The sequence below is a fragment of the Mustela lutreola genome, chromosome 2 (genome assembly GCF_030435805.1).
Source record: "Mustela lutreola isolate mMusLut2 chromosome 2, mMusLut2.pri, whole genome shotgun sequence".
Lineage (NCBI taxonomy): Eukaryota > Metazoa > Chordata > Mammalia > Carnivora > Mustelidae > Mustela > Mustela lutreola.
Genome location: NC_081291.1, coordinates 98898565 through 99039018, shown reverse-complemented (window position 1 = coordinate 99039018; position 140454 = coordinate 98898565). Strand labels below are relative to the sequence as shown.

The window sequence follows — 140454 nt, the reverse complement described above, 5'->3', positions numbered from 1 at the left end:
TATTTTGTTTACTTTCTTTTTGGAGTGAATTTACTTCACTAATTTAAATTTTCATTATTTACATGAAGTATTTAAAAACTATGGATTTCCCCTATTCCTGATTTAATAGAATCTATTAATAGCTTTAATAGAACCCCATAGTTGTGACACAGAGGTCTCTCCCCCAAAATTCTTTAATAAAGATAAATAAAAGCAGAAAGTAATTAGATGTAAAATAAATAACAGAGTTTGTTAAAAAAAAAAAAAAAAAGACAATCCTTTAGCTTGCTCAATCAAGAAAGAAAGCACAAATGCCAAAAATAAATTAAAAAATAAATAAAAGGGAGAAATAGCCAGTAAAACAGTGTATTCAAACAAACATAATCATGTGATAAATGATTAGTAGGAAAATAGAATTCACTGAAATTCATCCTACTGGAGGTAGAAAGTGGCAAAAATTTCCACAGAAGGAATAGAGAAAGTTATCAAAAAATTAACGCCCACAAAAAAGGGCTCGGCCTAAGTGGATTCAAGAGGAAAGTACCAAATAATCACTAATGTCAGGTAAACTTACAAGATGTAGAAAAATGAAGGAAAGTTTAGTTTTCTTTTTATGAAGCAAGTAAAATGTTGGTATCTAAATCTGAGTCAAGATTGCATCAAAAAACCCACAGACCAATCTCACATATGAAAATTGCTGCAAAAGTCCTAAATAAAATACTAGTAAACAGAATCTATAGCACATAAGGTGATTTAGCATGACTGATACAAAGATGGTTCAATAATTAGGAAATGTGTTCATATAACTCACATAGTAGTAGATCTAAGAACAAACATGGTTATCTCCGTGGATGATGAAAAGGCCTTTTGGGCAAAATTCAAGACCCATTTCTGATTTTTTAAAAAGTAAAATCCAAGGGTACCTGGGTAGGCTCATTTGGTTTCTGCTCAGATCATGATCTCACAGGTCTTGAGATGGAGCCCTGCATTGTTGGGCTCTGTGTTCAGTGTGGAGTCGGCTTGAAGATTTCCCTGCTCCCTTTAAAAATACATAAATCTTTGGGAGAAAAGATCTAGCATCTTGTTTAATGGGGAAACACTTTTGGTATTCTCATCAGAGGAAAGCAGAAGGTCAAGGAACAAGACAGGATATCTGCTACCTCCATTATACTTTATATCTGTGTAAAGAACAAAGCAATTAGACAAAAGAAAACAGTGAGGGAAATCAAGATTGCAAAGGAAGAGGCAAGTAAATATAGATGAACTGAATGTTTAGGTGGAAAACACAAGAAAATAAAAATTAAAACTAATACAGCACAGTAGTAATACAGTAATGTAATAAGATAAAAATCAACATACGAAGCAATAGCTTTCACATATACAAGTACCAATAACTAGTGTGATACAAACAATATCAAAAGGAAATACCTAACAAGAAATGTGCAAAGCCTGTAATGAGGGAAACCTTAAAATATACCCCAAAATGCAGAAGTAGACTTGAATTAGTGGAAATATCTCTTATTCTTGGATAGGTAAACATTTTAAGGATGCCAGTTCTCCCAAAGTTAATATGTAAATTTAACAGGACCTCAATTAAAATATCAATACATGGTTTTGGTTTTTGTTCATTTTCCTGGAGTAGGCATGTTGCCCTACTGCCCAAAAGAGCAGTAGATTATACTGCCTATATCACCTATTGAAACATATTGTAAAACCTCTATAATTAAAACAACGTAGTATTGGTTCATGAATGACAGACCAATGGAACAGAAAGACAAGAAATAGGCACAAACATATGGAAGATTTTAGTGTATGATTTAAGTGGCATCTCTAATCACTGAGGGAAAAGATGATATTTTAAATATACAGGGTTGAATCTCTGGGTATCAATTTGTAAGAGAAAAAACTTGTATATATATATGTCATAATGTTTATGCATATATAAATTGTGTGTGTATATGTATGTGTTGTGTGTGTGTATATATATATATATATATATATATATATATATATTCCAAATAGACCAAACTTATACATGAGAAAAATGAAACATAAATAGCATATGAAAACCTGAGTAAGGGTGCCTGGGTGACTCTGTTGGTTACGTTTCCAACTCTTGGTTTCAGCTCAGGTGGTGGTCTCAGGGTGGGGAGATGGAGCGGGGATCTTGATCAGAGAGATACAATGATGAGAGTCATTGGAGCTCCTTAGTTGCAGATGCAGCACCCTGACAAACCTATTTTACCCACTCAGAATTGCTCTTTTCTGTGCATAGGGTTTCAGCCTTCCTTTCATCTTCTAATCCCCATCTCCTTATCTCCTTCCAGTAAATTCCCCATGTTTAATTTAGCCAGCCAGAGTTTTGGTGCTTGCAGCCAAAATACCCTGACTGATACATATGCTCCTGAGTGTTAATGAGCTTGTAATTGGAACAGGGGACGAAAGGCAAGATAAGAAAATTATGGTACTCATCTATTATGATTTTCTTTAATTCTTATTTATCAGCTTAGGCCATTCATTTATTCATTCAAGAAATATTTATTGAGATAAATACATCCCAGGAATTATGCCAGGGATACAATGTTGAGAAAAATCAGGTATAATTCCAGGCTTCATAGAACTTATAATACAATAAGGGAAATTAATAAAAATAATCACCACAATAATTATGAAATTCTAACTATAGCAGTGTGGCAAATGAGGGAAATATGGTACTATAGGAGCAAATCAGAGGGGCATTGAATTCACAAGTATTGTTTAATATAATACCAGAGATCTTGGTCAAATATAAAAGAAAATAATAGATAGGTTGGAAAGGAAACATCATTATTTGCAGGCCATCGGTATGTAGATCACTCATATAGGAAGTATAAAAAGCAAAATAAAAAGATTCATAGAAATAAGGCCAACAAAAGTTTGCCAGGTACAAAGAGAACCTCAAAAATCAGTAGCATTTTTTTCAAATAACAATAACCAGTAAGAAGAAAATGATAGAAAAACAACACAACAACAAAAATAAAGTGTTTCTGGAAATTAATTAATAAAAAAATTTTCAACACTTCAATAAAAAAACCATATCAAGGAAATAATTTAATATTTAAATAAATGAGAAAATAGTCCAGGATTCTGATTGTGATGGCTTAACATTATAAAGGTGTCAATTGTTGCCAAATCAACAAATACCAATGATCACAAACTACCTAGGAGGAAGTATGGACTCTGATCCTGGTAATTTAACAAATCTGGAAAGTTAAATTTTAATATAAATATAGTAGTGATACGAAGATTCAAAATCAGTTCCTAAAAGTATACAGAAGTCTGGTGACAAGAAATAGCATTGTGAAATATTGATGTGACTCCAATTTTTATTTTTAATATTTCAAATATCAACGAACTCCAAAACAGTTGATTTCCTTTGTCTATTTTTGGACTTCTCTGTGGATTGACTTATTGAATCCAAAGCAGGAAGTTCCTAGTGATTTCATGAATCCTTCATTAATAATTGTATTAAACTTCTGAGCTTTCTTCATGGGTCTGTGTTCAGTCACTGTTGGGATACCCAATTATTCTTTCTTAAATCTATTGTTTTTGAAATTGCTTGCATATACACATGGTACAGAATTCTGATAATACAAGGTACATCCAGTGAAAGATCTCAGTTCCTTCTATGTCTGCCAGTCACTCAGTTCTTCCCAGGGTCAACCAACATTATCAAATGAATTTCTTTCTCTCCTCTCTTTTGAGAAATGTAGTGGCAATCCACACATTCTCTTTACTGTGGGGTTTTTTTTTTCCCCACTTAAAATATGTTTCTTGGAGATGAATCTATGTCTGCATTTAAAAGTCTTCCTGCTTTTTTATGGATGCATATTATTCCATTGTATAGGTGTATCTTAATTTATTAAACCAGTCCCTTCTAATGGACATTAGGTTGTTTCTAATCCTTTGAAAATAAAAACAATGAAAATGAAAATATATGTTACTTTGTTCATGTGCAGCTAGATCTCTAGGATAAATTCCTGGAATAAAATTGCTGGACATATGGGATATTGGTTTTTCATTTCAAGAAGTATAGTTTAACTGTCCCCAGCTGAGGTTATACAGATTTATGCTCCCAGCAACATGTTTGAGTGATTGTTTTTCCACACTCTTCCCAATGCCTTGTATTATTAAACTTTATAGGCATTTGCTCATCTGAGAGGTAAAAATATCCCAGGGCAGCTTTAACCATCTTACGTAAGGTTGAGTGTCTTCATGTATTTAAACCTATTCATATTTCTTTTACTCTGGATTACCTGGTTATAGCTCTTGCCTGATTTTCTACAGAAATGAAGTTTAATTTCTTACTGGTTTTTAGGAGTTGTGTAATAGGCAGTTTATAACTTTGGTATTTGATTGTTTCTATTAAGGAGTCAGTAACCACTGCATCTTTAGGTATTTTTATAAAATAAGATTGTAAAATATTTAGATCACAGCATCAGAACACTCCCAAGACAAATGTATCATTCCTGAATTATTATAAGGTGAATGAGCACCCCTGTAACTACCATCCGGGTCACACTCATGGCTAGAAAGTTGTCATTTACCCCAGAAATCCATCCATATGCCCCATTCTGATCTCAACACCCTCCCTTCTTCCCAAAATATCCATTATCCTGTCTTTTATAGTAATTGCTTTCTTGTGTTTCTTTAAAGCTCTTCACTTGTAGGCAATCCTAGACTCTATAGTTTAGTCCTGAACATTCAAAAAATTGCAATGGCTTTAAAGGGTCTTTTAATCTTGAGGACTCCTCTCCATTTTTTTTCTTTATTCACACCTTTTCAGATGACAATCTCAGGACTTTTGTGTAGTTTTCCATAGTCTAGATTTTGCTCTTGGTGCAGTTCAACACATTCCTCTATCCTCTGTATTTCTTGCAAACTGGCAGCTGGAGCCAGATGCTTTATCAGACTTAGATAAAATCCCTTCGAAAAGACCATAGGTGGTGCTGTTTTCTTTCATCAGGAGGCTACACCATGTCTGGTTTTCTTTCTTTTTGTGGCATTAGCAGCTTTTGATGCCCAGTGTCTAGAACGATTAGCTTATTGGGAGTTGTAAAATAAGGATATTCTAATTCAATACCTCATTTTTCATTTATTCATTGAAATATTTTATATATGTTTGTAAAGTGGAGTATTTTTTTTATTTAATAAGAATTCCATTTTTAGAGTCAATAACTAAAAGTTCAATTCTATGTGGGATATAGAGGATAAAAATATGATTTTAAGTTTTTAGATTGTGAATCAAATCCCTATCACAATCCAAAACTGGCTGGCTTTTTTTTTTTTTAATCATTATGAATCTATGGATTCAAACATATTTAAAGAGTTTCAATCAGTTGCATTTAGGCCTTTTAAAGCTAAGAGTGTTCTGCTTTTGTTCAATAGAAATCCCTTCAAGTCGGCCTCTGAATCATTTTCACATAGCCAAGTAGCTTTCTTTATCTGGTGTGAAAATATATTCTTGACTTACCTTATACTTTTTTTCTGCCCCAGGCGTGGAATGGACCATTTCCCCATAAAAACCCTTATTTCTCTTAGTGAAACATGGTATTTCAAAATCACGATCTGGGTACAAGGGTTGCTAATTGCTACCAAGGATTAGTCATTGTTTCTAGGCTTCTTCAATGGACAGAGCTAGGAAAAGCACACACACACACACAACAAAATACTTCATGAGTTCATACTGATATTTCCAGTGAAAATTCAGGACTATTGGATGTTTTACTTAACCTCTTTTATATTACATCAATACCTCCATCTTTTACACTGGAAATCTTGACTTCAAGGACCTGGAGTACTAAATAGAATTAGAATCTCCTATAATCACTAATTTACTTTAACCTCTATTAAACATACATAAATCTCAGAGTAATACAATTACTGGGAATAGTCATTTTTTTGCATATGTACGATTTTCTCCCCATTTTGGTTTCTGACTATTGATGTGGTTAATTTGATTCACAGACCTGTACCCCTGGGGATAAAAATATATGTTTATAAAAAATAAAAAAAGTATTAAAAAAAAAAAAGATTTTATTTATTTATTTGACAGACAGAGATCATAAGTAGGCAGAGAAGCAGGCAGAGAGAGAGGAGGAAGCAGGCTCCTCGCTGAGCAGAGAACCTGATGCGGGGCTCGATCCCAGGACCCTGGGATCACGACCTGAGCTGAGGCAGAGGCTTTAACCCACTGAGCCACCCAGGTGCCCCGATCTAGTTAATTTTAAGTCTATCATCTGATCATTTTTCTCTCTTTCTCCCATCTGTATTTTGTTCCCCTTTTCTTCCTTTTCTGGCTTCTTTTAGATGAATATTTTTTAGGATTTTATTTTATCTCCTCTGTTGGCTTATTAGCCATAAACTTCATTGTGAACTGACCACCAGTTGACCTTTGAGCCGGACCCTAGAGAAGGGAAGGTCCTCATCTCCTCCCCTGTCCTTAGAAAGTGGGTTCTGCTTACCTTTCCCATTCCCAGTGGCTCTCCAAGGTCCTAGCCTTGAGATAACGATGTGTTGTTGAGACCACCTGCACAGTATACGTGATTGTTCTCAGTTAAGGGTATAGACAGTACCCATGTCTCTCCATATACATTTTAAGACATGGCAGGCAGATTCCCGGACCCACTTGTCTTGCTGCAGCCCAAGACGAGCCTTATAATTAAGTTACCTTTGCTTATCAAAACTATTACCTACTAAATAAATAAATAAAATCTTAAAACAACAAACAAACAAACAAACAAACAACTACTACCTACTAACCCGGAGTGGCTTGCCTCTTCCTTTGGTCTCTCCCTGCCTTCTGCATTTGGGGTCCAATTTCAGATTACACCTGGAATGTTCCCCAGAAGGTTGCAAGCCAACAATCTTTTACATTAACAGCTTACATTCAAGTGTTAGTATATCACCTCACATACAGTGTAAGAACCTTACCAGAATATTCTCCCATTGCTTCCCCTTACACCTCAATGCTATTTCACAATACAGTTTGTTTTTACATAAGCTACAAATCCCATACTATATTATTTTGATTTTTATTTAAAGTGACATATTTTAAAGTGATTGAAATAATAAGAAAAATACTTGCATATTTCTCCACGTTGCTACCATTTTAAAAAAAGATTTTATTTATTTGACAGAGTATGTGCCCGAGAGAGAGCACAAGCAGGGGGAGCAGCAGAGGGAGAGGGAGAAGCAGGTTCCCCACTGAGCAGGAACCCAGCTGTGGGACATTACCATGTTTTAAATAAAAAAAAAATATTTATTTATTAAAGTTTATTTATGTTTTTAGCAATCTCCACACTGAACATGGGGCTTAAACTCATGACCCTGAGATTGAGTCCCATGCGCTTCCGACTGAGCCAGCCAGGAACCCCATCCTATGTAGTTACTATTTTTGATGTTCTTCATTCCCTTGTAGAGATCCATCTTTCCTAGTATAACTTTTCTTCTGTCTCAAGGACCTCATTTAACATTTCTTGTAGTGCAGGCCTTCTGGTGATTAATTCTTTCAGCTTCTATATGGCTAAACAAAACTAAACAACAACAAAAAACAACTTTATTTTGCCTTCCATTTTGAAAGACGTTTTCACTCAGGATAGAATTCTTGGCTTAAAGGTGCTTGTTTTTGTTTTTGTTTTGTGGTTGAGTACTATACATTGTTACTTTACTGTTTCTTTTTTAGGTTGCTACTGACGAGAAATCTGGGATCATTCTTATCTTTGTTCCTGTATGTAATGTGAGTTTTTCTTTTTTTGCCTTTAATATTTTTTCCCTTATCCTGGATCAGAGTAATCTGAGCCAAACCATGGGCCTTGCTGTAGTTTTCCTCATATGTCTGTGCTTGAGGATAGCTGAACTTTTGAATGTGACTTTATAATTTCTATCAAATAGGGGAACATTTAGGCTATTATGATTTTTTTTGACTAATTTCCCTGTTTCTATTGTCTTCCCTCTTTTGGGGGCTCCAGTTATCCATGTATCAGGCACTTGAAGTTATGGCACAGTTCACTGATCCTCTGTTAATTTTTAAAGATTTTTTTTTCCTCTGTGTGTTTCATTTCAGATAGTTTCTGTTGTTAGGTCTTCAACATCTCTATTGCTATGTCAAGGACATTCTTTTCTTGTGCAGTGCTAAATCTGCCACTACTCCCATCAAACTGTTTTCATCTCTGACATTGAAGGTTCATCTCTACAAGTTTCATTTTTTTTTTTACCCTTCTATGTCTCTTCATAGCTTTCTTGAACATACATAATATTTTTATAATTACTGTTTTAATATCTTTGTTGGCTAATTCTAACGTCAATTCTGGGTTGATTTCAATTAATGGAGTTTTCTTTTCCTTTTCATTATTGCTTGTCTTTTCTTGCTCCTTTGCATGCCTGGTAATTTTTTTATCAGATGTGAGAGATTGTGGGTTTTCCTTTTTGGGCACTAAATGTTTTTGTTTTCCTATAAATATACTTGAGCTTTGTTCCGGGACTCAGTTAAGTTACTTGATGCTTTTAGGTCTTGCTTTTAAGGTTGGTTAGGTGGTGTCAGAGATGTGTTAGTGTATGGCTGATTTTTTTTCCCCTAATACTGAGACAAGGGCCTTCTGAGTTCTCTACCCAATATCCTATGAATTATGAAGTATTTAACCTTGATTGATGGGAACAAGAACTATTTCTGACCCTGTGTGACCCCACGTACATTTCCTCTAATCCTTGCTGTTGGTTCTTTCTCTAACCTCAAATTGTTTCCTCACACACTTGCTCAATTATTTCCCTGATGAATTCGCAAGGAAGACTCTCTGTAGGTGTCCAGAGTTTTTGCTCCGTGAAGCTGTCTCCTCTCCAGCACTCTGCTTACCTCAATCTTCCTAGAATCTCAGCTTGTCTTTTCAATGCGAGAAGTCTGTGGGTTCTTCCTGAACTCCCCATCCCTTACACTGAGGCTTTGAAATCCTCCTGTGGCAGGAGGCTGGGGCCATCAAAGGGCTTACCTTGTTTGTTTCCCATCCTTCAGGAATTACTGGCCTTCATTGCCTGATGCACAGTGTCTTGAAAATTGTTTCATATACCTTGTCTATTTTTGTTGATGTATTTTTGTGCATTTTCTGTATTTTTGACTATTTCTTTTTTGTTTGTATTTTCATGTATTTTTTGTTGCAGGTAAGAAACAGGGATTCTGGTATTCTGCCTTCCTGAAAGTGGAATTCCATATCTTGTACATTTTTGTTTCCATTCCTCTTGGTATCTCCTTAGTGTAAGTCCTTTTGTTGGAGAGGAGGCCTAGTTGATTGATTTCCAGAGTTCATGGAGGCTCAGTGTATTCTAGCCCCTTCAGATTTTACTATGGGCTCCTTGCTCTTATCTGCTACTACTGGAAATGCCTTCCTGTCTTAGTGCTGCCACACTCTCCAGCAAATATCTGTTAGATATTTTGAGTTTCTCCTGCTCTCAGTTCTGATTGCTTCTCTCAGCTTTCTCCAGCACAGAAGCCAATACCATGGAATTCTTGGGGCTACAGATGGATCATTGGCATCCGCTTGTATTTTGAGATTTAGGAGGATATCCTGTCACTTAGTTTTGTTGTCAATGTTATCCAAGGGATCTTGTTTTATAATTTAGTTGTTCTTCCTGCTTTTACATGGGGATTTGGAGAGATTCAAAAATCATGCTTCTGTTGACATTTTTCCAGAGTCCTATTGAAATTTCTCAGGAGACATTTATGTTCTCACCACATTATGCATTTCTTTTGGATAATCATTTTTACTAATAGTTTGTGCTTTTCCTCCTAAATAATTTAAATTCTTCTTCTATTGTTTCCCCCTTGGAAAGCTGTGGCTGTGTCTCTAAAATTTTTTTCTCTGTCTTCTCTTCTTTCTCTTCCTTTTCCTTTTAAATTTTTTCCAAGAATATGTTTAATCCAGCTACAACATTTGGCCTGTTTTTTTTTTTAAAGATTTATTTATTTGAGAGAGAGAGAGAGAAAAGAGAGCATGAGTAGGGAAAAGGGCAGAGGGAGAAATTCTCAAACTGACTCCTTGCTGAGTGCAGAGCTCTACCCAGGGGCTGGATCTCACTACCCATGAGATCATGACCTGAGCCAAAACCAAGAGTCAGGTGCTCAACTGACGAGTCACTCAGCTGCCCCTTTACCTGTTCTTCTTCTTTTTTTAATCTCTCCATTTCTATCAGTTTATTCTACAGATAAGCATTTCACCATCACTTCTCTGGTCACCTTGTCCTGCCAAGTGCAGTTGCTCCAAAGGCATGGGGGGAAATCAGAGAAGGGAGCAGTCCTTCGATATTTACCACAGATTAAGATCTACTTAAAAAGCCAGAGGAGGGCACCTGGGTGGTTCAGTGGGTTTAGGCTCTGCCTTCGGCTCAGGTCATGATCCCAGGGTCCTGGAATCGAGCCCTACATCGGGCTGTCTGCTCCGAGGGGAGCCTGCTTCCCCCTCTCTCTCTCTTCCTGCCTCTCCGCCTACTTATGATGTCTGTCAAATAAACAAATAAAATCTTAAAAAAAAAAAAAAGCCAGAGGAACTTAAGAACTACAGGTATAAGAAGAGAACAATTGAGAAGTCAAGATGGCGGAGAAGTAGCAGGCTGAGACTACATCAGGTAGGAGGAAATCAGCTAGATAGCTTATCAAACCATTGCAAACACCTACAAATCCAACAGGAGATTGAAGACTTAAGAAGAACATCAATTCTAGAAACAGAAAATCGACCACTTTCTGAAAGGTTGGACTGGCGGAGAAATGAATCCAAAGCGAGGGGAAGACAGACTGTGGGGGGAGAGGCCAGCTCCCGGCAAGTGGTGGAGCAATGGAGCACAAAATCAGGACTTTAAAAAGTCTGCTCCACTGAGGGACATCGCTCCAGTGGCTAAACCGGGGTGAAGCCCACGTGGGGTCAGCGTGGCCCCAGGTCCTGCAGGGTCACGGAAGGATCAGGGGTGTCTGAGTGTCACACAGCTCATAGGTATTAGAGCGGGGAAGCCAGCTGCAGAGATAGAGCCGAGGAGTGATCTCTCAGCTCGGGGTTACCTTGAACAGGTCGCAGGCTTGGTGAGCTCGGAGCATGACCGGAGGCCAAGGAGACAGGAGTGATTGGACTCTTTTGTCTGAGGGCACACTGAGGAGTGGGGCCCCCAGCTCTCCGCTCCTCTGGGCGGAGACTGGGAGGCTGCCATTTTCATTCCCATCCTCCAGAACTCTACGGAAAGTGTTCAGGGGACAAAAGCTCCCAAAAGCAAACCCAAGCGGATTACTTAGCTTGGACCTGGTAAGGGTGGTGCAATTCCGCCTCGGGCAAAGACACTTGAGAATCACTACAACAGGCCCCTCCCCCAGAACATCAACAAGAAATACAGCCAAGGCCAAGTTCACCTACGAAGGAGAGCAGCAGAATTTCAGAGGAGGAGAAAGCAAAGCACCAAGCTCATGGCTTTCTCCCCATGATTCTTTAGTCTTGTGGTTAATTTAATTTTTTATTTTTTTTTTCTTTTGCTAATTTTTTTTAACTTTTACTTTTTTCTTTTTTAACTTTAAAAAAATGTTATTTATTTATTTATTTGAGAGAAAGATCACAAATAGGCAGAGAGGCAGGCAGAGAAAGGAGAGAAGCAGGCTCTCTGCTGAGCAGAGAGCCCAATGTGGGGCTTGATCTCAGTACCCTGAGACCATGACCTGAGCCGAATGCAGAGGCTTAACCCACTGAGCCACCCAGGCGCCCCTCTTTTTTAACCAGTTTATCATATATATATATATATATATATATATATATGCTCTTTTTTATATTTTTCTTTATTTGTTTTTATTTATTTATTCTGAACTTCTTTTTATCCCCTTTCTCCCCCCCCCCCCCCACGATTTGGGGTCTCTTCTGATTTAGTTAAAGCACATTTTCCTGGGGTCCCTGCCACCCTTTTAGTATTTTATTTGCTCCTTCATATACTCTTATCTGGACAAAATGACAAGGTGGAAAAACTCACCATAAAAAAAGAACAAGAGGCAGTACCGAAGGCTAGGCACCTAATGAATACTGACATTGGTAATATGTCAGATCTAGAGTTCAGAATGATGATTCTCAAGGTTCTAGCCAGGCACGAAAAAGGCATGGAAGATATTAAAGAAACCCTCTCTGGAGAGATAAAAGCCCTTTCTGGAGAAATAAAAGAACTAAATCTAACCAAGTTGAAATAAAAAAAGCTTTTAATGAGGTGTAATAAAAAATGGAAGCTCTTACTGCTAGGATAAATGAGGCAGAAGAAAGAATTAGTGATATAGAAGACCAAATGACAGAGAATAAAGAAGCTGAGCAAAAGAGGGACAAACAGCTACTGGACCACGAGGGGAGGATTTGAGAGATAAGTGACACTATCAGACAAAACAACATTAGAATAATTGGGATTCCAGAAGAAGAAGAAAGAGAGAGGAGAGCAGAAGGTATATTGGACAGAATTATTGTAGAGAATTTTCCTAATATGGCAAAGGGAACAAGCATCAAAATCCAGGAGATGCAGAGAACCCTCCCTCAAAATCAACAAGAATAGGTCCACACCCCATCACATAATAGTAAAATTTACAAGTCTTAGTGACAAAGAAAAAATCCTGAAAGCAGCCCGGGAAAAGAAGTCTGTAACATACAATGGTAAAAATATTAGATTGGCAGCAGACTTATCCACAGAGACCTGGCAGGCCAGAAAGAACTGGCATGATATATTCAGAGCACTAAATGAGAAAAATATGCAGCCAAGAATACTATATCCAGCTAGGCTATCATTGAAAATAGAAGGAGAGATTAAAAGCTTCCAGGACAAACAAAAACTGAAAGAATTTGCAAACACCAAACCAACTCTACAGGAAATATTGAAAGGAGTCCTCTAAGCAAAGAGAGAGCCTAAAAGTAGTAGATCAGAAAGGAACAGAGACAATATACAGTAACAGCCACCTTACAGACAATACAATAACACTAAATTCATATGTCTCAATAGTTTCCCTGAATGTTAATGGGCTAAATGCCCCAATCAAAAGATACAGGGTATCAGAATGGATAACAAAACAAAACCCATCAATATGTTGCCTACAAGAAACTTATTTTAGACCCAAAGACACCTCCAGATTTAAAGTAAGGGGGTGGAAAAGAATTTACCATGCTAATGGACATCAGAAGAAAGCTGGGGTAACAATCCTTATATCGGATCAATTAGATTTTAGGCCAAAGACTATAATAAGAGATGAGGAAGGACACTATATCATACTCAAAGGGTCTGTCCAACAAGATGATCTAACAATTTTAAATATCTATGCCCCTAACATGGGAGCAGCCAATTATATAAACCAATTAATAACAAAATCAAAGAAACACATCAACAATAATACAATAATAGTAGGGGACTTTAACACTCCCCTCACTGAAATGGACAGATCATCCAAGCAAAAGATCAAGGAAATAAAGGCCTTAAATGACACGCTGGACCAGATGGACATCACAGATATATTCAGAACATTTCATCCCAAAGCAACAGAATACACATTCTTCTCTAGTGCACATGGAACATTCTCCAGAATAGATCACATGCTGGGTCATAAATCAGGTCTCAACCGGATCAAAGGATTGGGATCATTCCCTGCATATTTTCAGACCACAATGCTCTGAAGCTAGAACTCAATCACAAGAGGAAATTTGGAAGGAACACAAATACATGGAGACTAAACAGCATCCTTCTAAACAATGAACGGGTCAACCAAGAAATTAAAGAAGAATTGAAAAAAATTAATGGAAACAAATGATAATGAAAACACAACAGTTCAAAATCTGTGGTACACAGCAAAGGCAGTCCTGAGAAGAAAATATATAGCAGTACAAGCCTTTCTCAAGAAATAAGAAAGGTCTCAAATACAGAACCTAATCCTACACCTAAAGGAGCTGGAGAAAGAACAGCAAAGAAAGCCTAAACCCCACAAGAGAAGAAAAATAATAAAGATCAGAGCAGAAACCAATGAAGTAGAAACCAAAAAACTAATAGAACAAATCAACTAAACTAGGAGCTGGTTCCTTGAAAGAATAAGATTGATAAACCCCGAGCCAGACTTATCAAAAAGAAAAGAGAAAGGACCCAAATAAATAAAATCACGAATGAAAGAGGAGAGATCACAACTAACACCAAAGAAATACAAGCAATTACAAGAACATACTATGAGCAACTCTACGCCACCAAATTTGACAATCTGGAAGAAATGGATGCATTCCTAGAGACATATAAATGACCACAACTGAACCAGGAAGAAATAGAAAACCTGAACAGACCCATAACCAGTAAGGAGATTGAAACAGTCATTAAAAATCTCCAAACAAACAAAAGCCCAGGGCCAGATGGCTTCCCAGGGGAATTCTACCAAACATTTAAAGAAGAACTAATTCCTATTCTCCTGAAATTGTTCCAAAAAAACATAAATGGAAGAAAAACTTCCAAACTCATTTTATGAAGTCAGCATCACCTTGATCCCAAAACCAGACAAGGATCCCATCAAAAAAGAGAACTACAGACCAATATCCTTGATGAACACAGATGTGAAAATTATCACCAAAATACTAGCCAATAGGATTCAACAGTACATTAAAAGGATTATTCACCACGACCAAGTGGGATTTATTCTAGGGCTACAAGGTTGGTTCAACATCCGCAAATCAATCAATGTGATACAACACATTAATAAAAGAAAGAACAAGAACCATATGGTACTCTCAATAGATGCTTAAAAAGTCTTTGACAAAGTAGAGCATCCCTTCCTGATCAAAACTTTTCAAAGTGTAGGGATAGAGGGTACATACCTCAATATTATCAAAGCCATCTATGAAAAACCCACTGCAAATATCATTCTCAGTGGAGAAAAACTGAAAGCTTTTCTGCTAAGGTCAGGAACATGGCATGGATGTCCATTATCACCACTGCTATTCAACATAGTACTAGAAGTCCTAGCCTCAGCAATCAGACAACAAAAAGAAATTAAAGGCATCCAAATCGGCAAAGAAGAAGTCAAACTATCACTCTTTGCAGATGATATGATACTATATGTTGAAAACCCAAAAGACTCCACTCTAAAACTGCTAGAACTTGTACAGGAATTTAGTAAAGTGTCAGGATATAAAATCAATGCACAGATATCAGTTGCATTTCTCTACACCAACAACAAGACAGAAGAAAGAGAAATTAAGGAGTCAATCCCATTTACAATTGCACCCAAAACTATGAGATACCTAGGAATAAACCTAACCAAAGAGGCTAATAATCTATACTCAGAAAACTATCAAGTATTCATGAAAGAAATTGAGGAAGACACAAAGAAATGGAAAAATGCTCCATGCTCCTGGATTAGAAGAACAAATATTGTGAAAATGTCTATGCTACCTAAAGCAATCTACATATTTAATGCAATTCCTATCAAAATACCATCCATTTTTTTCAAAGAAATGGGAGAAATAACCCTAAAATTTATATGGAACCAGCAAAGACCTTGAATAGCCAAAGGAATATTGAAAAAGAAAGCCAAAGTTGGTGGCATCACAATTCTGGACTTCAAACTGTATTACAAAGCTGTCATCATCAAGACATCATGGTACTGGCACAAAAACAGACATATAGATCAATGGAACAGAATAGAGAGCCCAGAAACAAACCCTCAACTCTATGGTCAACTAATCTTCGACAAAGCAGGCAAGAATGTCCAATGGAAAAAAGACAGCCTCTTCAATAAATGGTGTTGGGAAAATTGCACAGCCACATGTAGAAAAATGAAATTGGACCATTTCCTTACACCACACACAAAAATAAGACTCAAAATGGATGAAGGACCTCAGTGTGAGAAAGGAATCCATCAAAATCCTTGAGGAGAACACAGGCAGCAACCTCTTCGACCTCAGCCGCAGCAACATCTTCCTAGGAACAACGCAAAAGGCAAGGGAAGCAAGGGCAAAAATGAACTATTGGGATTTCATCAAGATCAAAAGCTTTTGCACAGCAAAGGAATCAGTTAACAAAACCAAAAGACAACTGACAGAATGGGAGAAGATATTTGCAAACGACATATCAGATAAAGGGCTAGTGTCCAAAATCTATAGAGAACTTAGCAAACTCAACACCCAAAGAACAAAGAATCCAATCGAGAAATGGGCAGAGGACATGAACAGACATTTCTGCAAAGAAGACATCCAGATGGCCAACAGACACATGAAAAAGTGCTCCACATCAATCGGCATCAGGGAAATACAAATCAAAACTACAATGAGCTATCACCTCACACCAGTCAGAATGGCTAAAATTAACAGGTCAGGAAATGACAGATGCTGGCGAGGATGCGGAGAAAGGGGAACACTCCTACACTGTTGGTGGGAATGCAAGCTGGTGCAGCCACTCTGGGAAACAGCATGGAGGTTCCTCAAAATGTTGAAAATAGAACTGCCCTATGACCCAGCAATTGTACTACTGAGTATTTACCCTAAAGATACAAACGTAGTGATCCGAAGGGGCACGTGCACCCGAATGTTTATAGCGCAATGTCTACAATAGCCAAACTATGGAAAGAACCTAGATGTCCATCAACAGATGAATGGATAAAGAAGAGGTGATATTTATACACAATGGAATACTATGCAGCCATCAAAAGAAATGAAATCTTGCCACTTGCGATGACGTGGATGGCGCTAGAGGGTATCATGCTTAGGGAATTCTGGGGTATGGGGCACACCTGTTTCACTCAGAACTATTATTTTCTCTCATCTCCCTGCCTTTGTTCCTATCCCTTTTCTTTTACTCACAAGTACATCTTTAAAAAAGGGGGAAGTGACATGTGTGGATACAGTAATTTCCTGAACAAACCCAGACACACATTCTTGACGGCTACATAAAATTTTGTAAACAGAAGCATATTTAACTGGTATGGCTGAGTGGAGAGCAAAAGGAGTTATTTCCAGAAACACAAAGCTAGAACAATTTTCTTAAACATTCAGAATAGTTCAAAATATTACCCTGAGAGAGGGGATCTTAGTCTGGCACCAATTCACTAATCATTAGTTAAAATATTTTTTTCCCCAAGACTTAATGTTGATAATCACTCCTTCCTGTTTCAATTACTCTCCCATGCATGTCAAGTGTTAGGCTCTGGATTACTTCTCACTCTGCAGGGAGCTGCCTCTGTCCAGCTATCTTCTCACTATTCATATAAACCCAACACTCCAGTTTTTGTTCCAGCTTCAGAACAGTAGTGAATGGAATTAGCAAGGTTGATAAGATATCACCATATTGGTTTTGTCCTATTGATAGCTGAATGGTTTAACAAATTTATCAGTCCCACTTGCTCAACAAATAAGTTAAAAACCGGAACTGTGGTCCCCAAAGTTCCAAAGTAAATAGGACAAGTATTGTGGGCTTGCATATTTCCTTCTCACAGTCAATCAGAGTTCAAAGAAGTTACAGAATTGAGAAGTGTGCTTTCCACGTGTTATTCAATTCAACAAACATTTATTGTTAAAAATGCCTTTTACCTTTTCCTTCTCAATACAGTGAGTCCTTTATGGCAGAGGGAGTTTAGGCCCAAACACGGAACTACTTACAGTAGAAGTTATCAGAATTTTTCCACAGGGCTAGGGGGTTGGGGAAATTTCTGCTATGGTTCTGTGGCTTTCTTTCTTGTACTGCTTTTTATTTTTTATTATTTTATTTATTTTCTTTTTAGTACTAGTTACAAATATCTGAAGAACAGCATTGTAAAATCCAAAGAACACTGGATTCAGAGTTTTTTTCTCCATCCTGTTCATTCCTTTGAATCTATAGCAATCTGCCTTTCCTAAGGTCTCATTACTTAGCAGCAAATAGCAGGCTCCATAGTCCATGGGATTGACCAAGTTGGGCTTATATTGCAATGGAGGAAATAAAAGATCTTTCACAAGTGGTAGAAACTCCTAGGAAAGTAGACACTATCTGGATACACATGTAACTGTCACCAGTGTATTTGGACCCATCCACTCATCAAAGGTAAACAGCTCTTTGCACACATCTACTCAGATGTCTGTTTTGGGGTCCCTAGGACCTCCTTGGCTGGTTGGAGAAGGCCTGCAATTGTGTGTTGAATAGTTTGATGAATTTTAAACAGCGTTAATGTCACAGAGGGTCAAAGAGCAGGGACATTCTTGAGGTGACATGTAGGAGAAGCTATGGATAGGTGGCATCCAGGTAATGGGACTGTTACAAGCTGTGGGCCCAGGGCATAGGGTCTCCTGAAGTCCATCCTTGGAGCCTCTGGTGAGGAGCTGCTGCTGGGGCACCTGGCCACAAGCACAGAAGGTTAGGGTGGTCCAGCCAAGCAGAAAGGGGAGCAGAAGGAAGGAAAAATAGTTCTGTTCTGAAGGAGGAGGGAAGACTGAAGGGATGGATTTGGGGTCCTTGGGAGGTTTCTGATAGAGTGGTTCAGGTGACAGGAGGCCTCCTCAGAGGGACTTAGAAAGGACCTCACACTGAGGCCCTGAAAGGTCCCTGCCGCACTCCGCCACACCCGCCATCCTGTACCAGTGATACACTGCTTGGCTTCTGCACATGCCTAATCCCCTCTCACACAGGGCCGAGGATTTCCTTTTTCAAGGTTTACTGGGAAATAGATTTCTTTAATCTGAAAACAATAATGTTTGTTATCAGGTAGTTGAAATACCATCTACGGTCATCATTTTATATTCTTTTTGTCCCTTCTTCACTGTGGTGGACAGTGAGCATTGCACTTTGCCTTACCAAGAGCTCTTTCACGCTCACTGTGGGCCTGCAGTCAGTTATCTTCCAGAGTGCATGAGGGAGCCAAGGCTCCCAGCAGACCTGGGGTCTTGTCCTGGTGCCCTCAGCCTGGGGCGGATAGTGACATGACTGTAAACTCAGTGCTCTTTTCTTCATACCATCTCCTTAGATCTTGGGTAGACAGGTCCTACTTCTTGTGCTTTAGGATTTCAGGGCATCATCAAGGTTTACTTTCATTTTTGGGACAAAGACTACGAACTACTTCACTGTTCTCTGATTCCACCACTTGCTCAGTGATTTTGACCATGCTGCAAGCAGCTAGAAGGCACTAGGATATGTGAGTACCTGAGACATAGGCATTCGGGATGTATTGCTCCCCCAAATTGGAGCCCTTTAGTTACCCCAGAGTGGGGAGCAGGAGCTCTGCTCTCCCCTACCCACTGCAGAGAAAGAAAACCAATCCATCCAATGCTAGGGAACTCCAGAAAGATGCCAAGGCACGCTGAACATAGAATTCCTAGGTTCAGAGAATAAATTCAGTTGCAAAGAAAGGTGTGTGTGGAGGCCCAAAGAGCTGTCCTGGGGAGCCTTGGCCACATAGAAACAGGAAGCCAGAGACGAGTGGGAGAGTTATACCTTCCTTGATGTAGGACCTGTTATGTCAGGATCCAAAATTTGCTCAGGGGGGTACCTCCGTTTTCACACCAGAACACCCGGGGGGAACACCAGGTGGATACTTGATCATGGCTGGGAGAATGAGGCTCTGGACTGAAGACAGGTAACTTCCTGAGCAGAGGATGTCTCTGAATGCTGTTACTGAGTGATCCTGTCAGGGGTGCTGGGGAGCAGACCATAGGAGAGTGACGCTGACTCCTGAGATGTGGGGGCTGCTGCATCAGTGGAGGCTAATGAAGCTGACCTGAAACTGACAGAAAGTTTCTACACCAAAGGGCGACCGCTGGGCAAAAGCACCCTTTCCGAACCCACTTCACTGAAATCGGGGAATCAATTCCCATTCCAGATCATCAGGTCCTTGGACTACTGGGGTTTGTCCATTGCTTTGTAGTGATGGCTTTGCTTTTCTTTTAATCCAACCTGTGTTTGCAAAGTTAGAATCCATTTATAGGACTGTCTAATGAGGAAACTTTCCCACATCTCTGCCCATAATTTTGACTGAAGTGAACTGCCCAGGTGCACAGTCTATTGGCTCCAGGGTTGTGCTATGATACATTTAACCCTCCCTGATAGGTCCACAAACAGGCAGGATTAGTGTATAGGTCACCTGATAGATGGTGCAAACACCTTATATTCCCCAAGTCTCTGTGTTTGAGGCATCTTAGTAAAAAGAGAAGCATCCTGAGAAATTCTTGTGTTTGGTGTTGAGCTTCTGCCAATGATTTAATTCCCCCAGTTTTTGAATTGGATGATTAAGCGGTGATTTATTGGGAAGTATAGTAGGATATCAGGAAAAACTTATCATTGTTAAGACTTCAGATATTGGTTAACTGCAAGTTCCTGGCTGGAAGGTGATAAAATAAAGGAATCTTTCAACTTCTAATGTTTGTGGGTCCTGCCCCTGGGCTTCCAGGGAAGCTATACTTAAACACTTACCAAGGTCAAAATGACTTTGCAAAACCTTAGAGTATGGGCTTTAATTCTGCCACGAGCATACACTGTACATCTGATTTGTTTAAAAAAATAACAAAAAAGGAGCATTCCAAACGCAAAGATAAGAAAAAGGAAAAAACCTCCCTGGTTCCCATGATTTTTAAAGTTATACAGCCTTGCATATACTAGAAGCTTATGATAAGGTCTGCATCTTTCTGAAATGTTCTTTGTCTAATTATTTGTAACTTTTTAAGAGTGCACCAAATGTTCCTTCAGCAGATCACCCTCTTCTTTGTGAAGATTGTGTATCCTGGGCAACTGCCCTAGCTTGAGTTCAAATAAAACTCTTTCTTTTAAATATTCTAGAAGGTTTATTCAATTTGCATGGATATAGCAATTTTCTTAGATATAGCCAGCAGGGTAGCAGAGCAACTCTTGTGAGATCACCTGGGGGTCCCCTGGAACACAGGCTCGGCACCAGCAGGGGTCTTTGGGCCCCTCCAACCTCTTAGCACCTCGAAGGTGTATTGGGTGAGTTCTTCCCATATCTGAACCTCTTCAACTGGAGTTGAAGAGGTTCCTGACTTTTACTGGAGCTGTTGAGGGTTACCAGTAATATTCTCTAGGTGGAGGTAACCTAGAAGGGTTGGAGTGGATGGGCTGGTCGTTTTGATTTGGCATTATGCTAATTGATGTTATTAATATAAAGCTTTATTGAATTTTCCGGCTAGAAACACGACAGACTGAATCACTCAGCTTCAGGGAGAAAGGACACTTGCTCCTTCAGGCCAAATGGTGCTTTCAGGTGACTGAAAGCCTAAAGGAGCTGTCTCAGAAAACTCCTGCAGGCTCGATGCACCGCACACACTGAGCCTCTACTTGGAAGTGGTTACTCAAATGGGACATTTTCACTAAGAGTGACTGGAGTCTCAGATGACCTAAGTGAGAATCTTTTGACATGTCTGAATTTGTTTTCTTGTGCACACAATTAGAGAAAACCAATCATAAGACTAACCAACCAGAAGCTAGGAAGCCATTTGTTTCGATTAGTAAAGCCCCCAACCTTGGGGAGGGACCAATGACCACAGAGGCACTCTGGGTTTCATTTGGCTTGTTGCTGCAGCTTTGGTATCTTTGGGCAAAACTGGCCTTGTTCTAATTGGAAAATGAAAAAGGACTCATTAATGGATTCATAGATTATATTCTACCTTATGATTAGATTTGTTTTATAAAAGAGAGATATTTGGAAATTGGATCTGTAATGTCCTCTCCACAAATGTTAGTGAATTAAAGGCTAGATTTTGGTAGCATCTTGTTTGTGTATATGTGTCTATATGTGTTATAAATGTGACATATTTTCTCTACCTCCGAATGGTATTGCTAAAAATTAATTTGTAAAAGAGCTCTTTTTAATTAGCTTAAAGGCAAACACTTGTAAAAACCTGCTGTTCTAAAACTCAGAAAGGTAAGAACTAATCCAAATGTTTTTCAAGTTCATGTGATCTGGGGTAATCTTTAATAAGTTAAAATTCAAGTTTTTTGGTTTAATTAAAATAGACAGGGCAGCTGAAGGGGGCATGGAGGGATGAGGTAACTGGGTGATAGACATTAAGGAGGGCATCTGATGTAATGAGTGTTATATAACACTGGGTATTATATAAGACTGATGAAACACTGACTTCTACCTCTGAAACCAACAATACATAAGTCAATTTAATTAATTAATTAATTAAGTCTCCCACCCTTCCAAAAAAATTAAAAATAAAGTTAAAAAATAGACATGTCTTTAGAGTTGTTAACATTAAAAATAATGGTTGATTTTGTCAGCCTCATGAAGTATTCATGGGTTATTGTTAAAAACAAACAAGTTGAATGAATAAAAAGTTTTTTTAATAAGGTGGAATACTGAAATATTAATTACTAAACATAGGTTTATTTGCTTTTGGTTCTTATTACAAAGAAACTAAAGATAAATTTGGGTCTGCTTATAAACATGCATTATGCTTTCTTGAAAGTTGTACTATGAAAAAACACATTTTTAGAAATTATTAAATATATCTATAAATTGGCCAATTTAAAGAATTCTGATATGACAGCTCACAATTGCTTCCTACTTAGTTTTCACCTACAGACTGAGGTTTTTAAGAATTAAAATTCTGATAAATGTGATTGAGACTGTTGGAAGTAATATGGAAAGCAACTCTGTACACAGGAAAGTGAGAGGTATATATTGTATAAAGAATGAAGATACATTTTTGTTGAGGAATAAAAATGATTTTGTCCTGAAATGAGATTGATTGTTTAGAGAGGAAAAAGGACAAAGTCTTAATGGAAAAAGAAAGTCATAAAATGTTAGTGAAGGAGAATCCTTAGAAAATAATTTTATATATGGTCAAGACTAAGATTGGAATGAACGAATTTTGAAAGTGCACTAATAAAAGATTGGAATTTGGTTTTTCAAATTCCAGGGGAATTTGATTGTTTGTCGGCTCTTGGTAAGAAATTATGAAAATTTTTTTTTCTTTTTCTGCACAGAAAAAACAAAGATCTATGTTTTGTCTTCACCAGTTTTTTTTGATTATGTAAGAAAATTAAAACTTCTCAATATTAAAAAAGCTAAATTTTGTTAACAAATATGTATGCTATATTTGCTTTTGGTATCTCTTAAGGCCACCTTTGTTAAACAGATTAATTAAGGTTTCCTTTTCTCAGATTAATTAAGTTTTAAGTTTTGTGATGATCTGTAATCCTATTTAAGGATACACTTTTGAAACTGCTCAGCTTTTTAACAAACTTCTCCCAAATTCAAATTCTTTTTTTTTTAAAGATTTTATTTATTAATTTGATAGACAGAGATCACAAGTAGGCAGAGAAGAAGGCAGAGAGAGAGGGAGAAGCAGGCTCCCTGCTGAGCAGAGAGCCCGATACAGGGCTCGATCCCAGGACCCTGGGATCATGACCTGAGCCGAAGGCAGAGGCTTTAACCCACTGAGCCACCCAGGCGCCCCCCAAATTCAAATTCTAAATGAAGACTTTTTGACTAATTAGAGTTGTTTATTTGGTGTGTTAATTGGTACTAACCAATTGGCTAATTGGCTAGTACCAATTAACATAATTTTGGTATGTTTATTTGGTATGGTACATGGGAAGTATTGTCAAACAAATGATGGTAAACTTTCTTAAGTTATGTTGTGTGGGCAAACGCTATAACCATTGCAGAAATTACATAAAATTCCTAGTTTTAATATGTCCTGTTATAATGTCATCACTTGAAATTCTACTTTTTGAAATGTTGTGTGTCACAAAAATAACCAAATTTCCTTGTCAACTGCATTATAACAATCAGACTTTTAACCATGGCTATTTTTGAGTCGTTTTTCATTTACAGTTATTGTCCTAATGCTCTTGAAAATGCCTTTCAGCTTTAAGAAGATCCATGTAAAGGACTTTTGATGAACACAGGTTTCTGGTATCTTTAAGATCATAAAATAAAACTGGGTAAGATCTCTAGAACTAATGGAAAAATTGCATTCAAACAGAACAAGAATGAATTACATGAGACGAACTGAATTGAAAAAGATGATTATAATTTTTATGATTCTTGTTTAAAACATTGCTCTTTCTCTATTGTTTGCCCTTCCAGATTCAAGGAAACCTTTTCTCTTAAGGTATCTGTGAGTTAATAGAAATTTGGTAAAATATTCCATTGTAAGCAAATAAAAATAATGATCTTTTCTCCCTATCCAAATCCTCCAGAATTCAGAACTCAGTATTCTTTCTCTCAAGGCAATTATAGTCATTTGCATAAATCCAATGAGAATCTGTTCTCCTTGTAACAGGACACCCTTAAGAACATTGGCTGTATTACCAAAGCTTTAACTGGAATGTCATATTTGAGAGACACATGCATAGACTCAGATATGACTGGAGAACTTTAAGGAATGAAGGTTGGCTTTATGGAGTCATTAAAGCCCTTTGGAAATATTGGCCTGATACCTTGCTTATAGAGTTCCCAGGAGCCTTACCAGGTGAGTAAAGAATGTCACTTCCTGGCAGATACAGGAACCTCAGGATATTTTGGGGACTTCAGGAAGAGAGGAATTCTCCCAAATCTATAGGTATTGTAGATGAGTCTGATGGCAAGTATTTGGCTTGGCTTCTGGCCTTGAGAGGCTATTAAAAGTTCAGTGTGAAATTCCTTATAAAAAGTTCCAGCAGAGCAGATTGTCTGAAACCCATATGATTGATCACAATTCTTGCTATTAATAATTAGGCCAGGGGCGCCTGTGTGGCTCAGTGGGTTAACGCCTCTGCTTTCTGCTCAGGTCATGATCCCAGGGTCCTGGGATCCAGCTCCCCATCAGGCTCTCTGCTCAGCGGGGAGCCTGCTTCCTCCTCTCTCTGCCTACCTCTCTGCCTACTTGTGATCTCTGTCTGTCAAATGAATAAAATATTAAAAAAATAGATAGGTCATATTTGTTAAAATGGACTTTTCCCCCCAAATGAATTAGTTTTAATTTGGCTATCTTCAACAGAAATGAGGATGATTTTAGGGAGAAAAATTAAGTTGAAACAACACATCCTTATAGGTGTTAGATTCTAGTTCTGATTAATTGTCTTTGAATGGTTGTTGTGTGCCTATAAAACTGGGCTGGATCCTGAATTCTTCTGATTTCCTCAAATACCTGGCTATGACTCTCCAAATGAAGGTTTCCAATTTTCTCCCATTCTCTTGACTTAGAAACCCTGAGAACCAAAAATGCCCCTTTCCCTGAAGCCCTGGAAACTGAAGCAAGACAACCTGGGGCAAACTTCAGAAAAATTTCTACCATAGCTCATGTCTTGATGCTCTCTCTTCATGCCTGGTACTCTATGGGTCCCTCAAAAGGGTGAATGATTATTTTCCTCAAATCCCTCAGATAAACCCTAGTGAATGCATTTTTCTTTTACTATTATTGTACTTGATTTGACCCTATTTTTTTAGGATTTATAAATCTAATCTTAGAAGTGATATATATGTCCCGTTTTCTTGCATGCTGTCTTTATCAGGTATTGTGTGTGTATTTTTGTAATGAATTGTGTTTCTTTCAAGCAGCAGGCCAGGAGAGAGACGTAGACATGCTGAAGGAGCTCCAGCTCTTCCTGTTGGGCATCCTGCTGCTTGTCTGTGTCTTCTTCTACCAGCTCAACGTCAAGTCCAGCTGCCTCTTCTCCTGCCTTCCTCCCCAGAAGTCCCAGCAGGACCCTGGAGCCCTCCTGGGCCATGGGCATGGCATCGTGTTCATAGAGACCTCAGAGAGAATGGAGCCAACTCCACTGGTCTCTTGTGCTGTGGAGTCTGCTGCCAAGATTTATCCTGGGCAGCCTGTGGCGTTCTTCATGAAAGGTCTCTACGACACCACATGGCTACCCTCAAACTCCACTTACCCAGGCTTTTCCCTCCTCTCAGCAATAGACAATGTTTTCTTCTTCCCTTTGGATATGGAAAGGCTGTTTGAAGACACACCATTGCTTTCATGGTACACTCGCGTAAGTGTTGAGAGGCTCTTAGAAGGTCAGTGTTGGGATGGACAGAAAAGGGGTGCCATCTGCTCATTTTATGGATAGGTAAACGGAGCACAGGGACTCAGTGTCAGAGATGGGACTAGGACCCAGATCCTGGCCTTCTTTCTACAGCGTTGAATCCTGATTCAAATAAGCAGGAGAGACTTAAGTTAGGTTCATCTTGAGCCTCTTGTCTCATGCCTCCAGCCTTATTTCTTAGGAACAAGTTTTCCTTTGAGACTATTCTTTTTTTTTTTTTTTTTTAAGATTTTATTTACTTATTATTTGAGAGAAAGAGAATAAGAGAGAGAGAGAGAGAGCGAGAGCATGAGAGGAGAGGTCAGTGGGAGCAGCAGACTCCTTGTCAAGCAGGGAACTGGATGTGGGACTTGATGCCAGGACTCCAGGATCATGACCTGAGCCAAAGGCAGTCGCTTAACCAACTGAGCCACCCAGGCGCCCTCCTTTGTGACTATTCTGAACTGAATGAGTTTCTAGATCTTTTCTGGGGGCTTTAACCACTTATTTTTAATTTATTTAAACTTATCTATGTTGAACTTTATTTTTTTTTTTTTTGCATCTAAGTGGGAATCCAGGCAATATTTAATTTGAAAATTATGTGAACAGAAAATTCGTGAAGGATCAGGCAGAGTGCTGTTATATGAGATTGGGTTATATTAGGATATGACCCAAGAAATATCTTTTTTCTTGGGTCATATCTTATGATCCAAGAAAACTCCTGGAGCTCTTGAGAATTTTGTAATCTTCATCTTGATAACATAGCATAATAAGGAAATAATATTTCAATTAAACATTTGTCTCACAGAGGACCCATGATTGGATAATGCTTAAGGAAATTACAGTAGAACCACTTAATAATTTCACTATGCAGTTTTTAGCTGTGACATCAATACAATAAAAGATTAAATACACTTATGTTATAATGTAATTGTAATTGTTTTAGTTATATACCCCACCCCTCCAATCTATGTGGAAGAAAACAACCTGAAGAAAATAATACAATGCATGATAATAGTATGGGTTTTTATGTGATTCGATTAGGAGTGCATTTAGTGATGAAAATATGTTCATTTAAACTATCTTAAAAACTCAAAGGTAATTTAAAAATCAACATCCAAATAACACCATTTGCTTGCCATATAAAATCCTTTCTAAGTTTAAAGCAGAGGCTAGACCAAATGGCAGCAAACATTTTCTCTGTAAAGCGCCAGACTGTAAATCCTTTAGGTTTTACAGGCCAAGAGGCAATAGTGAAGCCACTGTGCACCTTCTTGTGTTAGTTTCCTATGGCTGCTGCAATAGATGTACACACACTGGGTGGCCTGAAACGGCAGACATTTCTTCTCTTACAGTTATGGAGGCTACAAGTCCCAAATCTGTTTCACTGGGTGGATGTCATGGTGCTGGCAGGGGCCCAGTTCCCAGAGAGGCTCTAGACAAAAATCCTTCCTGTGGAGATCTGCACGTGTCCTTTTCCTGTGTGTGTGTGTGTGTGTGTGTGTGTGTGTGTGTGAACATTCCCTCTACATCTTCTTTAAATGATACTTGTGATAGCATTTAGGGTTCATCAGGACAAGCCAGAATAATCTCCCTATTTTAAGATCCTTACTGTAATCCCAACTGCAAAGACCCTTTTTCTCCACACGGTGATGTTTGCAGATTCTATACTCTAGTGCCTGAGGTCTTTGGGTGGTGGTCATTATTCAGTCTACTGTCCTGGGGGGAGGACACCCCAGTTGCTACATACTGCCATCTGGAGGCATTTTCTGGACTATGCGACAGGCCTGTGGGGGCGGTGCCTAGTTTTATTCTTGGCCCTGTGGGACTTCTAGATCTCAGTGTGCCCATCTCTTCTCCTGAAGAGTCTTGAGCTCTCAAATTGACTCCCATCAGGAGGGGATGGAGCAGCTCACCACACTAAGATTACACCTGCATCCACCAGCACACCCCAACAATTAGGCAGCTGCCAGCATGAACCCCTGGGAGGAAGCAGGGCAGGCCACAGGCCAGGGAGACAGTCCCTGGCAGTTGAGGGGGCCCCTGGGGTGAACAGGCTGGCGAGGTCCCTGTCGCTCTCAGGGCTAGCCTGCTAGAGGGTGTTCCAGGAGGACTAAACAAGAACAGGCAGTATGTTGGCCTACTTTCCCCACACCTGGGGTAGGCGAACATTAGCTAAATGGTGCTTTGCTCCTTGGACAAATAAATCTCTGCTCCAATTGTCTTGGACGATGCCACATACTACACTCCCTTCCCCCCGCTTTTTGCCCCTCACAGACTAATCATATACACGAGAAGATGAAAGCCTCTGCAGTTCTGAATTAAAGAAACGTTAACTTGATTCAACACAGCATTTTCCAAACTGATTTGAGCATGGATGCCTCGGTAGGACATCAATGTTTTCTTGGAGCTAATGTTCCAAAGGTTGTAGTTTGGGTTCCCCAAGCGGTACGTCAGTTTTACAATGTTAAGTTTTCAGAATAGGGTGGCTCTGGGACACATCTGGCCACATCAACAGCCTTCCTAACTTGTCTCTGTGCTTCCACCCTTGCCACCTCCCAAGCCCCACCCCTGTCTGTTTTCCACATAGCAGCCAGCATGACCCTTTTAAGACTAAGTCAGATCACTTGACTCCTTTCTTCCAAACCTTCCAAATAATTTCAGCCTTTACCCCAGCCTATGTGATCTGCTCTCCCTCTCCTCCCATCCCTCTCTGCCCCCACATGCTATCCCTCTCCTTCACTACTCTGCTTTGGGCACTCTACCTCTTTTCTGTTCCTGCACATAGCGAGCAAGGTCCTACCTCAGGGCCTTTGCACTTGCTGTACCTCTACCTAGAACCCTCTTCTCTGAGATATTGGCATGATTCCCTCATCAAATTCATTAGGTTTCTACTGGAAGCCAAGATAAGATAGGGCTCCATCCTATTCCCTTCATAGTCCCCTTATCCAGCATTTTTTCCTGCACAGTCCTTATGAACCCTCAACTTATCATATATTAATTTGTTTATCATCTATCTCCACCTAGCAGAGATTTTTGTCTGTCTGTTTACTGCTATCTCTTTAGCAACTATAACAGAGCTTGGCACATAGAAAGTAGGCCCTCCATGGATATTATTCAAGGAATTAACTACTGAAAGAAGACATGCACGCATTTTAAGAGTCTTCTACCAATTTCTCAAAAAACATACATATTGATCTATTTATAGTTTCCTAGTTTATTTTTTTTTTTATCAGTTTTCAGCATTTTTAGGACTCAAGAAATTCTTTCTTCACAGTTTCATATTTGTGGTCAATGTACACCCTGCTGTGGGCTCCTGGGTAGCTCAGTCCTTAAGTGTCTGCTTTCAGCTCAGGTCATGATCCCAGGATCCTAGGAGGGCTCTCTGCTCAACGGGGAGTCTTCTTCTCCTTTTCCTACCTGCTCCCCCACCCCTGCACCCCCACTTGTGTTTCCTTTCTCACTGTGTCTCTGTCTGTCAAATAAAGAAAATGTTTTAAAAAAAATTACACCCTGCTGAAAATGACTCAATGTGTTTATCGTGAAATCCCTGCTGGGTTTCTTCTTTACCATTCCATTGTTTCATTTTTTTTTTTTTTTAAACAAATTCACAAAATCTTTAAAAGCTGCTAAAATCTTCCCATTGTTACTGACTGCTGCAAACTTGTCACTTGAAGGCAAATTTTTGGGTGGAACTAAGTTTGGTAAATTTGCAAAATTGGGCTTTTGTCCAGTAGATTTTTGAGAAGCTGGCTTGCTTCCTTCTCCACAGCCACCCTGGGCTGGCCTCCTGTTGGGACAGCCTGCCCTGTCCCCCTGCTGCTGGGGCTGATTTGCTCTTGTTCTTGCAGATCAATGCCAGTGTGGAGAGCAACTGGCTCCACGTCAGTTCTGATGCGTCCCGCCTGGCCATCATCTGGAAGTATGGCGGCATCTACATGGACACCGATGTCATCTCCATCAGACCCATCCCTGAGGAGAACTTTCTGGCTGCACAGTCTTCTCGGTACTCTAGTAATGGGGTGTTTGGCTTCCTCCCACACCACCCCTTCCTGTGGGACTGCATGGAAAACTTTGTTGAACACTACAATTCAGAAATCTGGGGCAACCAGGGGCCCAGTTTGATGACGAGGATGTTGAGGCTGTGGTGCAGACTTGGAGACTTCCAGGAGGTGAGTGACCTCAGGTGTTTGAACTTGTCCTTTCTACACCCCCAAAGATTTTACCCCATATCCTATCCGGAATGGAGGCGCTACTATGAAGTCTGGGACAGAGACCTGAGCTTCAATGACTCATACGCCCTGCATCTGTGGAACTACATGAACAAGGAAGGGATGACTGTGGTCAGAGGAAGCAACACGCTGGTGGAGAACCTCTGCCGTAAGCACTGTCCCAGGACTTACAGGGACCTGATTCAAGGCCCAGAGGGCTCAGGGACTGGGACGCTGAGTGCAGGTAACAAATAGAGGCAGCACTGGGCTGTTGCTGCTGAGTCGTAGGACCGAACACTTCCGGGAGTGGCAGTGTTTGGTTCATGCCCACATTCCCCAGGGGGGTGGGGCTGACCCATGTATCAGTTAGGGTCATCTTTCTCTGTAGTAGAAAATTCCCAAAGACATCAGTGTGTAAAATATAGAAGCTTCTTTCTATCTCATGTAAAAGATGTCTGAAGGCTGGTGATTCGGGGAGTGGGGGTGGGTATTGTCACTACGATCATTGGGGACCTAGGTTTCTTGCATCTTTTTGTTTATCATTTGCCATCCTTAGTGTCCCATAGCCCATGGTCTATATGGTTGCTTGATCTCCAGCCCATTATGTCTGCACTTTGGGTAGGAGGGAGGGGGGTACACCTCCTTTATTTTATGAAGACCTCCTACAAGTCCCTTATAACACTTCCCCTTACATCTCACTGGCCAGAGTGTAGCTGCAAGAGAGGCTGAAAAATTTAAGGAGGAAGAGAAAATGGGTGTTAGGAGAGACAGCTAACAGTTTTGCTACATGTTACATTTACTTCTGTAAGATTAATTTTAAGACCTGTTAGAGAATTGACTGAGGAAAAAGAGACTTGATCTCTGGTCCTGATTTTGATATTCATTAATGCTTTCAGTCAATGAGCATTAACTTAGTCCCTTCGGTGTGCCAAGCACTGATTGAGTTGCAGAAGATAGAGTTGGATCCAGCAGACAAGGTTCTGTCTCAGTCAGTCTGGGCAGCACTAGCCAAGTGTCACAGCCTGGGTGGCATATAAACAACAGAAATTGAGTTCTCACAGCTCTGGAGGCCAGTAGTCTAAAATTAGAGGGAGGATCCTCTTCCGGTGGCAGAGGGCACTCTTCTTGTTGAATTTCGTATAGTAGAAAAGGTCAAGGGGAATCTCTGGGGTCCTTTTTATAGAGGAACTGATCCCCCTCATGAGGGCTTCACCCTCATGACCTAATTTGCTCCCAAAGACCCCTCTCCTATCATCATCCCATTGAAGGGTAGGATTTCAACATATGCATTTTGGTCCATTGTAGGTCCCTCGCACTTATTCTAATGACTGGCCACATCCCCCCTCTGATACCCTCTTGCTTTTCCCAGGGAGTCTGCTGATCCCTACCCTACCTTAATTGGCTTATAAAAGCAAATTACAAATTCTAATTTTTACAAACCATTTCCCCTTTAACAGTCACATAAAAATTTATCTCCCCCCTCCAGGATGTATGAGAATCAATATTTCTTCTATAGATATTCATCAACCAAGATTTTCTAGCACTTTCCTTTTGGCAGTTGGCTTTATTGGAAAAATTGTTTCTGTTTTTTCCAAATATAAAAATATGATGAGTTTTCAAACTACATGGCCTCCCACCCCATCCCCTTTTACTGTGCTGTTTCCCCCTTTGGGAATCAATGCTCTGACAGTCTTATTAAAAAATACAAGTTATGTCTCTGGTCCAGCTTTATTTATTTCTGGCTACTTGCTCTGGATTCTTAGATATCTGACACCATGGTCAGATTTTGGGGCCTGCTGCTCCCCCTCACAGCTAAACTCCTGCTGGTTTTCAGCTCTCATGATTGTCCCCCCAGGTGAGGATTTTCAGAGCTCACCCTTTCTGAGAGAATAGTCACAGACATTGGATTTCATTTCTGCATCTGAAGAATACATGAGAAATGGTTCTCCAACTAACATTCCCAAAGGTTCTGAAGGGTTTAATTAGGAATAACTTTAATATTTCTTTTTCCTTTCATTTTCTTTTTCTTTTTTTTTAGAGAGATTGTGTGCACACCCCTGGGAGCAGGATGGGGGAGGGGCAGAGGGCGAGGGAGAGGGAGAGAGAATCTCAAGCAGAACAAGCCCGAGATGGGGATCAAACTCATGACCCTGAGATCATGACCTGAGCTAAAATCAAGGGTCCGGTGCTTAACTGAGCTACCCAGGCACCCCAGGAATAGTTTTAATATTTTAAAAATATCTGAGGTGTTTCATGATGGGACTAAATAGGTCAATCTGAATGTCACATTTCCTTATGTGGGGCTGTGATTATACGAATTCATTGCATTAATGTTGATAATTTGATGTTTATAGGGAGATTTATCTGAGAATAAAATGTCTTTAATAAAGTGTCAGAAATAAATTAATAATGTATTGCTTAAGAAGTACAGTTTGTTTTGTAAGAAAGGATATGTCAAGAGGTGGTAGTGAGGGTGGTGGAGCAAGGGGCTAAAAGCAGTGAGTAGTAAGAAGTGTGGGATTTCTGGGGTTCCATTTGGCCTGATTCCTTGTGACCTCTTCTGTTTGTCTGCGGCACATGTTTATGTCACGATAGACTTTGAAAATAGGCCATGGTGGTATTATTAATTTTTTCTATATTAATTTTCCTATATTAATTTTATATTAATTTTCCCCCCAAATCCCACACTCATTCTTAGAATTTCAAGCAATAAGATTGTATAGAGCAAAGAGTACCTCTTGTACCACTGTCAAGTTTGGTATGTCTCTCCCCTTTTCTCTGCATTGGTAAGAAGTTTTGGTCACAAAACTAATGAAGTACTGTATGGGGACTAAGATAACATAATAAATAAAATAAAATAAAATAAAGGAAGTGCCTCTTGCATTACTATCAAGTTGGTATGTATCTCTCCCCTTTTCTCTGCATGTATAGCGTGCTATCAGTAAAATACTTTGGCCACAGGCCTTCCAAGTATTTCCCACTAGCACCTCGTCCACCCTAGCTCTTCCTTCCAGCACCCCCACAGTGTAGAAAGTAAAGGGTTAAGACTGGCCCTAGGAGGCTGTCCAGTTTCCTGTGGGCTAGTGGCTAGTGGCTGTGTAAGTCTGATAGTTAAATATTTGAATATCACCCCTGAATTTCTCATATGATTATTATGTCAGTTATTTTTCACTTTAACAGTACATATCCTTGATACCCTTTCTCATTAGCATAACTTATTCTTCCCAATGGTTGCAGAATGTTTCATTGCAGGATATATATCGTAATGTATTTAGTGAGTACCCAACTGGTGGACATTTAAGTTCATTTCAATTTTAATAGTGCATGTAATGCTGTAGCAAAAGCTCCGATTCCTACATTTTTGAGGAATTTACATTTTGATATGTGGTGCCAAATTATTTTCAAAAAAGCTCTTCAAAATTGCCTATTTTCCCATCCTTCACCAATGCCAAACATCTATTAATTTTAACCAATACAATAGTTTTAAAAATGTACTTAATTGTCACATTAATTTTGGTAAGACTTAGTGTTACACATTCTTAATAATATATATTCACTTATTCTGTGAATCACCTAAATATTTTGTCTGCTTTTCTATTGGGTTGTTTTCTATTTCTTATTGATTTATATACTTTTTGTATACTAAGGAAACAAACATTTTAAATATTTTAGTTGCAGTTTTTTTTTAGTTCGTCCCAGTTTGCCATGCCTTGGGTTTGTTTCTAGACTCAGAGAGCCAGTCCTGGTTAGGCTGACAGTGCCTTTTTCATTTTGCGGAAGAGAATATCTTTTTCCTGAGAAAGGAGATCTCTTCTTAAGGGCATCAATATCCTTCAAAATGACGTTTTTTCAGGGAATAGACTAGAGTGTAGGCTGTGCCTAGGGAAGAGGCCCCCTGTCAGCATCAGCCAATACTTGATATGTGAGAGTACAGGCCTCTTGTTGCCAGATCTTCGGATTTTTCAAGAGAAATCAACAAACCAGTTTTTTATGTAAAATCTCCCTTTGACTCTATACCTGTCTACACATCAGCACTGTGAACCCAACAATATAATTTTGACCTAAAATTACCTCAGTTACCATGCATGGCCAGCATCTCCGCTGGGAGATCTGCCTCGTACACCTCAAGTGTCCTTCTGGAAGCTGGAGCTGCCTCTGGAGCTGGTTTCCGAGCTGTGATGCCACAGTTGACAGCAGAGAGTACTCCTATTGTGGGCTTCCTAGGTTCCAAAGTCCACCTTCAAAGGGCAGTCTGTCACACTGTCTCCTAACACATCCCTAAGTGTAGGAAGGAAACCTGCTGTGATGGCTGTGCTGAGTCAGAGAGTGAGTGTCTGTCACTGGCTGAGGAAGGGGTGAGAGGCAAAGGGGCCAGATGCAAACCATAGGTACTGAGAACCCACTCTTTTCTCTTCCCATCCAATAGTTATGGCTCAGCTTCTCCTGGAGACAGTGATGTTCCCTGGCTTAGCCATTTAGGGTCAGTCTCTTTTGGCCTGTTCCTTGTCATGGACTATATCCCTGTCCCCACTGGTGCTGCCAACTCTTGCGTGTGCTGTGGCAGAGGTGGTACAGCAGAGTGTGACCGCTCCCCAGTGCTAATTGACTAAAGCCTTGATTCTTTTCTCTCTTCTAGTAGGTGGCAGGAACTCCTGGGGTGAAGTGTCCTGGCCAAGAGGGAGAGGAGGAACAAGGTTTCCCATCAGAGTAGATGGCCTACAGACATCCCTACTTGATCTTGGTCCTGACCACCCAGGTCTTTTTTTTTTTTCCACTTAAAAAATTGGGATAAAAGAAATATATATATACACCATTAAAATTTACCATTTCAATCCTTTTCAAATGCACAATTCAGTGGCATTAAGTACCTCCACATTGTTGCACAGCCAACACCACTCTTCATCTTTAGAACTTTGCCATTGAAACTCTGTACCCAATAAACAATAACTTCTTATTCACTACACTCCTCTCACCCTGCCCCAGCTCCTGGTAACCACTATTCCATTTTCAGGAATATCTCTATGAGTGTAACTATTCCAATTACCTCGTATAAATGGAATCACAACATTTCCAAGGTTCATTTATATTGTGGGAATTATCAGTATTTCATTATTATTTTTTAAAAAGTTATTTATTTATTTGAAAGAGAGAGAGAGAGAGAGCATGAGGATGGAGAAGCTGAGGGAGAGGGAGAAGCAGACTCCCCACTGAGCAGGAAGCCCCAGGTGGGGCTCCATCCCAGGACCTCAGCCAAAGAGAGCCCCTTAAATAAATGAGCCATCCAGGTGCCCCCAGTATTTCACTATGTTTTAAGACTGAATAATAGTTCATTGTATGTATGTAGCACATTGTGTTTATCCATTTATATGTTCAAGGACACTTGTTGTTTGCACCTTTTGGCTATGGTGAATAAGTCTGTTGTGAGCACAGATTTGTTTTGGTCCCTGTTTTCATTCTTTTGAGTATATAACAAGAAATGAAATTGCTGGATCATATGGTAATTTTATTTTCACTTAGTTAAGGAATCACCGTTCTCTTGTTCTTTTTTTCACAGCAGCTGTACCATTTTATATTCCCACCAGCAATGCACGGGGGTCCGATTTCTCTACATCTTCTAACACTTGCTCCCATACACTTTTGCTTTGGCTGCCCCAAGACCCAGTGTGACAGATTGAGACTGGAGCGGGGGTGGGGTGGAGTGGGGTGGGGTGGGGTGTGAGGCTTAAAAAAAAAAAAAGTCCCAGAAATCTGGGTCTCGGTAAAGCAGTGACTGGCTAGGGATCAGGGACCAATAGCAGGAGAGAAAAAGTTCTTTGGTCCTGGATTTCAGAGCTGGATCCACATGGCAAGCTAGAAGGTTGGGGCTTGTGGGGTTGCTTGCTTTAAGTACTAGTTCTGCAACTGCTCGTGCTTTCCAGCAGGCCAGCCTTTGTTGTTGGCGTGTGCGCGTATGCGTGTTCGTGTATGTGTGTAGGTGGGAGCGCGTCCAGCTCCTTGGTTTCCACGCGGCCGCTCTCTCAGCAAGGCCGAGGCCCTCCGTAGGATCCCGGACTTTCCCGACGGATTAAACGTGGCATTCCCTTCCCTCCAGCCTCCGTAACAGACTTAAAAATAGCTTGCTCCGGGGGCGCTGGGGAGAGTCTCCACCCTCCTGCGGGGGAGGTGGGGCTGCGATCCCCGGAGCCGGCGGCATCGCAGACCCCGGGCCTCCAGCTGCTGGCGCGGAAGGCTCGGGGGCCCGCGGGTCTGCAGGTCTGCGGCACGGAGTTGGGCTGCTCCGCGTTCTCCCCGCCGGGGAGGTAGTCCAGGCTCTAGGCTCCGGGGGGTGCATCCGCGGCCCGCGTGGCGCGGGCGGTTCCGGGAACTGCCTCCCGGCGGTGGGGGCGGTGGAGCGAGCCGGGAGGCGGGGCCGGGGCCAAGCTGGGGAGCCCGCGACTCTGGACAGCTGCCGGCTCCGGCGGCACCCAGGTGAGCAGGGCCGCGTGGGAAAACTATGGCAGGAATTCGGCCCGGGGAGGGCTGGGGTGCGGAGCGCCCTTGCAGTCCCAGCGGAGTGTGTGCCGAGCCGCGGGAGGTTAAACAATAGCGGCTGGGACGCCCTGTGGGGGCCCAGCCCGGGAGCTGCGGGAGCGGCACTGCCCAGCTGCCTCTAGACCGCCGCTAGACCGCCGGGCGACCGGGTGACCGCCGCCGCTCACCTCCAGCTCCGTTGGCGGCCTCTGGACCGAGGTACCTTCCCCCTAACCCCGCCCCGAGGGAACCAGGAGTGACTGCATCCCCCAGGACTGGGCTTCTCTTGGTGGACAGACTTGGATGCTTACTTTTTGAAAAAAGTAAATATGGTTTGGAGGACTTGATGCTTTGGGTTCTGCACGTAAATGGCGATCATTCCATAACGAGATCTAGGGGAGACTTCTTTTGTTTGGAACGAGGGTCTAGAAGGGGGTCTGGAGGACTTGGGCAGGCCTACTCTTCATCCAGCACTCCTTAGGGCTCAGGGCTTTCCTGCCCCTCGGTTGTCTAGGGGAATTTGAGTTCTAAAAGGACTTTGAAGAGAGGCCTGGTGAGTGTGAGGTGCTTTGACTGTGGCCTCTCACACTTAACTCAGCAGACAGGGCGGGTGGTCTACCGCCTCTGTCAGGGAGGTCTCTCATCAACTTCTCCTGGCCCCCAGAGCTGAAGACTAGCCAGTGAGAACTACTCCTCTTAGAGAAGGCCGGTCCTCCAGTCAAGTGGTTGATAAGCAGTCTTTTTCTCTCTCTCTCTCTCTCTCTCTCTCTCTCAGCATCAAGAGTCTAGAGACATCTTCCTCATGTGGAAATAGTTTTGGATACCATCCAGCTTGATAAAATGGTCCCATGAAGTTATATACTTTAGGTTGGGAACAGAAACCTGAATTCCTTCATGGATTTTAACTGGGTTCTGCCAAAAAGCTGGAGTTTGGTTAAAAGGCTTGTGGCTCAATGGACACTGCTGGGAGCAGGAAAGGGGACAACATGGTGGTGAACCTTCTTGTGGGCCCTTTTCAGAGAGGGCGGGTCCTGGCTGGGGGGCTGCTGCTAGGCCATGCACCCCTAGGGAGGATTTTGTGGGGGTTTGATGACTGAAAATAACACCTGCCAAGACGCAATGACTCCTTCATGGGAGAGAAAACACCATTATATTCTAAACTCATATTTTATTTATTTATTTTATTATTATTATTATTTTTTTAAACTCATATTCTTTTAGATGTGAAAAGCAGTGCTGATTTTTGACAATTCTGCACCTGGGAAGACAGGTCATGTCAGTTTGTAATCTTCCCCTCCAAAATATTCCTAAGTAACGCCAGTTAAAATCCTAGCCCTGATTTTAATTTTAAGGAAAATTCTTTTGTGACAAAAACTTAAGAGATGTTTTTTTACAAATCTGCTGGTTGTGTCTTTTAAAAATACCTTCTTAGAAGGAGATCCAGAGCTTCAGTTCTGGAGTGAGTAAGTCACAGGACTAAAAAGCAGAGCATAAGGAATGCAGTTAGTGATACTGTAGAAGTGACATAAGGGGACAGATGGTGGTTACACTTGTGGTGAACATAGCATAAAGTATTAACTTGTCAAATCACTAAGTTGTACATCTGAAAGTAGCACAACATTTTGTGTCAACTGTACTAAAAAAAATAAATAAAACTACCTCCTGGTAAATAAAATTACCAGGTAATTCCCTGCATTCCCGGGAATGCAAGCCAGCTGTAGGGGAGAGCTGTGTGCCACTCGATGGTTCGGGCAGTGGGTGCAGCACCTGGGAAGGGCAACAAGGAGTAGAAAGTGTACATCTTTCTTTATAAAACAGCAGAGGCAGAGAATAAGTCGAAGATCTGTAACGATAGTCTTTCAGGAGAGCACCTGAGTCACTCTCCTCTCCTTTGGGATCCCTTGCCTATGGTGTGTTTGCATGGCCTGTTTGCAAACTGTGTGAAGGTTTCCTTGGCAGCCACGACAATTAGCGCTAATGACAAGCCTGGGCTCCCCAGGGCAGGTGCTGCTGAGGGTCGCTCAGGGAGTGAGGGCAGGCTTGTCAATAATTGCCTGGCAACTGCCTTGATAGCTTGGCTCTCCTAATAGCTCCTCTTGGCTTGAGGAAGCAGAAGAGACAGTAAAGTGGCAGCTGCAGTGGTAGAGTCTAGCTTTCCACTGATATTAAAAAAAAAAAAATCAGAATTTAAAAAGATCAGTTGTCTGGTTGAATTTTGAGCAAGTTCTCTTTGGCCAATTATAGCTGGGCAGGTTTCAGAAGAACCATAAATCCTCCAGGAGCTGTTTCACCGTGGGATGGCTGCCTTGTGAGGTGGTGATCACCCCATCATTGGGGGTGTGCAAAGCAAGGGTGGTAGATGGGCTTTTTCTCTTGACTGTGGGATTGCCCCAAGTAGACACTATCTGTTCAACAATGAAGCAAATTTAGAATGCTAGCATAAATAATCGTTCCTTTGGGTCCTACGAATTCATGACATTGGTATAGGTTTGGGAAGCTTCCTGGGACCCCACCAAAACATGCAGAGATGGTTAACACAGCTTTGAATTTTCTAATGATAGCAAGTCATTTCTGCCTTGTGTTTCTACTCCTAGGTGTGGGGAAGACAGTCCGCTGATGCCTGGAGAAAGCACAGTGTGACTGCCCTTTGGGGTGTGTAGTTTCCAGGTAATCTGCCACACTCTCTTTGGGCTTTGTCTCCCGCCATCCTAACCTGGATGCCGGCTGTGCAGTTGAGTCCCGTTCAGCTAAGCCCCGTGGAGATACAGAAGGGATTTCAGGTCCCCAGCACTGATCCTGTTGTGATTTGCCGTCAAATTTCAGTTCCTGCAGTTTGATCAAGAAATCTGAGGTACTGTCATTTCCATGGTGGGAAGTAATTTCTGTGTCATTATCGTCATTGTTGGGAGGTAGCTGGGCATAATTCAAAAGCTCTGGAGTCAGAACCTGATTTGAATCTTGGCTTCATTATCTCGTCGCTGAGTGACCTGGGGCCAGTCCCTCAGCTTTCCTGAGCCTCAGTTTCTATGTTGGTCAGATGAGGCAAATCATAGCTACATCCAAGGTTGTATGATGGCTAGAAATAGTACTTTTAAAGGCTGGCATGGTGCCTGATACACAGAAACTTAATCAGTGATGGCTACTATCATAATCTTCAAATTCCCCCAGTTCTTGCTCACCTTTGGATGGCAGAGCCCTAAGACTTCTGAGAACCTGGGGGTTCTAGTGGAAGACAGGCATGACACTTCTGGGGTTCAGTAAGATCACATGCACTCAGGTCCCTAATTCAGAATTCTGTATAACTGGGAGTGGGGTGCTATCCTCAGTGTTTACAGAATATGGTCAAGGTGTAAACATGAGGGTTTCAGGTCTGCAGCCATATCTGGATAGTTAATGTGGGCCCTGGGGCTTCTCGCTGAGGAGCCTGAGCCCACCCATAACGGGCTCCCATTTTCTAGGCTTTCATAAGCGGCCAGTGGGATCAGGTTGTGGACACATACTGTAACAAATCCAGCATTTTGGTAAGTCTGAATGGCATTTCTCTCCTGTGGGTCCAAATTAAGGACTCCCAGCTCTGTTCTTCCTCTTTATCCTATTCTTGCTGGTTCATAGGCTCATTTCTCCAAATACCCAAGAATATAGACTTTCGAGGGAGATAGTAAGATTTTGATAATTCTGCCCAGGTCAATAGCAATCTGGGCTGCAAGTCTTATTCTCAGGGTTGGAATACAACAGATATGAATAAGCCATGGTCTCAGCCCTTGCAGAACTTCTAGCTGGGAACTTGGAGGAGAAAGGAGGCAGGAATGTCCTGCCATGGGCTCTCTTTGGTACACCCACTGCACCCTGTCCCAGCTCCTACCCCAGCACATACCATTCTGTATGGTCAATCCTGTCTGTTTTTCTGTCTTTCTGAAGTCTAGCGCCAGACACCATCATTTACTACTAGTTGTATGATTGTGGGATGTTGTCTGCCCTCTTGGGTCATCTCTAAATTTCTTCATCTGTACACTAGGTGGTAGGGAGAACTAAGTGGGATAGTGCATGGAAGACCTTATAATTGTGTGTGCAGAACTGGTAACTAGATTTTTTTTTTTTTTTTAAGATTTTATTTATTTGACAGAGAGAGAGAGAGCACAAGCAGGCAGAGAGAGACAGGAAAGCAGGCTACCCACTAAGCAGAGAGCCTGATGCGGGGCTCAATCCCAGGACCCTGAGACCATGACCCGAGCTGAAGGCAGTGGCTTAAACCACTGAGCCACCCAGGCGCCCCCTGGTAACTAGTTTTATTAATGGTGGCAGGGACTATTGCCTGGGTCACCGTCAATTCTGAGTGTCAGTTGTTGTGCCTGGCACTTGGAAGGGGCTCAGGAGTCATTTGCTGATGGGATGAATAAATGAATGTTGCACAGAAACACCAGTACAGACCAGAATATGGTAAGGCACCCAGAGGAGAGTATACCCTGGGCTCCAGGAGTCCCAGGGAGGGGCAGGGCATTTTGACTCTGGGCCTGGGGAGGGATTTATTATGGTAGCTGTCAGGTGTGAGCAAGGCCTTGAAGCAGACACTCATTCACCTGCAGCAGGAGCAGGGGGAGGTGGTGGAGGTCCATCTGTACGGTGGTGGCATAGTGGCTAAGAGCTCAGACTCTGAAAGCAGGCTGCATGGGTTTGGATCTTGCCTCCTGCATCTGGGAAAAACTTCTTTACTTCTTTGCGGTTTGGATAATATGAAGACCTCCTTGAGGGATTGTTCTGAGGATTACATGAGTTATTCTTCACGAAGCATTTAAAAACAGTGCCCATAAATAGATAGCCTGAAGATATGAATGTGTGGACAGCAAGTAATATTGTAAGTGGGAGATGCTGGACAGCAAGTAATATTGTAAGTGGGAGATGCAGCTAGAAAGGTAGTTTGGAAACGGTTCATAAAGGTGTTTGAATATCTTTTTAGTGAATTTGGGATTAGCCAATGAAGAATGCAGAAAATCCATTCTCCTGTGGCTGAAGCCCAGGGGTGGCTGCCCTTTCCTTTGTTTTGTTTGTTTTTGTTTTTTGAGATTTATTTATTTATTTTAGAGACAGGGTGGTGGTGGTGGTGGGTGGAGCAAGTGACTGCATACAAATTGGGGGAGGGGCAGAGGGAGAGAATCTCAAGCAGACTCCCTGCTGAGCACAGAGCTGATCCAGGGCTCCATTCCAGGACCCATGAGATCATGACCTGAGCCCAAACCAAGAGTCAGTTGCTCAACCAGCTGTGCCCTCCAGGTGCCCCAAGGTGGCTGCCCTTCTAAACGGGTCATGTACTCCCCAATTTGCCACAATCCCCAAGATTCCCTCCCACCATGGCTCTGCATCAATAAATTCTGATATTCACATTTCTAACAAGTTCCCAGCAGTTGCTGATGCTCTGATGCTGCTGCTCAAGGACCACACTTTGAGAACTGCTGCCTAATTGGATCCTGGACACTAAGGTAGGGAGTCAGTTGCCTTTTATCCTCAGGCTTGTACTGTGGTTTTTCTTATACCTGGCACATTCCTGTATTTAATGCTACTTCCTGGACCTGGGCGAATTTGGATTTGCAATCTCTCTCTCTCTCTCTTTTTTTTTTTTTTAAAGATTTTATTTATTTATCTGACAGACAGAGATTACAAGCAGGCAGAGAGGCAGGCAAAGAGAGAGGGGGAGGCAGGCTCCCCACTGAGCAGAGAGCCTGATGCGGGGCTTGATCCCAGGACCCTGGGATCATGACCTGAGCCAAAGGCAGAGGCTTTAACCCCATTTTTTTTTTTTTAAAGATTTTGTTTATGCAGTTTCTGATATAATCAGTACTGGAAGGCTGGATCTAAAGGTCCCAAGAGAGAAATGGGCCAGAAAAAAAGAGATCTGGGAGTTGCTGAGGATCAGCCTAAAGCAGGCCTTTGGTTGCTGAAGCTGTGGGTATGTGTGAACTTATCATCAGGGAGAGTGTGCAGGGAGAGATGGGTCATGAGTGAACAGCAGAATATCACAGGAGCACTGCCCGTGCCCTATCCCCTCTGCCTTCTCCCCTTTCCCCCACCTTGTTAATAGAAGGGTAAAAGGATAGTAATTACTCATGGAAGAGGCTGGAAGGAACGTTCAAAAAGGTGAGAGTTGCCTTTGCCGATGGAGCATTCTTAGCCTTCCTCTTAGAGAGAGAACTGTGGGCACACAGTTGAGGCCAAAGCTTAAATAGTTAAACAGTGAGTTGTAGGTGAGCTCCGTGTTGTCTGGGGGAGGACAGGAAGCAGGTGTCCTGTTACCCTTGCCCACAGCATGCCTGGTAACCTGCTGTTGCTCCAAGGCATAGCTTGTTGTGACAATTGTCTCTGAGGCTCCAGGGACACAGTTGCAGCTTGGAGCTCAGCATGGTAAGTAGCAGGACTCTAGTCTCTCTCTCTCTCTCTCTTTTTTTGTTTGTTTGTTTAAATAACAGAACACAATAAGTAGAAATGGACTGATCTTGTCATGGCCATGATGGGGGTGCAGGTGGCTGGATGGTTTTGGTTTTGGAGTCTGGTTGGGGAAGAGTAGATGAGAAAGGAAGCGTGGGAGCTTCAGTGGAAAAGGTGGGCCATTGGCAGCCTGCGGGCAGTCTTCAAGGCTGGGCTAAGCAGTTTGGACATGGTGCGGTGGCAGCAAGGGGCCACGTGGAGCTCCTGGGTGAAGGACGGTATGTGGTTCCTGTCCCTTGGTGGCCCCAATGCCCGGCACGGGGTCTGGCCCGAGTAGGCATGCTGTAAATGAGGGGGGCAGTGGGTGAATGAATGAATGAGTTTGAGGGATAAGCGGTCATGATCTGATCAAAGCCAAGTTTAAGGGCAGAGAGTCTCAAGAATCAGTGTTCAGAGTCCATAAGCTTTACGGCCAGATGCACCTCCAACTGTGCTTCAACTCTGGCCTCCCAATCTGGGGCAAGACTCTTAGCCCCCTCCAGAAATCCGTTTCCTTGTTTGTAGAATGGGAATTGTGACAGCTGCTTGGAGGTTTGCATGTAGAATTTGTGTCCGGCAGGAGCTGGCACTTGCTGTACTGAGGCCCGCAGGGTGCAGGCATGTGGTGCAGGCCCCTCACTGTCTTTCTCGGGTGAAGGCTCAGGGGTTTCAGGGACCTTTCCTGGAGGCCCCTCCCCTCTTTACAAACCCACAAGGCCTTTCCCCTTCATGAGATCAGTTACCTCTCTCTCCTCTGACTTTCTCTTGTATTTAAAAGTTTGAATCACATAATCTGGAAAGAACTTGATTAAATAAGTTCATCTGTCCTTATTGTTCCCAGGTCATATTTGAAGGTCAAGGGTAGAAATTGTATTATTTCTATAAAAATTATTAAAGTAATAGATGATGATGTAAAGATATACTGGATAGTATAGGAAGGGGGAAAGTGGAAAACCGAAATCTTCCGACTTCCTTTCCTCCTCCCAGAGGCAACCATTACTAACAGCTTGCTCATTTTTCTAGAAATACCGTAGTCTGTGGTAACGAAATGATAGACAATGAAGCACATATAGGAACCATAAAACAGTGTATTCTGTTTTGCTATTATTACGTATGAGCAACAAATATGAATCATTCATACGTGTGTATATATGTATATATATTATATACATGTATCATTATCATCATTGCTCTGTGTAAGGCTTGTCTATTTATCCATCTCCTACCCATGCACCATCCATGTATTCGTTTATTTATCCCGGTTTCACCCCTCATTTCCCTCCTTCCTCATAGGCAATAATGTGAGTTATATGTATAGATCTATAGCTATGTGACATATATTGAAAGATATAGATAGGTACATATGTGAGATATATATATCTTTATTTTGCAAATCATTATTTGATGTGATTATGTTATCATTTAAATAGGTGTGGAAATACATATGTATATATATGTGTATATTTATGTGTGTGTATACTTGTATTTATGTATATGTATACACAGACACATAGTCATTTCTCTGTTTTATTGTGTGAATAGATGCCTTATTCTTATCAATAGCTGCATAGTATTTCGTTGTATAGAATTACCATTTGTATCCCCTGTTGTACTTCGTACTTCACTTTCTTGTATTTTTTCTTGTACCTTGCTGTTACAAACAATACTACAGGACCCTTTTGCACAAGCGACTTTGCACACTTGTATATGTTTATCTGTAGGATAAATTAGAATTCTTTGCTGTGAAATGTTCATTTTAAAATCTTCTTGCTACTGTCAAATTACCTTTTAAAGAGAGAGAACAATTTATGTGTCTTCCAAGAGAGTGGAGAGGAGTCTGAGAACAAACTGGACCTCTTTTCTAAACCAGTAGGTTTGAAAGGAAGACCATCATGGATGGAGTAGAGTCTGTGCAGAGACATGACTGCTCTGTTAAGCCTCCCTAGACCGCGGTGGCCATCATCTTACTCACATCCCCCCAGGGGGACCATAGTCCTGTGATCACACTTTACAGTTGGGGCACACTTTATGGAATGTAGCGCATTCCTGGTCGGCTGTAGTCTTGTAATGACGGGAGGACAGGATGGAGTGTGGTGGTGGTTAGGAGGCTTTGCCTCCCACGGCAAGTTATTGGAACTTATCGTGAGGTCAGTATAGGGTTGCAGAAGGACCCACTTAGACATTTGACCCCTCCCTCTGACAAAGACCTCTGGCAGGGACACACACATAGCAGTGGGGGAGAGTCACTTGCCTCATTCCTAGCAAGAGGACCTCCTATGTTTCAGGTATTAGGCTGGGTGCTTCACTTGCCTTATTCCTAACCACAAGCCTGAAGAGTAGACTCCAGGATCCCCAATATACACAGAAGGCATAAGGATGTGAAGGAACTTGCCCAAGGCTTCGATCTGAATCCCCATCCCTGTGATTACAGAGTCACACCATTGGCTCCCTCAGCTCTCACCCAGTCAGTGCATCCCATGGGTAATATGGCTGCTGCCCAGCTCCCTCCCTTTGCCCCACTTAGGCTCCCGCTGGCCAGGTGTACAGTACCTGCAGCCAGATGCATCTCACCAAACTCGGAACCCCTCCTTATTTTCCAGGCCCTCTCTCAGCTCCTGTGCCTGCTGCCGTGGCCTTGGTGGCACCCTCCCTTGGTGGGCGGCCCAGGGCTTCCTCAGCCCATGCAGTCCCCAGCTACCCCTGCTGAAGGCCTCAGTGGCACCTTCTTTGGGGCCTACCCCCTGCCTACCTTCAAGTTCCAGCCTCGCTCTGAGAGCGTGGACTGGAGGCGCATTAGCGCCCTGGATGTGGACCGTGTGGCGCGGGAGCTGGACGTGGCCGCCCTGCAGGAGAACATCACCGGGGTGACCTTCTGCAATTTGGACCGAGAGGCATGCAGCCGCTGTGGGCATCCTGTGGACCCGGTGCTGCTCAAGGTGCTGCGCTTGGCCCAGCTCATCATTGAATACCTGCTGCACTGCCAGGATTGCTTGAGCACCAGCGTTGCCCAGCTGGAGGCCCGGCTGCAGGCCAGCCTGGGCCAGCAGCAGCGTGGCCAGCAGGAGTTGGGGCGCCAGGCCGACGAGCTCAGGGGTGTGAGAGAGGAGAGCCGACGGCGTCGCAAGATGATTGGCACCTTACAGCAGCTGCTCCTGCAGACAGGGGCCCACAGCTACCACGCGGTGAGGACTCTCTGCAGGGTCGGGGATGGGGAAGGCTGTGGGCTCAGTCACCACCTGGCCACCTGGGCACCAGCACCCCGGGTCCCAGGATTACTATGGGCTCTGCTTTCTGGGGTGAAGAGCAGATGTTAGAGATGTCTCATCAAGTTCTCCAGCATGTGTGTGTGTGTTGGGGGGCAAGTGTGTATCTGAAGGATGTGTGTGCATACGTGTATAATATGTGTGTGTGTTTGTGGAGAGGGTGCCTGTCTAGGGTGTGCAGGTATGAATGTAGAGGCTGTGCATGTTTAAGGACAGTGTGAATATGTGTGTCTACCATGTGAATGTTTGGATATGTGTATGTATGTATGTAGAGTTTGTGGTGTCTAACATATGTTTGTGTGTGAAGTATGCATCTAAAGATATATTTATGGTTCGTGTGTGTGTGTATGAATGAATGAATGAATGAATGAAGGATATATATGTGTGTAAGGGTGTGTGTGTTTATGGAGGGTGTGAGTGTGTGTGTTTGAAAGGTTTGTGTGTATGTAGCAGTGTGATATAAAAAAGTGTGTTTGCGTGTGTGTGTGTGTGTGTGTGTGTGTAGAATCAGTCTGTAGCAAGCGAGTGGTACTGTGGTACCACCAGCCCCATTCCTGAAAGTGACTCCATCATTCAACCTAGTGACATTTCATTACCTGGAGTGGCATATGAACATTTGCATCTGCATGGCAAGTGTGGCCTGAGGACATTACACTTTCATGAATTGCTGTGGGGGCCTGGCCCTGGACCAGGCTCTGAGGAGGCAGGCACAAGTCATGCTGGCTCAGGTGTTCAAGAAATTCATAGTCTGGGGGTGGGTGGGACAGAAGGAATAATATGATACAATGTTAATTATGATAAAAAGGTCAGAATCCTTTTAGTAGTAAATGCCAGAGCAGCAGTTTAACTTGGTTTAGGCCAATAAAGAATCTATTGGTTACTTTAACTGAAAAATTCAGAGCTCTGGTGGGACTCATATGTGGCTTGTCCTTGGAATCAGATGATGGCACTAGAAATTAGTTTGTTTTTCTGTAGTTGTTGGCAACTCTTCTTTAGTGTGGGTTCCATTCTCAGAAAGAGTCTGTCTGTGTGGTAGGAAGTGGGGCCACCAATGCCAGTATCTCATTTTCCCAGGTTCAAGGCTGGCATGATAGAAGGCCCACTTTGGTCCCAGAGATCTGGGCCATTTTTCACTGTCCTGTATTTGGCTGTTTTTGATCTCCTATCCATCTGGGAGCCACTCACAGGTCCCTGGGAATTCAGGATTGTGACTGGCTTTGGTCTAGGTCACATGTCCCACCTTGGAGCTGGGGATGGACAGAAGCCTGTGGTTGGAGAGTGAGGAGCAGGGTAATTCCCCTGAAGAAAACTTGGGAGTTCTGTTGTCAGAGGAAGAAGGAGCTGGTACTGTGCGGTCCTAACTCCCTTAATGATACTTTCTAGAAGTTGTGTATATCACTTCTGCTTATATGTCATTGGCCAGAATTTAGTCACATGGCAAGGGAGGTTGGAGCATAAATTGTTTATTCTCATTAACCTTATGATCAGCTAAAAATAAGGGTTTCTATTACTGAGGAAAGAGGGAAAATGGGTCTTGGGGGACAACTGGCAATTTCTGTCACATTTGTGTGAAGATCGCAAATAATCTGTCCTCTTAGTCTGCTTGAGTAGGATTGGCAACCTGCAATTTTGTTGTGTTGGAGAAAGTTTGAAATTTTACAGTGAAAAGATGATATGATAGATTGGCAGTGTCTGAAATGCTTGAGGAGAGTGAAGTAGAATTAGAGATCTACTATCTTCTATCCTCTGGTTGTTCTCAATTCCAGGGGTGGGACCTGGGCATTGGCTTTCTTTTTTTTTTTTTTTTTTCCTTTGTAGTGTGAAGATTTTTAAACGTGTACAAAAGAGAGAGTAGTGTAATGAACCTTCATCTGTACATTACCTTATCAACTATCAATATTTTTGCATGTGTTCCCCTACCCACTTGCCCCACACCTATGTCACTTTGAAGTGTGTTAAGTGTATGGTGTTATCTATACCTATTTCAGTATGTATCTCTAAAAGGCAAGGACTCTCACTTTTAAATATAAATACAAGGGAATCATCATGCCTTGAAAAAACCAACAGAAATTCCTTGGTGTCCTCAAATACCTAGTCAGTGCTCACCAGTTCCCAGCGCACCGTAGCATTCAGATCAAATCTTCATTTCTGAAGCAGCCCTGGAAGCCCACGGAAATGGGAATTTTGATATTGGGAGGACACCAGGTTGAGCCAGGTGTTGTAATCCTGGCTTACCACCATTTCCCTTCTGTGCAGTGCCACCTGTGTGACAAGACGTTTATGAATGCCACCTTCCTCCGGGGCCACATCCAACGCAGGCACACAGGCACAGCAGAAGGCGGTGAGTCTAGGAGGCCCTCCTGGGATGGTCGAAGAGTCTGGGCTGGTCTGCAGTGGGTGTGGGGCATGTAGACCATCACAGCTGTCCTCAGACCTTATCCAGTAAAGAAGGGGATGATCTCATCATCTACTGTGGGGTGGTGGGGGACCCATCCCATGTGGGTCTGGAAGGGTTTCTGACCATGTGTGTAGAGAAGAAGGGAGTCAGATAGGTAAGTTCTGGTGTTAGCTCTATTCCTTTCTATGATGTGACCACAGTCAATGCACCCCCTCTGAGTCTCAGTGGCTTTTGCTGTGAATGGGGCAGTCAAATGGCATGACTCTGAAGGGTCCTCACCTTCCATTCTCCTATGAATCTGCTATTTTTTGATGCTAACTAGGAAGGGGCTTAAGGGGGGTTAATGAGCAGTTAGACCAGGTCTTTGACATTTTGTATGTACATGAGCTAACTATGACTTAATCACTTTAATTTTACCATTTCAAATTCCAAAACAAGTAGAGAGACTGTATGTTCCCCCATAAAGAGATTTACATTCTTTATATCTACATTTGTGGTTCATAAGAAATAGCTATTAACACAAAAAATAAATATAAATATGAAAATATAAATCATATAAATATAAAAATCTCATTAAATAAAACTTTTTTCTTATTTTTTTCATTTTAATTTCCTTTTCAAAGAGCAGACTTAGAGTTTAAAACAGCACCATTTACTTAATTGTTATGCATTTATTATATATCTAATTCTTCTTGGCTCTGTATTGGAGACTGCTAAAGAAAAACAGATTTTCTACTTTTTTTTTTTTAAAAGATTTTATTTATTTATTTGACAGACAGAGATCACAACTAGGCAGAGAGGCAGGCGGGGGCGGGGGTGGGAAGCAGACTCTCCGCCGAGCAGAGAGCCCGATGCGGGGCTTGATCCCAGGACCCTGGGATCATGACCTGAGCCAAAGGCAGAGGCTTTAACCCACTGAGCCACCCAGGCACCCCCAGATTTTCTTCTTCTTAAATGAGTTTTTCTGATAAAAAGACATGTCTTTGAAGAGATATTTGTATACCGATGTTCATAGCAGCATTATTCACAGTGGCTAAGATGTTGGAGTACCCAAATGTCCATAGACAGATGACTAGATAAACAAAATGTGGTATATACATGCAAGGGAATATGATTCAGCCTTAAAAAGGAAATTATGTAACATGTTACAACATGAATGAACCTTGAGGATATTATGGTAAGTGAAGTTAGTCAGTCTCAAAAGGACAAATTCTGTGTGATTCCACTGATACAAGGTACCTAGAGTCATCAAATTTATAGAAACAGAAAGTAAAGTGATGGTTGTGGGGGGCCGGGGGAGGGGGTCCATGGGAGTTATTTAAAGCATATAGAGGGTATGTGCTTTGGTGAGTGCTGTGAAGTGTGTAAACCTGGTGATTCACAGACTTGTACCCCTGGGGACTAAAAATATATGTTTATAAAAAATAAAAAATTAAAAAAAATGGTTAAATGCTGAATTTTATAGTATATATATTTTACCACAATAAAAAGCTGGGGATAAAAATATATGTATATAAAAAATATATGTTTATAAAAAATAAAAAATTAAAAAAAAAAAAAAGCTGGGAAAAATGTCTTTGACCTGGAAAAATTTTTTAAAATTTAATTTATCTTTTTAAAATGTTTGTTGATTTTTAAAAAGATTTATTTATTTATTTATGTGCCAGAGAGAGAGAGAGCACACAAGCGGCGGGAGCAGAGGCAGAGGGAGAAACAGGCTTCCCACTGAGCAAGGAGCCTGGTGTGGAACTCAATCCCAGGACTCTGGGATCATGACCCGAGCTGAAGGCAGAAGCTTAATTGGCTGAGCTACCCAGGTGTCCCTTGACCTGGTAAATTTAAATACAGAAGTGTAGAAAAGAGAAAATAAAAACCATGGACAGTATCAGCTAGTTAATATTTTGGTTTGTTCTATGTCATTATTTTTCTGTGTACATATATAATCCTATACTATGCAGTTTTAACTGTTGCTTATCTTCAATTAAGAATATATTACATTTTCAATGTCATTCAGTCATCTTAGAAAATATGATTTTTAATGGCTGCATAGTATCCCATCCTCTGATTATCATAATTTATTTCACGATTAAATTACTTTGTACTTTATATGGGTTACTCATAAATTTCCCTTTTGGGGGCGCCTGGGTGGCTCAGTGGGTTAAGCCGCTGTCTTCAGCTCAGGTCATGATCTCAGGGTCCTGGGATCGAGTCCCGCATCGGGCTCTCTGCTCAGCGGGGAGCCTGCTTCCCTCTCTCTCTCTGCCTGCCTCTCTGACTACTTGTGATTTCTCTCTGTCAAATAAATAAATAAAATATTTAAAAAAAATAAATTTCCCTTTTGGAAATCATATGATGATCAACATTCCCGTATATAAATCTTTGTGCATATTCCTTGTTATTTTCTTAAGGTTAAGTGCTGAAGGAGAGGGAAAGTATGTTCTTAAGGCAACTTTTGCTAAATTAATGTTCATGATCTTTTTATTCTCAGGCAGCTGGCTTTTCAATACCCCTGTTCTTCTTTTTCATACTATCTCAAATCACTTTGTTAACCCAAATTAATTTTCACTACATCTAAAAATTGCTTGTTTCCAAAAAGTCCAATCTGGGGAAAACCATATCTCATTTCAGAGACAGGCTTAGAGTTTTAATAATGATGCCATCTATCTAATAGGAACTAAAGGTACTTTGAAAAGTAACAAATGTTCAAGTACTATTGGTGTCTTTTTCATTAACCTGTAAATCTTGGTTTATAAATATGTGGTTTAGTTAGAATGTTCTCTTACAATTCATTCTTTTTTATTAATCTTAGAAAAGTTAAAGCATCCATGCACTTAAAGCAATCTTGGCTGAAATTTTTCTTCATAATACATGCTGCTTTTTTTTTCATTTGAAACTTAATACTTTGTTGTGTTTCTGAACAAAGTAAACTTCAAACTACAATTATCTTCACTATGTTCAACTCCTCTCTGATGGCTGTCAGGACCCATTGATATGTTTTTTGTATCAATAATCACTGTGCACGTGCTATTTTGTATGCTGCTTCTGTTACTCTACTGATCTCGTGTTTACATATGCATGAGTCAGGACTGCCCAAATAGTTATTTTCAATGGCAATCATAGTTCACGTTTATGGAGCTGTCAGGCCAGGCAGTATGCTAAGCACTTTGCACTATCACATTTCATCCTCACAACAACCCATCTGAGCTGGGTGCTGTTATCTTCATTTTCCAACTTGGGAAAACTGAGGTTCGGGGAGGTTAAGTCACTTGCCCCTGGTCAGTGTCCAATGGAAGTGGCAGAACTGGTCTCAGCCTGAGGTGTGGCTGATTGCTTAGGCGAGGAACGGCGCTCCACTCACTTTTTCACTTAAACTGGCCACCCTTTCTTTTCGTGGACCCCACAGAGAAGCAGAAGAAGCAGGAACAGCCAGTGGAGGAGGTGTTGGAAGAGCTTCGGGCCAAGCTAAAATGGACCCAAGGAGAGCTGGAAGCCCAGAGGGAGGCGGAGAGGCAGCGGCAGCTGCAGGTGGGCATGGAGAGGAGGCACCGGGGAGAGCTGCTTGTGGACTACCCAGGAGACCCATGGGGCACCTGTCTCCCACAGGACCAGAAGTCTGGCTGGCTTTTTGCTGCTGGGAGTTGGCACCAGGGTGGCATCTTCCTGAGTGTGGCAAATGATTTGGGGTTGTCTGGGAAGGAAAACTCAATTATTTTTCCAGATCTGTATGACCAAATGTAAAGCGGAGAATTTCACTTTCCTGCCTTTTCTGGCACCCTGTGAGGGCATTTGGACCAGAATGTTAGCTTCTTACTTTACCTGGCTGGTTCGCTTTTTTGAGAACAAAGACTGGATAAACTCCAAAGTCCAGTTTCAGGGATGCACTTAGTAGATAATTGTAGAATGAAGATATGTAAACTTGCCTCACTCCTTCCTTCATGTAGTCATTCTTCATTCATTTCCTCATTTTATCATTCCTCGTTTATCGAGCGTCAACTATGCCTCGAACAAAGGGAGAGAAAAGACAGGGTCCCTATCCTCAAGGGTCTTTACAGTTCAGATAAGACTTGTCCCGCTCCATGACCAAACTGTGGTAATGAATGTTCTTTGGGTCTCCATAGTGACTTGCCCAGACAAGGAGCCCTAGCATTTTCTCAATCAATATTTGCCATAATGTGGAATTAATGAGTCTATTGTTCTTGCTTTTCTTTCCAGGAAGCAGAGATCACCCGTCAGAAGGAAATAGAAGCTAAGAAAGAATTTGATGAATGGAAAGAAAAAGAGCGGGCCAAGCTATATGAGGAAATAGACAAGCTAAAAAAATTATTTTGGGATGAATTTAAAAGTGTTGCCAGCCATAACTCTGCGCTAGAAGAGGTACCCAACACAAAAGCATTGAAAGTTCTTTTGCTAAAAAGCTGTTTATTCTCAAAATTTATTTCTTAGTTTGTACTAGTTTTATTTCATCTGCCATTTGGGCTAATATAATGTGAGGCCGGGTAACAGAGGCCGGTGCCAGGAATCGAATCCCTGTTCTGTCACATACTGGCTGTGTGACCTTAGGTGAGTTACTTAACCTTTTTGTGCCTCAGTTTCTTTTCTGTAAGATAGGTTGCTGAAAGGGCTACATTAGCACATAGAGAGCACTTAACATTGTCTGGTATGTAGTAAGAACTTCCCAGACATTATCTTTATTTTTGCAAAGAGCTTTCTTTCATCACTGGACAAGAGATGAAGCGGAATTTAAATGAATGCACTTTTCTCCCAGCAAATTGTGAGTTGAGTGCTGCTTACCTGCCAGGCATTCTGCTGGGGTCTGTGGAGATCACACATAATAATAAGATTTACTGACTGTAGTTACTGGTTCCCAGCTCCTGTGTGGGTCACTTTATATATAGACATTAACTTTTAATTCTCACAACAACAAAACAACCATAACATTCTCAAAGTAGGTACAATATCCGTTTACTTATTTCTTTTTTAAAGTTCCTTAAAAGAAAGCTATTATCATTCCTCCTTTGCAGGAGAAGACATTGAGGCCCCATGTTATGGGGTCACACAGCTACTAAGAGGTAGACCTGGGATTTGAACTTGACTTGTGAAACTTCAAAGCCTCTGCTCTTCTACTGGGTCTACTGTCAGGTTTATTCAGGAAAACCTTATTGTAGGTTATTATCCCTGGACTGTATCTTCCCATATAAGCCTGTATAACTGTATGGCTGAAAATGTTTTGAGGAGAAATATGTTCAGAATATATATAGCTCTAATTATTGGTCCTGCTAGCATCAAGGAGAATATATATATATATATTTTTTTTTTGTTTGTTTGTTTGTTTTGTTTTGTTTTTGAAAATGAACTGTCTGATCGCATTTCTCACAATCATTCTATGTTTTGCTAAAGAAACACCTGGACAACTTTTCCAGGAGGAGATCGTTATAGGTTATGCGTGGGATCTTGGGTGGTCCATCATCTCAATCTGAGATGGGAAGTCATGGATGGGGAAGGCTTGGGGTTGAGATGATGTGTGTGTGTGTGTGTGTGTGTGTGTGTGTGTGTGTGTTTATCTCTAGTGACCCAAGTCCTCCCATCCTAAATGTTCCCGCATGTGGTCAGGGATGATTTGTGGGCGACAAGATGCCACTCTACCCCAAGGAGCTCATGCTCTTACCAACTCTGTGCTCATCATTCCTGAGCTCGCCCACACCCCTGCTGACTCCCATTCCTCCCCCAACATGGTGTTAGCTGACTAGACATTTGATAGATAGGTATTGGTTTGAATTTGGAGTTATTGTTCAGAAACCACCTCAGAGGGTTCCTTCAGTTCAGACATTTGAAGTTTTGATAAATAAGGACATAATTCTTACCATCCATGGTTTCTTTTTAACTTGGATCACATTTTCCTAAACCAGAACATCATTTTTTTGGTCTTTCCTCTATAGGATTGCTTATGCTGTGTTTTTGTGTCCGTATGTTGCCCCCATCTCCTCTCAAGTGACATTTTATTATAGGAACCAAAATGGATACACACATCTCAGTGTATTTGGATAATTATTTTGTTAGTTTTTCTTCCTATTTGGGGGAGAAAAAGATAAGATTTCATTTACCATGGGAATAAATAACACAGTAAGACTGTCTCATTACACAAGAAAAGATTCCCCTTGGTGTTAGGAGGGCCAATGAAAGAGAAATACTTCTTGAAGATGTTTCTCCTCAAAATTTTCTCTTTGATACCAAGGCCTGTGAGCTTACTTTGGCTAAGTTGCCTGACTGCAGAGAGAACTTGAGAGAAGATGTAGGGTAAATCCAGCTGCCAAAGGAGTCCCTAGTTGAATGGAAATTGCCATGAAGGTTTGTGATGCCGAGAAATACTGCTCTCTGGTTGTCTAAACATCGGTGTGAAGACAGTAATGACACATCAGAAGCTGAGGGTTGCACATACACTTGAAAAAGCATTTTACTCTATGATAATACTCAATTAGAAATGGTTAAGATTTTACCTGATACTGCTTTAGCAGTCTAGAAGAGTTGAAGAATGGTAAGTTAAACTCAGGGACGTGCAGTTCTTTAAAGCTTTAATGGGGGGGCTTGTGAGTTTGGTATGGTAATAGAGATGGAGATAATTTGCTTTTGTGACTGCAGAAGTGGTATGTTTAAAAGTGTAACCACAGGTGGCAAGGCCTGTTCTCTTGGATCCCCCTTTCTGTGCCTTTTCCTTCAGATTACACACTGCACGCTCAGGAATCACTAGGTATTGGTGACACCACTCCAAGCCAGGCAAAGCCAGGCCTTCTTGGTGACAGCCAGCAGTTTTTGATGGGAAGAGGGACAGGAGTGTTCAGGGAATGGTCGGTCCAGAGTGCATGAGACCCTCCCAAAGCCTCTAAGAGTCTAATTCTCTTCAGCGTATTCAAGACTGAGGAGGAAATGGGGGCAGAAATGTCTGGTGAGCTTTGGGCTTTGGGGACAGTTGAATTTCAGTGCAGTTGAAATTCTGCTCTTGAATTCTTTTTGTCCATGGGCTCCTGCTTCTCCTGCGTAAGCACTGAGCTCTCAGGGGAACCCTCGTGGAGGGGAATGCACACTTGTGTGAATATATATAGGCACATAGATGTCCGGTGAAGACAAGCTGGAGTTTGTGGTGGGATGTGGTGGGCCCTTCTGACCGTATAAAAGACAACATCAAGATTAGATCTTCATCTGAATAAAATTGGGCCCTGACTTTTCAGAAACTGAAGGTGCTGCAGTCCCACAGTGTGGTGGAGTCCAATCTCGGGTCACTGCGGGATGAGGAGTCTGAGGAGCGACTCAGGCAGACTCAGGAGCTCCAGGTCCTGAGAGAGAAGATGGATATTCAGGTGAGCTGAGGGCTCTTGCCCTTTTCCCCACAGCCAGCTATATTGTTTTCAACAAAGTCTCTCAGTTTTGCTCTTGGCTTTATGGAAGTTGGAAGACGTTAGGTTTTTGTTTTGTTTTGTTTCTGTTTTTTTTAACCTTTAAAATTTTTGAATTCATGCACAGTAAGAAAATTTTACATTTTACATATACATATATGTGCACATATGCAGATAGACCTATGTTGATGTGTTCATGTATGTACAAATAAAATGGAAATATATTTTATACAAAATAATATTTATCTTCTCTATGCATTATGCAGTTTGATATTTTCTATTTTATTATTATTATTATTTTATTATGTTCAGTTAGCCATTGTATAGTACATCATTAGTTTTTGATGCATTGTTCAGTGATTCATTAGTGGCTTATAACACCCAGTGCTCGTCACAGCACATGCCCTCCTTAATACCCATCACCCAGTTACCCCCTCTCCCTCCTCCCCTCTGAAACCCTCGGGTTGTTTCCTGGGGTCCATAGTCTCTCATGGTTCATCTCCCTCTCTGATTTCTCCCACTTTGGATTTCCTTCCTTTCCCCTATGGTCCTCTATGCTATTGCTTATGTTCCATATATGAGTGAAACCACATGATAATTGTCTTTCTCTGCTTGACTTACTTCACTTAACATAGTTGTCTCCAGTTCCATCCATGTTGATGCAAAAGTTGGGCATTCATCCTTTCTGATGGCTGAGTAGTATTCCATTGTGTATATGGATTACATCTTCTTTATCCATTTGTCTGTTGAAGGGCATCCTAGCTCCTTCCACAGTTTGGGTATTGTGGACATTGCTCCTGTAAACAATGGGGTGCATATACCCCCTTTTTTCACTACATCTATATATTTGGGGTAAATATCCCGTAGTGCAATTGCTGGGTCATAGGGTAGCTCTATTTTCAACTTTTTGAGGAACCTCCATGCTGTTTTCCAGTGGCTGCACGAGCTTGCATTCCTACCAACAGTGTAGGAGGTTTCCCTTTCTCCACTCTCATCAACAGTTGTTTCCTGTCTTGTTAATTTTTGCCATTCTGACTGGTGTAAGGTGGTATCTCATTGTGGTTTTGATTCATATTTCCCTGATGGCTAATGATATTGAGCATTTTTTCATGTGGAAGACATCAGGTTTTACCTTTGCAGACCTTCTGCCAATACATGAAAGCATGGGATCAGATTCTTAGGGTTCTCAGGTGAGGCTGGTATACACATGGGAGCAATATCAGGTTTGCTTGGCATCTTTTCAAAATACATACAGTTATGTCCCTTACTGGGTACCTTCACCCTCATTTTGGTTCCAACCCAGTTGAAAACAACTCTAAGGAAGTGTGACAGTGTCCTGTTTTGAAGGCATTTCCAGTGGATCTTGTTGGTGATGGTAAATATCCAACAACCACTCTCTGGACCGAAAAAAGCTTTAATTTGTAAAGCAGTTGCCATTGTCCATGGTGTAAGTTTTCCCACCCAGGCCGATTTCATGCTGCCGCTGGGAGGCCCCTGGGTGTGGAGTTGGAGAGGCTGGCACCCAGTCTGCTTTCTTGAGGCTGCAGGAGGTGGCTCCGGCCACCACTGGAGGAATCTTACAACGGTCCAGCTACATTTGGTCTGTGTCACTGATTGCTCCAGGACAAGGAAGGACCTGATCACTCTATCAGATTGTGCTTCTGCTTCTGCTTGCTAAGATTATTAAGAAAGAGTTTAAAGTCTAACTGAGATTGGTAAATTGTTTTTACTACTTGATGTTTTACAGGTTTCACTTTAAGAAATGACCTCTGTTCTCATCATTTGCCTCCTTGTCTATGGATTTCCTTACCAATTTGAGAGTTTCTATGATATATGGAACTTAACCCAAACTTTTCTTGTTCTTGTGGTTATTTAATTTTTAAAAATGATTTTATTTACATACTTGTCAGAAAGAGAGAGAGTGCACAAGCAGGGAGAGCAGCAGGCAGAGGGAGAAGCAGGCTCCCTGCTGAGCTGGGAGCCTAATGCTGGACTCAATCCCTGGACCTTGGGATCATGACGTGAGCCAAAGGCAGATGCTTAACCGACTGAGTCACCCAGGCGTCCTTGTTCTTGTGGTTGTTTCCCCCACAATATTGTGCCTCCAGTTTTGTTGGCCATATGAAATTAATAATGTTTATGTGGTCAAAATGATCAAATTATCAATCTTTTGATTGGCCACTCAGAGGTTTAAAAAGAAAATGTTTCTGTGTTTCCTTTAAGGCCTTATTTATTTATTTATTTATGTATTCCTTCATTCATACGTCCCTCTTTATTAAGGTATGATTGGCATGTAAGAAGTTGTGCATATTTGGTGTACATGACTCAGTGAGTTTGGGAATAAGTATTTACCTTTGAAACCATCACCACATCAGGGCACAGTCATATCTATCACCTCCCAAAGTTTCTTCCCACCCTCTTTATTATTATTATTATTTTATTTGTGTGTGTGGTGATAACACAACATAAGATCTACCTTCTTAGCTAATTTTAAATATACAACATATCTTGTAGAACAAACCTTGTACCCTTTAACCATAACCTTCCCACTTTCTCCTCATCTTAACCCCTGGCAACTACCATTCTCTCTCTGTTTCTATGAGTTTTAGATTCCACAAGTAAGTGAGATCATACAGTGTTTGTCATTCTTATCTGGTTTATTTCACATAGTGTAACGTCCTCTAGGTTCATTCATGTTGATGCAGGATTTCCTTCTTTTTTAAGACTGAATAGTATTCCAGTGTATGTATGTACCATGTTTGCTTTATTATTCATCTATCAGTGGATTATTAGGTTTCCCTGTTTTGGCTATTGTGAATAATGCTGCAATGGACATGGGAGGGTATCTCTTTGAGATCCTGATTTCAGTTTTTTTGGGTCAGTATCAAGAAGTGGGGTTGTTGGATTACATGTTAGTTCTGTTTTTAATTCTTAAAAAATTTTTATTTATTTATTTATTTGTTTGAGAAAGAGAGAGAGGGCATTTGCAAGAGAGGGGAGGTGCAGGGGAAGAGGTACAAACAGACTGTACTCAGAGCACAGAGCCCGTTGTGGAGCTCATCTCATGACCCTGAGCTGAAATCAAAAGTCAGATGCTTAACTGACTGAGCCACTGAGGCACCCTTAAATTTTTTTTTTAATAACAGAAAAACAAACAAGTTTATTAACAAATACATTTCATGTCTACCTTGGAGATACCAGGGGAAATGAGTAAGTCTATTTTTAATTTTTGAGGTACTTCCACTCTGTTTTTCATAATAACTACACCAATTTATATTCCCTCCAGCAGTGTATGAGGATCCTCTTTTCTTCACATCCTCACCAACACTTGTTTTATATATCTAACTATCTACCTATATCTATTTTAATAATAGCCATCTTGCAGGTGTAAGGTGTGGTATCTCATTGTGGTTTGATTTACATTTTTGTGCTCACTAATGTCTAATGTTGTAGGCCTTCTTTGGGGAAATGTCTATTCAGACTCTTTGTCTATTAATTTTTTTTTCTTTTTGTACTGAGGTATAGAAGTTCCCCATATTTTGGATGTGAGCTCCCTATCAGATATGTGGTTTGCAAAATATTTTTTCACATTCCATAGGTGGTTCTCCTGTTGCGTGGAATGTTCTATATATTTCTGTCTTGCCCATTTGGTCTATACTGACATTCGAGTCTAGTGTTCCCTTTTGGTTTTCTGCATGGATGATCTTTCCGTTGTTGAAAGTGGGCCATTGAAGCCCCATACTCTTACCGTATTGCTATTTCTCCCCTCAGTTGTATTAATATTTGCTTTATATGTTTAGGTGCTCTGATTTTGGATGCTTCTATATTTATAATTGTTATATTGATGAATTAACCACTTTATCATTATATAGTGACTATTCTCTTGTAACAGTTTTTTACTTAAAGCCTTTGACGGAGTTATAGCTACCCCATTCTCCTGGTTGTGGTTTGCATGAAATATCTTTTCCCATCCCTTCAGTTTCAGCCTATGTGTGTCCTTGAGATGAATCTCTTGTAGGCAGCCTATAGCTGGATCTTATTTTTCTAATCCATTCAGTCACTCTGTGTCTTTTGATTGGAGGACTTGGTCCATTTAAATTTAAAGTAATTAATGGTGAGTAAGGACTTACTATTGCCATTTTGTTAATTGTTTTCAGACTGTTTTGTAGTTACTTTGTTCCTTTCCTCCTCTCTTGCTGCCTTCCATTTTGATGTGATGGTTTTATTTTGTAATGGTATGCGTTGATTCCTTCACTTTTTGCATATTTGCTATAGGTTTTTTGTGGTTAGTGTGAGATTTACATAAACCATCTTATAGTACAGCAGTCTATTTTAAGCTGATAATAACTTAATATTGGTTGCAGGTAAATACTTCTCCTCTTACACCTCCTGGTGTCTACAAACCAGCCAGTTGGATCTGTGGATGGTTGTTGAGATCCCCATGCTGGGCGCCACAGGCTGATTTGGCTCTGCCCTGTCCCCCAGTTCTGAGGGCGGGGGAAAGAAGTGGGCCTCCTGGGCAGCACCCCATGAGGCTGGGGTGGTGGCTGCTCACTTGCTGTCACTTTCCTTCATAGGAAAAATTGCAGGCTGAGGGGGTGTCTCTTTAGGCATCAAACTGTGCCTCCTTGGGGAGAGCTGAGGCAGGTAGAGTGAAACTTCTCTGGACTGCATCTATTCTCAAGTTTATTTTTTATTTTTTATTTTTTTTTGTTTTCCTCTTTTGAAGTGTCAGAAACTCTCAGCTGGGTTCCTGGGCTCCCACAGAGGAATCCGCACCTGTGGGTGGTTTGAGAGCTGGAATTTCTTATGGTACCGTTTTACTGATATCACTTCCAATTTTTAAGTTTAAATCTTTGACCCACCTAAAATTTATTTTGGTTTAAGATATGAAATAAAGATTCAAGTTCATATATTTTTTTTCCAGGTAGTTAGCCACCTGTTTGAACTCCATTTGTCAATAATCTATTTCTCCCAGAGTAAGATTCTATCCCCCACCACCCCCCAGTCTTTGTCTAGGCTTTCTGTTCTTTTTACTACTCTGCCTAATCATGAGCCAGCACTTTTTAATTCCTGTAGCTTTGTAGTACATTCTGATATCCAGAGTCCTGTTTATCTTTTTCAGAAAGCAGAATGGAAGAGAAAAATGAAGGAACTTCAGGGAAAGCATGCAGCTCAGAAGCAAGAGGTAACTCTGGGTGGTCAGGGGGAGCTGGGTTTCCTGAAACCTCCTCTTACCCTACGGCACCCCCATCCTCTATCACTAGCCCCCTCAAACTGACCAGTATTTGGTTGCTGATGGTGTTCCTGGTGGCTGACCCCAATCAATCCCCAGAAGGGGTCAGCCACCCAAACAGCAGCCTCCCTGGCCCGGAGTCCGGGCCTCTGGGACTTGTCTTCTGAACCCAACACCTGCTTTACTCTGTGGTCCCCTATGCAGGGACCCCTTCAGGCCGTCCACAGAGACCAGGCCTGGAAACCTTAGATGCATTGTCTGGTCATTTCATGTTTGCGCTCTTCCTTGAAACCCCACCCAGGAGAGAACCTCAGCCATCATTCAAGGGGAGCCCACATGGAAAGGGTCAAATACTGAGATCGGGGAATAGGGAGCAGCAGGCCTCAGGATGAGAAAACAGCTCCTATGAAAATGCCCCTGAGGAGGAAGCAAGTTGAGGAGGAAGCTGGTTATCAGAAGCTCCAGGTACTGCCTACAGAAAGCCCAGAAGAGGCAGGTGCTCAGATCAGAGGCCAGCACTCCCATTTCCAGTAATTCCCATCTGATGGGTTTTTTAAAAAAGGTTTTATTTGTCTATTTAACAGAGAGATCACAAGCAGACAGAGAGGCAGGCAGAGAGAGAGAGAGGGGAAAGCAAACTCCTGGCCGAACAGAGAGCCCGATGTGGGACTTGATCCCAGGACCCTGGGATCATGACCTGAGCTGAAGACAGAGGCTTTAACCCACTGAGCCACCCAGGAGCCCCTACCATCTGATGGTTTTATTTTATTTGAAACATCTTCAGATGGGAAATACGGTTTAATTTATTCCAAAAGTGGAAGAAACATATGAAGGCACACTCAGTACAGTGTACTGAAATATATGGAGGTTCACTTCCACCCCAACTCTGTCTACCTGCCCCCATCACCCACCCCATGGCTGTCTGTCCACTTGTACTGCTTTCTTGGGTATTTTTCTAGAGTATCTTTATGCAAATAGAGTCTCATCTTCTATCTACTCTTACAACAGCACGGGACAGTATTTTCTTCACCTTCCGGTTTTTCCCTAAAAACACTATTGGATGACTCATGAATGGCCTCAGGTTATCTGACTGTCCTTCCGTGGGTGGTCATGCTGGACAGAAAGCCTGTTTGCCCTGATTGTAGGGGTCTGTATCCAATTCTCACTTCCCCTCAAGCACAGCTTGGAAATATGCCCAAACTGGAAAGTAGTCCATCCTGTTAGAAGCCACCTGCCCAGGTCTGGAAGCCCCCACCCCACTTTAGGTGAAACTGCAGCCAGCATGTGCCTCCAGGAGCAGGCCCTGCAGCTCCCGGGCACTCCGAGGTTGCTGCGACACCTGACTGACTGAGTCCCCTGTGCCCACCAGCTGCAGGAGCAGAACGAGATGCTCCGGGCCTCCCTGTCTCAGGATCAGAGGAAAGCAGCTGCCCGGTCCCAGCGCCAGATCAGTGCTCTCTGCGCCCAGCTCCAGGAACAAGCCAGGCTCATTGCCTCCCAGGAGGAGATGGTAGGTCTGTCCCTCCTCCTTGCCAGGCCCTGGGGCCCCTAGGCCTCTTCTCTGTGAGGATCTCCTTTGATTCTCCGGACTCACTGGCAGTGGTCTCATTAACGAGGCTCTCTCAGGAGAGAAAAGAGTGATGAAGCTGCGGCTGTCTCTTTCCAGGCTGAAGATAGCCCTGTTGTCCGGAGGGCCTGAGCTAAGTTCACACTAACACCAGACACTGTCTAAAGGCTGGCACCTGCTTGATACTTGGTATATTACTTCATTTAAACCTCACTGCTGCCCTTCAAGGCAGACATTGGCTTCCTCCCATCTTCCTTTGACAGATGATGGAACAGGCTGGAGAAGCAGGTGCCTCCCTCAAGTCCACAGAGCATACCCTATAAGAGCCAGTGTGGGGATTCAGCCCTGGCCAGGCAGTGCACTGCAAAACTTGGGCTCTTTTCATTGTGTTCTCAGACATCTTTTCCTGGTCAAAACACTTGTCCTAAATTAATGGACGCTGAAGATGTTGTCACACAAATTAGTATGGTGTGACATAGCCCCTCTCTCCTAGAGCTGACCCCTTGACCTACTGCTAACTCTCTGCCCAGTCTGGGCTCAGCTCCCCCTTTTGAGTTGCAAGTCAGGGGACAGGTGTCTCTGCCATCAGAGGGGCCCCTCTGTGGCTTCAGGGCCTTGCCTTGCTTCTGAAACCCCCTCCACACAGATTCTCTGAGCAGAGCACCTCCTGTCACTATCTAGTTCAGTCTTCTTGTTCCCACTCCCTGGTTTTTGTGTTTTCAGTTCTCCCAGCTGTACTTCACTCGGGTAATGGATCTGACCCTCTCTTCTGCTTTTCATTTTACTGGGCCTCCCGCCACTTAGCTCTTCACTGCTCTGGCCACCTCAGGTCCAGTCTGGAAATTTCTTCCTTCTGTTACCCAGGACTCCTGTTTGCAGATATTTCACTAGGGAGCCCATTGGCTAAACCTGGATTTAGAATAGATCAGTAGGGGTTTATTTGTATTGTAACGTCAAAAGAGGTGACAGTTGATGGCCTTGATTTAGCAGCAAAATTATGTCATTGAAAATCCAAACTCAGTTTTTCTTTTTTATCATCCTCAGTGGGTTGACTTTTGTTTTCATGTTTGACCCTTATCATTGCAAGATGGCCGTCCTAGCCCCAACCATCACAAGCATATTCAGTAGAAGAAGTTGATGAAAAGGCCCCTTCCTCAGACTTTTGCTTATATTTTATTGGTCAGAGCTGTATTACATGGGCAACCATAGCTGCAAGGAAGGTTAGAAGGCAAATGATTAGTTTTAGAGTCTCTAGAATAGAGGTAGGCAAAGAAAGAAGTAGTTGGAAATTGGCATTGGATGTGTCATTCATCAGTAGATAATAAAAAACAACTGAAGCTTAAGCAGAAGAGGAAATTTGTCTTAAGGATAGACAGGGTGTCTCAGAAAGTTCAAGGCAGGAGAGCAGCTGAGTCTGGGATTAACTAGAACGAGAGACATGAATGTGGTCAGGAGTTTTCCTTTGCTGTGTGTCTCTGTCCTTTTCTCTAGATCTGCGTAAACTTGTTCCTTTTATTCTGAAGATCAGCTTTCACATCATACCCACCCCATATGGCAATACAAATAAACAAGCAGCAAACAAACAAGCAAACCCCAAACCAGTTGGCTGTCACTGGCTCTTGACTTCACATGTTTCCAATTCAGAGTTCTCTGCCCCAACCTAGACACTTGGCTATGGTTGTGGTGTGCGGTCACGTTGTCACAGATGGCTGTCCCACGTGCAACTGTGTGGAAGGGGGATGAAGAGGCACCTTCTGGAAAAGGAAGGGCTCAGCAGTTTAATGACTGTCCAGCTCATGCCTGCTTCCGCCCAGGGGGCCCTCAGCTCGTGTCCCCATGGTGGGGGGAGCCTGCCTCACCCTGGTTGTCCACCAAGTGTACCAGCAGTATTGCTGTATGCCTGTCCCACTCCACTCATGTGGGGCTCCTGCCCTTCAAATCACAGTCCCTCTCTGAAGAGGAGCATTCTTGCCTTCCCATCCTGGATGCTGCTGTTCAACCTCAGTGCCACCACCCCCCTTACATATGGATGGCAGGAGGCATACTGGGGGGTTGGGGCAGCGTTCTCCGAGTTCCTTCTAGTTCCCAGTGGGGGATATGGAAACTGACTGTCCCTTCTTTATGGTGCTGGGCAGGCCTACGGCACAGAGCAGGGTTCCCGGCTGCCTGTTCTGTTCTGTATCTTTGCAGATCCAGACCATGTCTCTCAGGAAGGAGGAGGGTAAGTTCTCATGGGGTGTTTTCTAATAGTCTTGGCCTCTTCTTTCTCCTGTCCCCCACCAGTCAGTTTATAGAATGAGGGGGTGGCAGTGAGAGCAGTGAGAGCAGCTCCTGGGTCATGGGGTGTCAGGCTCGCTGGCTGGGTGAGGGAGGGCAAGAAGAGATCTGCTTCTGGGACAGACAGATGGATTCTGGCCTGGCCGGGTCTTCTCTGTGGGGTAGTGGAGACCCAGGGAACAGTAGGATCCTGCGGGCAGTGACTGATGGAGCTTTTCACGAAAAGATTCCAATTCCTCATGCCTAGGGTTCGAGCCATCAACTTTGACCTTCCTCTCGGGGTGTAGCAAGTTGAATATGAATGTGGCCTGTCTAGAGTATGTGTAGTCTTCCTCTGGGTACCCTGGTGTGCTGCTGTATGTTTCTTGTGTGTGTGTGAGTGTCTCATGGATGCACGTGCTGGTGTCTAAAGGGAGCCAGTAACACACAGGAGACCGCCCCTGTGTGGAGGACCTTGGCCAGGCCCTTATGAAACCTGGCCCGTTGGACTCCCACTTCTTCTGTCCTGTCTCTTTAGCCACCTTTCTGCCTTTTCTTGCAAACCCACATGCCTGTCCCTAATCCCTGCCTCTAGGTCAGATGTTCCTTCCCCAGCTTGGCCAGCAGGTCAGAGAAGCACCCTCCCTGTGGCCTTGAACGTCCTGAGGGCTGGGGCTGGGATGTGTGCCACGTGTGTCGCCAAGCACTTTAGATTCATTGTCTCATTATGTTGTCCCCACTACTTAATGTGGACCCAGCATTATCAGACTCATTTTTTAGATGAGGAGACTGGGGCTTGCTGAGGTTCTGGGACAGCCCCCTCCCCCCCGCCCCCACCACGTGGGGTTGTGAAGGACCAGCAAAGGGCAAGCTGGGCTGGGAACTCTGGTCTTTCTGGCTCGAGCTGTCTGTGCTCATGACTGCAACTCCATCCGTCCTGCCTCTCCTGGTGAAGAAACGACTGGAAGGCTTGCTCTTTCTGGCCCGCAATCACGTTGTGTTCTGCACTTTCCTCCAAGTCAGGGATGGTATCCGGGGCATTGGGGCCACTAACTGTTGGGCTCTCCTCAGGGACCTGCGAGGGCCTGAAGGCTGTGGTCACAGAAGACTCTTCTGAGGAAGGTGAGGCATGACTCTCTTTCCCCGGTGTCTAATGCAGGATTCGTCCTGCATTAGATTTGTCCTCCTTGTCCAGTTTGTCTCTCCCTCACTGTGTCTGGCTACCGGAAGCCCGGGAAAGGGAAGTAGGAACATGAGACGAGTACTTTAAGCACCTTGTGTGTGCCAGGCAGGTTACACACAGGCCTTAAGGTGCGATCTGATGGCTCACTGATGGGGAAGCCCAGAGAGGGCCAGCGACTTGCCTGGAGTCACAGAGCCGGCAGGTAGGCGGAGGCGGGATTCGGAATCTGCCTGGGCTCCCTCTCCACAGTCGTGGGCACCTTCTGTTTTCATTCAGTCCGTTCGGTGGTGAGTCTGGTATGCAGAAAGAGCTCAAACAGATGATTTAGGGGATGCAAAGAAGAAGTGGAAAAAAAAATAGCAGTTTTCCTCTGACTGTGGGAGCTCCTGGGGGAGTTGGGGAGAAGAGCTCCCAGGAGAGATCAGGGAGTGCGGGCAGCTGACCTGCTGACCAGGGCCTGCCCTCTGGAATTGGGCTCTGATATGACAAAAGTGACCCAACCAATGCACCCAGGAAAGGGTTTTATTTGTGTCACCAAAGAGTTCACCATGGGAATTTTTTTTTTTTAAGATTATTTATTTATTTATTTGACAGAGAGGAGGATCACAAGTAGGCAGAGAGGCAAGCAGAGAGAGAGGAGGAAGCAGGCTCCCCGCTGAGCAGAGAGCTCGACACGGGCCCGATCCTAGGAACCTGAGACCATGACCTGAGCCGAAGGCAGAGGTCTAACCCACTGAGCCACCCAGGCGTCCCCGGAATTTTTTTTTTTTTTTTAAAAGATTTTATTTATTTATTTGACAGAGAGAGAGACACACAGCAAGAGAGGGAACACAAGTGGGGGAGTGGGAGAGGGAGAAGCAGGCTCCTCGCTGAGCAGGGAGACTGATGTGGGGCTCGATCCCAGGATGCTGGGATTCACTACCCAAGCTGAAGGCAGACGCCCAATGGCTGAGCCAGCCAGATGCCCCGGAATTTTGTTTTTTAATGAATATTTCTTCCTTTACTTCTGAGACAGTAATCTATGCTCTTGGAAAAAAAGAAAAAAAAAGCAAGCAAGCAAGTGAGCAAGCGAGCAAAAGGGTGTGTGTACAGTGAGAAGTATGTCTCCCTCCTGCTGGGTTATCCAGTTTCCACCCAGAGATCACACTGCTATGCTTTCTCATTTATATTTCCAGAGATATTTGGTGCAGATATAAGCACATATGTGTATGCATTTTTTTCCTTTTTCCCAAATGGGATCATACTATACATACTGCTCTGTATTTGGTTACTTTCTCAACAACTTATTTGGGAAATCATTTCCTGTCCCTCTATGTACAGTTGCTTCATTATTTTTGCAGGGCTTTACAGTATTCTGTTGGATGGGTAAACCAAAATTTATTTATCTGTTTATTTATTTAAAGATTTTATTTATTTATTTGACAGACAGAGATCACAAGTTGCAGAGAGGCAGGCAGAGGGAGAGAGAGGAGGAAGCAGGCTTCCCACTGAGCAGAGAGCCCGATGTGGGGCTCAATCCCAGGACCCTGAGATCACGACCTGAGCCAAAGGCAGAGGCTTTAACCCACTGAGCCACCCAGGTGCCCCATCAAAATTTATTTAACTAGTCCTCTACTACTTCCCACCCCCATCCTGTGCACTTAACCTTGGAATTTAGAAGTACAAATTAGAGATGCATGTAACTTTGTTGGGGGAAGCTCTCTGCTGAGTAACACAACACATTACTGGACCTGCTGAGGTCCATAGAGTGGAGGAACCAAATCCTTCCGCAGAGGCTGCCGAGTCATGGAGAGAGAGCCGAGCTGAGGAGGGTGCTTTGGCTGACCCCTACCCATCTCACTTGTCACACGAAGCTGGTGTCTCCCACACTGATCCACTGTGCTCGACCTCTTTGTATGCTGGCCTGCCTCTTCTAGTCCCGGATCAGCAGAAAAAATACCACTTGGGAACGTGTTAGAAAGGAAAGTTGTCAGATTCTCAGCCTTATCCCACATAAGCAGAGTCAGAAATTCTGGGGTGAGGTCCCGCAGTTTGCAATCTCCGGGCATCCTGATGCTTGTTGGAGCCCCACTGTCACACCAGTGGCTGTCTGCAGCTGACTGCACATTAAGAATCACCCAGGTCACTTGTAACTCTCCAAGGACCCCACCAGCCCCCCACCCCCGACCTTAACAGAACATATAGGAGGTGGGTTCCAGGCATCGTTAGTATTTAAAGCCCCTGGTGATTCTGATGTGTGGCCACGGTTGGGGCTTGTGCCCCAGCGTGGACTTGATGGAGGAGGATCAACCTTGTGGGGGGCAGCTTGCTAAAACACAGGTTGCTGGGTTTCCAATCCATAATTTTTGACTCAGTAGGGTTGGAGTGGGATCTGAAAATCCGCATTTCTAATAAGTTACCTGGTGGTGCCATCACTCAGGCTCACAGTTCGGGAACCATTGCTCTAGAACACTTGGTTCTCAGGCTTGGGTGTTAGAAGATCTGAGGTCTAGGGCCTAGCTTCAGAGATTCTGATGTCATTAGTTTGGGATGGGGCCCAGGAGATTCAAATGTGCAGCCACAGTTGACATCATTCTTGAATGTGAGCCCCTTGAGGGTCTTCTTCTGTGCCCCCCAGCACCCCAGTACAGGCTTGTTCATTCTCCATATTACTTATCAGAAAATGTCTACTGAGTGAATCTAAGGGCTGGTCCTGCTCTAAGGGCAGTGTGCCCACCCTCCCTCCCACTGCCCACCCCACACTGGACCCGTCTCCTTGGAAGGCCTCTTTGCAGCAATGGCCACATTTTATTGTAATAGCTTATTTTATTATCCTCTGGGTCCACATTTCTCACAGTATGGTCTGTGGCTCACCTCCACCATAATCGTTTAGACAAGTTAAAGTGCAGTTTCCAGGGCCCTTCCCTGGACTTACGGAATCAGACTCTCTGGAGGGTGGGGCCAGGGAATATGCATTTTTAACTCTTGTGGTCCTTCTGTGTACTGCTTTGAAGGGCGAGTCTCTAATCTCTAGAGACAGTAAGCTTGAAGGGAGTTTATGGTGTCTGTCCCATGAAGAATTCAATCCCCTGGATGGGAGCAGACGTGGTACAGCAGTAAGTGAGAGTGTCAGTTGGGGCCAGAATCACATAGGGCTGGCAGCCGGCAGGGCCTGGAATCTGCGGTTTACAATCGCCAACATACAGAAACAGCCTAAGTGTTCATTGATGGATGAATGGATAATGAGGTTGAGGTACATATATATATATATATAATGGAATATTATTTAGCCATAAAAGGGGGGAAAGCCTGCCATTTGTGACAACATGGATGGACTTTGAGGGCATTGTGTGAAATGAAATAAGTCTGAGAAAGACAAATCTGTATCATCTCCTTTATATGTAGAATCAAAACAAACCAAAAAACAAACTTGTAGAAGAAAAGATCATAATTTGTGGTTACCAGAGGTGGTATAGGGGAAGGGGATTGGAGGAAGGTGGTCAAAAGGTACAAGGTGCCCGTGAGAGCAGAAACGAGTGCCAGGGAGGTCATGGACAGGAGGACCAGAGTTAACACTGCTGGAAGACAGACGGGAAAGCTGCTAAGAGAGTAGACCCCAAGAGGTTTCATCACAAGGGGAAACTTGTTTCATTTTTTTCTTTTGTATCTGTATGAGAGGGCGGGTGTTAACTAAGCTTACTGTGATAATCTCTGAATAAAGTCAAGTCACTATGCTATATACCTTAAATGTATAAGCTGCTCTGTGTCAGTTATGTCTCAATAAAACTGGGTTGGGGGGAGGGATGGAACTCAGCAACAAGCTGCTGCTAGGGCTCAAGAGCAAGTCCAAAGCCCACAAATCCCAGATTCATCTGAGCAGCACTGAGCCCCAGATCTTGGCGGCCCGGACTGGCAGGGGAGGAGAATCCTGCAGGCAGGTATGTGGTCTGAAGCAGTGGGAGCCAGCAGCAGAAACATCCCCAGTGTCTGGGAGGGACACTCAGGTGGGGTCCGTGGCTCTGGGCTCATGGTCTGGTGAGGGCCACGCAGGTGCTACGTGACTTTGAGAATGGAGGTTTTGGGCGGCTAGGCTGACCTTGGTGGATTGTTGTGTGCTGCAGATCTGGAGGACTCCCGAGACGGACAGCAGAATGTGCTGGCTGCTCTGAGGCGAAACCCCACCCTGCTGAAGCAGTTCAGGCCAATCTTGGAGGACACCCTGGAAGAGAAACTGGAAAGCATGGGGATAAAGAGAGTAAGCGCAGGGGCCACAGCTGCAAGGGCTGCTGCCTACCATTTGGATACGTGGCATTCTTAACCTGGCAAGTGTTTGATTGCTCTTAGCTGCGTAGGCTTCTTCGTCTTACTTGTTCAGCTGGGAAGCCTTTCATATCTGGGAATATAAACCCACATGGCTTCTCCTTACCTCATGGCAGCAGTGTGGTCTCTCTCCTCCGTTTCTAGTGGTTGCTGGGGGTGTCACCCTGTGTCCTGACCTCTCTGTGCTCTCCACTCATGGGCTGCTTTCTTCTGTGCCCATTTATTATTTTTATTTTTATCTATTCATTTGAGAGAGAATGAGAGCAAGAGAACACAAGTAGAGGGAGTGGCAGGGAGAGGGAGAAACAGACTCCCCGCTGAACAGGGAGCCCTATGCCGGGGTCCATTCTAGACCCTGAGATCATGATCTCAGCCAAAGACAGACGCTTACCCGACTGACCCACCCAGGTGCCTACCATGCATGTTTTGACAAGGCTCCCAGACCCTAAACCACCACACTTTGTGCAGAATGTGCACCCCCTGCCCACCCTGCTCTGACGCTCACCATATCCTCTGCCAGAGAACACCCAGCGCTGATCACAGGGACTCCTAGGCCAGCAGCAGGCACGAGAGGCTTTGAGGGAGGATGAGGAGGCTTCTGTCTTCAAAGAGGAATGTCTGTCTTTTTTAGGATGCAAAGGGAATCTCCATTCAAACTCTCAGACACCTTGAGTCCCTCCTGAGAGCCCAGCGGGAGCAGAAGGCACGGAGGTTTTCTGAATTTCTGAGTCTGAGGGAAAAGCTTGTCAAGGAAGCCACCAGCAGAGTGAAGGAGGGACAGAGGAAGAGGGCACCAGCGTCCCAGCCAGACACCAAGGCTCCAGGTGAGCGGGCAAAAGGGCATCCCTGGGGGCTGTGACTGGGAGGATCTGCGCTGGTTTGCACACAAGGAGGGCACACTGCTGTCTCCAACAGGGCATTACTTTCAAGGGCGAGAGGGGAGCATCCTCACAGATGACTGAGTCCAAAAGTTCTCTGTTGAGGGAACGCCAGAATCCAGGAGTGGGCCTGAGTCACCCAGGGAAGTTGGTGGAGAGCCAGAGTTGGGCCTGTGGTCAGCTCTGAGCTTGCTGCCCTACTCAGCAGCTTGGCTCTACACTACTTTACTTGCTTTGATCACAACTTGAACTTTGCTCTAACAGAGAGTAGCCCATTCTGTTTCTGGCTCTGAAGTGGGGCATGTCAGTGCCGGGAGAAGACCCAAGGCCTGAGAGCACTGGGGCTGCAGGTGGAGGCAAATAGGAATCAGATGGAAAATCTGCTGGGGAGCAGAGGGAGGGCGTGAGAGGCTGGGTGGAGTTCTGCCTGCCCACACATCCTCAGAGCTTAACTGTGGTTCCCTGGGCCAGATCACAGTCCCTGATTTGCCCCTGGGACTTGTGACAAGGACAGGCCCAGTGGTTCTTGGGGAGAATTCAGATGTGTGGCTGACGACCCTCTAGTCTCTGTCCTCCAGGTACTGAGAAAGAAGGGAATTTGTGTTCTTAGGTTTGAGAACCCCCCCATTTCTGGAGGATTCCCAGATCCACCGGGCTGCTGAAACTGGGGGCTCTAGGGAGGGCCTCAGGGGCTCGAGGCTGTTTGTGCAGGATGATGTTGCAGCTCCTTTCCCTCATATGTGGCCAGAGGGATACCAATTCTCTTATCTCCTCCTGTATAGGCAGACCCAACCTGAACTCTTCATGCTAAGGAATTTTCCAGAGTGTGGACACATTCTCTGGGGATATGAGATGATTTTTGTTGGTACAGGGACCGATAATTTTAAAATCTATTGAGGCTGATCTGTGCCAAGGCTTGCCACCTCAGCTGGGAAACCAGCCCAGATTAGGAGGTGTGATGGGGCCAAGCATAGGGGTGGGGTGTGTGGGTGCGTGGGCTGAGAGGAGAGAGGGGACAGGGAGGCAGGGAAGAGGAATGAGAGCATCTTCTGAGGATAGGCTTCCAAAAGAGGAAAGGTACCTCGTTCCTCCAGGTGCCTCTTCCTGTCTGGCCCTTGCTCCTGTGGTCAGAAAGCCAAGAGTGAGAACCACCCCTTGCCGAGCTCCCCTTCCCAGGCCCAGGGGCCCCACCTTCTCCAGGGCATGTCTCGGAGGTGTGAGATGAGTAATGTGTTTTTACAGCATTTTGTAGATCTCTCTTTCCAGCTCTACATGCTAGTTTTCTAGGTCCCATGAGTGCTATGTGAATGCTCACCTCTGATTTCTGCCTTGATTGCGCCTCCTTTTGTTTTGGGGCAAAGCTGTGGGATGAAGCAAGGCCATGAGTAGCAAGAACCCTGGCTTTGGGGTGGCTGATGACCTGAGTTGGGGAGTGGTCAGTTGTACTGACCACTTCCTTCCATGGAATTGTGGGCCTTGATTGAGTCCCTGGATCTCCTGCATCCTCAGTAAAGCAGGGAGAACAACACTGTCCTAAGGGCTCGGGGCTTGGTGGCTGCTGTAGGTAGAGGGCTTAGCTTGCTGTCGGTGTGCAGTAACCAGCTGTCGCCGTTCCTTTCCCTCAGTCAGTTTGTCTGCCTTCCCTTCCCTTCAGTCTGCCCCTCCTAGAAGATCTACTTCTGTGTAGATGCGTTCTCAGAGAGCAGTGTATTTCAGACGTTTTCTATCTTGAACTACAGTAAGAAACACATTTACACGGTGACAGTCCACACATGTGAGTTTCATGCAACAGAACTTACTCTGACTCCCTGCGATGTGCTTCTCTTCCATTAAAAAAATTGCTGATCCTGGATCCTTGCCCCACTCCTACCCCAGCCTCAATGGGACTTGATGCAGTTCAGAAGAGGGAGGCACTGGGTCTGGGGTCTGCCGTTAGCCCTCCTGCCACTGGCATGTTTGGGAGGACAGTGGTGGATGTGGGTGGCCCATGTGGTCCTGTGGCGACCTCTGGTGGCAGCAGGGCCTTCCTGCAAGGTTGTCTGAACTCTTGCAGCTGCAGCCTGGGTGGGTAGAGAGGGTGGGGCTTTTGGGGAGATCAGGCCCTAGGACTGCAGGGTGAAGCTGCAGGGAAGCCGGGCTCCTCTTCAGACCTGCCGACTCCCGTAGGACTCCTGGAATGATGTCATGACTCTGGAACACAAGCTGCTCTCCTGGTCTCTGGTGGAACTATGGGCCATCCCCAACCCTGAGTCAAGCCAGCAGCAGGACAGACAGTTGGGAGTGGGGGCAAGGACTTTATTGGCTGTGGCTATTATGGTATAGAGTGACAGAGTGACTTGTCCATTTCTAGTGGGCCAGAACCTCTCTCTCTGTCTTCTTCAGGCTTGAAGGCCCAGATAGTCATGCCCTGGAACTTATTCCTCTCTGTGTTTCTAGTCAAAAGCCAGCAGAACACATTGGTCATCAAAGAGGCACAGACGAAGTCCAGGACCCTGCATGTGGCATTGCCATCCAAACCAACAGAGCCTCCCACGTCGACTCTTCAGAGCCGCAGCAGCCATGGCCCCGGCCTGGCCCACATGCCCACCCCCGCTCCACGTCCCAGAGCACATGGACGCTCCAGCACCCCTGCTTCCCCAGGGCCTGGGCTGAGGTGAGCCCTGGACTCTGCATTCCTACTGGGTCTGTGGCTGCGGCTCCCAACCTCAGGCAGTCCTTATCAGGGCTTCCCACAGGCTTCTGCAAACAGGTGAGGGGCAGAGACAGAAGTGAACAGGAGGCGCCTCAGGTGGGGTCCCCTCCCAAGCCCCCATGAAGAGACCAGGGTCCCTTGTTCCCAGGCGGGACAAATCTACCCTTCCTTCCCTATTTCTTCCTTAAGCCTTAGTTGCTGCACCAGGAGGGTTTGGTCCCCATCTTCTAACAGAGTTGCTGGTGTGGCTTCTGTGCTCCAGGGTACCTCCTGACTGTCACCCGGGCCCAAGGAAGGAGCAGGGCTGGCTCAGGCCAAACCAAACATGCTTACAAGTGGTGAGGTTTGGCTTTTAAAGTGTTTCTGGTCCATATAGGCCTCATTTCTTCCCCTCCATGACAGTACGCCCCCGTTCAGTTCTGAAGAGGACTCGGAGGAGGGAAATTCGGTGCAGCGGACATCCCTCCAGCCCCCACGAGGTCCCTCCAGAATGGGGTCCCGGCCAGAGGATGATTGGGACTGGTCTGACACTGAGACCTCGGAGGGGAGTGCCCAGCCCCCTAACAAGGGCTCAGGTGGGCTGGCTTCCTCAGGTGAGTGGTCTGGGACCACTGGGAAAGACCTTTTCCAGGCCAGATTTCTCTAGTTCTGGAAATACCCTGTAATTTTCTCTGGGTTTTCTGGTTTGGCAACTCATTGAAACTTGGGGAGAATGACCCTCCCTCCTATCAGATATTTTCCTGGGATTACAGATATATCAGAAGGAAGAACCTGAGAGAGGTTTATTTTGCCCCTTTTTTTGCTTAACTGTTGGAGACTGGAGGAGCTCACTCACTCATTCCAAGCCTCCCAGTCCACCAGAATCCACCAGAACCAGGTACTGATAGCCACCAGGTCGGATGACAGGGTGGAAAGATTTTGGAAGCAGGAATTGGGAGTCCTCTGAGACAGTCTGGGCTCTATCACTTGCTACCTGCTTGTGTCTGAGTGAGGGGTTTTGGTTCCTTTGCTGTAAAATGAGGTACTGGTACAAGACAATGAAGAGTAAGGAACACAGTGCCTGGACATAGTGGCCCTTAGCAAACAATTCTTCTTTTTTTTTTTTTTAAGATTTTACTTATTTACTTATTTATTTGAGAGAGTACACCCATGTGAGTTAACGGGTGTGTGTGTGTGTGTGTGTGTGTGTGTGTGTGAAGGACAGAGAGAGAGAGAGAATCTCAAGCAGACTCCATGCTGAGCACAGAGCCTGACTCAGGGCTTAGTCTCATCACCCTGAGATCATGACCTAAGCTGAAATCAAGAGTTGGGTGTTTGGGACACCTGGGTGGCTCAGTTCATTAAGCGACTGCCTTCGGCTCAGGTCACAATCCCAGGGTCTTAGGATCAAGTCCCACATCAGGCTCCTTTCTCAGTGGGCAGCCTGCTTCTCTCTCTGCCTCTGTCTGATTATGTATTCTCTCTCTCTCTCTGACAAATAAATAAATAAATCTTAAAAAAAAAAAAAGTCGGATGCTTAACTGACTGAGCCACGCAGGCGCCCCTTAACGAACAAACAATTCTTGAATGAATCAATGAACCAAGGGCTGTTGTAGCCCCAGACATCTGCTCAGGCCCTCAGTCATTTGAACCCTACGAGGTGGTGGTTAGCACCCTGCTTCCTGGCTGTTCCTGAGGCCTGGACATCCCGCAGGGTTTAGCATGTCACCAGGAGTCTGTTCATAGTCTATGTCCCTGTTTAGCCCTCTTCCTGCATGGAGTTTGCAGAAAGTCTGTCTGGCCCTTGGCCCCTCTGTGATAATTTACATTTATGATACTTCTTCTCTTCTCAGTGAAGATGTTGAAGGAAGCTGTGTTTGCCTGTTAGTCTTGCTTTTCATATACCAGCTGGGCAGAGGTCCTGCCATTAAGAGGGAAGAACAGCTTCCTAAGCCTCTGTTCACGTCATTAACTGAAGTTATATTTTTAAGATGGGCAAAGCCTCTCTTTACCAGCACACGTTGGCCTGGGCCTTCTCTCTGCCCTTGCGCCTCTTCTTTGTGGCTGCCTTTCCTTCTCCCTTCTGACCCTTCTCCACACTCCCTCTATCCACACCAGAGCCTGGTCATGACTTATAAGGATGAGGCATTCATTTTCTGGAATTTCCCCTCCGGTGTCTTCCAGGAACACTAGTGCAGTCGCTGGTCAAAAACCTTGAGAAACAGCTGGAAGCTCCAGTGAAGAAGCCCTCTGGAGGGGTCAGTCTGTTCTTACTGCCTAACACTGGGCCCCAGAGGTCTGCCGTGCCGGGAAACAAGCCTCAGGTAGGGCATAGGACTCTTGGAGGTTGTCCTGCCATTTCCAATAGAGCCAACTCCCAAGTGTTGGGGCCCTGGGGTGGGGTGTAGTGTCAACCTTGGCCCTAGTGGGACATTGCCAGTGACCTCCCTGTCTCTTCTGCCCCTGCACAGGGGGAGGAATGGCCACTTCTTATTTGTATCCTTGTTGATGTTAAAAAGCCTTTTGGTTCATTACACAAGGAACTGCTCAACAGATTGTTTCTCCTAGTCACTCATGCTCCTATGTCCCGCCTCTGACAGAGCTGGGACCTGGTTCTGTGCCCGGATGCTTGCAGTAGCTACTGTCTTCTGGCTCGGCTTCATCCCATCATGGGCCCCACCTCCTTCCTTCAGTCAGCTCTGGACCCCAACTCCAGGATGTGTGTGCAGAGGAGACTTCTCTCTGAGGGCAGGGTGTTGGAGGGGCATCCCATAGCACATAGTAGTAGGTGACAACATAGAAGGGGAATATCTAGAGATCTTTGTTCAGAATATTCAAGGTCATTCCTTATCACTAAGAATGTCTTGGTGGTCTTCCCTCTCTGAGACTCTAGCTGCCATCAGCCTCTGCGACCATTACCATCAGGACCCCCTCCCCACTGCCTCCAGTCAGGGAACAACTCCTACATGCCCATTACCTGCTTAGGCAGAAAGATGTAGAGCTCGTTACTTCACATTCTTCTCTCACCCTTCTCAGTTGAAAAGGCATCTCTTGGGATGACCAGGAGAGTGGACAATCACTTTTTGGTCCTCACGAGATCATACACTTATTATATAATGTGTTTGTTTTCTTATGCAGGCCGTATGCGGTTTATGAGTAGGAAGTCCAAATGATTAAACAAGTATCTGTCCCTTCTCCTATGTCCCAGAGCAGGTTGAGGCTCTGCTCAGAGCCTGCTGCCCTCGGCCCAGGGTGTTTCTAGCTGCTTGGCCTTACATTCTGGGAAAAAACGCATAGGATGTTCCTATCAAAGGCCAGGAGGGCACTGAAAGTTCTGGAGTGGGGTCCGTGGCCCAGAGGTTGCCTGGGCCCTTGGCCTGCTCAGGCTTTTCCGTTGGCTACAGCCCAACTGCTTTCCAGGCTAGGGGATCCTGGTGTTCTGGAGCGTCTGCTACTCCTCGAGTCAGGGTGTTTAACCAGGCCTCAGAGCAGCTGTCTGAGAGGAGGGGAGGTGTGCATTAGCCTGGGCTGCATTCAGCTCAGGGATTCAGAAAAGTCAATGCTCTGGGCTTTCAGCTCCATCAATGTGGGGAATTAACAAATCTGGACAAAGTTTAAATTACAAGAGCAACTTGACTTGCCATAAGCCTTTCCAGAGAACTTGCCTTGGTTTGGCCAGTGGGATTTCAGGAGCATTTGAAATCACTCTGATTCAGGGTCTCTGAATCAGGTCTTCCAAGACAGGGAAATGGGAACAAACAGGAGAAGGAGCATCTCCCTCCTGCTCCTTCCAAACCTGCATTTTGCCCCCATGTCTGTCCAGCATTTCGTCCTCCATTGTCAGAATGCATTTTCCTCTTCCCCTTCCCTCGCTGTAGCTTTCTGATGCTGAGAGTGACTTGGAGATTTCTTCCTTGGAAGAGCTCCCCCAGGACCTGGGCCAGAGAGAAAAATCAAAGATCCTGTCTCGCTCAAAGCCACCGGAGAAGTCTGATGCCAGCCCTTGGAGCCCTGGCCGACCCAGGGTCCCTGGTTGGTGATCCTGCCCCAGAGGCGGGCTCCCTGAACAGAAGAGGCTGCTAGGCCTCTTGTCTTCGCCAGTAACCAAGAGATCTCCTTTGGAAAGAAGCAGAGCAGAAGTTGGATATAATTTCTTCCCTCCCACCTGTCCTGCTTCCAAGCACCAGGGGTGCTTGTTGCCCCTGGGTCCCAAGGCTTGAGAAAGGGTTATAATGAGTTATAAAGGGTTATAATGAGCAGTCTCCTTTCCCACCTCCATGTTCACTCTGGCCTGAAGGAGCCCCTTGATCTTTATTTGCTGGCATTTTGTAAATCTGTGGGAAGACTGTGTAGATGAGTTACCTGCAGGGTAACACTCATGGTGAGTGTCTTTGTGGGGACACATGCCTCAGTCAGTCATTCAGTGACTGATTCAAAGTCATTTACTGAGTGCTTGCTCTGTGCCAGGCCCTTCAGCCTCTCCCTGCTGAATTGGGGTGCTGGCAGAGGTGACTGGGGTGGAATTACAGGGTGCTAAACTAGTGACAGAGCTTAGGGTGCTATGGTAGTAGAGCCCGAGCCAGCCAGTGCTGTAAGGGGAGGTCCTGGAGAGGGTCTCAGAGCTGATGTCTGGCTGTGCTTCCACAGTGGCAGGAGGGAGGGAAAGCCACCTGGATGGGACCCCGTGCTCAAAGACCCACAAATTTAATTTTTGATATTACCTCCAAAATTAAGTTATCTATGCCACCACTGTATTTTTTTAATGTGAAGAGCTTAATTTATTATATGTGAACATTTAAATAACACAATGGTTACAACTCGTGTGTACTCATTATTTTGGAGCTTCAGCAGGGGCAGAGTGGGGGTGAAGCGAGTGCACCTTGGTCATGTTAGGTGAGGTCTGTTGGGATGCGGTTGCCAAGATGGAGTTAGGAGTGCCAGAGGTTGGCTGGGCTGAAGGCGGAGGAAGCAGAAGGGACAGGGAGAGCCCTCAGAGAGTGGGGGAGGTCCCACCACAGGGAGAGGAGAGGGAGCCCCCAGACTGCCTGGCAGGGCTGACATCTCCGCCAGCCCTGTGGGAGCTGTGGAGCAGGGACCCCTCCTACCACCCCCCACCGCCACTGGGGAGAAAGGGTTGGGCTCTAGTGCCCCCACCCTGTCAACCTACTCCATTCCTCAGAGTCCAACGGCAATTTCTGGCCTCAAGGGAGATGCAGCCTTGTGCCTCCAAGACTCACATGTAGAGGAACCCCAGTCCATCTGCCCACTGAGACTTTGAGTATGCAGCAAGGAAAGGGTTTAGTGGAGAGGCAGCCAAATGGGGAGACAGGAGGGCAAGCCTCAGACCTCTCTTTGCAGGAGGAGAGTAAGGGAAATGTAAAGGCAAACTAAGAGAGGGCTGGGTAAGAAGTTGCAGCTGTACTTACCATTCTGCTGCTGTGATGGGTCCCCATTGGTCATAGGTTACAGGAGTAGTGTAATCAGTGCACATCCCCAACACCCAGCCTCAGCCATTAGGAATGAAACTCATGGCCAGTTTTGCTCCATCTCTCTTTTCCCCCCACCTGGGGTCTTTTGCCCTCCCCAACCCTCCATCCGGGCTTCTTTTGACCTCTGGGTTCTGACACCTGGCCAGGCCCAGAAGTTCTGGTGGGAGGAACCAGGGGAAGCAAGGGAGGAAAGGCACTGCAGAGGACAAAGGGTATCTGGGGTCGGGGGGAGTCTTAGGGGGCCACAGTACCAGGCTGTTCACTGAAGCCAGAAGACAGCTTATGAAGGGCATGATGTGGGACTTGGGGCTGGTGCAGCCCTGGCCGCCCGGGGGTAAATTCCCTTTGTGTTTCTCACACCTTTGAGCAGCTGAGGACCTGTGCAGCGATGGTCGCAGGTGAGTGTGTGAGGAGGAGAAGGGGCAGTGAGTGGGAAGTGTGGTGGGTTCATCGGCCTCCCAGGATTCTCCCAACAAAGTCCTGGTTTCCTGTTAGCAGGGTTTGGGCAAGGGAGGTATAAAAGATGGTGGCTCTGCATCCAGGTCTCCTCCGTCCCCACCACATCCGGGTCTCCCCCCATTACATCCGGGTGCCCCCCCACCACATCCGGGTCTCCTGCAACTCTGAGCTGATGTTGGATGGCAGCCCACCCACTTCACACATGCATCCTAGGGTCACTGCTCTTTGGCCAAGGGGTGTCTCTGATGCTGTGGGAGGCTGCGTAGCCTATTTGCAGATGTAACCCTGAAGCGCGGGAGAGCTGATGCTACCAGGGTAGCCTGCAGCCCAGGTGGGAGGGGAGTTGAGTAATTGCTCCAGCTTGCCTGTGCGTTGGTGGGACAGTTCTGAGGTTTATCACAGCTTCTCAGAGAGTGCCCAGTGGGAGTGAATTCCAGTTGCTTGCAGCAGTTACTTTTTACTAGCACTCCTCTTATTGGCCTTTCTCCCCACTGTTGCATTTTTTTCCACTGTCACTTACGCTTCTTCTTCTTTTTTTTTTTGAAGATTTTATTTATTTATTTGACAGAGATCACAAGTACACAGAGAGAGAGAGAGAGGAGGAAGCAGGTTCTCTGCTGAGCAGAGAGCCCGACGTGGGACTTGATCCCAGGACCCTGAGATCATGACCTGAGCTGAAGGCAGAGGCTTAATCACTGAGCCACCCAGGCGCCCCTCACTTATGCTTCTTGGGAGCATCTCTAAATAAATGAACCTGTTCCCAAATCCTTCCCTCAGGCTTTGCTTTCAGGGGGAACCCAAAGGAAATAGATGTGTGTGCACATGTGTTTGCATGTGAACACACAGACACTAGTGATAATTACCGAGAATGACTCTGTACCTGAGTGTTCACTATGAAGTTATATGTTTCCAAATGTGTTTTTCTATCTACTCTGGAGACTAACATTATGCTGCTTATCCCTCACCACTTTCAAACCAATTTTAGAATGTGTGGCAAAATTGATAAGAACTTTGGAACATATGTATATTAATCAGGGTTTCCAGAGGAACAGAAGCAAGAGAATATTGGTGTGGATATAGGTATAAAGAGGGAATTTATCGTAGGGATTTGCTGATATGGTTATGGAGATGGAGAAATCCCATGGCCATCTGCAGATTGGAGAACAAGGAAGGGTCCTGGTGTCCAAAGGTCCCAAAACCAGAAGCTCCAATGTCTGAGGGCAGGATAAGAATAATGTCCCAGCTCAAGAAGAGAAAGCTATTTCATCTTTCCTCTGCCTTTCTTTCTGTTCTGGTCCCCAGTGGATTGGATGATACCCACCCACATTGGGGAGGATGCATCTTCTTCATTCAGGCTACTGATTCAAATGCTCATCTCTTCCAGAAACTCCTGAGAGACATATCCACAAAGAATGTTTTACCAGCTATTTGAGCATCCCTTAGCTCACTCAAATTGACTGAGATTAACCATCTCAGTATGCAGCATAATAAATTATTTAAAAATTATATGAACAATGAGATTGATCTAGAAAAATTGGAAGACACAATCAAAAAAGAAAAATAAATTTGAGTAACCCCCAAATCAAGGGTCAACACGGTTAACATGTCTGTTAACAACAAGCTATACATTCTCTGATTAAAAAACATGTATGTCTCCTTCCTAGGGTTCCATTATATTTATTCTTCCCTAGCTTGACCTCCCTTCTTGAAAACAGAATATGAATGTGCTCACATCAGTACACATGTATCAACATAATTATACTTAATGGGCCCATAGTATTACAAGGTAAAGTCTGCAAAAATTTATTTAACCAGACATTTCCACTTTTGGCCTTTGCTAAATAATGAAGTGATAAATGCATATATACATCTTTGTGCCCTTAATTAAGATTTCCTCAGGATAAATACGTAGAAGTGAGGTTGCCTGGACCAACATCATAATGAAAGCCATGTTATGTGCCAGGCACTGGTCCAAGGTGCTCATGAATATTCACCGGCTGAACCTCACAGCAGTCAGGGTGCAACTCTTTACAGTCACTGAACGACTAGTCACTGAGACATAGAGCAGTCCTTGAAAGAAACTTGATTCAAGTCCTGGTGCCAGCAAGTAGTATAACTGCGATCTGCCCTGACTGGCTGCCCTGGAGCCCTGGCTCCAAACCACCTACTTTTGGGGATTTTTGTTATCGATGGCCAAATGCTCCCCAGAAAACCCAAACCAATTTAGATTAATGTTTGCAGTGTGAGCTCATTTTCTCCTTCCCTGGCCACCAGGGGGTATTGTTTGTCTTTAAATGTTGGGATATGACAATGTGATGAGTGAAAAATGAAAACTCACTTTAAAAAAATTGACATTTTTTAGTGATCTTCTATTAGGAGTCCATTTTTCATTGTCATATCAATTATTTCTATTTTTCCTTGTACAAATTGTCTGATCATATTCTTAATCTCCCCCCCCCCCCGTGTTGATGTGATTAACTTTTTCTTTTTGTTGTATACTACAGAAACTATTTGGGTTATACTGGGTGTTTCTTTTGAATACATCTGGGTAGAATGGCCCATTCCTCACAATCCTGAGATCAAGACCTCAGTTAAAATCAAGAGTTGGATGCTTAGCTAACTGAGATGCCCCCATGCCCAATAAATAGATGTGTCTTCTGACACATTCAAAATTGTGACACTTCAAAATTTGACACTTCAAAATTGTGTTTAACTTAGAGGCACTTGGCTGGCTCAGTCAGAAGAGCATGCAACTATTGATCTCAGCATCATGAGTTTGAGCTCATAGAGCTTATTAAAAAAAAAGTTTAACTTAGACACGTGGGGATGACATTGATTAGAAGTTAGTAATAAGTGTACGTTTACAACCTGAAACCATCTAAAAATATAAACCCACAATTTAGGGAGTAGAAGATGCTCTGGGCTCGTGGCTGGAACTTGGTAGTAGTAGATAACTAAAACGAAGATTAAGACCATTATTAATCGCTTCTCGGCCTTTTGGCTAAGATCTAATGTAGTAAGACCATTTTCAGCTTTGGAAAGTCTAATGTGAAATAACCTAAGTTGTTTTACATACTGTAATCAAACTGTACGTTTATAGGGAATTCAAATAAAGCAAACTCTAAAGTCAACAGAACCACAAATGGAATTCTGTACCTTTTTTCTCTTCCCTCTGCCCTCCTCGCCTGCTACCAGTTTCTGAAGGGAGTTACAAATATCCATCAAGTCCTTTTTAGGTTTAGGAGGAAAGGACTGGAAGGAATCATTGTATACCTGCATGGCTTGCTCTATGTCTGTTTCATACCTGTTACAAATGGCAACCATTCTGTCCTGCTGGCGATAATGCTGCAGGCTCCACCTTGAGAACAACAGGCAGAAAATGGTGGTGCCAGGCACCAACACTTGCTAAGTTCTATAGGGAAGAGGTTGTGTTGCTGACCCTTGGATCACTTGAACATGCACAGAGCAGACGCTTGCCATCTGATATGCTGAGCTGGGCCAGTTCCATGTCTGTTCCTATGCCAGGAGTGTCTTCATACATTGTTCTACCTAATGACAAGACTAGATAGCGGAACTAACCTAAGCAAGGAACCAGTAAGAAAAATATTTCCAAGGGGCACAGGGGGCTTAAAATAAAGGTGTGAGGTGGCAGGTAGAAGGACCCGACCCAGGGTGAGATAATGATTGGAATTGTCCTGCCACTGTCAATAGCTGGTTGTTACTAGGCTCTTGTAGAAGCTGAAGCTGCATTTCATAGTCCACGGAATGCATCAGAGGACTGGATCCCATGGGTGGTCTCACACAGGTTCTAACCACAGCCGACCTTACAGAGGAGACTGTTGAGAACTCTGGGGCCTGAGAGATGGTCCCTGAGGTCTCTTGCACCCTAAGGCTCAACAGCCTTTTCTCTGCATTGATTTAGCACAGTAGCCATGCAAAGAAAAGTGCTCAGGGTTCCCTGGCCTGAAGTGATATATTGGCTTAAAGCTTCAGTTCTATCAGCCAACTGGTGCCTACCACATGGTGGCACTGTGGGCTACAAAGCCATAGCCACACTCAGACTTAACGGTATGGGGACTTCTCTGCAAGAGAAAACCAGGGTTCTTCCAGCCCCCCCCACCTCTCCGGGACAGGTGGGCAGGATTTGGCAAACTGTCTCATTCAGCCAGGAAACTCCCTTGTGATTGAAAAAAACAAAACCAAAAGATAAGGTAAGATAAGGTACTTGCCTTGTTTCCCTGCTTACCTTAGTTTGGGCAAGGTGTACCTGAGAGTCTTGCATGGAAAGAGCAATCAACAGATATCTATGGGTTTCCACCAGGTGTGCTCTCCAAGAGTCTCACCGTTGGGAAGTGTTCCCTGTCCTGGGAATAGCCAACATGCATGGCAATCTTGCACTGAAAAATCCTTTGTTGCTTCCTCAGTTGCCATATTATTTCTTGTATTTTGTTTATAGATACATCTAATTGATTTGTCTCTACCCACTGCACCATGTTCCTCAGTCCATCAATTTTTTAGATGTACCCTGTTACAACTGAATCTCAGCTTTGGCTGACATGCCCTTGAGTTGCCCTTAAACTGTCCCCTCGGCATCTATCTATCTATCTATCTACCTATCTCACCAGCACCACTGGCTCCTGCACCACCACCACCTACACAGTGACCACTCCCATCCACCACCACCACTACCACCAGCCTGCATCTGTTCATGTAATTCTGGGGTTGTGGCCCATTTGGGAATGCAGCTTCTCTTGTAGACTGAGTGGAAAGAACCTGAAGAAGCAAGTCAGGAGCCCTGATTCAAATCCTGACAGCCACAAACAGGTTTGGTGGCCTTGGGCAAGTCATGTAACCTTTAGTCTTCTCACCTGGGGACTGGGGAGGTTGGCAGGGGACATTTCCTAGACTTATGGTATTCTAGAATCCCATGAAGGCCTTAGGCTTTGGAAATTCACTTTTACCTTTAAAAAGGTTAGTCAATTTACTAATTATAACCTGAAAGTCCTTTTGATATTTAAAAAATCCTCTTGCTTTCTCTTTGTTCTTTGAAAATTTAGAGCTGCCTTATTTCATAATGCCTCAAGCCTATATTTATAATCAGCCTCTATTTCATGGTTCTGAGCCGTTTGTCATATAATTGTCTTATTCTTTTTTCTTTCTTTCTTTTCTTTCTTTTTTTTTTTTTTTTTTTTTTTTTTTGCTTTAGAATTAGTTCTTTTGTGGTTAATGTATAGCAGAAACAAAATGACTTTTGAAAAAACCCTTTAGGAATTATAGGTTCAGGGCGGTATCACTAAGGGCCCATGTGGCTGTGGGAGAGACCTGGGTCTGGGCAGAGGGGGGCCACTGAGGTCAGAGGCAGTTCTGCTATGGTGAGACAGTTGCTTTGGGGTGGCCCAGAGGAAGCCAGAAAATGGTTAGTCTGAACTCCATAGCGGAGGGGATGAGGCACATCTGTGAGACAAGCAGGGACAGCAGGACACAGGGAGGGGGAGAGATAAGGGAAGGTGCAGGTAGAGGTTCTGTTTTTATGTGGGGCCTCCTAGGCACTCCAGGAAGGAGTATGACCCTACTTAGGACCCCCAGGTGAGCAGACTGAGGCACATTTGCATTTCACATGTGAATTCTGAGAGATCTAAAAAGGTTAGGAAGGGTTCTGTGGCAAAAGATGTAATTTCCTACTGGACAAAGTTGGAGGGGCTTGGAGCCCCAGTATTTGGAATGTGGCTCTATATAAATGATCACAGAATTTTTACTCATCAGCAGCTGTGGCACAGGTGGCAAATACACTTGGGTTTAATAGTCCATGAACTTGTGTGTTTTTCTCATTTCAGAGTGTGGATTTGGGCATTCTCAGTACATTCCTCAGTCACTTCCAGTTTCCATAATGGTGGGGTTTAGGGGTGACAGTCTGAGGGGGGATAAGGCTCGAGAAGACCTATCTTGTAGTTGCATGGGTTTAGGGATGCTCTATGCTTTTACACTGGGTGCCCTTAGAGTAAGTGAAAATGGAAAATAGAAAGATTTCACTCTCATTCTTAAAAGACAAACTATTTAGGTATAGAATACTAGGATGATAATTGCTTTCTGTCATTACATTAAAGACACGATTCCATTGTGTTCTGGAGAATTCTGTCATCATTCCAAATGCTGTTACTTTGTAGTCAATCTGCCTTTTTCTTGATTTAAGTTTAAGTTGTTCTTTCAATCTCTACAATTCTATAAAAATTGCAGTGTTTGTAGGTATGGATGGATTTGTTTTTGTCTATCCTTACTGGGATACAATGTGATTTTAAATTAGAAGACTCATATCCTTTCAAAAACACTTTTAAAAAATGAAAGTATGCTAAATGTAAAGATAAATGGGATAATTAACTGGATTTAATAGAAACAGATCTGGGATTTTTTTTCCCTGTATATGGTTGGCCTGTTACCTCAACAAATAAACAATAACAGTTTATATCGATTGAGCATTTATTATACAAATAGTATGTCATGAGAGTTATAGAAATAGCATATCAATGAGACTTTTGAGACAATGAGACTATGAGTACTATTATTCCCCCATTTTACAGAGCAGAGTACTGAGGCTCAGATAGGTTCAAGGTCACATGATTATAAATGATGGAAGTGGGGTTTGAGGCCAGGGTAATTGGCTTTAGAAGCTACTGTTCTTAACTACTGTGCTATACTTCCTCCTGACATTAACCTAAAAGGTTCAAAACTTTAATTTTGCTCAGTTTTCTTTTTTACAATTTATTTTTATTCCATTTGGAGAGGATTTTGGAAGGATAATGAAGTTATTTGAAGGGGATAAAAGCCTCCACTCATTACTGGGTTCTTTTGTCCTCAGCTTTGAATGCACTTTCCCAAGCAGGCCTCTGTCCAGCTCTTCCCCACAAACCCCATTCCCCTGCCTCCAAAAGACACAACTGTGCCCAGGCAACCTCCAGGGGGTACATGGCCTTGGACAAATATTTTTCATGGGGCTGCCTGTATAAACAATTTGATTGAAACAAAGAATTACAAAACTCATGGGCCCATGAGCATAGACAAATTGGTGGAGAAGAGGTACTTAGGGATTTGTTTCTTGTCGAGTCATTGCGTGTGAAGACCCTGGGTAGTATCCTGGCACCATCTCTTCCTGTTCTTTCTTATCAAATGTACCATTCCTGGCTAACTTCATATCCTTCACCATGAGGAAAAGGTAGCAACACTGTTATTTCTCCCAAAGCTGTGGCTGTGTGTATTGAAACAATACAGATCTACTGGTCTCTGCAATTCCCTGAGACCTATTATTTAATGCTAGTTTCATCATTATTTACAATCATGTCACCTGTGAATACAGCCTTCCAATGACACTCTCAAATCTTGTAGTGTTTCGTTGTAGATGAGTGTAAATATAAATCTTGCCCACTGTATATAGGAAAATCAAATGGTAATTTTCTGGTCTTGGTAAATTTACCATTTAGAATTTTATAACCCAAAAGTAGACTAACATGTCTTCCAACCATGTCTTTTCTTGAGGTTGTTAGACCTTAATCATTGCCTTTCTAGAATGTGTTCCCTTTCAATGTTGACCATGCCCTTGCTTTCCACAGACAGATGCCTGCAGCAAGGCAGGCAAGGCAGGAAAGGGGTCCTTGGGTGGAGGGAGAAGAGCAAGGTGTGTCCATTACGCAAGGCATGTCCATATGCAAGGCATGTCCTTGTGTTCTCTACCATGGTGTAAGACTGACCCGGGAGAGCAGGATGTCACCACAACAACTGGAGGTAAGAAAGGACATCAACTGGAAGAGTCCATTTGTGTTGCTGTGCAACAGTCTTCAAACACCTCAGGGGGTACAGAAGGGACCACTCTCAGAGGACTGTTGAAGCCTATGAGTAGTCGGAGGACTGTCCTGGGTGTCAGCAGTGAGGGACATGCAGGATAAATGTCACCCTTTGCTCTCCCAAGTTGTCAGCCTGTGGCAGCGCTGAACTAAAACATGGAAGCGTGAAAATTGACACATGGGCCCGTTCATGTGGCAACGGACTTTTGGTAAGTAAGAACCTTGAATTTCCTCTGTGAAAAATGGGGGGCGCCTGGGTGGCTCAGTGGGTTAAAGCCTCTGCCTTCAGCTCCGGTAATGATCCCAGGATCCTGGGATCGAGCCCCGCCTCCGGCTCTCTGCTCAGCAGGGAACCTGCTTCCCTTCCTCTCTCTTTGCCTGCCTTTCTGCCTGCTTGTGATCTCTGTCTGTCAAATAAATAAATAAAATTAAAAAAAAAAAAAGTGTCACCCCAAATTAGCATGTTAGTAGCATTTTTGGAACCCAACTTTCATGCTCTCACAAGGAATCACTGCCCCAGTTAGTAAGAGCATATGCCTGCCACAAGTCCCAGAGCCCCTTTGGGCATCTGATTGACCCCTCATTCAGGGTGGAGAGTCAGCGAGAACTGAGAAGGGGAGAAACAGGGACTGAGTTCCCTGCACCCTCATCTGGACTTGAGGCGTCCTTTCAAATGGCACTGCTGCCCCAGCCCATTTGGGCCTTAGGGAGGACTGAAAATCCCAAGGAGGACATAGAAAAGAGCAGAGCTCCTTGAGGCCTGGGATGCTTGCTTTCCTTTGTCCAAGTGATGTAACTATTCCTGCCCTTCTAGAACATTGTTAGGTGAACACACCACCATTAAGAGAGGCTGATGAGAATCCTAGGCCCCTGCACACCGGGCCCAGGAAGTGAGGCTGCAGTGAGCTAGGTCTTAATGAGTGATGATAGATGGGAGTCCTCCAAGTTCAGTCTCCTGTTAGATATACTCACCTTTTTTACCAGTTGATGCATTAAAGTAAGTACTATCCTGAAGACATTTTGTTCTTGACCGTACAGTCTGAACCCGTAATGAGGAAAAGGCATTTCTTCTATTTGCAGAAGCCTGTCCTAACCTTCCTTGGCCTTAACAGGTCTCTATGGCTGGGTAGAGGAACTTTTCTTTTTTGCTTCATCTGGAAACCTTTCATTAAATGTTCATTTTTTTTTTTTAAATTTATTTGACAGAGATCACAAGCAGGCAGAGAGGCAGGCAGAGAGAGAGAGAGAGAGAGGAGGAAGCAGGCTCCCCATGGAGCAGAGAGCCTGATGTGGGGCTCGATCCCAGGACCCTGGGATCATGAAATGAGCCTAAGGCAGAGGCTTTAACCCACTGAGCCACCCAGGAGCCCCAAATGTTCTTTCTTTTTTTGTTTGTTCTTTGCTTACCTCAGGTCTCCTGCCTTGTATAAGCTCGTTCAAATCTGGAGATACTCTCTAGTAGAAGTGTCTGTATGTGTGGTGTTTTGGGAGCTGTTGTAGATGTTGGTTTATTTTTTCAATTATTCCTGTGACATAAGGTATATTTTTATTTGGGTGTGTTTCATGCTCTAGTAGGTACTAGCTTCCTGATTTAACAGAGGAGGAAATGGATGCTCTCAGGGACCTGAATGTACAGTGTCCCACAGCAAGGATTCACACCCTGGCATTTACAGCCTGGGGTCCACACACTGAGGTCACCTCCTGGGGTCACAACACCAAAGCTGCACCCTAGGATCCCATACTGAAACCACACCTTGGGACTCACACCTTGGGATTATACTGAAGAGGTGCAGGATGAGATACCCCAAAATGGGCCACTTCGACATAAAGATTATTTTGAGTTGAAAATAATAAAAAACCCAGCAGATGCCAGAAAGGTGCTCTGCCTCCCTCATAACTGACTAAACTTACATTGGAAGGAGAGCTTGCAACTGGAAGAGAAGTATTGACTAGGCCCTCTTTACAGAAGGAACTCAGCTACATGATAGAACAATCCTGTTTTTTCCAAACACCTTCTTACTAATGAGTTTTCTCCCCTTTGTGTCCTTAGGCCTGTGCTTAGCTCATATAAGCTTCATGTTCCCTCATTGTCTTGAGAATTTCACGTCTGTGGGTTTTCCATAGGTGTGCTATTAAATTTGACTTTCTGCTGCTAATTTTTCTCACACCAAATGGATTCTAAGTCCAGCTAGAAGAAGCAAAGGGCAGAGGAAAGTCTTCCTCTCTGGAAATTCTATGGTATCACACAAGGCATCCACACCCTGGGATCACATCCTGGAATCACACCTGGGGTCATACCCTGGGATTATACCCTGGGGTCACACACTAGAATACATGCCTTGGGATCATATCCTGGGATCACAACTTGGGATCCACACCCTAGGACCCACATCTGGGGATTATGTCCTGGGACCGCACTTTGGGTGGGATCCACACTCTGGGATTCCATCCTGGGTCCACACCCTGGAATCATCCCTGGGATCACACCCTGGTATTGCATCCTGGTAAGTCAGGTTCTCACATGCTTTGGCAGCCCACAAGGGAGTGGGGCTGCCACAAGGTTCCGAAACCCCCCAGGAAACTAAGGTATGTCTTCCTGAGGTTTCAATTTTATTTGAAAATGAGGGCCTAAAAGTAGAACATTTTAATTGGTAAATAACTTTAACCCTTGTTAAAAAGTTAAAAAACAAACCCAAATTGAAGTCATTTGCCCCCACAACAGCAAACCAAGACTTAATTATAGGAATTAAGTCATTAATTCCCAGCAATGTGACCGGTATACATTTATTTATTTATTTATTTATTTATTTGTTTATTTGATGAAAGAGTAGAGTGGGGGTGTGGGGGAGGGGCAGAGAGAGAGAGAGGGGGAGAGAGAATCAGACTCCACACCCAGCGCAGAGCCTGACACAGGGCTGAATCTCATGACCCTGAGATCATAATCCTGAGATCATGACCTGAGCTGAAATCTAGAGTAAGACACTTAACCGACTGAGCCACCCAAGTGTCCCAAGTTCTATAACCTGTTAAAAGGCAATCTGAAATGTCGTGATCAGCACTAGTGAGATAATCAATATGATAAAAACCCTGCAGTTCTGCCCTCCAGCCCCAAACTACTCCCCCACAAAAGTTCTGGCCTGAAACAGTCCTCTCTTTTTTTTTTGCTAGTAACTCATTGCCCCAGCCTCCTTCCTATAAAAACCTTCCATTTTATAAGGTTCCTAGGAGAATCTCTCTACTTGCTAGATGGAATGATGCCCAATTTACGAATTGCTTCATAAAACCAATTAGACTTACTTGGTTGCATTTTGTTGTTTAACTCACTTCAAAAGCCACAGCAAGTGGAGGCTATTCTAGGGAGTGAAATGCAACAGGCACGTGAGAGTCCCTACTTTGAGCTGTGCACTTGAGTCCAGGCCCTTCAGGCCTCCCAAGGATAAGTTTCCCAAGGCTGTTTCCCTTGCTTTTGTTTTGTTTTAATGTGTTTTTTATTATCATGGAGATGAATTTATAGAACATAAATGTCATCACTGTACAATGCACAGTTCTGTAGTTTATGGTCTGTTCACAGTGTTGTGTAGTTACCTCTGCCATTACTCTATTTTTAAGGGGTTCTTTGCTAAAAAAGTGTGGGAAGTGCTGCTTGCCTATGCCACTGCCTCCAAAGTAGGATTTGCAACATTGGCGACAAGAGATAAGAAAACAAGTTTATTGGGTGGCGGTGGGGGGTTGCTTGGGGTGTCATGGGGATGCATCTTCAGTTTCTCTCAAGTCCTTCCATTCAGGCAATGATCCTTCCCTATTTGGGAGGCAGCCCGGTCCTTGAGGGTTCATGCTGCACCATGGATAGATTATCTCTAGAAGAAACAAAGATGGTGTCTTCCTGTCATAGAAATTGCTGAATCACAAAGGACTAACCAGCTTAGAAACTGTGGGGACTCCTGAGAGAACAGAGGGGTTGGACTTGCTTTCAATCAGGTTTCAGTGCAGAGAGAGGTGTCTTGCCAATTCCCTCATTCAAGGACACATTTGTCACGGCATTAAGGAACAAAGTCAGCTTCCCCCCAGAGACCAACAGAAGCCTGAACCGGTATACCTTTGTGCCCTTCTGTAGAGATTTGCTGTGGGATTCCAGGCAGTTTAGATAATGGCCTTCCTCTCACTGCAGATGCTGTGGCAATTCCAGGGGGCCAGACCTGGTAGTTATCACTTTTCATGCACAATCAGGAGCAGACTCAACAATGGTGAGTCCTCTTGTCATTCCTGACCAGCAGTTCGGCTGAAGGAGGACTTGAGAGTAGGAAAGCAAGTCCTTGAACTTTCCTCTGGTTTGGGATTTTCTCTTCTTGAAGACTTTCCGGAGATTCTTGAGATAACCATATACTTTCTCAAAGCCATATAACAAAATAACAAAATCTTGTTAACTTTGACCCTAGATTTCAAAATTTGTACCCAATGTAAGCTCTGAGAATTCAATGTGTAGGGAAATGACTCCTACCTCTTTGAGAAATGGTAATTTACATGGATGTGAATAAAATAAGGTTTTTTTATAGACTCCCATGTGCTAGGTGCTTTACACATATCTTCTTTAATCCTTGCAATAGCCCTGCAAGGTAGGTATTAGCCCGTGACTAGGCTGGTGAAGCTAAGAGTGGGTAACTAAGAGTGGATAACCGGCCCACTTTCACACAGCTTGCTGGGAAGTACTCTGACTCCTAATTTCCCAGGACCCTCTTCCCACTTTCCTATGAAGCATACTTCTAATTTGGTTTTCTGTCATGGTGCATTGAAACACGATGGGCTTTGAGTCAGACAGGATTCAAATTCCAGCTCCAGTAATCACCAGATGAGTGAGTCTGCAAGTCATGTAACCTCCCTGAGCCTCAGTTTTCTTGGCTGTGTTTGTGATAGTGATGCTTTGGGAGGTTGTTATGGAAATGAAATGAGCTGAAACACTTCAATGTTCCCAACAAGGTATTGGCATGTTGCTTAGCACAGCAGAATCTCAACAAATGATACTTTCTCTTTCTTCTTCATTCATCTCTGTACCTGCCATGGCCCCTGGTACAAAGTAGGTACTCAAGAAATATTTGTGGAAGTAAATTCAAAGGGTTCTGCATGGCCTTCCTTCCCAGGGACATTGTGAAGTTGGACCCTCTCCAAAAGCTCCCTGAAAGAACAAAAGAAGTTTTGAAGCATGTCAAATCTACGCATGGTTTAAATCTTTAGTACGAAGCAGGAAGACAAGAATAATCCTAAAAACAACAATAGTACTAAGATTCTGAAGTGAAATTCACTAGGTGGAGTGCTGTTGCTTTTCAAGAAATAGCAATAGTTGAGGATTGTTAAGTGCTCTGAAGCATAAGGGACAATAAATGCGATGAGAATGGCTCTTGGGTTTGGTGGATTGTTCAACAAGGACTGGATTGGCTGGAGACAGTGCACTTTTATAAGTACACCCTTGCTTAAGAGGAGATAAAAAATAAATACAAGATTTTTGAATGCCTAACACAAGATGTTGAAAGAAGCACATCCTTACTATGATGCAGAGGATGCTTGGCTGAGTTCCATCTCAGGGGGATTCAGGAGGGTGAGTGTGTGGCAGGTCTGCTGCCATTCCCCAGCCAGTTCCATGACAGACATTGTTCACTGATCTTGGCTTTCTCTCATGCCTGAGTCCTTCTAACCACAGTTCATTGGAATCAGTCTGTGTTGACATTTAAGATCCAACCATTTATTGTCCCTGGCTCCAAACAAGGAGACTTAATGCCAGCTTAGTACCCAAGATTCAGAGACCAGTCCTTCTTCCCGGGACACTTCAGTCCCATCTCCTGATACAGCCAGATCATGGAACCAAACCTACTAGTACCCTTCAAAGCACATCATGGAGATTTTAGTAAAGTAGTTGTCAATATTTTTCACTTCTTTTTGTAGTGCTTGCCCTCGAATTCAGATACAACACTATGCACAGTAGATTAGAGGACAATCAAAATGAAACCATCATACTGCATCCAGAATCATCCCAACTCATCCTTGAAGAAAACTCGTTCTTTCCCGATTTTCTTCCCTTGAGATAGGATGTCCTAGGACATGCTTTAGTTTTCACTCTCCTCATGTTCACCAAATCCATGTGGCACAGTGGATATTTCTGTGGGAGCTATATCTGCCCATGGTCTTTGATGAAAGCCTGGCTTGGGTGTCCATGTTTGTTTGGATTAGGAGGCATTGGCTTTAAGTGATAGTAAATCCCAACTGAAATTAGTAAAGCAATAAAGAAGGTAATTATCATACATTATGAAGAGATCAGAGATGGGATGTCTGCAGGTGAGGAACATAGTCCAAACTATTGAAGAACAAATATTCAACTGTATAAATTTGAAGATCTAATTGGCTTTATTCAATAATTGATAGTGATCTTATCTTTAGTGAAAGAAGTTTGCATATGGGAAGCTCAAGTATGTCCTGGAATGTGGGTGCATCTGTATGGAGTACCTACCATGAAGCCCTACAGTATCACTTATTTCAGACAGTTTTTCTTTCTCTTTGATGATTAAAAAAAAATTTGCTACATGATTCATAAATATTGTATTTTAACAGCAAATTTTCTTTATTTTGGTGTAAAATAGACATTAAATACATATTTATTCAGTAAGTGAGTACAGTGAATCTTGAAAATATATTATGTGCAGGAAACTCAATTTGGAAAACAATAAATTCAGTGCCAATCCTCAGGTTCACACAAAGGGGAGCTAGTGTCCCTGTAGAAAAGAAGAAGTTAAAGGGTTGCACCTAAGTGGAGCAGTCCCATGTTCAACTTCTTTTTAGAGTTTCCATTCCATAGCAACATGAATCAGAGCAGGGGATGGGAGGACAGCCAACCATGGGGCTCACAGTAGTGTCTTTATTCCTGTCCGTCCTGCCCTCTTCTGCAAAACACACCCCTCAGCAGCTCCCTGAAGCTAAGCTGTCCACTGCAGGGGCCCAGTCATTCCCTTCAAACAGTCTGGCCTGACGACTGTTGTTTCAGAAAGGCTTTCTTTCCACATCCAGGAGGGAAATATGCTTAAAGGGAGGCAGAGTTGAACTATTTGCCATTAATGGTGGTGACCAATTGACACTCTGTAGTCCTTTTGTGAAACAGTTTCTTGGTGATTAAAAGCAGAGTGAAATTAATTTCATTTCTTTTAAAATCCTATCTCCCTACAGCTTTCACATATACACAAAATTCTCTCACTATCACATTTGTGTGGAGAAGTTATTTTAGCAGGTATTTTCAATCGATTCAATGTGCTAGGCATAACATAACTTTTTTTCCTGTTATTCTTCTAGAAGTCAAGAAGTCTTCCATTACTTAGCACATTCTGGTTGAGAACCAAAGACTATGGAATTGACTTTGCTCTACTTTGTGTCACACAAAGTACTCAGTATTAACACACAATAAAGGGGAGACTAAAATGTAAGAGGAGATGTCTAAAAAACTGGTAGCTTGGTGACAAATACTAAATGAAAAAAGATTTTTTTTTTTAAAAGCTGACCTTACCCCCTAGTGTGGGACAAGACATGCAGAGAATGACCAACTGATATTTCTTTGTCTTTTGTACTGGCTTTTTTGATCATCTAGGGACTTCTTAGGAAATGCCTTTAAGATATGGGGATTGTGAGGAAATTTGCATCCTGGAAGCTTCTACTTCTATATCAAATGTCTACAGAATGATATTTATACAATTGTTCTTTCAATTGGTTTCCAAAGTTAAGAATTTCCTGGTTTAGGGGCACTTGGGTGGCTCAGTCAGTTAAGTGGTCAACTCTTGATTTTGGTTCAGGTCATGACCTCAGGGTCCTGGAATCAAGCTCTGTGTTGGGCTCTGTGCTTAGTGGGGAGTATGCTTGAGAATTCTCTCTTTCTCTCCCTCTCCCTCTTCTCCACTCATGCACGTGCACACATTCTCTCTCTCTCTCTCAAATAAAGAAATAAAAATCTTTAAAGGAACAAACAAAAAGAATTTCCTGGTTTAGTACTGTGTATAGGGACTGCCAAGATTTGCCAATTACTATTATACATAAACATATATTTGCTTTTTAGTGTGGCTCCATAGAAACTCCCAGTTATGTGGGGAAGTGTGGATCACTGACAGCTGCCCAGAACTGCTGTGGTGGTTACAGTAGGAGGCTAGATGTAGTACACTGACTGTTCAAATTCTTAACCTAGAACCTGGCATTATACCTAGTGATATACAATGTCCTATTTAATAAGGTCTGTTTCTGATACTCTTCATTTCTTCCTGAAGATCCTAGTTTCCATCTGGCATCATTTCCTTTCAGTCTGAAAAACTTTCTTTCCTTCTTTTTTTTTTTTTTTAAGATTTTATTTATTCATTTGATGGACAGAGATCACAAGTAGGCAGAGAGGCAGGCAGAGAGAGAGGAAGGGAAGCAGGCCCCTGGCTGAGCAGCGAGCCCAAGGCAGGGCTCGATCCCAGGGCAGGGCTCGATCCCAGGACTCTGAGATCATGACCTGAGCTGAAGGCAGAGGCTTTAGCCCATTTAGGCACCCAGGCACCCCTGAAGAACTTTCTTGAGTATTTTTTGTAGGGCAGATATGCTGGCATCAAATTCTCATGGTTTCCTTTATCAGAAAACTGTATTTTGCTTTCATTCTGGAAGGACATTTCAGCTAGATATAGAATTTTAGGGTGACAGTTTTTTCTCAGCACCTTAATAGTATCACACTACTGTCCTCTGATGTTCCTAGTTTCTTTTTGATATTATCCTATAAGTCCCTGAGGCTTTATTAAAGATGTACTATATGTTGGCTAATTGAATTTAAATTTAAAAAAAAACACAAAACACCCCTTCTTTATCTCTATTTTTGGATAATTTCTATTGATCTGTCTTCAAGTTAATTGATGATTTCCTGTCACCTCTATTTTGCTTTTAAGTTCACATAATATATCTAAAAACTTTTCAGACATTGTATTTTCAGTTTTAGAGTTCTTGTTTTAAAAAAATAATTTCTACTTCTCTGCTGAGATTTTCTGTCATAATGAAAATTCATTATAAGCATGTTTTCTTTTGTATGTTTAAGCAGAGTTACAATAACTGCTTTAAAATCCTTATCTGCTAAATCTAACACTGGAGTTATTTTGAAGTTAGTCTCCCTGATTGATTTCTTTATGAAAAATGGGTCATGTTATGTGTGTATCAAATAATTTTTATTCTATTCTGGGTATTGTGAATGCATGTTTTAGGAGACTATGTATTCCATTGTGTTCTTCCAAAGTGTGTTGAATTTGTTTATTTGTTTGTGTAAACAGTTAACTTGCTTATACTCTTACTACAAACTCCGTGTCTTGGGGGCATCTCAAATCTCCTTTCATTTTATTATCCTAAGCCATCTGTTTGTAAGTCAGCCCTGTACTTGTATAGTTCAGGATTTAATCAGAGATATGGGGAAAAGTTTACATACAAAATTTGGACATTACCTCTCTGGGTCTGTTTATTCCAAGATTCCCTTCTCATTTTATGGAGTCTATGGTTACCCTAAACCCTGTTCTTTGACTCCTCAGGCCATAAAGAATGCAGGTTTTCTAACACAGTTTTAGCTGCTCTGGATCCATGCTGCCTGACTTTGGTCATCCTTTGGGCCAGAAGCCACCAAAATGGGAAACTTGCCTTATGCTTTTCCTTTCTTCCAAGTGTCACCTATCCTCCAGAATATGCCTGTCTTTGTTTGCTCTTAGGTGTCTTCAGGTGGTTGTTTTTTGTATTTTTTTTAAATGGAATTTATATTTGTTATCTGCAGGAGGATTATTCTAACGGGAATTTCCTAAGTTGTACTAGAAGCTGAGCTGCCCCAGATGAATTTTGGTAATAAGTTCTGTGCCATGGAAAAACCCCTAAGCCAGGAAAAACTGGGAGAAGCACAGATTTTAGGCCTTGAAGTCTTGTATACAGCATGGAATGTGGGTTCCTTTTCCTCACAGGTAATCTCTTTTCCATCACTGGTGTACAATCCGTGGCACATTCTGTTCAGTGTTTGTGGCATAGTGAAGGCAGTATTTCTGAGCTCAGTTCAAGTATTTACAGGCATGGCGTCTGATGCTTCCCAAAGGAGCTTAAAACACAAACCTCATGATGCATATCTAGTGGAATCCCCCTGTGGGTCATATGGCATCAACTCCCACTCATCACTTTGGCTTTGAGTTCTTTCTTCATTTCCAGCACTTGTGGTTGCCATGCTCTCTAGTTTGGCTAAAGATTAAAAAAAAATTTTTTTTCCGTTTTTTTTTTCCCCCCAGCATTCCTATGTGTTCAAACTGGCTGTGGGGTGGGGTGGGCTTCCCATGTCAGCTCAGCTTGCTGCCTTGACTGGCAGGCAATGACTGGGACTCCTGAAGATCTAGGTGTCTGTGCTTAGCTGCTTCTGTCTGAGGTTGGGGGAAGGAGAGGCTCTCATCCAAGAGGAACAACACCCATTCCATTCCAGACCCTGCCCAAAATCTTATCATAAGGTCCCAGGAGCTGAGACAAAGGGCAGTTGAGGAATGCCACCCTGTGTTTGATTTTAAAATGTTCTATCCTGAATATGCTGAACCACTGTTCTAGGACCACATTGGGGCACCTTGCTTCTTCTGCTTCAGACTGACTTTCTTCTGTCCAAGTAGAGCCCCTCCCTTTTTAATTTTGGAGACAGACTGTTCTCTCTTGTTGCTAAAGCCCTTTAAAAAAAGATTTTATTTATTTATTTGTCTGAGAGAGAGAGATGAGGGAGGACAAGCACAAACAGATGGAGCAGCAGGCAGAGGGAGAAGCAGGCTCAGGGTGCCTGATGCAGGACTTGATCCTAGGACCCAGGATCATGATCTGAGCCCAAGGCAGACACTTAACAGACTGAGACACCAGGTCTCCCAAATATTTTTTCCCCCCTAAGATTTTACTTATTTGAGAGACAGAGAGCTCAAGAAGTGAGGGGGGGGGGCAGAGGGAGAGGAAGAAGCAGGCTTGAACCCAGGGCCCTGAGATCATGACCTGAGCTGAAGGCAGATGCTTAATGAACTGAGTCATTGAGGTGCTCCCTCTTACTGCTAAAGCCTAAACATTTTGTGTTTGATCTAAGCATCGATTAGTTGCACAGATATATGCAATCTTCCTCTTAGATCTTCCTGCAAACAGATCTCCCTCATGGTGTTCTGTTCTATTGTGTGAGAATTCCCAAGGTGGGCATATAGGCTCCACTTCTCTCATCCCCACCTCTCCCCTCCATGTCCTTTCATGTCTCCTAAAGTCCTATTTTCTTCTCTAGACACACAAAATGTGGTAATTAATTTTTCCCTTCAAAGTTGTCTGAAATTTTACTTCCCTAAAGAGTTTGCTGTGGGATCGGCACATTTGCTGTAGCAAAAAGGTTAAAAGGAGGAAATTAATTTACTCTTTTTCCCATTCCTATTCACCTGGGATGGGCATGCCAGTGGGAAGAGAGCTGTGTGGGCTCCAGGTCCCAGCCACACCTGGGGAGAAGGGAAAGCCCGCTGATTACATAGGCAGGCAGGTCCTCCTGGCTGTTCTTAGTACAACCTTGCCTCTCTCTCTCTCTGCTTAGTCCTCCCTGTCTCCACTTTGTGGTGTTTTTTTGTTTTGTTATTTGTTTGTTTGTTTGTTTGTTTGTTTTTACAGCAAAAGAGGAACCAAAAGGGAAATGTGTTGAGAGAGAACCACTGCTTTTAAACATGGTTAACTCTAGCTATGGCAGGGCTTCCCAAATTTCAATGAGCATACAAATTACTTGAGGATCTTGTTAAAATGCAGTTTCTGATTCAAAAGGTCTGGGATAGCATGGAGATTCTGCTTTCCTATTTGGTTTTAAAGCTTTTAAAATAATTTTTAAGAAAGATTTTATTTATTTATTTGACAGAAGGAGAGAGAGAGAGAGAGAGAAAGTAAGAGAGTGTGAAAGCATACAAGCAGGGGGAGCTGCAGAAGGAGAAGCAGCCTCCCTGCTGAGCAAGGAGTGGACATGGGGCTTGATCCCAGGACCCTGGGATCATGAGCTGAGCTGAAGGCAGACACTTAACTAACTGAGCCACCCAGGTACCCTGAGATTCTGCATTTCTACCAAGCTCCCTGGTAATAGCCAACCCACTGGTCCTTGAGTTACAAGATCCTATGGTTGAGAGGTGTAGCCATGTACTAACATCAAGAGGAGGGCATCTGGGGCTGGGGGCAGAATGCCATGTGAGATTTTTTTTTTTTTAAGATTGTATTTATTTATTTTACAGAGAGAGATCACAAGTAGACAGAGAGGCAGGCAGAGAGAGAGGGAAGCAGGCTCCCTCCTGAGCAGAGAGCCCGATGAGGGACTAGATCCCAGGACCCTGAGATCATGACCTGAGCCGAAGGCAGTGGCCTAACCCACTGAGCCCCGCCCGCCATGTGAGATTTCTGTGATACTTCATGGTCTCTGCCACAGTGGGTAATACCAGCAGAGGCATAGAAGGGATGAGAGGGCATAAGGATCTCTGTCTTGGCAACAAAACTTACTTTTATATACTTCCATAAATCTGGTCTTTGCTTGGGTGTGATTTCAAAGGGGAAGAAGTCCACACTGAGAAAAGAAATATCTGTGTGACCAGTATGTGCTATGGAATTTTATCAGTATTAAACTCACATATGTACACACTTAGCCCAGGCTTAAGAAACAGTACAATTTTATCAGTTAGGAACACATCCAACTTCCAGCAACAGAAAATCCAGTAGCAGTGGGATTGATTGCTTTCACATAAAGGGAAGTCTGAATCATTGGGTAGTGTGGTATTACCTCTGACCTCTTTTTCTGTATGCCTCCAGAACTGGGTTCTCAGCCCTGGCCAAGCCACCTGGGGAAGTTTTAAAAATCCCGATGCCCAGCTGACTGCCTAGACCAATTAAATAAAAGTTTCCAGGATTAGGACCTGGGCTTTTGTATTGACAAAATCTGTCCACATGACGACGGCAATGGTTGAGAACCTCTGCTCTTGGCCTTGCTGCCACTCAGTTTCCTCCAATACTTTTCATCATGGTCTTAACAACCTCAGCCACTGGCATTAGTTCAGGGCCCAGCTTGTGATTCTCTTGGCCTTCCCAGCTTGGTTCCCAGATGACTGTTTACTGCCCCATTTGCCCACCATGTCTGCAGTCTAGGCAGGAAGAAGAAAAAAAGGGCAAAGACAGGGCTCAGACTTCCACTCACACCTCACAGCTGGAACTGTGCCTTATGGCTTCTGTTAGGACAAAGATGATTGGAAAAGTGACAATTTGAGCTTTTCCAGCCTCTACAGTAGAAGCGGGGAAGAGCTAAGAGGTTGGGGAGTGCTATGAGGTAAGAGAACATGTGTAGGTCTTGCAAAATGTTTATCATCATTGCAAACATGAAAACTACATTCCCATTATAGAAAATTAAGAAAAATGTAATAAGAGAAAATAAACTTACCTAAGTCTCAGCTTTAAGGCCAGAACTGTTAATAGTTTGATGCATTTCCTTTCAGATTCTTGTCTGTTTCCCCCATGATTCAGATTATAGTGTATTTACAATGATGAATTTTACCCTTTCTTGTAACATGAAAGGATGAGATTTTCTCCATCTGTTATGATGATTTCTTAAACACAATTTTATGTTCTGTATTTATAATTCATTATGCTAGTGTGCTACAGTTTAACTTCTCTCCTGCTCTTAGGATTGTTTTTTTTTTTTTTTTCCTTTTCCTGGTTTTACATTATTAAAAATAACCTTGTGTCTTCAGCCTTTTGTCTCTTTTGTTCTATGTATATCTTTTTTTTTTTTTTTTTTGGTTGGGGAGGAGAAAAGGTTAAAAAAAAGCTTGGTGTTTGCCTCAAAGAGCTTTCGCAAACAGTAGTGATTCATTTATATTACACATCACTGTGGATGAACACTGTACTCCAGGCTTTCATGACAGTTTGAATTCAAGATAGTGTGTGTAATAAGTGTTTTTCTGAAATCCGCTATATTCCTTTGCACCTATGAAGCGTGGTTCCTTGTGTTCTTGTTCTCAGATGAAAGCTATTGGGATTTTGGTTCCAAGGACAAATAAAAAAAATCACAAATACAATCTATTTTTAATTTGGGTCTAGACTAATTACTAAGGGAGCATTCAGCAATATTAGTCTCAAATATTTTTAAATACTTGTGAAGCAGCAATGAATTGAATGACTGTTGGCTCGAAGAATGAGGCAACCAACAGGGACTGAGGGAAGAACTTTAAGTTTGGACACCAAGTTCAGAGCCAAACATCAATAACTTCCCACTCATGTCTGTAATATCTATAAATAAAGTGGAAGGAGAGGATAATAAGAATTATTTGAATAATGTTAAGTAATAGTACATATAAAACAGGGGAAATGTTTTTTTCCACTTAATCTGTCACTCATTCCATTTCAATAAAATGCTTGTAAGCTGAATAACAATTTAATGCAGACGACTGTATTGTTGCTGATCAGAACTTCTCTAGAGCAAAAGAATGAATATTGATCAACTTCCCTGGTTTAAACTTAACTTTATTTATTTATTTATTTATTAAAATATTTTTATTCTTTATCTGTCAGAGAGAGAAAGAGCACAAGCAGTGGCTGAGGGAGAAGGAGCAGCAGACTCTGCTGAGCAGGAAGCCCAATGCAGAGCTTGGTCCCAGGACCCTGGGATCATGACCTAAGCTGAAGGCAGACACTTGAGACTGAGCAAGCCAGGTGTCCCTGAAGTTAACATTAACTATGTGCTTTAAAACATGTTATTTTGTGATTTGAACCACTATGTTATGCCTTGAAAAGTCCAAAAAGAAAGTAAAATCATATAGAAAGCCAGAAACTTCACAAATACATCGACAGACATTTGTGATTGCTTTTGGTATCTGAAACATTTCCTCCACAACATCATACTGATGTCCCTTTTGTAGGCATAGCCCTGGCAGTAATGAGAACCCAGGTAGTGCACATAACTTTTGCATTCTCCAAGTGGGGAGCTTATTCTTTCCATGTGGATCGACTCCTGCTTTTTTGAAGTCAAGTCTTTACTTTTGTTCAGCTTTCTTCTACCACTTTCTGTGGTATTCCTTGGACATGCAAAGACTGGAAAGATGTGTCTGGAAAGATAGTGGTATCATGTTTCTTTTCATATTCTCTGCCTCCCAGCCTTCTGCCAATGGCTCCCTTAGCAGCAGGACCACAGTCAGGCAGACTTCCTTTGAGAAGATTCCCGGGGATGGAACTACTGGATCCAGGAGACTGAGCCAGCCTGAGTCTTGTGTGTGTGTATGTTGCCAGAGAGGCTGTGAGGGTCATTCTGACGCCAATTTTCCACAAGCCTTCATTGGGTTTTCTCTGTTCTCTTGGTTGTGCTCCTCTGCAGCTGGATGGGATGGTCTGTCTGCATGAAAGCTACTGGTGGGAGGGCTCTGCCAGTCCTTGTGAGAAGCCATGCACTCACCACTGACATTAAAAATATCTCCATCCATATTCTGAACCTCCCACTCCAACCCCTCAACATGTTTGTTTGCAGCTGGACATTTTTGTTTCTCTCTCTCCAAATTATGACTTAACTCCTAAGACTTGGGCAAACACTCCCAGTGTCATAAGAGACCGGCAGGCTGGGCGGCCTGTGCCCCATTACGGAATTTTATTGACCCTTCAGCCTCACTCCATTGTCCTTACCAGAGCCATTTCCATGGCAACTGTCCTCCTTTGGCCATTAAGTATGGGTGGCTAAGTCTTACATGCTTAACATGTTTGGTATTTCATCTTCCAAAAAATTCAAGTTGGCTTGTCGAATAGAACAAATAAGCTTTTTATAGTCAACAAGGACTAAGGGCGGCCGCTTTGATAACAGGGAAAGGCCAGAAACCTCAGGCCAGTCACATCCAGCTCCACCTGAGATAAGAGAGGACTGGGAAGTCTTTAGAAGGTTGGGGGAGACTGACTCAGACCCAATGTTGGGGCTTCAAGTTAAGAGTAGTGCTGACGGGGCACCTGGGTGGCTCAGTGGGTTGGGCCTCTGCCTTCGGCTCAGGTCATGATCTCAGGGTCCTGGGATTGAGCCCTGCATCAGGCTCTCTGCTCAGTGGGGAGCCTGCTTTCCCCCTCTCTCTCTGCCTGCCACTCTGCTTACTTGCGATCTCTCTCTCTGTGTCAAATAAATAAATATAATCTTTAAATTAAAAAAAAAAAAAAAAGACTCTCTCTTAAAAAAAAAAAAAAAAGAAAAAAAAAAGGAGTAGTGCTGAGATGACATGGGTCTTGACCTAAACTCCACCTCAAGGACCTTTGGGTGGCTTAGCTATCATCAGTGGAGGAGTTCACCTGCAGACAGTGCAGTTTGGGGACCCCGGGATTTCCATACCCTTCGCATAGCATCACACCACAATGCTATCTAGCTAGCCCAGGAGCCCTTAAAAGTGCATACATGTTGCGTAGCACCCTGAGAACTTTGCTGAGGTAGATGTGTCAGCTCGGAAGGGACCAGTTGGCCTGATGGTCTCCTCCATTCCCACCATCTGTCCACCATTTACAATACATTTGCTCTTGTTCAACATTTTTTTAAACTTGAGAATTAAAAGTTGAATTTACAGTATGTTAAGTATTACGCTTCTTGGATTCATAGGCAAATACCCTTATCTTTAAAGTAGATTTGTTCTTTCCTCCCTTTGCTGGGGGCTGGAGGTTTCCTGGAATGCAGGACTTTGAGTCTAAATTGAGGACCATCTTGAAGAAACCAGGACAGTTATGACTTTACACGGGCAAGACAGAACCTTACTGAGCCTTGGTTTCTTTATCTATGAAATGGGCATAATAGTACCTGTCTCCTGAGTTATTCTGACGATTTGAGTTAGTATTCATAAAGTATGTGAAGTTATATCGGAGATCTCCTAGATCTAAACAGATGATAATGAGGTAATATTAATATTCATAATTGTCTCTCTTTTTAAGGCTCAAAGTGATCTTTCATCATCATTCAATGCTTTTTTTCTTCATTTCTAATGTCTCTTCAGGAAAGGAGAATTTATTCTGGGTATGGGTATAAAGTGAAGATATTCTTTATACTGAAAAGTATAAAGAAAAAGCATCATTATCATATCCCTAACCTGAAGCAACCACTTTAAAAATAATTTGGATTCAGGTTTACTAGTCTAAACAATTGATATATATCTTTGGGCATAAATATTTTTGATTATTTCCTTAGGGGAAATTAAATAACAGGGGCTTGCTCAATTAAAAGACAAATATTTTTAGCTTTCTTTTATATTAGATATAACATTATATTTACATTCCTCCAAAAATCTAAGTCTACAGAACAAAATATGATGTTTTCTATGAAGGGAGTTGTGTGTTCCTTGGCTCCACACAGGATTCAGCTGTCCCTAAAGGCTCTCTAAGGAAGAAATTTGATTTCTTTCAGCAACCCTGTGGTGGTGGTGGCTAACGGATATCATCTTATCTCATCATTAGGTAGCAGTACTGCTTTTACTATTGAGTATTAGTTTAAAATGGAATGTAATGTCATGCTCAGTTTTAGGTCTTAATTATCCATTTTCTGGGAGAACTAGAGTAATCACTCAGATCCTCCCTCTCTGTACTATAAATACTATGCTGTTTGGTAATTGGTCAGAGAGGTTTAGAGGTTGTGCCTCTGAAGCTGTTCCTGGAGATCAGGTTCAACCAAAGGGGTAACAATGAGGCAAAGCAATGAATTTGCCTGATTTCTAAGGACTCTGAGTCCTTTGTGGGATATGACAAATCTCCATATTTTGACTATGGGACCCAGGCTCAGCTAAGCTAAATATGACTGCTCTGGTTATATGAAGATGTTTAGGGGTGGCTATGACTCAAACAGTGCAATAAGTTTTATCAGATTTTTTTCTCCTACAGATATCAGGAAAGAGATACTTCCTTTTGGCAAGATACTCCAGCTGAAAGATGGCATATGCCTAGAGATATGAGCAGCCATCATTGCTATCCTGTGGGTACATCCTGCCTGAGAAGCAAACCAACAGAGAGGAAAGGAGAACTGAGGTACAGACAGAAAAAAAAGTAGAATCTTGGTCATATCCCTTGATCTATCCCTTGATCTATGCCTGAAACCAATGCTGGCCTCAGATATCCTAGTTACTTAAGTCAATGCCCTCTTTGTCTTAAAGTTATGCAAGTTGAGTGTTTGTCACTTAAATATGTCCTTTACTTGCATTATACCATTATGGTTATTATATTCATTCTATAGAAACCAGGACTCAGAACGATTAACTGCTTTGCTCAAGCTAACACAGCTGGGAAGTGGGGTGGTCTGGGTTTGTGGTTGGGTTGTTATGACTCTACAGGTCATGTTTCTTAGCTTGATTCAGCCTCAGTGAGTATAACAACTTGAGCTGGTGAAGCCAGCCCTTGACAGCATTAAGATAGGCATTGGCTCTCCTGTTTTACTAGCTTGTGGGCAGGCCAATGACATTAGGCACTTCAGGCTGGTGCACTGAGGGTCAGACAGGCTAAATGTGGCCCTGGATTACATGCTGCATGCCTGCCTGCTCTGGAAAGTCCTTTTGATTCAGGCTTCTTAACTTGCAGGAACCACTGAGTGTGTGGAATCAGACCTCATTGGCCTCTAGTCAGCCAGGCTACTGCTGAGCAGGGAGATTCTGCAAGCAGAAACATTCCAGAAGATGCCCTCAACTTTGAGGTGCTGAGACACGCCCCCTCCACGTCCTGAAGCTTAGGACAAAAAAGCAGGAGCTATTCAAATGTGAGATAATAGTAATTTTAATATTTAGTTCACAAAACATGCAGGTCAATGGTCAATGCATATATAATAGGCTAGAGCAACAATAACAAAATTACAAAGCACAGTCTAACTCACAGAAGCTTTCATACAACAAAGTGTTGGGTAGAGAATGTGCTGATTAAAAACCCAGCTGAGCCACACCTCAGTGCCTCAGACTGGACCAGTGACTTTCTGGTGGTAGCAAAGAAAGCTCATTGTGCCCATGGCCTTCAAGTCAAATCCTGAGAACCCTCACAATCTCCATGCCCTTGGTTGTTCAGTTTTGTCTTCTCCCATCTCTGCCTTTTTTGTTGTTGTTGTTTTTTTCCTTGAATTACCTATCCACCCTTTATCCCATCTCAGGCAATGAGTTCCATGAATACTGTATCTGATGTAGCTTAGAACCATTGCGGTCTCAGTGAGAAGGGTCTCTTGAGTTTGCTTTGTATGTTGGTGAACAAAATTCCTCTCTGTTTAATGGGGCTGTGATCTGGTTTCTCCCAGACATACTCTGTTGAGTCTGAAGACCTCTATGAATAGTCACCCAAATCCCTGGAGGCCACTTTCACATGCACTATTGGTGTAGGGACTTTTTCCCCCAAATAATAACCCAATGGTGAAATTCCCCCAGTGCCAGTGCTGCTCCCTGATTGGGTAGTTTTGAGAGACTGTTCTTATTTTACTTCCCTGGGGACCTATTCTGGCTCTGGTGCTGAGATGGAATTCTGGTGGCCTGGAAGGAATTCAGGCTTTCTGCAGCAGGCATGTGAACACAGGGAAGGTGTGTGGCTGTCAAGAGCTTTCAGTCCTTGAACATCCAATGGTCCAACCATTGTAGGTAAAGTTAGTGAAGGGAAGAGCTCTCTGAGTATCAAAGCTGACCACAGTGCCTAGTAAGTGCTCCTGTCAACTGACAATGACCTCTAGCCATGCAAGTGTGCATAGGGGTCACTTGCGGGATCACATTACATCCAGGCTCATCACTTTTTAGTTGTGCTTGTCTTTTGAAAGAACTGGTTTCAACTCATTCCTTCAGCTTCATCATTTGGTTTTTACAGAGTTACACTGTATCTATAATGTGTAGTCATAGTCCTGGAGAGCTCAAAGGGAAATACTTAGGATCAGTGAACATTTAATGGAATTCAAACTTAAGGCTGATTTTACAAAGTCAATATAGACAATACCAAAGCAATTATTTTTTCATTTTCTTCTACTCATGTGCAGGGGTGAGGCTAACTCAGTGTATTGTTTCACTAATATTTATTCTAACTATATTGAGAATACCACATATATTCAGATTACCCACAAATATCCTTTTCTCATTCCTCTAGGGACACTTTCTGGCCTGTGACAGAAAGAGGACCTGCAGTGGGGAGCCCAGGAGACCCCTGGGCACATTATACTAGAATTAGCAGTTGCCAGCAAAAGCAGAAAGCTTTCCTTAAACTGAAATTGCTTTGGTCCAGGTAATGTCAAGATCACAGTGTAAGAAAACTCAGATAATGAGCTGGAGACATAACAAATATCTTTCCCTATCACCTCTTCTCCAATCAGTGTTTATTAGTAGCCAAGTTGGCAGGGGAGGTTAAAATCAAATAGCAGGAAATGATGTCTTTTGATGGACTCTCCTTTTTTCCTTGCAGAATTGTTCTGGGGGATGAGTTGGGAAATAGATCATCGATGGGCTATTGTCTGATAGGAATTCAAACCACAGTCTATCATCAGATTAGAAAGGTTAAATAAAAAAAAAAATAGGGGATTGGAAACTGTGAACGGTAGCCTCTAATTCATATCTGATAACTCAGCTGTTTTTGTGATGGAACATTAGAGACATAGAGACATGTGGCCCAGACCACCTGGCCACCTCACGGGTGAAATCAAGGTTTTTCTAACTTTCAACTGTGAGTCAAAAGCAATCAGGAGTCAAGGTAAAATTTCCTTGTTTTTCAAGTGCATTCTAACTGGGGGATTCTTTTGCCCATGCCGAGGTGTCTTGCAGTGCTACACGTAGTCGTACTTGGAAGGATGAGACTGTACCTCGTCTTCTGTGCGGGCACCCCCATCGTATATCTTCTTGTTTTTGCTATTGGGCCCAAAGGCAGTGCTAGCCTTGAAGCCTCCGGGCTTATAGGCGACGTTGTGGCCTGAGGCATGATAAGACACAGCTTTGTAGCTGAAAGAAAAAAAAAGAAACATTCCATGACCACACATGTATTTGGTAAGAGGATAACCCACTCCATTTGCCCCGGGATATCTTGGTTTTAGCACTGAAAGTCCAGCATCCCAGGAACCCTTAGTCCTGGGCAAACTCAGATGGCTGGTCACTCTAGGCTTTGAGACACTGGTTTTTCTGCCTCTGCACTGGAGCAGAATTTCTTGTTTTGTATTAGAGCTGGTAATTAATGACTAGTGAGTTCCTCTGTTAATCAATTAAAATGAAGCTGAAACAGAAACAATGTCTGGGGGGAACATGGTTATGCCAGAAAAAAAAAATCACAGAATTTATAAGCTGGAAGGCACATACATGGAGCCACTCTTCTCTCATCTGCTCAGTTTATGGATGACCTAACAGAGGCCCAGAGAAGGCAAATAACCTGCTAGAAGTCACAGGAATAGTTAGCAGTAGATCTGGCCCAGGATCCAGGTCTCCCAGCTCCAGTACAGTGGGGTTTCTCTGAAGCAAAACTTTGGCATTTTGGAACAGAGGACTCCGTCATGAGGGCCTCTCCTGTGTGTTGCAGGAAGTTTAGCAGCAACACCCCACCCACACACCCCCTGCACTTGATCTCAGTATCACCCCTGCCCCACTGCAAAGCTGCTGCAAGAATCAGGAGTCTTCAGCTGTTGCCAAATATCCCCTGGTGGGCAGACTGCTTTCAGCTGAGAACCATCGAATCCTGAAGTCAGAAGGAACCTGGGGGGATATTTCTTTCTCTCAAGCAGGATCATTCCTAAATCCACTCAGCTGAAATATTCCTATTTCGTTCTTTAGGTTCCCCATAAAAGAGAGGGTTCAGGATCCTTTAGTTAATAAGTTCATCCATAAACCTAGACTGATCACTTTATTATACTTTATACTTTAAAATGGACTTGGATTAAATGTTTGATTGCACTGGGATGGGGAGACTCACTTGGTTTCCTCAGGCGCCAGGCCCCGGCAGGCAATGCACATCATCACACCCCCAATTAGTGTGAGGCCTCCAGCGACCCAACCCACGAACAAAGCCGAACCAAAGGTGTACCTGAGGGGGGAAATGAAGCAATGAATGTGGGCCACTCAACTCTCCAGACTCCACCCACTGTACTTGGCCACACCCATCCTCTCTTGTCCCTTCCTGCGGCTTCCATACCCATCCTCGCCCATGCCACTGAACACACACACACTCTTTTGGGTCTTGGCCAAGGGAATGAGGTACCTTCGAGAGCAGAACTGGGACGGAAGCTAGTCAGCCAAATGGCAGTGGGATTCTCTGGCCCCTAGCATCACTCAGGCATGGAATTAATTATAAGTCTCTAATCTCAGAGAAACATCTCTGGAAATCCACCTCCCTCCCGACTGGCATTAGGGAGTGTCTTAAAGGTTTGGCAAGAGGAATTCGAGAGACGTGGAATCAGTCTGAAGTTATTATTTCTGAAGGTATTTTGGCCCCTTGAGTTCTTCCTGTGGGCCAATAAGCTGTCATCTTACCTAATTCAAGTACCCTGGAAACTGCCCATGCAGGTAGGAGCATCATCTTCAGAAAGAACTAGTGTGAAGGGACCATTCATTCTTCCATTCATTGTTTATGCATCTGTTCAACACGTATTTATTGAGCTCCTACTATGTGCCTGACACTGCCCTGGCACTGGGACATAGGGAACACAGATTCTACCTTCCCAGTGCTTCTGTTCTAGAGCCCACACTGAAACTTTAACCTGTGTCATCTGCCTCCAAAGCTGGTACACTTCTCCTAGGAGGGATGCCTCCATGGGACTGGTTACCTCATTCATAACTCAGCAGGATTGTCTGAGAACAGGTGTCCTGAAAATAAAATAATTCTCATTCCAAATGGACCTTTGTGGGTAGTGGAGACTGTGACCAAAAGCTGTTAGGAAGTCAGTGGGTAATTCAGTGTTAGCTGGTAACTTTCCCTTCATCTCCAAGAATCTCACAGGAAGGGAGAGCTCAGCACAGTGGATGCCTGCCCATGGAGGTTTTCCCCTTGGGCTCATTAAGGATCATGGGGATGTTTGTAGAACACTGTGAATCACTCGTATGTTTACAAATCACAAAATAAGAACATTATGCCAGTACTTGGAAGACAGAAATGTGTGCAGACCTCTGCAACCCAAGAAAATAAGATACTTTAGATGTGGTTAAAAAGTATACACATTTTAGCAGGATCAAAGTAAGCAATATAAGCTGGATGACCAAGTGTAATGTAAAGGGCAGAGCTGGCAGACTTAGCTCAGGGCTTGAAAAAGTTCTGGGAGAACATTTAGTTGTAGGCTATTTTTATTTCCTTTGGACTAGGAAAAGACAGGCATTTGGTTTGAGTGCTGTTGGCTTGGAATGAAGAACCTCATCTCACCCTTGGTCTTCCCCATTGTAGCTAGGGGTTTAACAGCTGACCTCTTCCTAGGACTCCTCTTCAGCCCCTGGGTGAATCTCCTGGGGGCAGTCCTGGTCCCTCTGCCCTGACAGAAATCCTGTCCTTGATACTCCTACGGATGTTTGAGTGACTGCACAATGTTAATGATGACAAAAATCGCTCCAGTTATTGAGCCCTTACTGAGACTGTGATGACTCTTTTATCACAATTTTATTTAATTCTTCCATCAGTCCCATTTGGCAGGATTTATTATTCCCATTTTATAGATGAAGAGACAGAGGCTCAGAGAGGCTAAGCAACTTTTTCAAAGACCCAGGAAGGAGTTGCTGGGATTCAAATGCAGATCCCTCTGTCTCCCAAGCCCTCATTGTTAGTCATGAAGCTAATTCTATCTTCTGTGTAGGGGGAATGAGGTGCCCTTCTTTAACTTAGACCTCTTGGTTAAGGTCAGCAAACTTAAATACTTAACTGGGATGGCTATGGACTTTAAATGAGTGAAGTGGGTTGGGTATAAAAATATTTCACTTTCTTAGCTCTCTCTTTTGGGGAAAAAACCCCACAAGCCCAATGATAAATGACCTCAGAGCTGGGACATTTGATAAACTGGAGAGGGTGAGTCCTTGCTAAGAGGGCGTTCGTCTCTTAACTGCAGAGATTGTCGTCATAGAGGATGAGGGCCCAGTACTGTCAGATCTGTTTTTTTTTTCTTGCAAGAAGCTGGGAAAACAGGGTGTGTGTGTGTGTGTTGTGAAATATCCTTGTAGAGAGCACTAATGATGCTCCACCCAGGTTCCCTATGTTCCTTTAATCATTTCTTCAGTTCCTGTGGTCTTTGCCTTTGCTTGCCAGCCCCCATGTTTCCCCCCGGGAGCTTTAGCTTTGGTACAGTCCCTGGAGCCATTTCACCCACAAGCACAGAGGCTGACTAGTGTGACAATTTGAAGTCAGGGCAACTCGGAGGTTGTCTTGTTCACAGCTCCCCAGGATTGGGTTGAGTCCCAGACTTCATTGCAATTACTCCCTTTTCTATCCTGGGTTCCTCTCTCCTACCCAGTCTCCCCTTCCTTAATAAATCGCTAAACAGAGCCTTGGGATCTGTTTCACAGGATCTGTTTCTGAGTAACCCAATCTACGACACACTTCTACTTTTTAAAAGTTGGTGATTAATGCAGGTTATAAAGTGCAATGTGTAGGCTAATACAACATATCTCGCAAGCTGTGTATAGCATGAAGGCAGGCAGTTTGCAGCTCAGGTACATTCAGTGTAGCAATAGCAGAGGAAGGGATACCAGAAAGCCCAATGGGGTACCAGAAAGTTCCTTCAACTGACTGCCAAGGCCTTTCTTGGAAGCTGTACTGTCCTGGGTGATTTCTGGGTAGATAGGATAAGAAGACAGAAGAAAGGGAAAAACTGCTGCCCATCCATGGAGGAAGGAATTCAGGAGGACTCTCAGAATACTATAGTCTCGATCTCAGAATATAAGTTGGCTGCCGAAGGGATGGGGCAGGTTTTAGGGAGATGGTGTGGGAGAATGATGGAGGCATTAATCCCAGGTGCCATTGGGTGGATGACCCCTCTAGGCAGGGACAGTGGCCCCAGGCATCCAGATACTCCAGATAAGGTGGGCTCTTCTAAGTAGGCTGACCAACCATCCTGATTTGCCCTCGAAGGAAGAGTTGCTCAGGATGTGGGACTTTCTTTCAGTGCTTAAATTGGCGAAATTCCCAGAAAACCAAAATGGGTTGGTCAGCATACTTCTAAGTTGTCCTTATAACCAAGAGATAATGGAAAAATCATATGGGAGGATGGGAAGAGCTTATGGGGATCATTTCCTCCTCTCTTGAAACAAAGCAGAGCAAGGATGGGGACTGGAGTTCCAGGGAGTCAGAGATTAATGGATTCATCCCAATCTCATCCCCGCTTTGTATCCCACGATGGTGTGGCTGGAGGAATACCTAGTGTATCCACTCCACAGATGACAGGTCACTTAGATATAATATTTACATGACTCAGTACAAGATCTTTCTTCTTTAAGAATTTGCTGCTGCTTCTTGCTTTGAAATACATCTCTTTGAAGTGGTTAAATGAACATCGGTTTCAGAATTGCTCTTCCATCATTTAGAAGTTCTATCCTCCTTTAGACACCAAATTATCATGGGGGTTCATCTCCTTCAGCTAGACCACAACCTCCATGAGGATGGGGACCTTGTCTTATCCCCAGCACTCAGAACAGTTCCTGGCCCACAGCAAGTGCTCCATACATTTGTCGAATGAATACATGTATGAATGAAATGAAGATGCAGCTGTACAAGGAAGAAACATAATATTACTCTTCACACCTGTACCGCACTCTGCTCAGTTCTACTCAAGCTTTCACCTGTCCCTAGCCAGGTTCCTGTCATGGCCTGGAGATGCAGGTTGAGGTTCATTTACATGCCTGGGCTAATAGTGCCTGTTTCATTGCCACCACAATGGGGCCTGTGTAAGCGTGTTAGATAAATACTGTGTACTGTCACTGTATTTCAATGCAAATGTCAGCTCAGCCTCAAGTCATAGCACCAAGGATATTTCACTGAAATGAAGTTTATGAATTTACAGATCATTGTTGATTTACGATATGGCATGGTTGCCTCTGATAAATTTTTGCTATTTCAGGCACTGACAGTCACATTAGGCATATGTGTGTAATAGGATTTTTACAACTGTACTCACCACAGAATACTAAGACTAGATTAGGAGATTACCTGGTCTGAACGGTCTGCACCATCCCACCCATGCCGGTGTACATGTTAGCTGTAGACATCCAGAAGTTGGTAACCAGCATGTTGGCAAATACAGATACTCCAACGATTGCACAGAGACCTGTGGGCCAAGAACAAGAAAGCTCCAGAGTCAGCTTTAAAGGGATCACAATGTTTCTGAGGCAATGTGTGCTTAAAGAAGTTTAGCTGAGCAGGATGCAGAATATTCCATTCCTGTAACAGAATGGCTAATCCAATCCTTGATTCTTGAATTCCCTCTATGTGCTAGACATTGTGTTAGGTGTTTAGACTCTCTTATCTTGCTAATTGTGGAAGGATTTGTATGTGTGCAGAAAGAGATTTTCCAGTCATCTTAGGACAAGGGATTAATAATACAAATATTTTGGGCCTGGCCCTTTCATGATGTTAAGTGCTCTTCCCTTAAAATCATTTTTCTAGAGTCTTACCAAAATAATGCCTTTAGGGACTGAGTCACATGACTACCTTAGGATTGATAATCTCTTCTAATAAAGTGGGGTGGCAGTTAAGGGGGACCTTAACACTCATGACAATTCTGTACAGCATAACTGGGCCCTAATCTCAGATCTTGAATCCCAGTGTGTAAAGCTCTGATTCATGGTCCAGTCATGTTCAGTAGAGAGAAGTCGTGTTTCCTCTGCCAGAATGATTTAGCTTTGACATTCCCAGAAGCCCATTTCAGAGAGGGAACTTTAGCTCCTTGTTTACCTGAGATGATGAACATGATCCCAGAGGTCAGTGTCATGTTGGCTTTGGCGGCGTCCTCCATGCTGCCAATGCGGATACACTTCAGGGCAAAGATGGACACCAGGAGGCTGATGGCACCCAGGACAATGCCCACAATCATCAGGGCTCGCACTGCTTGTAGCATGGCTGCAGAAGGAGGAACAAGACACGAGCTGCAGGTAAGGCCACCTCCACATGACTGATTAGGCTTTGGCTCAGTAAGACAAAGCAACCACAATCAACCAGCACCAAATTCCCAAGAAATAGCAAATCCATAAGCTGTGACCCTTGCCATCGCCAGGGGACGTGGAGTTGTGAGAGATGCAAAACCATATGTATAATCCTCTGATTGTTGAAGGACCTGGCCATGGTTGTCTGTAGAATGAGGACATTGTGGAGCTGGGACAGCCAGTGGAATTGATCTATTCTGTTTCCTCATTTTAAAGCTTGATAATCTGTGGTCTACTTAGAGGAAATGGCTTGACCAAGGTGACATGAAAAATTATTGATCGAACTTACAGTAAAACTGTGTGACTTTGATTTCTAACCCCAACTTTTTCTCCTTTAGTCTCTTCATATGGGCTCAAAGCTTCGTATTGTTGTGTCCATTTTAGGAAAACCCAATATTCATTTATAGCACGTGATGAGCAAGTTTACTAGGTGATATACCAAGGGCACCGTATTTTTGTCTCTTTGCAAAGGGACTATTACAGTCAGGATGAGTCATAGGCTTTGGGTGTATAAGAAAAGCCTGATGTCTCAATCACAGGCCTTTCAACACAACCAGTTTATCATCAGTTCCCTTCTCTGGAAGCAATGGAAACTGTAGGTCCCTCCAGCAGTGACCTCCCTTCCAGATATATCCACAGTGGTTTCTAGTGTGTCCTTAATATGCAGTGACTCATCCCAACAGTTTTTTTCTGAGCCCCTATGATTAGGCACAGGAATGACCTTAATTAATAGGTCAGCATGGCCTCTGCACTCATGGATCTTATGCCAAAGTGGGGAAAAACAGTCATTAAACATGCCCACTACAAGCATAATGCATTTTACAAAAGAAAGACAAATGAGTCCCTGGTGTTCTTCAGAGGGAAAGGACTGAGCATGGGTATTTCTAATAGAGTAGAACTGGAGAATTGTGGGAAGCAATTGCAAATGTAGCCAGTTGCTACATTTTGATTGAAAACTATCAGTGGCTTTTTAGACATTAAAAACCTTAATCCACAGTAAAAAAAAACAAAACAAACCCTGCAATGTGGGTGATATGATTACCTCCATTTTATAGTTGAAGAAACTGAGAGTCAGAGGTTAGAGAGCTTCAAGGACACATACCAAGGAACAAGCAAGACCTGGGGGTCAAACTCAGAACCATCCCAAAATGGTTACTTTCTCCATCACAGTACATCACTTTGAGGTACCTAATCCTGGAAAAGCAGGCTGCCATCAAGGTCAGGTGATCTGTAAGCACCTAAGAGAATGTATCCTCCAAACATGGAGACTCAGCCGTGAAATATCATCCTCTCAAATGGATGCTAAGAATGTACAAGGAAATAGTCTCTAAAAATCATCTCAGGGAATAACCTGTCCCAGGAGATTATTTCTAAATGTGACTCTCAAGACAAGGAATTTCCTGGGAACAGTTTCTCTCTAATCTCTTCAGGAAGATTTCTGTCTGAAATATGGCCTTTATCACTGGACCTGCCAGCTCACTCACTCTGAGGTGCATATCACAAAGCAGCTGGTCAGATGGAAGAATTGGCAATCGATGAAGTCTATTGAAAAAGGAGAGGTAGATCATGCGGAACTCATTCAAGAGCCTTCTGCATTGTCTGAGGAATGGAAGTCCAGCAACCTTCTCACCAGGGTGTCTTCTTGTATGGAGATGATGGTATCCAGCCATTCTAGTTCTACTCCATTTGATTCTGATTCTCTTCTCCCTGAACAAACTTCTGATTTTAACTTTGCTTCTCTGCTGAGAAGAGAATTCTACATGCAACCATCATCAGTCTTGGTCCCATTGGCAACTATATTAGCAGAGTAAATGTGTTGGTTTATGGTGTGGGTCAATCCTGTAGGATCTGACCATTCTTTCCTGGGAAAACTGAACTGATTAACACTGGCATCTTGAGATTACAGCTGAGTTCTCATGCCAGAGCCGTGGTGACCCCAGTAGGACAAGGAGAGCTCAGGAGGGCCTTTAGAGTGGCCCTTGGATCCACTCTTAATACAGAAGGGCTTTAGAGTGTCACCTATGCTCTCTGAAGCTTTGCTCAAGGGCTTGGCTGGCCCTGTGGGAGACTGGGAACAAACAGCCTATTCATTCCTTTATTAACAAATATAAGCATGTGTCATCTACTTGTGTATTCCTTTACATTTTTGTGTTTGCATCCAGCATATGTTGGTATACACTCATAGCCATATGTCACATAATCATACAACTCATCAATGAGTTCAGTCATTCATTCATTGAATATTTTAAAGCTCAAATTCTCTACAAAACACTTTGTCAGATGCCATAGGAGGTATAAAGTTTCACAAAAAATAATCACTGCCTTAAAGCAATGTCTGTCTTGGGAAGGTCATATTTTTAAGGAAATCCTTAATCCATATTTTCAGGAAATCCTGAACCTCAAGTTTCTTTTCACTTTGGGAGTACCTTGGCTAAGTAATAATAGACCCACTTTCTAGACCCACAGTTGCTCATGATATGGTTCTAGTTCTCTTTAACACATACAATTACACTACAAGCCTGGTTCAGGACAACTATGGAGAGAACATTCAGGCAGCAGCGCTGGACTTGAGAAAATATCCTTCAGGCTCTACTAATATGTATGTTATTACCAGAAAACTGGACATATGAGAAGAGAAAGGGAGTTGACTTTCCCTTCATCTTGTCCCCATGGGCCTCTCATGAGCTTCAAATCCACCCAAAATCCGGTTGGAGGTTTTAAACACTGCTCTCATTCTGACATTTTAAGTCTTAAGCTCTTCAGAGAACAAAATCACTTAACCCTTTTGAGAACCACCTAGCAGGGCATCTGGTTAAAACAGCCAAAACCCAATCAACCAACCAACCAAACAAATAAAAACCAAATAAACAATATTAATGAGGCAAGCTAAAGGATGTCCCTTCCTCATTCTACATTTCTGCTGGACTCTTGGTGAGGGTGGAATCATGGACTCTTTTGACTGAGTAGTTTTAATGTTTGTTCTGGAAAACATAACACCAGGTAGCCGTGGCTGAGGCACATGATCTTGCCTGACATTGCTGGATTAGAATGGCGGTGAGACTGGCAAGTGGGAGGTGAAAGCACGGTGGGCTTGCCTCATGGGGAGAGTTGCCGCTGCTATGCCACGGGAGCCCTTGGGTACAGGAGCCCTGGGCAGCCTGTCCTGGTCAGCCTTTGCCTTCAGGCTTTCAGAGGTCCTTTTGCCTCTGTGGAGTCACGTTTGCATGACAAGGCCTCGTTTCTTTCCTGCTCTCTTGATCTCTGGATTTTGGATGAACAATGGCACCTGTGCTTGGAAAAGACACAACATTGTTTCATGTTTTATGTTTTATATCTTGTGGGATGACTGTCCAAGTCCCAACCCTGGACCTGGATGGATGGACCAAAGACTGCCTTGCTTTAGAGATTCCTTGGGGGGTTCTTCTGAGAGTGGGAGCTGTGGTGGGGGCAGGTTCCAGAAAGTAAGAGGAAATGTTCTCCACCACTCATTGCTAGAAACCCCCTAAGCCTAGAAATGACCATGGACATGCATGGGGGGTGACCTCCTTTCTAGTTGGAAGATTCTACCATCTGGAGTTCTAATTCTTCATAGATAGGTAACCAGAGAAACTGCTCCCAAAGGAGGTAGGTTTCTCTTTTAGCCATTCTGTCTCTTATTTGCTATTCTAAGCAAGAGGCATATAGGCTTATCAGCTGATAACAGGTGAGTCAACGACTCTGTAGACTGATTCCCCCGCACCAAAGGTGTGACTACAGCATTCTTTCCAATGAACAATGAGGCATTATCAGGCTTGAAGGGTGGGCAGGATTCAGGGCTGAAAGAAGCAAACAGAAAAAATGGGAACTCAGTGTTCCCTCCCAGTTGCAAAATATCTAATTCCCCCAAACCAGCTATGGACTGACAGGCAGGGTGCCTTTGGGTGTGGTTCTCAGCCCTGGTTGTACCTTAGCATCTCCTGGGGGAAATTTTAAAAAAATGTTAATGTTTGACTCCACCCCTAGAGATTTTCATTTAATTGTTCAATAACACAAAATTTCAAGGAGTAATCTTGGAAAACAGCCCTCCACAGGGCTCAGGAGGAGGTGCTCAGAGTGACGAGTTGAGAGGAAAGAGTCCCCAGTGGCTGTCATCCCTGAGCTAGCTGGGGTGTTGGGGAGTGGGGCTTACAAGACAAAGGTGTGATCTGGGGCAGTTAGAGAGGACCCACACCTCAGACACAAAGTGGCTTCAAACTGGAGGCAGGGAGGGCTGATGGAGGAGTCCAAAGGAGGGGAGCCCAGAGGAGGGAAGTCTGAGGCCAGACCTCAGAGAAAAGGTCCTTCAAAACAAGATAGAAGGGCCTAGATTCTCCCGAGATCTCAGGGAACCAATATGGAAGTCCTTTGTATCTCATGAAATTCTACAGAACAATGTGAAGCCAGGTAGGTGTTGTTAGGCAAATCTTTTAACCTCACTGAAGCCGAGTTTCCTCAGCTCTGGAGTGGGACAGAGCTATCTCTTGCAAAAAGATGTTATGAGCACCAGATGCTACTTGGCACCAGCACAGAACTAAGCCAGGCTCAGCAAATATCAGGAAAAAAGAGAAAAGAAAAGAAGAGAAGAGAAAAGAAGTTCTTTCTCTTCAGCCCCACATGGCTTTGGCTGGTACCAACGGTATAAACGTGAATCCTGTCACATGCTGATAAAATACGGTTGAGGATTTGAGAAAGCCATGCATGCAGGAATATGAGGGGCCAGGAGGGGAGAAGATTTGAGACGAGAAGGAAGAATAAGACCTGGACCAAGGTGGGGGGTGTTGTGGGGGAGAAGATCAGGAAAAATGGGCTCAAGATCTGACTGGCAATGAGGGAGGGGGCAGGTGACGGGTGAGGGGGGGTGGCATCCACCTTCACTGCTCTTCCTTTTCATCTCTCAGGTGGGGTCCAACTATGTGACTCTGGCCACATGCGTCCCCGCTAAGAAATGGTGCCCACCACTGACTGGCTTGGGCTGGAGCATGATACTTTTTGTGTGGCTGCCCATGCTCTCCAAGCAACAGCCTTGGCAGTCACAAGCTGGGGAGGCATTCTGATTCCTGGGTCTGCATGGGGCGGGCAGCCTCATTTCATGCTGCAGGCACAGATTCTCTCCGGCTTTGTAGATGTGTGCTCAGTTCTCTGTGGGATCTCCTTCAGACACACAATAGTGTGCACGTTTAGATATTTGTCCACATATTGAAAAAGACCTGTTTGGGCTAAAATATGTTTCTTTTGGGAAGAAAGAGAAAGCATCTTGAGCAAAACCAAGAGGCTCCCCCAGATTTAATTTCAAGTGTATAACTAACTCATAACCACTTTCCTTCTTGGGGCCAGTTTCTTCCACCAGACATTGGAGCACACCTGGTTTCATAGGATTACAAATGCTATTATTACTGCTTCATGTGAAGCAGTCAGCCAATAGGAAGGAGAAATAAACCAGGTGGCTCCTTTGGAAAGGATGCTGAAAAGCAGTTTCATATTTTTTTCCTTTGTGGATTTTTGCTTTAGATTTTGTGGAATTGTTTTCTGGGTTAAGGGTGATTTTGTGAAAAAACTCCATTCCTGTGTGTGTAAATAGATCAATAGGTTAATGGGAAATTCCCTAGCTTTCCAGTGGCTGTTGTTTTTTCACATTGCAATAGAAAGGGGCAAATGCAGCCAGTTGTATGAAAAAAGAAAAAAAAGACCCTCAGTGCCTGCAAAGGGGCTGGAAACCAATGATGTGCCCAGAACATAGTTAGAATGGAGGACTGAAAGGAGAAAAAGAAGGTCCCTAAATAATCTTTACTTTGCATAAAGATTCATAAAAGATGCTTGATTTTGGAGAAGGAGAAAACCCTGGAAGATCAAGTGTCCTAACTGTTGTGGGTGTTGTAGACAGGGTAGTAATGATTTATTGACACCAAGAGCCAGATCTTGTAAATGGTTCGCAGAACACTTTCATACAGATGTCTTATTGTGAGGCATTTCACAGATGGGGAAAGCAAGGTCAGGAGATGTACCTGGTCAAGCTATGCTCTTAATCCCAGCTCACTTGCCTCTATCACAGGGCCCTACCACAGCACCATATTCAATCCAAATATTTGCAAACACATTAGAAAAAACATTACTTGGGGTGGCTGGGTGGCTCAGTTGGTTGAGCGTTTGACTCTTGATTTTTTTTTTTTTTAAAGATTTTATTTATTTATCAGAGAGAGAGAGGGGGAGAGAGCGAGCACAGGCAGACAGAATGGCAGGCAGAGGCAGAGGGAGAAGCAGGCTCCCTGCTGAGCAAGGAGCCCGATGTGGGACTCGATCCCAGGACGCCGGGATCATGACCTGAGCCGAAGGCAGCTGCTTAACCAACTGAGCCACCCAGGCGTCCCTGACTCTTGATTTTGACTCAGGTCATGATCTTGGGGTGGTGGGATGGAGCCCCATATCAGGCTCTGTGTTCAGTGGGGAGTCTGGTTGGGATTCTCTCTCTTCTCCCTCTGCCCCTCCTTTTGCCCTCTTTCTCAAATAAATACATAAATCTTAAAAAAAAAAAAAAAAAAAAGAAAACATTACTTGACCATGATGCCATTATGGGACCAGGGCCATGGTCCTTGCCTCCTCTCTACCCTGCTCTTGGACTGCCCTTTCCCCTACCCCCACTGTCTCCAGGGTGGGGGAAAGGGAATGATACACAAGTCATCCATTCTTTAAATTTGATACTCCTAATTGTGCATTTGTGATGATAAACGGGTCAAGGCGCTGGTGTACAAGTGCAGAGCACTCTCTTCAATTCTAAAGGCAGACTCTTCTAGCTGGAATGCAGAAGCAGGGCCTGAGCATGGGCAGGGGAAGAGATACAGACTTGGAAGGTTTACGGCCTCATGTTCATTTCCTGCTTCTGCCATCTTCCATCCATGGGAAATTGGGCACCTTACTTTGTCTCCCTATCTCAGCCTCAGTTTCCACTTTTATAAAAACAAAGCTAATACACATTTTGCTGTATTGCTGTGAAGATTAAACTGGAGGGTCTATGTGCAGTCCAATAAATGGTAACTGTTTTTATTTCTGGGCACTGTCCTTGGAGAACTACATGCTGCATTAACTGTTTGGAATATAATGAGAAAGAATATTTGGCTATTCATCATACAGAGATGGTCATTTACAGGTAAACAGTTCTGTTACCACCAACACTCATGTCATTGGTCTATCTTTGGTTACATAATACAGCCAGTTGAATGGAATTAAATTATTCTGTGGCTGTAAGTTCTAAATAAATGTGATACATTTTAATCAGATGAATGAAGGGTTATGTGACATTTTGCAAGAAAAGAGCTTGTCCTTAGGAAGAAGTGGATAATTTTTAGTGATTTTATTATTGCTAACTCAGGTATTACAGGGGTACCTGCCTCATGCTTTTATTATATACCTTAAAGCTTACTTCTCTGCTAGAGGGTGGTACTCCTCTGAGTTCTAGGTCAAAATTAAACTCTCTGCAACCTTCATTTCTGTTTTAAGGCATTTCACTCAGATCCTCTGCTTCAAGTCTCTCTTCCCTACGCACCTTGTCATCCTCAAGAAAATGCTTTCAGCGGTTATTCTTTTTTTTTTTTAAAGATTTTATTTATTTATTCGACAGAGAGAGATCACAAGTAGGCAGAGAGGAAGGCAGAGAGAGAGGAGGAAGCAGGTTCCCTGCTGAGCAGAGAGCCCGATGCGGGACTCGATCCCAGGACCCTGAGATCATGACCTGAGCCGAAGGCAGCGGCTTAACCCACTGAGCCACCCAGGCGCCCTCAGCGGTTATTCTTGATGGCCAAGTTCCCCCTAGGTGCTAAGTCCTGGGTGGTTAATATTACCCATTTCTGCTTCCTCAGAAGCCCCACAAATGTCCACCACTGGACTCCTCTCTGGCTGCTCCATCTTCTTATATTTCTGCCTTTAGTTTTGGAGTATCTTTTTACCCTTTTCCTTATGACAATCTACCAGCCCATCCCTTACTTTAGTCAGCCAAATATTTTTTGTTTTGTTTTGTTTTATTTTATTTTATTTCATTTTATTTTTGAGAGAGGGTGCAAGTTGGGGGCAGGGGAGGGAGAGAGAGAATCTTAAGGAGGCTCCAGCCCAGCATGGAGCCCATCTCTGGGCTCTCGATCTCATGACCTAAGATCATGACCTGAGTTGAAATCAAGAGTCAGACACTTAACAGATTGAGCCACCCAGGCACCCCAAGTCGGCCAAATCTTAAGTCACCAAACAAATTTATATATTATGGGATACCAGTTTACATTTTGGTCACTTCTGCTGCAGGAGGCCCAACTGTTCTTAAATCTGCACTCCATGGCCATACATTATCAGTTATTTAAGGTATCTCCTTTTTGGCAATTCAGGCTCAAGAAATGTCTTTCCTGGCTTTTGATGGAATCCTCTTACCCCAATCCAGGCAAGAAGGACTGGGGGTATATCTGTGTGAGGCCTGCCTGGAGCTTTTCAGCTTTTCAAAATTGTGAGCAGTGTCACGAGGGTGGATACGCTCAATGCTGTCCGTGTGCCCTAGGTCTGTCACAGAGATTTGTGGGATCCTATTCAATTTGAGCATGTGAGGAGGCCTCACAGTGGAGGTCATATTTGAGCTGGACCTTGCACATGAGAAGATTTGTGAGATGGCAGTGGGGCGGTGGAGGGGGGCTTTTGGCATTGGGGGCAATGGATATCCAGGACCAAGCTCATGGTATAGTAGATGGACAGGGGGGAGCACAGCCTGGGGGCAGAGGAATATTAAGAGAGAAGTCAGGCAAGGTGAAGCATGGCTGTGGGCATCAGGCTGTCATTTCTGCCCTGAATTTATGTGAACGGGGAATCCATGGGAAAGTTTGTGTTTTAAAATATCTCGGGAGATAAGAACTGAGAACTAGAAGCTGGTGACTGGAAGGTCTACCTGACCATCTGCCGTAGTCAAAGGAGTAAACACTCCAAAAGGGGGAAGGATGGAAAGCAGACTGAGAAAGACAAAGAGTGAGAAGGGAAGTAAAATTTATTCTTTTAATTTGGTTTTCAGTGACCCAGGGAGAGACAGAATTTGAGAATGATCAGAATCATGAGATCTTCTAGGAGAAAAGAATATAAGCCTAAGTAAGGAGGAGAGATGAAAGAGGCAAGAAGGACAGGGGCTGATCAGAGGGCATGATGAGGGAGGATGGTGTGGGGCTCCATGAGTGGAAAAGAAACAGAATGAGAGAGAGGCTGGTAATTCTGTGAGGCCCTGGTTCGAGGTTTTTCAGTATGAAGTCATAGGATGTCATCCCTTAATTTTGAGTATGAGGTCCATCTTTTTCCTTCCCTTAATAGTTAAAATAAGGTGAGGCTAACAGCTCAGCAATCCATGTTTGTACCGTCTGCCTTCTGACCTCTCCCCTCGCACCACAGTATAATACCTCCTCTGTGGCTATCTGCCCTGCGGCCAGGTCCTACCTGCCTTGTTTCCCTAAGCAGGTCTCAGTTGGTGATCCTGCTGGACCTGCAGTGCTAGTGACTTCCAGAGGTGCCTGGGTAGCTCAGTCGGTTAAGTTTCTGCTTTCAGCCCAGGTCATGATCCCAGAGTCCTGGGATTGAGTCCTGTTTCCAGCTACCTACTAGGCAGGGAGCCTGCTTCTCCTTCTCCCTTTGTTGCTCCCCCTGCTTGTACTTTCTCTCTTCTCTCTCTCTCTCTGTGTCAAATAAATAAATAAAATTTTTTAAAAAAGTGGCTTTCAAAATGCAGCAATTATTCCAATTCTACTCTGTTACACATCTTCTATTTCTTTCCAAAAATGAAGACACATTAGTTGCATTGCTTTTCATAATTCAATTTCAAGTGCTGTATAGGTAGTGTCGTGAAAATTTATTTCCACCTACCTGCTTACAAGGTGCTTGTTTCAGAGTGGCAAACCTAACATTTCCTCACCAAACTCATATCTTTGGCCATTCCTTGGAGCCGCTAGTCAGAATGGCCTTTTATTTTCTTTTTGCCCACCTTCTTTCTTTAAATACAAGTAGATCCCAGGATATCTAGAATGCAAAGTTCCTATGAGCACGTTTGAAATAATAATCTGTATTAAAAGTAGGGGTTTAACGTACTTCATCTTCAGGGGTGAAAAGATGTCACATTTATAATTGTATTTATATTGTGAGATTATTTTAATTATAACTTTATAATATTCTGGCATATGTTGTTTTTTAGGAGTGCATACTAGAACTTCTCAATGCAAAGCAAGAAAAGGGGTATTTATAATTGAATGGCAATATATATTTTCTGGCACTCACAGAGACTCCAACTTTTCTTTTCTTTTCTTTTTTAAAGATTTTATTTATTTATTTGACAGACAGGGATCACAAGCAGGCAGAGAAGCAGGTAGGGAGGAGGGAAAGCAGGCTCCCCGCTGATCAGAGAGCCCGAGGCAGGCTCGATCCCCAGGACCCTGGGATCATGACCTGAGCTGAAGGTAGTGGCTTTAACCCACTGAGCCACCCAGGCACCCCGAGACTCCAACTTTTCAAAGAAAAATTGAATTGAACTGAAAATGAAAGGAAGTGAGCTCTCAGTCAACATTTTTTGGCTAGAAGAAAATATTCACCGTCCTACTTCCTTGCTTCCGTGTCTGTACAGGCAAGAGCAAGTCAGAGGCACATACATACCCATGATTTCCTCCTTTGAAGACCATTATGCTAGTATCCCAAGCATGCCCTAAGAACAGATCCCTTTTCTTCATGCCCTGTACTTCCTTTGACTTGAGTATGAATTCTCCAAATTTTCTCCCATATGATCTAGCCCTCTCTGTCACGAGGCCAACTTCTCTTATTCACACCTTTTATTCCGAGCCAAGGCTTCAAGGGTCACTCCTGGTGCTGCATGGAGCGCGGATCAGTCCCTGCCCGGCCCTCACCAGCCGGTCCCCCGCCCGGCCTACCTGGAAGGCCTAGGATGGTGAAGTAGGGCCGGCACTCGGTGAACCCTGAGCTCTGCCTCACGCAGCTCCGCCAGAGCCCCTCGTACTGGAACACAGAGGTGACGGGGTTGTCATACAGGTCCTGGGTGCTCCACATGTCCATCCCCGTGGCAGCGATGCAGCCGGCCAGGCCCAGGAGGGACAGGAGGAAGCCCACGACTTGGCATGTGGTGGTGGACATGGCCTTAGCCCGCGCACCCTCCGATCACCTGCTCAGGACGAGCTGCGCCTTCCTCCTGAGCCGGGTGTGGGCGGGCGGGCAGTGCTCCTGAGCCTGGCTGCCCTAATCAGATGGTTTCCCTAAGCTCTTGGTATTTGCTCACAGTGTTTTCCTTAGATAGTTCAGTTTCACTCTTGGTTCAAGGGCATTATTTTTTCATTTGTTAGGGTAGCAGCCCCAAGAGGCACTTGTCCTGTCGAGCTGCGCAGGCCCAGCTGGTTTGAGAGCTGAGACGTCCGAATGGACACCTTGCGCAAAGGCCGTGCCAGCCTCTTCCGGGTCCCTGGCTCTGGCTCTGTCCCTTAAGCTCACTGGCCACCACCTGGGGAGAAAGTTGATGAGTCCAGCACCCCTACAAGCTTTTCCTTGAGGCTCTGTTCGTCACAGGAAACCACTTTGGCTGACCTCACTTAAAACAAAGGCCCGGGAGACTGTACCTTGAATCAGACTTCCACATTTTCTCCTCACAGCTCATAAACTACTTCCCATGCACATCTTTCCATTTTGCTCTTACAGAAATGGGTAGAGTAGGTATTATTATCCCAACTCATATCTATTTTGAGGCAAGTGAAGTAGGAATAGATTGAAGAACTTGTTCAAGTGCCTTGGATCACACATGCATTAAAGTCAGCAAGGATTGAGCTCCAGTCCCTACTTCTAATATTCTTTCTCCATTTCTATGTGGAGTGGCAGAGGCAGGCAAGGTGTCCCCACTTTTGAGAAAAGGAAGGCAAATCCTAGAGATTTGCTTTTGTTTTACAGGTATTGGAAATAGGGAGGTCAGCGAGGGGTCCAGCTGACCTCCATGTCACACTTTCATTCACACCATGAGAACCACATGGAGACTACATGGCAGACACAGAAGGTTCTAGAAAGGCCAGAGAAGGGCTCAGGGCTGGCTGGGCCCAAGTGCTTGATCTGGTTACTGAGAGCCCTGGGATCTGCGCCTAACACTGTCACTAACATGCTGTATGCTAGATGATTTGGGGCAAACTGCTCAGCATCTGCAGGTCATGGTTTTTTCGTCTGTAACATTTGCATATTAAAGTAGAATACTTCAGTGCCCTTTAAGATCTCACACTCTTGTCTTCAACATTTTGCAGAAAAGTTTTCACTATAATTGGTCAAAATATCAGGAATTATATAATTACAAAAAAGAGACCTGGCCAGAAATTAGCCATTGCATTTTTCCTACCCAGCTCGATTTTGTAAGAGAATTGACTGACCTGCTAATTTCTTGGGGTCATGTGTGTCTTGCCTCTGAATTCAGAACCATCTTTTTTTTTTTTTAAAGTTGGTTCTCTCCACCCAGCATGGAGTCAACATGGGGATTGAACTCACGACCCTGAGATCAAAACCTGAAACCAAGAGCTGAAACCAAGAGTCAGACACTTAACTGACTGAGCCACCCAGGCACCCCCTGAACCATTATAATTACAGCTTCCCCAGCTCTGGATTTCCAGGCCTGGAAACACATCCAACATACCAATCTCTAGCCTGTACAAGTTCTCCAGGAAATAAGCCTTTGCATCTGGACATTTCAATGTTATCTTGAGTACACCCAGCCACTGCTCCCATTCCTTTTTTCTCCTCAGCAAACACAGAAAGCAAATATGGATGGTCTCCCCCCTAGTTTGAATAGACACCACACTCCCCTCAAGTGCTTATCTTGCTCTAGGTTCTGTGACCAGTGTAGAGAGTGAATCATGAGCCAGAAAACTCAAAAAGAGAGAGTAAGCAGGAGTTACATCCCTTTTGGTGAACCAGCATTGGTGTCCGTTTTCCCTGAACTGAGTTACAAGGCCAAGTACAAAAGGTAAGGAGGAAGCAACTAGAAAAAGGGCCTCTAGTATCTGGTCCTGGATGGGGATTGACCAATTCGATTGGAAAGTACTGGAATAGTTCAAGAATGATTCTGCCACTGTTTCTATGGAGAGAGTCCATTTTGCTCTTGTTTCAACCAAGAAGCAGTATTTTTATTCATAAAGAGCTTGGTTTCCAGTTGTTCTTTTTTTGACCTTCGTCTAACACCCACCCCATATCTTGACTATAATGCCACTGAAATAGTAGATGGAAAACAACAACAACAACAACAACAACAACAAAAGAAATAGGTTATTACAAGTTCCCTATTCTCGCTCATTGCTGTTTCCCTCCCCCTTCCCTATGCAAATACTTTAGGCAAAATTATAAGACCTGGGGAAAAACATTATTCAGGTAATAATGAATTAGCTTTCTTTCTTGTTTGAAATGGTGACAGTCTATGGCCATACCACCCTGAACACGCCCGATCTCGTCTGAAATGGTGACAGTGACTTCATTTTTTAGAAGGAAAAATTAATTTTAAAGGATAAACTAAAGCTACTTCTATCTAGTAGAATACTGAACGAATATAGAGAAAATGTAAGTCTCCATATTTTAAAAAAATATTTTATTTATTTATTTGACAGACAGAGATCACAAGCAGGCAGAGAGGCAGGCAAAGAGAGAGAGGGAAGCAGACTCCCTGCTGAGCAGAGAGCTTGATCCCAGGACCCTGGGATCATATGACCTGAGCTGAAGGCAGAGGCTTTAAACCCACTGAGCCACCCAGGCACCCCATCTCCATATTTTTTAAAAAAATGTAAGTCTATGTACTTTTTAAATGTAAAATAAATATTGATAGACTTAAAAACATCTGGAAGATGGAATCTGTCACTTCCTGGTGGCTATAAAATGAATGGACCATGGCTTTAAGGGTAACTGCTTAAGAGTGAATGGGGGTCCACAGAGGGTTCCTCGCTCATGAGAGAGGCTTTGTTAAAATACATTAAATGTATCTCTAATAATAATAACAACTCATGGTGTGATTATAATAATATGTAATAATAATAATTCATGGTCTAATTCTGTTTAACAATAATGGGGTTGGTATAACTTTGTTCAATAATCTTTAAAATGGAGGAAAATTTTTTGCTGATTTCTTCAGGGAAACCATCCCTATATTCAGGTTTAAATGTGGTCTGGTAGTGCCATTTGGGGTCATAAATGTTCAGCAGTTCATATTATTTTACTGATATTGGAGAAAAGAATTTCTCCCACCCTTTCCTTACATCATTTTAGGAATAATAATATGTAAAATGTCTTCTGTGGTAATTAGGAAAATATGGTGATTGAATAGCAACATAAAATATCACAGCTAGGAATACAGGAGGAGTAGAATGAATATACTAGCAAGACAAATCACTGATATGTCTGTTAATTTCTTTTTAAAAAAATATTACCACATGGTGTATCCCTAATTTCTGATTAGGGATTAGAATAGATTTTTTGGTGCTCATAATTGAAAATTTGGAAGTAGAGGAAATTTTACCAAGTCACTCATAATTTTAAATACTAGGGAAACTATTTGGCTTATTTCCTTTTTATCCTTTCTCTGTATATGTATTTTCACATGATTAAGAGATTATATGACTTGATGTTTTGCTCTTCTAACTTAATTGCATACATAGACAATTAAAGCTCTTTGTAAACATCACTGAATGTGTGTAATATTAAACATTTATTTCAATATGAGCAAGGTAGTATTTTAGTACTAGCAGATTAATATTCTGTTACATAGAGGTGCTATTATTCACCTAAACAGCACCTATTCCTATGCAGTTGGATTATACCCCTCCCCAAGTTGTGTGTGTGTGTGTGTGAAACAATGTTATGATGAACATCCTTGCAAAACGATTTGCCAGCATTTCTGATTAAATCAGTTAGAATAGATTCCTAGGAGTAGAATTAAGATGTCAAAGGGCATGAAGTTTTTAAAAAATCTTTTTTATATAGAACCAGATTTTTTCCTATGAATTTTATTCTAGCAGCAGTATTTGAAAGATCTTGTCTCATTGCACCCTTATCTAATTTGTGAATTTGGTAAGTTATACACAATCATTTGTTTTAATTTGCATTATTTTGATTACTAATGAGTTTGAAACTTTAAAAAAACCTAATGCTTATGAAAATCTATTACTTTTCCTTTTCCTGAATTGTCAGATTATACGCCTTTCTCATTTATTTACTGGAATTTTAGGACTTTGCCTATTGATTTATTGAATAAATTTTCTGTTTAAGATCTTAATATACCATTATTTATTTATTTATTTTTTATTATGTTCAATTAGTCAACATATAGTACTGCTATAATTACTAAAAAGATATTTTCTCATTGATTATTTGCTTTTTAAATTTTTTCATGGTTTTACATATTCTATTTATTGCTTCATAGTACCTGGTGCATAATATGTGCTTAATAAATATTTGTTGAATAATGTAGTTAGATGAGTTTGCTTTTGCATTTCCTTTATCATTTCTATGCTTAGGAGTATATTTTCTATTTAGAGGAAGAAAACAATATTAGAATTACTTTAGAATTTTAGAAGATTTAAAAGTATTTTTTTGTTTTTACATTACTTAATCTGGAATCTGGTTTGGTATTTATTTTGGTTTTATCCCTCAAAAAAGCTAATCAATAATTTCTGCAATTTCTTTATTGAATAAACTTTCCTCTCTCCATGGCTTTGTAAACCCTCTCTATATGAAATTCACATATATGTGTTTTTAATTTTAGATTTTGTTCCATATACCTTTCTGTCCATCTTTGGGCCAAATTACCACAACTTTAAAATTTGGTTAAATATCCAGTGGAGTTAGCCCACTATTTTCATTTTATTCTGTAAGAAAACTATTAAAAGTTAATTTCCTCTGCCTCTTCTTATAGATAAACAACTCTGTCAAGTTCCTGAAGGAAAACTCTCAGTGACATTTTGATTAGAATTCTTGGTATGTAGCTTAGGTTCTGGAGGAAGTCTGCCTGGGTTTGAATCTTCCCCTATCACTTACTATTACAGTATCATCAGGCAAATTCTTTAATTTTTCTGTGCTTCAGTTTCTTCATCTATAAAATGGAGATAATCTTACTACTTAACATCATAGTGTTGCTGTGAAAATTTAAGTATGCATAAGTAACTTATGTAAATGTATATAATTATGTAATTTATGCACATTAACATATGCTAATTTATTAAACAAATACCTATACATAGTTAGGTCTCAATAAATTTATTACTAATAATAATAGTAAAATAATAAAGGATTTATTATTATACATTAATTAGGGACAAATTCCCATTTTCAAAAATTCATATCTTTATAATACTATTATCTAGGAAACTGTAGTATATATTTGCATTTAATTAAGACTTAACTTTTTCTCAGTAAAGCTTCTTTTTCACTCCAAGAGGGACACTTGTCCAAACCCGATCAGCCCAGGACAGGCTAGCTTCCAGTTATGTGGCTAGTGAAATGATTTTATCTAGGAAGGTTGACTACCAGTCCTATGCCTCAAGTTTCTCTGGAAGCTTTGATTGGGCCTGACTTCTTCCCTCTGAGCCTGAGTCTGTGCTTGCATTTTGGGGTGTGCAGCGTCTCAGTGGACATTTAAAAATTCTGTACTTTTATCTCAGTGACAACGAAAAGGACATTAAAACAAGTACATTCCAGATCCTCAGGCTGGCTCTTAGGGTTCATGTTTGTGTTGGTGGTAATTATCATGTTTATACCAGAAGACAATTAAATATTCTCAACTGCTATGTGAACAAAGGGTTCATTCTTGCTCAAACAGAAAATACAGTCAGGGGAACCTCTCCTCGCTTTGTGGTACTGATGCTCCAAGCTAGGGCACCTGTGCCTTGGGGTCCACACCACACCAGCTTCTCCTGCAAGCATTGCCTTGCCGGGTCCTTGCACATACATGATAGCAGCAATCAGTGGTAGTAAATATATAGCAGAGAACGTTCCCTTCCCAATTCCAGAAATAATTGGGTTGATAATTTTAGACCCACATTTCAATACAACATTACTTCAAATAAACAAGACCACTGCAGAGAGCCATTGATACTCAGAAACCTCATTACCACAGGAATGACAGGGTTGTGCTTGAGTGTGAGAGGTGAGTACCTCAAACTTACTAACACCATTTTGTAAAACGAACCTACACAAGTAGAGAATCTCTGTTAATGATACTGAAGTTGAAACACTGAAATAAATAAAATGCAGCAATGGCCTGGAGGCTGTATCTTTGTTAAAATCCAAATGCAAATGAACACTATCCCTAACACCAAACAAATTTTGAACTTTGGATTGATTAGCTTTTCAGTGTTATTTATATTACATTTGCAAATGTGTCCTTTGTACTTGTAGAAGACTTACATGCATTGGGAATTTAAATCTATTGTTCTACTTGGATGCGTTAAAAGTAACATTAAAATAAGTATGATTTAAGTGAACATTGAGGGTCTGTAAGAATTTTTTTTTTTTCCTTTAAAAGGGATTCCTATAAAATTCTTTATAAAAACTATCTACTGACAGGACTTATATATGCGTGTGCGCACACACACACACTCGAAGCTTCTGAGAGAAGGCCTAAAGGGCAGTTTCGGTCTGGCCCAATTTTAGCTCTGTGAGCTTGGGCGAGCTGCTCTGCCCCTCTCAGACTCCATCTGTAAAATACACATGGGGCGTGTTTACAGCTGTTGTTAGTCCAGGACAGCTGCCCAAGGAGAAGTCTGTGTGGGGCTGGGGCACCAGGCTTTGGCAAGAGGTGAGGCTAGGAAGACCCCTTTGCACTGGGGGCTTTTGCTTTGGGTGAGGTGAGATTTCTGTTTGGAGCCCGCGAGTCTCAGGTCTTCATATTAGGGCAAACCTCTGAGGCTTAGGTGAAGGCACAACAGGGTCTGAGCCCTGTCTCCAGCTGTATTTGACCTTGGGCAAGTCACTCAAACTCATTTTTCTTGTTCCTAAAAGGGTGATAATAATAGCCCCAAGCTCACAGGGAAGTTTGCAGAGGTTACACAAAATGTTGCAAGCCAGTTGTTTACTCAAGTCCTAGTACATGAGCCACCATTTTTATCCTCCCTTTGTGGAACCGTATGAATACCTCAGATGGGCGCTCTGTGCGGCTGAGTCCCTCCACCAAGGCCTCTAGCTCTGCGTGGACGCAGGTGCTTGTCTCTGGAGAGACGGAACTTTTGCATTTGAGGTGAGGGAGTCTCAGAGCTAAGCCTGCGTCAGCAGGATACAAGGATGTGGGAGAGGCTCATCTTTGCTCTAGTCCCTCGTGGAGAGAAACCCCACTGAATCTGCAGTTGGTCACCCACTGATCTGACTCTTGTCTGCTTGTTTATACCCAGTCCCCACCTCTGAAGAGAACATTCACTGCCTTCTATGATTGTGCCCACACGAACCCTCTTCTCCAGCCAAGGTCACTCTTCAGTTTTCCCCCAAGTCATACTTGAGGGGTAGCACCCTCATGTCTTTGCTCATGTTGCTTTTCCTTCCATGTCCCTGCCCTTTCCAAACCCTACCTGCCTTTCCAGGCTCACTTATGGTTTTTCTTCCTCAGTGGAGCCTTTTCTGAGCAGTTCCATACTCCTTTCATCTCTGCAGCACTGGCCCTCTGGCCTCACTTGTCACCCGGCCATACCCAGCCTGGGGTGCACTTTCATCATTTCAAGGGTGCTAGCCCCAAGAATCTTGAGGTTGCAGTGAGCTCTCCATCAGTAGGTGTGGAGTGTATAAAAGAATGATTCACTGTGTGACTTAAGTCTTTACTTGTTACCTTCTGTGCATTTCTAAGCCTTGACCCTACAGTCAGATGGCAAGTTCCTGGAGGGGAAAGCCCTGTTTTCTATTTCTGGTGCTCCCTCCAATGCCCTTCTTGGATCAGTGTCCCTCTCAAGACTTTGATGTATATTTACGGAAGGAACAAAAAACTAAAAAATAAAAATGACAAGTTTATTCAATGTTTTACTCTGTTATATGAGTGAAAGACACTTCTAACATTTCCTCTTTTAAAAAAAAAAAAAAAAAAACACTTTTAAAACCTATTCTTGAGACTTGAATTTTTCTTCAAGTTAAAATGACCAAGCTACTAAGCCAACGAACACACAATCCTTGTGTGGTTCATACCAATCTGGGGAATCACAGCTACACAGCTTGCCTCCATGGCAGAGATCCCTTACCACAGAAGGCCCCTGTACAGAGAGAGCACCCAGAATCTGACTCCATGTGGCCAGTATTTTCTGGAGGGCAGGAGCCGAGAGCCCAGAGAAGGGGCCTATTCAGCACCCCTCAGAGAACCATGGCACTCAGTTCTTTTTCTGTATGAATCTCTTTCCTCTGTCCCTTTCTGTTGTTGCTGCGGGCTCAGGCTTCCTGGAAGCCGGACCCAGGAATAAAAGGCCCTGGAGATAAAACTCCGTTTATGAGATCCACAGTCCCCATTTCAGAGAGGGGGAATTGGGGGCTAAAGTTGGGCCTCTTGAGTTCTGTTCCTCTGTGTGCTTGAGTCTCCATGCTGTTGGTCATATAGGAGTTGTGAAACGATGGACCCCTTGGGGAAAACTGGGCACTAGCCAGTGAGGGAAACAGCAGCCCTGACAGCTCAGGAAGAGCCTCTCCCTAAGGTTGCTGCACTCCAGTTCTGACTCTGGTGTTGGTCGCTGCTGCTCCTCATTCCTCAGCCATCCCTCTGTGGTGCCCCAGGCGGCGGCCTCCATCTCCCTGCCGGCCCACAGCACAGACCTTACCTGGCAGTCCCAGTAGGGTGAAGTAGCCCCGGCACTCAGTAAAGCCTGAGCTCTCACGGACGCAGGAGCGCCACAGCCCTTGGTAGTTGAAAACAGCTGTCACTGGGTTGTTGTACAAGTCCTGGGTGCTCCACTGGTCCATGCAGGTGGCAGCAATGATGCCAGCAATCCCGGTCAACGAAACGACGAACCCCAAGCCCTGGCAGGCAGTCACGGCCATGGTGGAGTGCAGCCTTGACCCAGAGCACCACACGACAGAGGGACAGCCCGGGTCTGAGTGTGCAGGGTGTAGGGATGGCGTTTTCTCGGGGAGGTTGGTGCCCACGTCACAAATGGGCCATGCAATGGAGGAGGGGCTCACCTGAGCTTGTCCTCCTCCCTTATCTACCCCAGTGAGATAATTTCCACAACATGGTACCAAGACCCATTTGTTTTCTACCATATGTACACTCTACTCACTGTTTACCTTCAGAGGGAGTTTCTTTCCTGATTAGCCAGGTTCCCCTCTGTAGAGGATAAAGAAGGGGTAGAGGGCACTGCCTGGAAGGGCCTGCAGGTTGTCATGCCTCAAAAATAGTTGGAGATGAAAAGGCTTTGTCTGTGAGGCCCTCCCACAGTATCGATGCTGCTCTAATTCAATAAATTAAATAGAACTATATATAGATATATAACTGAGAAATTGATGCAAAAAATAGACAAAAATCAAGGGATAGAAAACATGAACCAGCAGTAAGAAGCTTGGAGTGTAGAATGAGAAGCTCCAACATATATCTAATTGGAGTCCCAGAATGAGAGAGTAAAGAGACTGAGAGGAAGACACTATTTGGTAAGTGATTGCCTAGGAATTTTCTAGAATTGATGAAAAGCATTAATCCCATATTAAAGATGCCCAGCATTTCCACAAAAGGTTAGTAAAATAATCAACATCTGGGTGCATTGTAGTATTGCAAAGTACAACAGATAAAGGGAAAAACCTTTAAAAAACTTGAAAGAAAGAAATTATTGTCAGGATATCAATTGCAGCAATAGAAACCAGAAGATGACAGAATTATATCTCTAAAAATCGAGATTAAAAGTAACTATCAACCTCAGAATAATGAGAAGACAAGCCACAGATAGAAAATATTTGCAAAAGGAAAATATTTTCAAATAAATATTTTATATCCAAAAAACCTACCTGGATAAACGACTCTTGTCCAAAATCTACTAGGACCCTAAAACTCAACAATAAGAAAATGAACAGCTTGATGAAAAAATAAGCAAAATACCTGAACAGTGCCTCATCAAAGACGACACACGGATGATAAATAAGCATAGGGAAAAAATGTCATTAAGGAATTACAAATTAAAACAACAAGGTAATAGGGATGCCTGGGTGGCTCAGTTGGTTAAGCAGCTGCCTTCAGCTCGGGTCATGATCCCAGCGTCCTGGGATCGAGTTCAATATGGGGCTCCTTGCTCAGCAGGGAGCCTGCTTCTCCCTCTGCCTCTGCCTGCCATTCTGTCTGCCTGTGCCTGCTCTCTCCCTCTCTCTCTCTGATAAATAAATAAAATCTTAAAAAAAATTATAAAAAAACAACAAGGTAATAACTTCATATTTATTAGAATGGCTAAAATCCAAAACACTAACACCAAATTCTGACGAGGATGTGGAGCAACAGCAACTCTCACTCATTGCTGGTGGAAATGCAAAGGTACAGCCACTTTAGAAGGTAGTTTGGCAGTTGCTTACAGATATACATATTCTTAGCATAAGATCCAGTGGTTTTGCTCCTTGGAGTTTGCCCAAATGAGTTGAAAACTTACATCCACACAAAAATCTGCATCAGATGTCTATAAAAGCTTTATTCATAATGGACCAAATTTGACAGTCACAAGATATTTTTCAGTAGGTGAATGGATAAATAAACTGGTATATCCAGACAATGATATATTATCCAATGCACAAAAAAGTTATCTATCAAGCCTTGAAAACACATGGAGGAACCTTAAATGCTTTATTACTAAGTGAAAGCACCAATCTGAAAAGGCTTCTGTATGATTCCAACTATATGACATTCTGGAAAAGGCAAAACTGTTGGGGCAATAAAAGATCAGTGATTGCAAGGAGCTCAGAGCTCTGGGAAGATTAATCAAAGGAGCATAGACGATTTTTAAGGCAGTGAAGCTATTTTGTATGAAACGATGATGGGTAAACACTTGACATTGTATACTTATCAAAATCCATAAACGTATAACACCAAGAGTATATACTAATGTAAACTATGGACCTTGGGTGATAATGATGTAGTGTTGGTTCACCTGTTGTGATGGATGTGGCACTCTGGTGCTGGACATTGATGGTGGGGGAAGCGACATATGTATGGGGGCAGGGAGTATGTGAAACTCTCTTTGCTTTCCATTCAATATTTCTGTGAACTTGAAACTGCTCTAACAAGTAATATCTGAGGGCTGAGTTCCGTATTTGTGTTGATACTTGAGTGCATAGAGGAGAACAGCTCCGGAAGGGCAGAGCAGAGAACAAGGCTTAAGTATGGGCCAGGAGTTGGAATCAGCAGTGGGTGAGAAAATGTAAAATTTGGAGTGGACAGTAGACTTTCCCAAAGTGGATGAGGGCTCAAAACAATCTCATTTAGTTCTTCAGGGAGAGGGGAACTGCCCAGGAGAAATCTCATTACATGACCAGCAGAAAAAGCGGGCCTCGTATCTTGGGGATGTCCTCTGTAATTGGGCAACTGAGAGGCCTCAACTGGGAGAGGATTCTGACCCAGAATGCCCTTCAGTTGACTGTGAGGCTTGTTCCTTATAGCTCTGCCCTTCTGGCCGCTGGAGGTACACCTCACATGGTAGTCAAGAGAATACTTCTATCTAACCTTCTCTCCAGATGGTCAGTGGTCCAGGGTTCTTGGAAACTTGCAGGATTTTTTTTTTTTTAAACCAGATCTGGGGATCAGAGGCAAAGCTATCTTGGTATGAATGATAATATGTGAAGAAGTGTATGTCTTAACTCTCACATTGTTTTACCATTTCACCAAAACAGGTGCTCTGTTTTCCAGAAAAATAAGGAATGTTTTTTACCCACTGTATAGGAATATTTTGAAAACACAGGCTGCATAGCACTATGTCCAGAAGTCCTTAGCACTGTGCGTGGGCTCCAAAAAACAAAACAAAATAAAACAAAAACCCAAATTAAAATTTGCAGAAGTGAGAGAACCAACCTGCTCTTTCCAGGTAAAATGTCCATTCCAGAATCTATAGAAGAAACTCAGCATGTTCTTGTCTTCAGCTCATGCTGCCAAGTCAGCTATGACTCAGGAAAATGACCACTGAACCCTGAGTTTCAGCCTAATGTGGATGTTCTGTGGACAGAATTCAGGCACTTGGTGACTCATTTCCACTTGGTTTGGTTTGTGGGAGTAACAAGATAATAACTGACTGTGGACAGGGGGTATAAATGGTTCAAATGCCCCATGCCATTTCAGTCTTGAGATTTAATTCTAAAGCCTATAAGTATGGCTATCTGATACTGCCCAGTGTTCTGTTGGTTCTTTAGATCTGGCCATATTTTTGAGTCTCAGTTTGAGTGACTAATAATATATGGATTTTTAAAAAGATTTTATTTATTTATTTGACAGAAAGAGACACAGCGAGAAAGGGAACACAAGCAGGGGGAGTGTGAGAGGGAGAAGCAGACTTCCCACTGAGCAGGGAGCAGGATGCAGGGCTCCATCCCAGAACGCTGGGATCATGACCTGAGCCGAAGGCTTACACTTAACAGCTGAGCCACCCAGGCACCGCAGTATATGGATTTTTAATAAAAATACACATAGCATATTTGGAAAAGAATTTGAACATTATGCATCCTTTCGGGTAAGAGAAGAATTAGATCCCTATTTGTTTGCTAAAGAGTTTTAGTTGGGAAACCCAAACACTGCCCCCTTTGGTGATAAAGAAAGATGCAGAAGGAATATGGATAATCCACTATGTCCAGATTTTTCCTGTTGCCAGCACATGTCAATATCAAGGAGTACCCTAAAATATAGGAGGCCCCTCTAGGGCAAGTGTTTTAAGACAGAATCAGCCCTTGGCACCTGTGATGACATCATAGATGATCCTGACTGCCCTATCCTCACCTGTCTTTCTCTAAGAGCATCCCTTTCTCACTGTTGCTCAGTGTTCCACATGCTCCCTGACTTCCCAGCTCTAAACTCTGCTACTAGGAAAGAGGTGTGCTAAAACCTAATGGTTGAAAGGCATGACTTTTTTGGTAACCTCTTCTGAACTATTCATATTTCACCCCATAAATCAGCTTCTCTTTTCTCTACCTTAAAAACAAATCAAACAAAACCTTTCGTGTTTGCTGATGGTTTGGTAATCCCCAGACTTTTGAATTGTATGAATGAGAATATTTTCGTACAAAAGATTCCAGGACCCAAAGAGGACACCAGGTTTTGACTTTGTCTGATTGCAACAATCAGTCTCATTTATAAGAACAAGAATGTTTTCTATAACAGAAAAATATAGAAAACCACAATCTGAGAATAAAGCATATTCATGGATAGCTATGACATATGTATTCATATTTATATTCCACATTATCCTCATTTTTTCCCTCATTTATTTTCAGATGGGAAAACCATTGCTATGGACCAGCCCAGAGTTGGAGGATGCTAGGAGATGTCTTATAACCAGTGAGATGCTGGCCACTAAGATTGTTGGAGGGGAGCAAGCCAGGATATAGGGGCAGAGAGATGGCTCTTGAGCTGAAGGTGACACAGGGAGAATTTTGGTGATCCTGAGGGGAGGTATTGACTTTGGGAGGAGATGTTGATGGACAAAGACAGGAGATCTTGAGGACTCAGGATGATCTGGTTGAGAGGACAGGGACTAAGGTGGGTGGAGGGAGGGGGTGGTGTGTTTGGTGAAAAATCCTTTACCTCAGACAATGGAAGATAAAGTGAGCAATAAAAAGTCCCTAAGTGCAGTGACTATGACCTTACAAGAGACTCATCTAGAATGCTTTAGGGACAGAGACTAAGAAACATCATTTATTGATTGATTGATTTGATTCATTCAGGGATGCATTTGTTTAAAAAGCTATTTGTGAGCCAGGCAGTACACCAAGCACTGGGAATATGGAAATAAATAAGATACCATCCTGGTCCCCAGATACACATAATCATAAATGATCTATATGTGCTACGATTTTTAAGTATTATGTTGTAAAACATAGCCTAACATGGAAACAAAAGGAAGATAATATAAATGTGATTGTAAATAGAAGTTCTGAAATTATCTTTCTGTGCCCCAGTGGATTGTTTGATCCATGTCTGGGCTGTGTACTTTCCCTATTTGGAAAGTATTGGCCAAGGCAGTTGTAATTAAGTTGAGGGAGACTGAAAAGTATGAATGATGTGAAAGCAGCATTACTCTAAGGCTGAGAATAGACATGGGCTTGAAGAG

General features: G+C 43.2%; 3 protein-coding genes and 1 long non-coding RNA gene across 15 annotated transcripts; 2 read left to right on the top strand and 2 right to left on the bottom strand.

Moving 5' to 3' along the window:
- The first annotated feature begins 20815 nt into the window (after positions 1 to 20815).
- On the top strand, positions 20816 to 31896 carry A4GNT (alpha-1,4-N-acetylglucosaminyltransferase). 4 transcript variants are annotated; one of them, XM_059162718.1, is made up of 4 exons: positions 20816 to 20934; positions 25145 to 25292; positions 25499 to 25932; positions 29817 to 31896. In XM_059162718.1, the coding sequence occupies exons 2-4, from the start codon at positions 25262 to 25264 to the stop codon at positions 30429 to 30431; spliced, it is 1080 nt and encodes a 359-aa protein (XP_059018701.1). In that variant the 5' UTR covers positions 20816 to 20934; positions 25145 to 25261; the 3' UTR covers positions 30432 to 31896. The 4 variants fall into 4 exon arrangements, with proteins under 4 accessions (XP_059018701.1, XP_059018698.1, XP_059018699.1 ...); XM_059162715.1 differs by lacking the exon at positions 25145 to 25292 and adding an exon at positions 24243 to 24431 and having other exon boundaries at positions 25496 to 25932; XM_059162716.1 differs by lacking the exon at positions 25145 to 25292 and adding an exon at positions 24243 to 24431 and having other exon boundaries at positions 20817 to 20934.
- A 4322-nt stretch (positions 31897 to 36218) lies between these two features.
- On the top strand, positions 36219 to 79098 carry DZIP1L (DAZ interacting zinc finger protein 1 like). 8 transcript variants are annotated; one of them, XM_059162708.1, is made up of 20 exons: positions 36219 to 36644; positions 39281 to 39537; positions 40145 to 40207; positions 42076 to 42160; positions 42486 to 42627; positions 45743 to 46324; positions 48662 to 48746; positions 52207 to 52328; positions 53016 to 53177; positions 56027 to 56155; positions 61317 to 61379; positions 62797 to 62937; positions 65185 to 65215; positions 66322 to 66372; positions 70534 to 70667; positions 71364 to 71556; positions 74047 to 74263; positions 74705 to 74895; positions 76466 to 76605; positions 78160 to 79098. In XM_059162708.1, the coding sequence occupies exons 5-20, from the start codon at positions 42553 to 42555 to the stop codon at positions 78319 to 78321; spliced, it is 2478 nt and encodes an 825-aa protein (XP_059018691.1). In that variant the 5' UTR covers positions 36219 to 36644; positions 39281 to 39537; positions 40145 to 40207; positions 42076 to 42160; positions 42486 to 42552; the 3' UTR covers positions 78322 to 79098. The 8 variants fall into 8 exon arrangements, 7 of the variants coding, with proteins under 7 accessions (XP_059018691.1, XP_059018690.1, XP_059018693.1 ...); XM_059162707.1 differs by lacking the exon at positions 36219 to 36644 and adding an exon at positions 36655 to 36905; XM_059162709.1 differs by lacking the exon at positions 36219 to 36644 and adding an exon at positions 36990 to 37009.
- Positions 79099 to 91756: 12658 nt separating this feature from the next.
- Positions 91757 to 101821, bottom strand: LOC131824577 (uncharacterized). Its single transcript, XR_009350902.1, has 2 exons — positions 101527 to 101821; positions 91757 to 93231 (listed from the first exon to the last, which is right to left on the bottom strand). It is a non-coding gene; the product is annotated as an uncharacterized LOC131824577 (long non-coding RNA).
- Positions 101822 to 106832: 5011 nt separating this feature from the next.
- CLDN18 (claudin 18) lies at positions 106833 to 135256 on the bottom strand. 2 transcript variants are annotated; one of them, XM_059162706.1, is made up of 5 exons: positions 134992 to 135256; positions 114933 to 115097; positions 114189 to 114306; positions 109983 to 110093; positions 106833 to 109024 (listed from the first exon to the last, which is right to left on the bottom strand). In XM_059162706.1, the coding sequence occupies exons 1-5, from the start codon at positions 135209 to 135211 to the stop codon at positions 108853 to 108855; spliced, it is 786 nt and encodes a 261-aa protein (XP_059018689.1). In that variant the 5' UTR covers positions 135212 to 135256; the 3' UTR covers positions 106833 to 108852. The 2 variants fall into 2 exon arrangements, with proteins under 2 accessions (XP_059018689.1, XP_059018688.1); XM_059162705.1 differs by lacking the exon at positions 134992 to 135256 and adding an exon at positions 126118 to 126482.
- Between the last annotated feature and the right edge of the window lie 5198 nt (positions 135257 to 140454).

Coding starts and splice junctions, on each gene's coding strand:
- CLDN18 (XM_059162706.1), bottom strand. CDS start 135,211: ATGGCCGTGACTGCCTGCCAGGGCTTGGGGTTCGTCGTTTCGTTGACC. Junction 114,307..114,932: donor GATCATGTTCATCATCTCAG/GTAAACAAGGAG, acceptor CTTGGCCCACAG/GTCTCTGTGCAATCGTTGGA. Junction 110,094..114,188: donor GTGCAGACCGTTCAGACCAG/GTAATCTCCTAA, acceptor TTCCCCCCTCAG/GTACACCTTTGGTTCGGCTT.
- A4GNT (XM_059162715.1), top strand. CDS start 24,308: ATGCATAGACTCAGATATGACTGGAGAACTTTAAGGAATGAAGGTTGG. Junction 24,432..25,495: donor GTTCCCAGGAGCCTTACCAG/GTGAGTAAAGAA, acceptor GTTTCTTTCAAG/CAGCAGGCCAGGAGAGAGAC. Junction 25,933..29,816: donor TGCTTTCATGGTACACTCGC/GTAAGTGTTGAG, acceptor TTGTTCTTGCAG/ATCAATGCCAGTGTGGAGAG.
- DZIP1L (XM_059162708.1), top strand. CDS start 42,553: ATGGGCCAGAAAAAAAGAGATCTGGGAGTTGCTGAGGATCAGCCTAAA. Junction 48,747..52,206: donor CACAGGCACAGCAGAAGGCG/GTGAGTCTAGGA, acceptor TGGACCCCACAG/AGAAGCAGAAGAAGCAGGAA. Junction 70,668..71,363: donor AAAGCATGGGGATAAAGAGA/GTAAGCGCAGGG, acceptor TGTCTTTTTTAG/GATGCAAAGGGAATCTCCAT.